Source organism: Schistocerca americana, chromosome 2 (assembly GCF_021461395.2).
Source record: "Schistocerca americana isolate TAMUIC-IGC-003095 chromosome 2, iqSchAmer2.1, whole genome shotgun sequence".
Taxonomy (NCBI): Eukaryota; Metazoa; Arthropoda; class Insecta; order Orthoptera; family Acrididae; genus Schistocerca; species Schistocerca americana.
In genome coordinates, this window is record NC_060120.1 from 877,346,934 (window position 1) to 877,491,112 (window position 144,179).

The window sequence follows — 144,179 nt, forward strand, 5'->3', positions numbered from 1 at the left end:
AAATGGCATGTTCAAGTGCCTCCAGATTACAAAATTTTTATGTCCTTGCAGTAGAACTGTGGATTTAAGATCATGCAAATAATAATTAATAAGCGAGAAAATCATTTGTTGTTGTCAATATTTTTTTATTATGACTCGACAGACGGCGAAGTTATGTAAACACATTCATTATGTACTTATATACCGGCACCATAGACATTTTTAAATACACTTACGCATTTGTACACAAGGCTGTACCCAGATGTTTATAAATTACTAGCTTACCTACCATCACTCACTATAACAAAACTACTTATACAAGATAGCAGCTATAAAAAGCGGTATATTACTAGCAATTGTTAACAGTGTGGTTAGAGTTCAGACATTGAGTACATAAGTATACCGGAACAACTGGGAGTACGTGAAGAAGTCCGCAGCCTCGGTCGTTACAGTATTGTGCACAAAATGAAAACAACAACTCAGTTGAAAACCCAGAGGCACACCATTAACCATAGAGCCACTGTTGTTGGAATAACTAGGAGAATGCACTCCGGAAATGAGTTCCTTGTATCAGTATACTGCCGCGCGGGATAGCCGTGCGGTCTCAGGTGCCTTACCACGGTTCGCGAGTCTCTCCCCGTCGGAGGTTCGAGTCCTCCCTTGGGCATGGGTGTGTGTGTTGTCTTAGCGTAAGTTTCTTGAAGTTACATTAAGTAGTGTGCAAGACTAGGGACCGATAACTTTAGCAATTTGGACCCATAGAACTTACCATAATTTTTTTATCAATATATTCATTTATTTTTACCACCTTAGGAAGTAAACAAATCCGGAAGACGGGAGGCATAGAATTCACTTGTGATATTGGAGACATTCTCAGGGCCACATAAACGACGGTTTCAGCAACGTAGTATCTCCAGCTCACGTTGTGCGAAACCAGAAGCGCCAGCAGCAAGCGCCGGGTTCGACCGTGTTGGGCAAGCCGGCTGACGTCAGTCCGGAACCTGCGGGCAATGGTCCGTGTCCAGCGCCGGCGCGCCCGGGGTTGCACAAAGCCCGCCGCCGTGTTTCCATCAGAACACTCACAAAGCGGACGGACACGGAGCGCTTGGCGTTCCACCGGCCGCCGATGAGAGTGAAATAATTTTATCCGGGTCTCTGTGCCGTAGCCAAAAGAGGGCCAATCGTGCACAGTCTTAGTTTGGAAACAAACACACTGACAGAAGAAACGAAATTGTCGTGTTCAAACTGGTTATGAACCTCAATATTTACAAAATATCGATGCTGGGAGTTTAGAAAATAGTTTTTCATTATCTGTACTGGTATTTGACACAACGCCGATGTTAAATATAAAATATAGGCCAACGACGTTACCCAAAGGTTGAATTTATAGCAAAAAGAAATGATGAAAAGACTGAAAAACTGTCAGAGGTGATTACATGTGTGGAAAGAATAAGAATGTGATTTTAAACAAAGAGCGGCAACAACTCAAGAACTATGAAAAGATTCAGACCTCATACTAGTTCAAGAAGTGTACTCTAGAGATAACTCAACGTTCTTTATGAATGAAAAATTTATGCAGCTACGCCATTGATTAATAATATCACTAATGGCAGCAGATATTGTAGATATGGCAGATGGTTGTGACATTCTGTGGTCTATAGAAGTGGCTACTCAAGAAATTTGGAAAAGAACCTTGCACACCGCGAAATAATTCCACTACCTAGTATGTAGAATATCAGGATATCTGACAAGTAACAATACAGAGTATTAGGGATGATCTATAGAGTAAAACAGACATACCATCATATTTCAGTTATTAACTGAAGGATCGCCTTCGAGGTCTTAAACATGATCCATTAGAAGTATAGAATCAAAACCTACTATTAAGCAATTCAGAGGTAGCCTGCTTCTGAAAGACTGTTCTAAAGAAACATATTTGTTATCAGCCAACAACGCAACAGACTCAAAGGGTAATATCTTTCAAAAATGTTGTTTGTACAGCATGTATACCAAATGTTATGAGATTAGATCTATGTTCCGCCGGTCGGAGTGGCCGAGCGGTTCTAGGCGCTACAGTCGGGAACCGCGCGACCGCTGCGGTCGCAGGTTCGAATCCTGCCTCGGGCATGGATGTGTGTGATGTCCTTAGGTTGGTTAGGTTTAAGTAGTTCTAAGTTCTAGGGGACTGATGACCTCAGATGTTAAGTCCCATAGTGCTCAGAGCCGTTTGAACCATTTTTGAAGATCTATGTTGCTTCTTACGCCGTCCTATTTATTCATCATTTAGCATACCAAAATTTATGAAGTATATAATGTTCATCATTGATTAATAAGCATGATATTAGATCTATGTTGCTTTTTATGCAATTCTATTAATTTATCACTTAACTACGATTTGAGTCGATTGCTATCGGTCATCGATGTTTAGACATCGACGATGAACTTGATATTACCAGAGATGATTTGGCAAAGGCGCACATCCATAATTCACACTACTATTTACGCTGAAAATCATCTGAGTCAAGGCAGGAGATATTATATAATCGCTTCGAAAAGCTGTCGAACGTTGTAGATCACTGCAAAAAATCAGGATATTCCTCTTAACGGTTGCAACATAAAAACACATATTTATTTATTTATTTACTTATTATTTATTCACTTACTGGTGACTAAAAATAAACGACATTATTTATCACTGCTCTTGGATCGTATGCCACTTGTTCATATATTACTAGTTCCACACAATCAAAGCACAAGTGATTTGACTTTTATGTTCGGTGGATAGTGTTTGCATTTTCTGGAAATGTTTGAGACACCATCAGAGCCTAAGACGGCGGGGTCAGGGATTTTCTCTGCCTCGTGATGTTTCCGAGGAGAGAAATGAGACCTAATCAGCGTTTCAGTGATATCTGTATCCGCGGCGCAGGCGGATTGTGGGGCAGTTTTTATGACATTAACTGTCGAAGTTTTTTTAACATCTTCCTATCACTAATCGACTTCATTGTGAACTGCGAGATTCTGATCCTTAGGCTACATGAGACACACAGTATTCCTATAAGATGTCCGCCTGCTTAGCTGGGTGATAACGTGCTCGCCTCCCATGCAAGCGTGCCCGGGTCCGATTCCAAGTCGGGTTGGAGATTTTCACCGCTCGGGGACTCGGTTTTATGTCATCCTCATCAGCGGCGCGCACGTCGCCCAATGTGACATCGAATGAAATAAGACTTACACTTGGCGGCCGAACTTACCCGAATAGGGGACTCCCGGCCAATGATGCCATCCGGTCACTTGCATTTTTTCGCTCTAAGATTCATCGAATTTCATAACTCACTTCTACGTGAACGAGTTATTACTTACGCATCGAAACTCTAGCGGCGCCCCATATAGGGTAGCTTTAGTGTGAATTTGCGGCAGTGGATTACAGCCGGACCCGTAACTTAGGCGCGGGTTTATTGATGGTAACTTTGTGCAACGAGGAGTAGCAAAGTAGCTGAACTGACGTGGGAGCAACAGATTCCAAAACGGCGGGCTCAGCGGGACTGCGAGTAGTCTTGCCGCTAACTGCCATCGAAACCAACGCAATGTCGCAAACCTGATGTGTGTCAGTACGTTACTTGAAGAGACACATTCGCAAAACATATGCGCACTGCCCAGTATAAACAGGTGGCAGTCAAGTAATACCAGTGCCTTTAGTGTCACAAAGCACTTTGACAAAGATCTGTGCTACACTGGAGGCCAAAGAGGACGACATTTCAATTCTTCGGCGGGGAGAAGGTTCAATCCTCTGAGTTCGCAAGGGACTCGGAGCCAGACAGCAGCGGGCAAGACCAGGTTTCCGGCAGCACGGTCGACTTCCGCCCCGAGACAGGGGAGTAGCATTCCGGCTGCTGCAGAGGGCAACCACCCACCAGCGTTCGCCTACTGCCGTTGCGGGGGGCGGGTCGCGGTGGCTCGAGTGCCACTTGTCACTGGAGGCCGGCGCGCAGCGGTCATCGAAGAGTTCGCTGCTTGCGCAGCGTGCCTCGCTGTGGCTGTCGTAAGTGGCCCACGGGCAATGAGGCTGTGTCCTCAGCAAAGAAGAGACTAAACCACCGAGTGAGCAGAAATCGCCTTGAGCGGTACGGTGGACACCTGTATCGCCTTAGGCAAAGGAAGGATCTTGTGTGTAATATTGAAACAGTAACAAATAACGTAGTTCATGAAATAAGTTTTTCGTGGCTTGTGGAAAATAATTTGATGCTAAATCACAGTAAGACTCAGTTTTTACAGTTTCTAACTCACAATTCAACAAGAACCGATATTTTGATCAGCCAGAATAGGCATATTATAAGCGAGACGGAACAGTTCAAGTTCCTAGGCGTTCGGATAGATAGCAAGCTGTTGTGGAAAGCCCATGTCCAGGATCTTGTTCAGAAGCTAAATGCTGCTTTATTTACCATTAGAACAGTATCTGAAATGAGTGACACTTTAACACGAAAAGTAGCCTACTTCGCATATTTTCATACGCTTATGTCGTATGGTATTATTTTTTGGGATAATTCTTCTGATTCAAAAAGGGTATTTTTGGCTCCAAAACGGGCTGTTCGAGCTATATGTGGTGTAAGTTCGAGAACGTCTTGTCGAGCCCTATTCAAAAATCTGAGAATTCTGACATTGCCCTCACAGCATATATTTTCTTTAATGTCGTATGTTGTTAGCAATATTAGCCTATTCCCAAGAGTTAGCAGCTTTCACTCAGTTAATACTAGGCAGAAATCAAATCTGCATGTAGAATGCACTTCCTTGACTCTTGTGCAGAAAGGAGTACAGTATTCTGCTGCATCCATTTACAATAAGCTACCACAAGAACTCAAAAATCTTAGCAGTAGCCCAAACTCTTTTAAGTCTAAACTGAAGAGTTTCCTCATGGCTCACTCCTTCTATTCTGTCGAGGAGCTCCTGGAACAGCTAAAAAATTAAGCAAATTCCAGTGTTACATTGTTGATTTTCTTCATTTAAACTTACGACTTGTCACCTGAATATGTTTTTTTATATTTCATTTTATCTGTTTCTAATATCGTGTTATAATTTCATGTATTGACTCGTTCCATGACCGTGGAGACTTCTCCTTAATTTGGTCCCACGTAACAATAAATAAATAAAAATAAAAAACGAAATGGGGTGCCCTGTGACCCGCCCCAAAGCCTCCACTCCAGCATCTCCTTACCTCTGCCGACCTCAAAACTGAAAGACGATCTGGAAGCCAGTTATAAGTTGTCGGTACGTGTGGTAGCTGCTCGCTGGCTCATTCGTTCATAGCCCAACTTGCGACGAGTTGGATAGGAGGTGACATGCAATTAAGGGCGTTTTGAGTACTCTGCTTCAACGAGGTTAGTTCAGTTACACATGCGTGACGTCATTTTCGTCGCGAAGACTGCACGCCACAAGATACAGTTCTAAACGATGTACAGATCTCACATTATACCATTATCCTCTACGGTCGCTTGTATTTATTTTGTGCGGCTTCAAACTGCTGCGGGTGAACTGCGGCGCCGCATAGCAACAAAAATGAGTGCAATAGGTGCAGACATGCTCACCGGAGGATAAGCCGAGTTGGAGTAGCGTTCCCATTAATTAAAACTTTCGGAATAATAATCCGTGATCGAACAGTAGAAATTCTTCCTCCTGACGTTTCGTTGCCAACTGTGAGCAACATTTTCCGAGGTGAATCAACGACAGCAAAATGTCAGGGGGAAAAATGTCTCCTGTTTGACCACAGCCTATTAGCCCGGAAGTTTTAATAACAAAGACACCAGCCATAAAAGCCTTCACGCTCTGATATGACTATTGTCTGTTTGTCGTGTGTGCATAGAGTCCACTTTGATTATAATGTAAATGTAAACCTACCCCAAGGTTTTTTGCACGGTACATCGAATGGTCTCTCCTGCGTGAAGCTGGCACTGTAAATGCTGTGTCTCCTGGCGGTCAGCTACCAACAATACAGCTAGGTGCCGCGGGTTGCCGCATTTCCATCCCGCTAACGACACTTGCTTTCTAGTTCAGACAAAAATAATCTGCAGCAACACACCTATACGCTGGGTCGTTAATAATCGAACCTCTTGTGCTAAGGAATGACGAGGTAAGCTTGTAATTCTCTAATGCTATAGGTACAGCAATGAGGAATAGCTCAGTAGGCAGCGCAGTTGAAGAGGAATGGACATCTCTTGATAGGGCAATCACCGAAGTTGGAAAGGAAAACATAGGTACAAAGAAGGTCGCTGCGAAGAAACCATGGATAACAGAACAAATATATCATTTGATCCATGAAAGAAGAAGGTAAAAGATGTTCAGGGAAATTCAGGAATACAGAAATACAAGCCAATGAGCAATGAAATAAACAGGAAGTCCAGGGGACCTAAGACGAAGTGGCTGCGCGAAAAATGCGAAGAAATCGAAAAAGAAATGATTGTCGGAAAGACTGAGTCAGCATTAGGAAAGTCAACCTTCGGTGAAATTAAAAACAATGGTGGTAACATTAAGAGTCGAACGTGAATTTCGCTATTAAATGCAGAGAAGAGAGCGGATAGGTGGAAAGAGTACATTGATGGCCTCTCTGAGGGAAAAATATGATTGATGTGATAGAAGAAGTAACAGGAGTCGATTTTGAAGAGATAGGGGATCCAGTACTAATATCGGGGTTTAAGACAGCTTTGGAGGACTAAAGACCAAATAAGGCAAAAGGGATATATAACATTCCAGCAGAATTTCTTAAATCATTGGGGGAAGTGGCAGCAAAACGACTATTTACGTTGGCGTGTAGAATGTATGAGTATGGCGACATACCACCTGATTTTCGGAAAAATATAATCCACGCAATTCCGATGACTGCAACAGCTGAGAAGTGCTATAATTTTCGCACAGTCAGCTTCACAGTTCATTAATCTCAGTTGCTAACAAGAATAATACACAGAAGACTCGAAAAGAAAATGGAGGAGATGTTATATGACGATGGATTGGCTTTAGGAAAGGTGAAGGCACCAGAGAAGCGATTCTGGAGTTGCGGTTGGTAATGGAAGCAGGACTAAAGAAAAATCGAGACACGTTCATAAGACCTGTTGATCTGGAAGAAGTATTCGACAATGTAAAATGGGGCAAGATATTCGAATGTCTGAAAAAATAGGGGTAAGCTATAAGGAGAGACGGGAAATATACAATATATACAAGAGGTAAGACGGAATAACAAGAGTGGACGACCAAGAACGAAGTGCTTGGATGAAAATGGGTATAAGAAACAAATTGACTCTTCAACCTGTACATCGAAGAAGCAATGCCGGAAATAAAAGATAGATTCAGAATTAAAATTTAAAGTGAAAGTATACCAGTGATACGATTCGCTGATGACATTGCTATCCTCAGTAAAAGTGAAGAAGAATTACAAGATCTGCTAAAGAGAATGAATAGTCTAATGAGTACAAAATATGGATTGAGATTAAATCGAAGAAAGACGAGAATAATGAGAAGTAGAAGAAATGAGAACAGCGAGAAATTTAACAAAATAGGTGATCATGGAGTAGGTGACGTTAAGAAATTCTACTTCCCAAGCAGCAATATAACCATTGACAGATGGAGCAAGGAGGATATCAAAAACAGACTAGCACTTCCGGAAAGGGCATTCCTGGTCAAGAGAAGTCTACTGGTATATTACATACGCCTCAATTTGAGGAGGAAATTTCTGAGAATGAATATTTGGAACACACTGTTGTGTGTTAGTGAAATATGGACTGTGGGAAAAGCGTAACAGAAGAAAATTGAAGTATTTGAGATGTGGTGTTACAGACGAATGTTGAAAATTAGGTGGACTGAAGAGGTTATGCGCAGAATCGGAGAGGAAAGGAATATGTAGAAAACACTGACATTGAGAAGGAACAGGATGACGGGACTTCTGTTAAGACGCCACCGAATAGTTTCCATTGTACTAGAGGGTGCGGTAGAGCGCAAAAACTGTAAAGGAAGACAGAGATTGGAATACATCGAGTAAATAACTGAGGATGGATGTTGCAAGTGCTACTCTGAGATGAAGAGGTTGGCACAGGAGAGCAGTTCGTGGCGGGTCTAATCGAACCAATCATAAGACCGATGATTCAAAAAGAAAAAAAAAAAGAGCTGGAAGGATATTTAGACCCAACCACTCTGCAGCCATTTAGCACTCTGGGCTGTATTCCCACCGGACGTAGTCCACAGCTTTTAGCTCCGGCGCAACCGTTAAAGCAACTCAAGCAGCCGCTACTAACACACAAGAATGCATGTGTGGTGTAGCGCAATAGTTAATGCAGTCCAACATGGGTTTCCGCTAGCCATCAAGCTACACGGCACCAATTCAGCCTGCCGCACAACAGGTTGCGCTTTCAATTCAACGTGAGTGCAGCATAGCCAGATTTACGTACGCTGAAGTAGTTTCACCCCAGCTCATTTTTCGTAACGGTGGAGGGATCAAAATTAACAAACGAGACTTAAAGGAGATTGTGGAGAAGTTTGGCAAAATCAATATAAAGGCTTGGATATTTGCAGGAAGATTAACCTTCTACTTTGGAATAGTTGCGCGCTGTGTGTATGCAGTGGTATGAAATTCAATATACCGACAGATGCAGTCAGATGGCACCGCATTTGATGTTAGTAGTTCAGTGTATGAGAAGACATCAACAATTCAGGTGATACAGGGTGGATCTCGAAAATACAATCGGCTGTGTGCGGTGTTAGTCTGTGTGTACGTGTCTTCACTACAGATAGGAAAGAGGCTGCGTACATTAACCACGTTTTTGACAGTGCTACGCGGAAATAATTATCACCTGATGAAAAAGCAAAAATCAGTACGTACAAGGAACTGGAACTCTCTAATCGTCAAATCGCCGAGAAGTTGAGCTGTTCAAGTACAGTGACTGATAATTTCTTTAGTCGGGGGTGGTATATGGACAGAACTAAAATTATGGGCAAATGAGAACAGTTGTATAGAAAGAGTTATTTTAGCGCAAACCAAGAACCACAGATTGTTATTCCTTTCAGCTTGCTGCTGATTTACATTTGCCATTAACCGCCAGACGCATAAGACAAAATTTGTCACACGACGAACATCTTCCATCTAAGAAACGACTGCAAATACTTGCTCTAAACCCAAACGTAAACACTTTATAAAAACATATGTCTTGAACTTCAGAATCGGATGAAGTGATTTTCAGTGATGAGAAGAAGTTTAATTTAGATGGGCAGGATAGATTTAATATTATGGCATGATCTGAGAAGTAGGTACGAATGAGCAGAAACTTTGGTAAGCCACTATTGACTATTGCTTGGCTGGACACTAGAATGAACTCTGACATGTATACTGAGATGCTACAGACAGTGTATGAAGACCTACGGGACGAAACTTCAACAAGATAATGCATCTATTTATGTTAATGCTACAACAAAAAGTCGTTTTAAGATAAAGACATCGATGTCTTGCCATGGCCTGCACGTAGCTTGGATTTGAACAGGTGGAAAACCTTTGGGGAATACATGCCGGACGTGATTATCCCAGTGGGGTGCAGTCTGAGGCCGTATGGGAGACGAAAAGAGCGATACCTGAAGACTGGGCAACAATTTTGCTGTGAGAACTACAAAGCGTGACAAAATCAATGACGAAAAGAATCTTTGAGACATTAGGAACAACAGAGGTGGAACTAAGAACCAACAATGCAATAACACAAGACAATAAGCTCTTTCTACCACTCTTCATCCGTGAAATGCAAACGCCTTATTTTGTTAACAGTGTTATGAAAGAAATTTTGTAATTTTGTCACAATTGTTTGGGTCTTATATGTATCTACTTCATTAGTAGTAAACTTGAGACATATATGCTTAAGACATTGTACTTTTACTTTCGTAGAACATTGACTTTATACCGATTGCCACTGCTATATACCAGTCACGAAACAGAATTCAAGTCAACAAGGGAAAAAACTTCGCGTGTTTTATGTGGCAGCATCAAATAAATCGCAAGGTGTATCACAACGCATATTATGTGGAAAGTTACAAAACACTCATTCGGGAACCTCGAGTGTGTTACCGCGTGTAAATTTGACCAGCAGTTTCTTCATTCCATAAATATTTTGAAAGAAGATAAAGTCTAAGGCTGACAAGTGTGTGGAAATGCGTGCAAAGGACTGCAGGCCATTTAGCAGTATATAGGCTTTCTAAACTTAGGGCGAACAATGAAATTGGGAAAAGAAAACATGGCTCAATCCATATTAAACACCACATTCTAGTAGCATGCAACGTTGTCGAAGAAATCTTAATAGGAAAGAAAAGTTCCTTCTCTAGGATATGTATTTTCAGTTTAACACAATATGAAAAACGACCTTTGTGTACGCCAAAATGCATTTTGGAACTTTAGGATGAACTATTTTGGCCATTTAGAATGAATTAAGTGAACCCGCAATACACATCCTGGAAAAAAGTAATTAAATTGGCATAACACTGGTCATATTTGGCTGAAAGCGCTTAGGTTACAGAAACTAGATTTAGGAAACCATGCTTTAGCTGACATACCAATCTAACAGAGATGTTCAGGTTCTTAAGTGCAAGATATATCGATTTTCACAGATGGTTCTGCTCACTATAGAAAACATGTTTATGAGGTGATCTGATGATGGTTCGAATTTAGAAAAGCCAGTACTAGTCGAAAAAGGGTGAAGTTACAGAGAAAACTGTTCATATCGAAATAAATTATCCCAGAATACGCTGGGAAGGAACTAAAGGACGAATAAAATACACCATTTTATCGTCTACAATGACCAAAATTGAACATAATTTTCATTGAGTCTCATCCTGTGATACTCGGATAAAAAGACTTTTCATCAACTTACGAAGCCTGCTCATAATAATACGATCGAAGCGTACGGAAATAAGTGCTACTTGGTGTAGCGCAGCAGGAAGACGGGCAGGCACACAGGATTCCTTTAGTATCCTTGGGTTGGGCGTACCTATGTTTGGATGAGAGTAAAGTGCGGCGTTTTCCCTTCCTGGATAATAGGCAAGCATGCCCAGGTTAAAAGCGGAGTTCATACAACTCAGGCCGAGCTGCCCGTAAGTCGGAGTCTTTTCGTCGAGCACGTTCTGCGCTCCGTGCTGAACACCAGCAGCACCTAGGGGTCCTTCGGACAGGAGTTCTTTCACTGCTCTGTCGCCTATACCATCTGTGCCTACTGGTCCATCGGCCAGAGGTCACAACACTGTGCAGACCAAGAAGCACCTCGTCACCGCGTCCAAACCCTAGGCCATTGCCGAACTACGTCCTCCGCCAACGGCTTCGCGGGACGTTGTGTGTTATTCGAATCTCAGCTCACCGCCTCGGGAAACTATCACTGTGGACATTATCTACATATGAACATCCCACTGAGACATTAGTGGCTATCTACTAGGACGTTCTAGTGCAAAAATGGTTCAAAAGGCTCTGAGCACTATGGGACTTAACACCTGAGGTCATCAGTTCCCTAGAACTTAGAACTACTTAAACCTAACTAACCTAAGGACATCACACACATTCATGCCCCAGACAGGATTCGAACCTGCGACCGTAGCGGTCGCGCGGTTCCAGACTGAATTGCCTAGAGCCGCTCGGCCACACCGGCCGGCTTAGTGCAATATCAGTGATCAACTTTGTGGGGCGGCGGATGAATAAGTTTGTAAAAACATTTGTAGACTGTAGAAACATTTCCCGGCCGATGCACCATATGAGGGGCGGCGGATGAGTTTGTAATAATAATTAATCTATTGCTGTATAAACGCTTGCATGTTGAATCAGTTTCTAGCTTTTAGAATGTTGTTATTGCTGTCTTTTGCCGTTCTCAACACTGGCTCTCTATTTACTCCGTGACCCCCAGAAAGTGATTTAATAAAACTTGGAGCCAGTAAATAGATATCCTAGTGCCCACTTTACCTGAGAATGTTCTTATAGCTGCAGCTTATAGCTCTGAGGAATTAGGAGATTGTCCGGGATTTCTAATCAAAAACGGTTTTCCAAAATAGTTGAGTATATTCTGAAATTCACTAATAAAAACCACAAGTATCCCTACAACCTAACTAACAGAACAGTTCAGAGTCTAATGCGCTGATGCACTATAAATGTCCGAATCAAATGTTAAAAAGAATGCTCGCCATAATTTGATGAAAATATTTCACCAAACGCCACGCTAAATATTTGGTAGAATGACTGTCCCGCGACGGCACGTGAAAATACGACAATACGCAAACTGAAGCTAGATAATGAAAATCATCCCAGAATTAACACTTCACATGAAATGTTTTCATGGTTCCGCGTATCTCTAGTAACTTAATACGGCACCCGAGGCTGTTTGTAGCAGATACACTGATGCGACGCGACTACCGACACAGATGGCGTGTCATTCAGCGTCTGGAGAGAACTGGGGCCTTGCTTCCTCGCGCAGTGTTCTTATATATAAAGCCGCGGTGCGGACGGCTGAGGGAACGCCTGATCAAATCCGCTATCCCGACTAGCCGCTGGGCTAGTAACGCACCACTTCAAGTTACATAATAATTTATAGCTTCTTTGGCTGATGGCCGGAGAAGCTCTTAATTTAAACGTGCATTCAGCACGCAGGTAAGTATTGATAATAAAATTTTGACGTGGCTAAGTTAAATACTTTAGGCGAGAGAATTAATTTAATTGCCCTGCAAGCACTAGATGAGCTCTGAACTGGCCCTGTTGAGATCCGCTATCGCTATAATTTTATAGGTATTAAAAAGAAACTTTACACATCTTCATAATCATAGCGGACCTCCAACCTATTTAAATCTAAGCATCCTAGCCTTATTTACTAGCCTACTTAATCTATCTTGCTTCCTTCAGTTTTGAGATGAAAACCACAAAATCATGAATTTCCACTAAAGTCTTAATTTGTGAAATCCAAAGTACTGTTTTTATTAAATCATTATGAAAGATGAATCTAAATATAAATTTTGAAGTCTCTAGCTCTTTTCTGTTGCGCCAATGATTTTTCCAGAAAAACGTCCAAATCTCGGAAATGGCTGAAGTTATCGAACTGATATTTAACACACATTAATTTAGTATTATTTCTGACATGCTAGAAAAGTTTTAGTTCATTTGCTTGATTTTTAAGGTATTGCGCAACATTTATGACGTCAGAGCTAGTTACAGCAGACTGGCTGGCACACAACGGAAACTGATGTGAATTTACTACAGCGTGAGTAGGCTGCTTCCCTACAACTTCTAGGACTTTCCGTGCTTCAGTGATTGCCAATCAGACTAAATGTCAGATGCTCCAAGAAACTGTTACTGTGTTTGTTTACTAGATTCAATAAAGTTCCTTTGTGATTGCCTACTTGGGCACATAAATCGTAGAGAGTTATTCCCATTGGTCACAAACACTACAAACTGTGTGAAATTGGATTGTATGTAATATTTCAGTTCTCGGTTTGATAGACGTCGGGTGTATCTTTCACATGCACGAGTAGATGTTTCCATGTATCATAAACAGGCGTTAATTGCTCTTGCGTTCTCTGGCATTCATGTTGGTGAGACAAATGACTGTCAAGCTGAGCACAATTTATGATTACTGGTCAAGTGGAAAATTTTTGCTGCGTTAAAGAACTTAGAGGAAACCGATTAACAATTGACTGTGAAGATAGTCGTGCGAGGACCTGGGACGTGGACACTGTCTGTGACAGATCTCGCCACCGCCACCGCCGCCACCGCCGCCGCCGCCGCCGCATAGTACCTGAAGTGATACGTCGCTTGAGGGAATGAGCGAGGATTAATTATACCACTTTCACCATTACCTATTTTCTATCAGGTTTAATTAATCAATCAGTCAATAAATTCCGGGAAACGATAATTACATTCTGATGAGTGCAGTGTATTCAAAACCAACGTGCCCCTCTGCCCCTAGTTTATTACCTTGCTCGTTTAGTACATAAATGCTTTACTTTGTAGTGTCTTACGTGTTTCCGTACATAAAACGTTGCGTAAATTAGCATGCCAAGACGTTGGCTGGAGTTTCTTGCCCTGTTTCTTTCCTCGAGCTAACTTGCTGTTATCGTGTTCATTTCTCCGCCTCGTATTTCGTAACTATTTGAGAATTTGTTACGTTGTAATATGTGGCGTGTTAGTAACGTTCTGGAAAGGGAGTTCTTGGTGTATTAGAGATTTTGCGTACCGTGTGTTCGTTGAGACTCAGATCCTTTGAGTTATCAGGTAGTTAAAATGAGGTGAGGACATGTGGCATTCAAGAGATAAGCGTGCTCACTCTTACGATAACGGAAGGTTTAGTTATTTCAGTAAGCTTCGAGGTGTTTTTATGTTATTAACTGTCGGAAACTGTGGCCTCCGTGGCCAGTATGTGCAGAGTGCGAGAGTGTCTGAAGGCTCGCCTTTAAGTGTTCTCTATGGACTACTTTCAGTAACTCTTTGACAGTGGTATGTATAAATACCTCTCGCAAACAACTAAAATTACCATGTGCAATTGCTTTTTCCTGAGCCATTGGTGTAAATGTTTACCATCCCACACCTCACGACAGCCTTAAATATACATAACAGATTCAGGACAGGAAGAAGGTTAGTATAGGTCTTACTATCATCTCTGCTTATTGCAGATTTAGATTTAAGTATCCGCCATCAGTGCTATAAATACAAAAATAACATAGGAGCCACACAACGGAAAAACACACTATTCGAGTACCATTACACAGTTGTACAAAATGCCAAGTGCACAATTACATGCTGTTACAGGCAGTCAGCATAGTTATAAAAATATGTGTTACTGTTTAACTGTGGCATCTACAGGCACGTCAAACTAAGGATGCTGTCTACAGACCCACATAGTTAACTTCGGTTTACGCCATTTTGGATGGGCAAAGCCCTTTATTTCCATTATGTTTATATAAAGATAGGTTAGTAGAATATTTATACACAAGAATTTAAATAAATACTACTAATCGTTACAGCAAAATACAAATCGTATTAATTTGAAATGTTGTGAATTGGTTTTATCTCAAACAATTTTGATATATGGATAATGCAAGTGGAAGGCGTTGCCCATTCAGCATGACGCAAACCGATGTTAACTCTGTAAACAGCAGGCTCAGTCTGACTTATGCTTATACACACGGAAGTTATATTGTACTATGTACCGTTATAACTATGCTTTAATTGTATGCAATTGTGCAATTGGCAGTGTTAACTGTAACATGACTGTTGGTTATTGTGCTTTCTCGCGCCTCCGATTCCTATGTTATTTTTGTATTTACTGAGCATATTATAGCTTGGCCTTTAGCTGAATTCTAGATCCACAACATAAACGACGGATGATATTTCGACCGATGCTGACCTTCTTTCTGTGCTGAATTACACCACGGTCGTGGGGGACAGTTCTTCCTATACAATCAAATCTGGTAATAAACTGAGAAGGTTTATTCACTGCTATTCCCAAAGGTATATACTGGCAGTTATTTTACTGTTATGTCAAAAGCTCTTTTTATGTTACTTAAAGGGTTCAGTTCTGTTTATCACTGGATTATCTGAATAGTCAATTTAAGTGAAGGCAGACTGCGTAAGATGAGGTTAGACATTTTCTCTCTTGTTGAATGCTTTGTTCCGGGGAGAAAGATATGGAAGATGTGATGAATAAGTGTTTTTGTAGTTTAAAACATTCTAATTTAAGACCATGTGCACTGTGCGACATGATAGGTTAAGTTCAGTGATATGTTTAAATGTGGCTACAGTAAAAGAGTAAAAAATGAAGGTAACTATAAAAAAAACACAATCATATATATGTAATAGATAGTTTAAATGATCTGCCGAGAGTCACTACAGTCTTCCTATCTAGATACGTTCAATTAAACAATTTTCTTAATGTTGCACATTACTGTGGTTTCTAGCACGAGTCAGCGAAAATTTTGTGAAAGAAGAATTATTCTTCAAACCATTATGATAACTCATTATGATTGCCTATCAAACTTAATCCAACTCTAGATCAGCATCCATAATCTGCAAACCACTGTTATGGCAGAGAGTACATCCCACTGTATGATTAGGGACTCTCCTCGTTCCATTCACATTATAGTCAGTTTAATCTAGTTCTGTCGAAACTGCGAGAGCAATATGTGGGGCCTGTTAGTATTTTTCTGGATTCATAGGTTAAAGTTGTCTTTTGAAGTATGCTTTCTTCGGATAGTTTGTTTCTACTTCCAAGCTTTTTTCAGTTCAGTTTCTTAGAATATCCGTGACACTCTGTAGGGTCAAACATACCTGTAAGCATTCATGCTGTCGTGCTTTGAGTACGCTCAGTATATCCTGTTAATTCTGTCTGGTACGGGGCCAAAATTCTAGAGGAATGTTCTAGAATAGCTCGCACGATTGTTTTCCCTAGTATGCAACCAGCGAATCGAAGTCAGCCATTTGCTGTACCTACTACGTCATCATTCGATTTTACATGCACAGTTTTATGTTTCGTAGCATTTAAAGCAAATTCCCAATACTTTAAATTGAACAATCTCCACAGCAAGGAACCTCCATTTTTGTGGCTAGCTGCTTAAGTCAGTTACTGACCATATTCAGACCTCATACCTTGTTGGTGAGTGGTCAGTAACTGACCCAGGTCGGTAACCATGAAAACAAAGGTTTCGTCCGGTGAGGACTGCCCATGTTCATCGTAAATTACTAAGAGAAACCGTTGCTATCCAAGAGAAATACTGTCAGAAATTACGAATTGCCAATATCTTCACTACTTTGAGATATTATCGTGATCCAGTGTCACTTGACTGTACAGACCAGGTAAGCAAGTTCAAAGAACGCTTGAGAATTCGGCTCTATTTATGATCGGGCATTGTCCTGGTAAAATATGAGTTGCTGTGGAAACCTCGGACTCTAATTAGTCCCTCACACAGTGCTGTTGTTCGGATTGCAAACAATTCTTAGGGCTCGAATTCAGCAGTGCTCTAACCCATCACGCATATCATTTCTCCGTTTCGTCGCTCTGAAATAGAGAGTGTGAGATTGCAGTCAACAAGGACTCGTCCACCAGGCAAGTGTGCCATCCTGTAGGATATACTGAACAGAGATATGTCAGCAAACGCTACAAGTTGCAACTGAAACCGTAACAGACGATATTCAAATCTACATTGTATTCAAGCCTACATTTTAGACTGTGGTACTTCAGACATCGTGATTGATGAGGCCATACTATCTTCGCAAATAGGTACAGATCTGTTGAAAAAATCTAGCACCGAGCCAACTCATGGATGAAGGTCTAGCATCCGTTACGGTCTCGGAGCATAGGCAGACGAGGACCGGACACGCTTTTACTTCTCTCGATTTGAGCTGCAAAACCAACACCCAAGTCACATGACGGTAGGAAAGACACTGAGTCCCTGTCATTACGTACGGTGGGAAGTGGAATAAACAGTTAAGTCTTCTGATTTATAGCTGACAAGGAGCGTTGGTTCTAACAACTTAGGGACTTAACTATAAGGAGCAGTCAAATGAAAACGAGGCAGATGGGAAAAAAGTTAGTTATTATGTCGGAGCTAATCGCCATAAACGTTAATAAACATATCCCACTGTGAGACAAGGTGTTCAGTGCTGACATGGAAAAATTTTTGAGATTAACTACGGATCTTGGACTGATCACAATTCTGTAATGATGAAGTGTAGGCTGAATTTAAGAGACCAGTGCGCAAAGAAGTGGAATACAGAAGTACTAAGGACTGAAGCGAGACGATTGAATTTGTCTCAGACATAGATATTGCGACAGTGAATAGCTCAGTAGTTGGTTCAGTTGAAGAGGAACGGACATCTCTATAACAGCAGCAGCTGGAAAGATAAGCAAAGGAACAGGGCAGATTACTGCAAATAAACCGTGGGTAACAGAAGACATACTTCATCGGATCGACGAAAGAAGGAAGTACGAGAAAGTACAGGAAAATTCAGGAATACAGATATAGAAGTCACTTATTAACGAAACAGTGAGAAAGTGGAGGGAAGGTAAGGCAAAATGGTTGCATGAAATATGTGCGAAAATCGAAAAAGTCGGAAGGACTGACTTAGCACATACCAGTGCCAAAATAATCTTCGGTGAAGCAAGGGTTGAAACATTAAGAGTGCAATGGGAATTCCTCTGTTAAATGCAAAGGAGAGAGCAGATATGTGAAAAGAGTACATCGAAGGCCTGTACGACGGAGAGGACTTCTCTGACAACGGGACTGAGGAAGAAACAGGAGTCGACAGAGAAGAGATAGGGAATCCAGAACTAGAATCAGAATTTAGCTTTGGATGCCTTACGATCAAATTTGGTAGAAGGGATATATAACATTCCATCAGAATTTCTGAAATCAGTGAGAGAAGTGGCTACAAAACGACTATTCTCATTGGTGTGTAGAATGTATGCGACTGGAGACGTACCATCAGGTTTTCGGCAAAATATCGTCCTCAAAATTCCGAAGATAGCATGGCAATAAGTGCGAGAAATGTCGAACTATCAGTTTAACAATTCACGCATCCCAGTTGCTGACAAGAATAATATACAGAACAATGGAAAAGAAAACCGATGATCTGTAAGATGAAGAACATTTCGGCTTTAGGAAAGCTAAAGGCACCAGAGAGGCAGTTCCGACGTTGCGGCTGATGGTGGGAGCAAGGCTGAAGGATACTAAAGACACGTTCAGAGGATCGATCGATTTAAGAAAAGTGTTTAAGAATGAGAAATGGGTGAATATTTTCTAAATTATGGGAAAAATAGGTGTAAGCTATAGGAAAAAAGGAGGAATACACAGTATGTACAAGAATCGAGAGGGAAAAACAAGAGTGGAAGACGAAGAACGAAGTGCTCGGATTAAAAAGGGTGTGTGACAGGGATGTAGTTTTTCTCCCCTACTAATCAATCTGTACATCGAAGAGACAATAACGGAAATAAACGAAAGGTTCAAGAGTGTAATTAAAATTCAGGGTGAAAGGAAATGAACGAAAAAGATACGCTGATGACAAAGCTATCCTGAGTCCTGAGTGAGACTGAAATGGAATTACAGTATGTGTTGAACAGAATGAGTAGCCTAATGAGTAATGAGTATAGAGTATGGGTCGATCCTAAACCGGAGAAAGACGGAAGTAATGAAAAGTAGCAGAATTGAAAACAGCGCGAAACTTAACATCATAATTGGTGATCACGAAGTAGGCGCAGTTAAGGAATTCTGCTAACTAGACAGCAAAATGACCCACGTGAGCCATGGTAGAATTTGCTGTTTTGAAGAGCGCGCCGCAGCGCGTAGTGTAAAGTAGTCGCCCTCCGTTTCTGGCGGTGGCGCCGCTGTGGCAATCGCAGCTTTGGTGTCCCCCTGGTGGCAAAGTGGAAAAGTTGCCTGTTCACGTGCTTGTAAAGGGAGCTAAGAGCTCGGCAAGAGGTGATTCTGTCAGTCAGTCGGAGAGAGGCTAGGTCAGTCTCGCGTCACCAGTTGCTGGTCTGTCTCTCGTTTGTATTTGTGCGGCAGTTAGTGTCTGTCTGTCGTCGGAGTGTTAGTATGTCTGTCGGTTGGATCAAGCTTTAAAGCCAGAAAATGAGAGTCTTGCCACTCCGCCAGTAACAGAACTCAGCTAGTGGTCGCCAGGTCGGGGCTGAGTTCCTGCATCTGAGTATGCGCGTTAGGCCGCCAGTCTGCTGGAGTTGCTCGGGCAACGGTCATTGGCGGTTGGGTCGGTCGGTTGGTCGGTCGTACACTGAGACACGAGACGACTGGTCCGCCTTGAGCGTCGGCGCATGTGAGGTCCCCACGTGGATCCAGTGCGCAACGCCGTATAGAAAGGGGTAGTGGCTTCGCGGTTCACGCGAGAGCTACAGGAGCGAAACCACGACATCGGGCTGACCGGGACGAGCTGCGACGCCGTGCGACGGGAGATCGGCGCGCCTTGCTGCGTCCGTTGAAGCGGCTGGCAGCGGACGGTTCGGGAGATCGTTGGGTGGTGCTGCGCCAGGTCTTCGCCAGAAATCGCAGTTTGTTAGTAGTTAAGTGATTGCAGATATGTTGTTCCATTTACTTGTTAAATTCTACTTGTTTTCTTCGTGAAGTCATCAGCCGCTTTGTTTTGGGGTCGTCCCACCATTCTTCTCCGTTTGCCCATCCACGGGAAGTGGTTATATGTGAATTGAGTGGTCCGTTTTTCCCTTATGGAATTGGGGAGGTTTAGAGGAATCTGCGGTTCGGGTTGTTTAGTAACCCCCCCCCCCCCCCTCCCTGTCAATCTGCCATACGTTAATAGCTGCCTCTGCCACGTTTGTCGGATTCGGTGTTAACGAATTTATTGCTTAAAGGCCGAATTCTTGAAATATGCTTTTATCTTGCCTATCATCTTGCGAGGTCGTATATGTGTAATGTAGAGCACTTTGTACCTTTTATGTAAGTCTGCACTTTATGGGTTTTATTTAAATAGTCATTTTAGGTTATAAGGTTGCCAGCCTTCCACCGTAAGAATCCTTAAAAAATTGCACTTTCAGTTGCAAATAATTTGAGTGTAGTACCATTTCCGTCCCTCTTACGGGGTGCATAGTTTACGTGTTTGTGTGAGTTGTTAAAAAAATTTTTCCTTAACGTAATCTGGTGTGTTGTAGATTTCCACCAGTGTACTCTTTCAGAGGTTGTCGTGAGCGGTCATGACTACAGCCGTGTTGAAAGGGAGCAGGCAAGGTTCTCAGCCCGAAGGCTCCTACTGTTAATATTGTTCTTTCAGCCTCTATATAAAATTGTAACTTGACATTAGGAGGGTGCTTTTCTGATTATAATTTTAAATCAGTTTCTGAAAACCTTTTAGGAATAAAATTCACATTTGCTAAAAGTAATTTCATTTTCCATCAGTTACTTCCTGGCAAATACTTCCTAGTGTAATTAAATGTGTTAACGATCTTGATGAATCGCTAGTAAATAAAGTAAATTCTTTAAGAAAAAATTTGAAAGTAAATTAACGGTTCACCATGATGGACGGAACAAGGAGGACAAAACCAGACTATCATTTACGAAGAGTACGTATCTGGCCAAGAGAAGCCCGCTAGTATCAAACATTGGCATTAATTTGACGAAGACGGACAGCATTGTATGGTAGTGAACATTGACTGTGGGAAGAGGAAAAGAAGAAAATAGAAGCATTTGAGATGTGGTGCTGCAGAAGAATGTTGAATATAAGCTGGACTGATGAGGTAAGGAATTAGAACGTCCTCCGCAGAATCGGCGACGAAAGGAAAATATGGAAAACACTGACAAGAAGATGGGACAGGATAATTGGACATCTCTTACAACATCAGAGAATAACTTCCATGGTACTACAGGGAGCTGTAGACAATAAAAATTGTAGAGGAAAACACAGATTGGGATGTACCCAGCAAATAGTTGAGGAAATAGGTTGCAATTGCTACTCTGAAAGGAAAATGTTGGCACGGGAATGGAATTTGTGGCGAGCCGCATAAATTAAATCAGGGAAGTGAAGGAAAAAAAGCTGTAACCATGGTTGTATCCAGGCGTGTACCTTTTCGTCTGAAGCAAATGGGAAGAGATCGTCACTGTATGGTGGATGTGTAAGCTCTGCACCGTAGTCTAAACAACAGGCGCCACAAATTACTCACGGAGGTGCGTCGAGTCTTTGCAAAAATTGAATCGCACCATCAAGTCCACACACCCAGCATTGTTGACGGGTGGCATCATTCTGTTCCAGAATAATACCCGCCCCCATGTTGGCAAGGTTATTTCGACTACCCTGCAGATTTCGATGGGAAGACATTACACCCCCTCCATACATTCCAGGTCCCTCCCCATGCATTTTCCATATTTTTCAATTCCTGAAGAAAGACATTTACGGAGATTAATTTGCTTCGGACAAAGAGCAGCATGCCTGGGTGCAACCATGGTTTTGTAGGCAACCGCAAACATTTTTACATGAAGGCACTGACCGTCTTGTCTCACAGCGGAATTAACGTATTAACAATTGTGGTCACTACTTTTGAAATAAGAGATAGTTTATTTACGTCCCTTATATATTCGTATTACCTTTGTAGTACTACGGTTGCAATAGCCTACGATCTTTTCAAGTTTAATTGTGTAGTTAACATTGCAAGAATCGCCTAGCTTACTAATAACAAACAAAGTAGTTAAAACTATTTCCATTACTCATTATACGGCATGTAGGAGAACTCAAACTTCTCATAATCTTTTGTTGTTGCAGATAACAGGATTTTTACGAGATTGAGTTCCCCTTCTTCCCGTATCGTGGGCTTAGTATTTTATTGAAGAATGTACACCTGAAGATATAATTTGAAGTTACAAAACCTGCATTTACAGCTGAAAGCGATTTATTTCTGAAACATATATCTGTATGTGCTTTTGGGCTATTAAAAGAAATGATATCCTTTTATCCATAAGGTCTATTGTGAAACGAGATCGAAAACTACGTCCAGACAAACAGGCCTATACAAAACAGGGAATGTGGTTTCACTATAAGGACAAAATGACCAAGGTTTTTAAAAAATAATCTTTTACTTTACAAAATGACCAACGTTTCTAAAAAATAATCTTTTACTTTAGTCTTCGTGTCTTTAATTGGTCTTTAACATTATGTAAACCTCGATCGTTTTACCCGTATGCCAATTAATACACGATATGTAGTTATTATTGTGGTCTTCAGTTCGAAGAGTCATTTGATGCGACTCGCCATGTTAACCTCTCCCGTTCTGTTCAACTACAATTCTGCCCCCCCCCGTAAAGAATCCCACCCTCACTCCACACCGCCCAAACGCACATGTCCCTGTGTTATCGAATTGACAAATCGATGTAAATAGATGCCTTTCTTTCAGAATAAGTGTTTTTTTAATTGTACCTCTGCATTTTATATCCTCTCTCCTTCGGCGTTTGTCAGCTACTTTGCTGCCAAATTATCAGAAATCTTCTACTACTTCTAATGTGTCATTTCGTAATTAAATTCCCTCGGTATCTTCTGATTTAAATCGACTAGATTTCAGTGCCTCTGAATTACTACTGTTGACGTTTACGTTAAAGCCTCTATTCAACGTAGAACATTACAATTTTATGGAAGCACTTGGTGTAATCAATTCGTGCCATGCAGTAATATCTATTTCGACGAAATTGATTACTTTCGTCCACCAGTATGGAACAGAAGAATATTAAGAGGTTCACTGTTAGTTCAAGCTGGCTAAGCTTGTTAAGCTCTTTCCACTACGTCGTATTAGCACCTGAAACCGCATGTGGTGCTAATAACCCATCAATGTGAGATGGGGGCAAGAAATTATACTCACATTCGTTACGATGGTTGTTCAAAGCCGTGTCTGAACATCGCCATTCATATTTTCCCCTGTTTCTCTAAATAGCTTAAGGGAAAAGTCTGTGTATAATGTCATGGCGGACTTCCGTATGTTTCCTGATTATATTCTTGTGTTTATCTCTGATGAACTTCATGTCAATGGACGTTAAATCCCAAACATCCTTCCACTTACATAAGGTACTTTTATAACATAATGACGCAACCTTTACTTATCAGTAAACTCTCCACTACAGGCCGAAATTAAAGCCTTCACTACGACGGTAAATGGTAGTTTGTTGCATAAAACATATGAGCATCACTTGTGGTTTAAACCCTCGGACACAAAATTCTTCATAATTTGATTCGATAATACTCGTATTTTTTTATTCAAGAACCTCAGCACTGCTTCAGTTGCAATGAATAATTCACGTGAAAAACGTTTAACACATTTGTTTTCCAGAAATACTTGTGTCAGTGTATGACTATTTTATTTCCAGTAATTTAAACTGCACTGAAATGAGACGAAAAATTCATACTCTTTTAGCGCTAGTTAATACTGTATGCAGCTCGTTTGTCGGTTTCTAATGAAACATTACTAATTCAGTGAGGTTTTACCACAACCATCATAGAAGCTCTTTGCTATAAAAAAAGTAATTGCTACCAAAATGTATTTATGAATCGCATAAATATTTACAAGATAATTTGCGAGCTAAAATCCGCTCAAGTATTAAGCGTAGCCTTTACGTACAGAAATGTTTTTCTGCGCACATATGTATATGAAGTACGACTCGTTGATCGAAAAGCAAGAAGATTAAAGGCAGAAGATTATGATGACCAACGGCAACGCTTATACCCTGTATTACTCACGTCCAAGTAACACTATCATAAAATAAATATATTGCGCGCACGCTAGTAAGAAAACCACACATGCAGCACTGGTATTATCAGACACCTTCAGTCAAACAATTCTGGTTAATTTGAACATGTGGATTTACACTGAAATAACAAAAGTCATGGGATGCCCCCCAACATCGTGTGGTACCTCCTTTTGCCCGGCGTAGTACGGTAACTCGTCGTGGGAGGGTCTCAAAAACATTTTCGAAGACATCTGCAGAAATATTGAACCATGCTTCCTCTACAGCCGTCCATGATTGCGAAAGTGTTGCCGATACAGGATTTTATGCACGAACTGACCTCTCGATTTTCTCCGATAAATGTGCGCTGGGATTTACGTCGGGTGACCTGGGTTGCGAAATCATTTTTTCAAATTGTCCAGAACGTTGTTGAAACCAGTTTTCAAACTAATGGCGCACTGTCATCCATAACAACTCCATTGTCATCTGGGAGAATGAAGTGGATGAACGGCTGAAAATGGTATCCAAGTAACCGAACATAACCATGTCCCAGTGATCGGCTTGGCTGGACCAGCGGAGCCAGGACAGCTCGCACCATTATCAAGCCACCACCAGCTTGCACAGTGTCTTGTTGGCAACTTGGGTCCATGGCATCGTGGGATCTGCGCCACAGTCAACCATCAACTCTTACCAATTGAAATCGGGAACCATCTGACAAAGCCATGGCACTCCATGTATGGTGCAACCTACATGGTCACGGCGCTAGGATAGACGCCGCGGGCGATGTCATGCTGCTAGCAAAGGCACTCGCGTCGGTCGTCTGCTGCCATTGCAAACTGATGTCAAATTTCGTCGCACTGTCCTAACGGATAGGTTCGTCGTAAGTCGCACGTTGATTTCTGCCGTTATTTCAAGGAGTGTTGCTTGGATGTTAGTACTGACAACTCCGCGCAAACGTCGCTACTCTCAGTCGCATGCGACCGCGTTGTCCGTGGTGAGAGGTAATGCTTGAAACTTGGTATTTGCGGCACACTCTTGTCGCTGTGGATCTCGGAATATTGAATTTTTGTAAGGATTTCTTAAATTGGATGTCTTCTGTGTCTAGCTCCAACTACCATGGCGTGTTCATTGTCTGTTTATTCCTGTGGCGCGTTTTCACTTGAATCACCTGAGTACAAATTACACCTCCGCCAATGAACTATCCTTTTATACTTTGTGTACTGTACATGTGAATATCGCTATGGGATGACTTTTTGACTGTTTGTCACCTCAGAGTATCTGCAAAACTTCTCAACCTTATATCCACTTTGACCAGCTTACTGTATTCAAATATTCTTCTTCCTCTACATCTCCACCCCCCCTCTCCAAACACCCAAACACACACACACGCTTTCCTCCCTTACCAACGTACGTCATTATCTTGCAGGACGTTTCCTATTGTCCTATTCCTTGTTTAATCAATTGTGCTACAGAGGTCCTTCTCAGTTAGCATCGCCAGTCCTGTGTACCGTAAGTTCTGGTCATGCTTCAGCGACCACCGTTGGGGTGGCAGTGAAACGTAGTATGTCTCAGTGTACGGGGATCTTGGCTTGACTGCCCTGATCGCAAGCACAGAATAAAGCTCTATAAGTAAACCATCAATCTCAAGGTCTGCCACGCGCTGATGAAATGCCTGGGGAACTTGCCGCACTTCAGTTGTATAAGGCTTACTCAGGCACACGGGCTCTGTCTGAGTGGCCCTTATTTCCCTAGCTGCTCTCAGGACCAGCGTGGATCCTTCGAAATCTCCCATCGGAAAGGATGGGCAGTTGGTAGGTACTAATACCCAATCAAAGAAGAGAGCTCATGTAGCCGATCCTCCAGACTTTACACAGACATAGTCAGCATCGAGAAACTGAACGCATTATAGTGCTCAGAATGTTTTTCTTACAATTAAACTGAATGTCCGCCCCTGGTAGCTGAGTGTTCAGCGCGACGGAATGTCATACCTAACGGCCCGGGTTCGATTCCCGGCTGGGTCAGACATTTACTCCGCTCAGGGACTGGGTGTTGTGTTGTCCTTATCATCATCATTTCATCCCCATCGACAGGCAAGTCGCCGCAGTGGCGTCTACCCGAGGCGAGGCCCCAGCCACACGGCATTTCCATTTCAGCGGAAAGATGGGAGTTTTGGGATAGTGTCAACTTTCTATATACAAAAAGGTTTATAGGGAATCGCTGGAAGTTTAAAATCTGTCAAACGCTTACGAAATGGGACACCCAATTCCCAAAAAATGAAGAACATCTAGACAACTCAATGCCTCTGGGAGTATGCAATAGAAAGTTAGTTGCACAACACCCTGAACTATAGCGAAGGTGTTCTGACTTAGAGGGTTCTGGTTCTCCGAAAATAACTGAAAGCTGAGTGGTCCGATGAACTGGATGGAGGATGATATAGTAGCATTGCACTCATTTATACTGAGTCAGGAGCACAAAGCTTCCAGAGCACGTTAAGGCTGCTTTCCTCCACCTCACCGTGTGGCCTTATTTTACTAACCCAATGCGCTGTTTTGGTTGCCACCGCGTTTTTCGGGCACACCACCTCAGGTTGTAAGGGAGCAGACAATCGTGGTAAATATAGTTAGGCTGCCCATGAAGGCGTTGTTTGTAAATCTCCCCCAATGTGTGTAACCTGCGATGGCGGTCACCCTGCTGAAGTAGGGACTGCAGTGTCTTTCTTGAAGGAAGGAAGATACAGCAAACAAAAACAACCAGACGTATCTCATATGAAGAAGCTAAAAAGATCTTTAAGACCATGTAGTCCCTGAAGTTCGCTACATCTTCTGCTTGTAAATAACCTCTTGAGAAGACCGATGCTGCTACCCAAACGGAGATTGCTAGTGTCAGCATTAGAACCTGTGTTTCCAGTGCATTTGGGTCGATGTAGTTGCTTCAAAGCCTACACTTTCTCCCAAATCATCAGCCGTTGTCGTTAACGTTGCGGACCTCCATGCTCCTCCAAAGGTTCATTCTGGTTCACCGTCCAGTGGTACCTCTACCACTGTCATTGGTTTGGATCCGAAGCCTAACCAGGGCAATAAAATCAAAGGCTAAACGTCCATCACCGACGGAGTCGGGTAGTAAAATGTCAGAAGATGTCGACGTCATACTATCTGACGTCTCTCTTGACTCTTCGGTAGAAATAATGGACCTTGATATCGGACTGGGGCAACCATCCCACGCCAGGACTGAGCCTCCACCCATTATGGGCTCCCCTCCCCGGGGGAAAGACGAGGTGAATGTGCAACCCCATGATAGATGGTCCCCATATTACTGTTCAACGTTAATGTGTTCATAACCCGTGTAGAGGAAATGAAAGTGGTAGTGTAAGAAACTATTTTTAAACCCACTGGCGCCAATGTACTATGTGGCTATACTCTCCTCTGCTCCCCCTGACTGATGACCTACAAACAGTTTCTGTCGAAATTCTTGGGTGTCTGAGGATCACTGTCTACTAGCTGTATCTACCTATGCAAGATGCAATAAAAATGGTTCAAATGGCTCTGAGCACTATGCGACTTAACTTCTGAGGTCATTAGTCGCCTAGAACTTAGAACTAATTAAACCTAACTAACATAAGGACCTCACACACATCCACGCCCGAGGCAGGATTCGAACCTGCGACCGTAGCGGTCTCGCGGTTCCATACTGTAGTGCCTAGAACCGCACGGCCACTCCGGCCGGCAGATGCAATAAACCCTTAGGCTCTCATAGACCTTGTGGATCAACTCCCATGCCCAGTTCACCTACTTCGAGACTTCAATGCCCATCATGACCTCTACTAGACCTCAGGGTAGGGTCATGACGTCTTAAGAGCTGTGCATCCTCAGCACAGGTACTCAAACGCATTGCTGCACTGCTACTGGGTCATTCTCTGCCATCGACTCTCTTTCTGCACTCCAGTCCTTGCTGACTCTGTTCAATGGAAGCTCACTGACAACCTTCATCACAGTGGCCATATCCCACTCACCTGCTGGATGGTGCACTACATGAAGAGAAGCCATTAACTTGGGTGGTCAGCAGGTCTGAATGGACGCTGCTAGCCAGCTGGCTGTGACTGAACTTCGCAACAGCGTCTAGGAATCGGTGGACGACATCGCGCGAATTACCCATCATGCCGCTGATTTACCCTTCCCAAAATCCTCAGGGCGTCTTGGGAGGGCTCCTGTACCTTGATGGACACATGCATGCCCTTTAGCCATTCGGAACAGACGTGCAGCGCTACGACGATTTAAATGCCGCCCTAAAGCAGACAACCACATAGCCTTTCGAGTCGCGAGAGCCAGAGCTCTACGCGTAGTCAAGGAGAGCAAGGAAAGTTCGTGGAAAGCGTTCCTGGACTGTATCAACCATTCCACTTGTTGTACGAAAGTATGGGAAGGCATGAGGAGGATATCTGGTAAACACAATTTACCATTAACAGCACTACTGAAACAGGGATGTCCCTAAATAGCACCTGTAGACATCGTTTGGACGCTGGCAGAGAATTTTGCCCAAAGTACTGTCAACGCCAGCCAGGATCCGGCGTTTCGATGCTACTGTGCGACTGCAGAAAGGGGAAAACTTGACTTCAGATCCAACAATTCTGAGTCTTACAACCATCCTTTCTCCATCTGGGAGCTGGAATCGGTCCTGTGCGAGACTCATTATACTGCACCCAATCATGACCCAATCCGATACTGCACGCTTCGACCTTTGCCACCAGCTTCAAAGGAAATCCTCCCCGAATGTATTGCCCTTATATGGCAGACAGGTAACTTCATCAAATCTTGGAGAGAGGCCCTTTTGACGCCTCTCCTCAGACCAGGAATGGATCGAATATGTCCCAGTAGTCATCAGAGTATCGCCTTAACGATCTGTGTAGGAAAGACCCTGCTGTCAATGGTTAGCCGTCGTCTGGTCTGGTTGTTAGAGAACAGGGAACTCGTTAGCCGCTCTCAGTGCGGATTCCGGAGTATTCGGTCCACTGACGACAACCCAACGCGGTTAGAGGTGGCTATTCAGCAGTCTTCCCTACACAGACTTGATTTTATTGGCATCTTATTTGATATCAGTGAGGCATTAGACACTACTTGGAGACAAAGTATTCTCACGCAACTGCATCAATGGGACTTTCGTGGCCACCTCCTCATCTTTATACGGTCTTTCCTGTCTCAGAAACCGAGTTGGTGACTCGCTGTCTGATCGTTTTGAACACGAGAATGGTGTCCCTCGAGGCAGTGTTTTAAGTGTTACTCTCTACGACACAGCCATAAACAGTGTTACATCTGCGGTAGTCCTATACAGTGCTTCTTATTTGAGGACGATTTTACTGTTTTCTGTTCCTTTTCCAGTGTTGCAAACAGCGAGCCGTCAGTTGCAACTCACACTCCGGAGGATAGAGAAGTGAACTGCAAAGACGGGATTTCGCTTTTCCGCCTATAAGTGTGTTTGTGTGTGTGAGTTCGTGTGTGTGTCTGTTCATATTAATAGTTCTCGTGGTATTTCTAATTTACTCGTCTTGCATATGAGGGATACTATCCTTCATTTTAGTGACTCTGTGATGTTTCTGGGCCTCATTTTTGACTCCAAATTGTCGAGGTTGCCACACATGGGAGACCTGAAAGTCAGAACCATGAACGCACTGAACATCAAAAAGTGCCTTAGCTAAAGGTTTTGAGGAGCAGACAGGGCGCGCGTCTGCTTCAATTTTATAGGGCCTTCGTGCGTTCCCTACTGGACTACGGATGCACGGTGTATGGATCGGCGTTCATTTTGTTTCTTCTCGTTATCAGACAGAAATATGAAGTCCTTTTCCTTCTAAATCACAGAACTGGATCGGCGAGGCCATCTTATTTGAGGTTCATTGACGCTGTCCAGCACGGGCGGGTTCACCTAGCCACGCTTGCTAATAGTTCAGGGCCCATACCCAGTCTCTGTACTGAGGCCGGGAAATCGCTAACCACCATCCGGCACGAGCTCCTCACAGTGCAGCAAGCACATAAGTTCCTCGCAGCTCCAAATTCACCCGCATACCATTCTGTTGCAATGCCTCTGGAACCGCCCACGAGCCACAATACCGTTTGGTGATCCCTTGATGCCTCAGAATATGTCCTACCAACCGATCCCTTCTTCTAGTAAAGTTGTGCCACAAACTTCTCTTCTCCCCAATCCTATTTAATACCTCCTCATTAGTTATATGATCTACCCATCTAATCTTCAGCATTCTTCCGTAGCACCACATTTCTAAAGCTTCTATTCCCTTCTTGTCCAAACTAGTTATCGTCCATGTTTCACTTCCATACATGGCTACGCTCCATACAAATGCTTTCAGAAACGACTTCCTGATATTTAAATCAATACTCGATGTTAACAAATTTCTCTTCTTCAGAAACGCTTTCCTTTCCATTGCCAGTCTACATTTTATATCCTCTCTACTTCGACCATCATCAGTTATTTTGCTCCCCAAATAGCAAAACTCCTTTACTACTTTAAGTGTCTCATTTCCTAATCTAATTCCCTCAGCATCACCCGACTTAATTCGACTACATTCCATTATCGTCGTTTTGCTTTTGTTGATGTTCATCTTACACCCTCCTTTCATGACGCTGTCAATTCCGTTCAACTGCTCTTCCAAGTCCTTTGCTGTCTCTGACAGAATTACAATGTCATCGGCGAACCTCAAAGTTTTTATTTCTTCTCCATGGATTTTAATACCTACTCCGAATTTTTCTTTTGTTTCCTTCACTGCTTGCTCAATATACAGATTGAATAACATCGGGCATAGGCTACAACCCTGTCTCACTCCCTTCCCAACCACTGCTTCCCTTTCGTGGCCCTCGACTCTTATAACTGCCATCTGGTTTCTGTACAAATTGTAAATAGCCTTTCGCTCCCTGTATTTCACCCCTGCCACCTTCAGAATTTGAAAGAGAGTATTCCAGTCAACATTGTCAAAAGCTTTCTCAAAGTCTACAAATGCTAGAAACGTACGTTTGCCTTTCCTTAATCTAGCTTCTAAGATAAGTCGTAGGGTCAGTATTGCCTCACGTGTTCCAATTTTTCTACGGAATCCAAACTGATCTTCCCCGAGGTCAGATTCTACCAGTTTTTCCATTCGTCTCTAGAGAATACGCGTTAATATTTTGCATCCGTGACTTATTAAACTGATAGTTCGGTAATTTTCACATCTGTCAGCACATGCTTTCTTTGGGATCGGAATTATTAAATTCTTCTTTAAGTCTGAGGATATTTCTCCTGTCTCATACATCTTGCTCACCAGGTGGTAGAGTTTTGTCAGGACTGGCTCTCCCAAGGCAGTCAGTAGTTCTAATGGAATGTTGTCTACTCCCGGGGCCCTGTTTCGACTCAGGTCTTTCAGTGCTCTGTCAAACTCTTCACGCAGTATCGTATCTCCAATTTCATCTTCATCTACATCCTCTTCTATTTCCATAATATTGTCCTCAAGTACATTGCCCTTGTATAGGCCCTCCATATACTCCCTCCACCTTTCTGCTTTCCCTTCTTTGCTTAGAACTGGGTTTCCATCTGAGCTCTTGATATTAATACAAGTGGCTCTCTTTTCTCCAAAGGTCTCTTTAATTTTCCTGTAGGCAGTATCTATCTAACCCCAAGTGAGATAACCCTCTACATCCTTACATTTGTCCTCTAGCCATCCCTGCTTAGCCATTTTGCACTTCCTGTCGATCTCGTTTTTGAGACGTTTGTATTCCTTTTTGCCTGCTTCATTTACTGCATTTTTATATTTTCTCCTTTCATCAATTAAATTCAATATTTCTTCTGTTACCCAAGGATTTCTACTAACCCTCGTCTTTTTACCTACTAGGTCCTCTGCTGCCTTCATCTCTCAAAGCTACCCATTCTTCTTCTACTGTATTTCTTTCCCCCATTCTTGTCTATTGTTCCCTTATGCTCTCCCTGAAACTCTGTACAACCTCTGGTTCTTTCAGTTTATCCAGGTCCCATCTCCTTAATTCCCACCATTTTGCAGTTTCTTCAGTTTAAATCTACAGTTCATAACCAATAGATTGTGATCAGAGTCCACGTCTGCCCCTGGAAATGTCTTACAATTTAAAACCTGGTTCCTAAATCTCTGTGTTACCATTATGTAATCTATCTGAAACTAGTCAGTATCTCCAGGCTTCTTCCATGTATACAACCTTCTTTTATAATTCTTGAACCAAGTGTTAACTATGATTAAGTTGTGGTCTGTGCAAAATTCTATCAGGCGGCTTCCTCCTTCATTTCTTAGCCTTAATCCATATTCACCTACTACGTTTCCTTCTCTCCCTTTTCCTGCTACCGAATTCCAGTCACCCATGACTATTAAATAATCGTCTCCCTTCACTATCTGAATAATTTCTTTTACTTCATCATACATTTCTTCAATTTCTTCATCGTCTGCAGAGCTAGTTGGCATATAAACTTGTACTACTGTAGCAGGTGTGGGCTTCGTGTCTATCTTGGCCACAATAATGCGTTCACTATGCTGTTTGTAGTAGCTTACCCGCACTCCTATTTTTGTATTCATTATTAAACCGACTCCTACATTACCCCTACTTGATTTTGTATTTATAACCCTGTATTCACCTGACCTAAAGTCTTGTTCCTCCTGCCACTGAACTTCACTAATTCCCACCATATCTAACTTTAACCTATCCATTTCCCTTTTTAAATTTTCTAACCTACCTGACCGATTAAGGGATCTGACATTCCACGCTCCGATCCGTAGAACGCCAGTTTTCTTTCTCCTGATAACGACGTCCTCTTGAGTAGTCCCCGCCCGAAGATCCGAATGGGGGGACTATTTTACCTCCGGAATATTTTACGCAAGAGGACGCCATCATCATTTAATCATACAGTAAAGCTGCATGTCCTCGGGAAAAATTACGGCCGTAATTTCCCCTTGCTTTCAGCCGTTCGCAGTACCAGCACAGCAAGGCTTTTTTGATTAGTGTTACAAGGTCAGATCAGTCAATCATCCAGACTGTTGCCCCTGCAACTACTGAAAAGGCTGCTGCCCCTCTTCAGGAACCACGCGTTTGTCTGGCCTCTCAACAGATACCCCTCCGTTGTGGTTGCACCTACGGTACGGCTATCTGTATCGCTGAGGCACGCAAGCCTCCCCACCAACAGCAAGTTCCATGGTTCTTGGGGGGGGGGGGGGGGGAGGGGGGCACTTGTTAGCTATCGTCGAAGAATTAAACGTCGCGAAATCGTATGCTACAAAGAAACAACTACCAACATTTCGTAGAAACGACATATTTCGTTGGATCGCATCGAATAAGTTGCAGGATCGTTTGGTTTGTATTGTATGTGTAGTTCTTACATGCCATTCCACAGCATTCTCCATGATCAGATAATAAAGACATTATTTAAGCTAAGCAACACGGTGAGACATACGACATCATGCTAAAAACGTGTGTATGTGAAGAAAAATTTAGACACAGTTTCAGATGAAGTGACGAAATAATTGTAATTTTTTAACGCACAATGAAATCATCGTAAGAAATTCATACTGAAACTATTTGATATGTATGCGGGAAGACGGTTCGACAAAGAGAAAAAATAAGCAATACACTGATGTGTGTACACATTAGCGTACGACGTACATACCTGCGCAGATATACACATTACACCCTGTACATCGCTGTTACCGCTTGCGACCTCGAGAAATTATGTTGAGACATTACTGCTTACAATGTTAATAAATAAATAATTAGCTGTACTTTATCAGAAGTAAAAAAAAAATACCAAGTGATACGTCTCAGCTAAGTACATCTATTGCTGTGTTGTACATCATGTTCTCCATACTTCATGCAAGGTGCATGACAGAAATCAATTTCCTTAGCACTTAAACTGATAGCCTAAAATACTGCGACCACCAGCGTAGTTGTGTGCTGCTCCACCTATCGAACGCTATACAGTAGGGATACTGCGCGGTGGGGATTCGAAAAATATTTAGGAGGTTTGTAGAGGTATGTGCAACAGATATCTACGCATATGTAAGGCAGTTTTTGTAAATTACGGGCGGGTGGTTTGTGGTTGTGAACCTGAGGCAGTCGGGTTCATATCAGACGGATACACTAATCAACACGTCATCGTGTCTGTATGATAGTGCTCCTGAAACACCTGTATGACGTGTGTGGCTTTGTGACATGGAGATGTAGCGTGCTGGAAAAATCGTCGCCGTCGGGGAAGACATTAAGCATCAAGCGATGCAGGTAGTAAACAATAATGTTCACGCTGTCAGCTACTGTCCTGGTACGTTCGATTACTACCACAGATCGCATAGAAGACTAGCCGAATGTATCGATTAGCATAGAAATGTCCCCATATTCACTCGCCTGTGGAGAGGTGCATTCCTGGAGCAGTCTTTTCGCCTGGATTAAGGTGCATCCGGACACGATCATCGGCTTGGTGTAACAAGAAACGTGATTCGTATGAGGCGTTTCCTTCGATGCACGCTCCAGTCTCGATGATCCCGTACCCACTGCAATTGCAACTGACGATGTCGTTGTGTCAAAATCGTAACGAGTAGATGTGCTGGTGAGCACCATGTTAAAAAATTTACGCTGAACAGTGTGCTCCGAAACAGTTAAGCCTGAATCACTATTGCACTCTGTCGCCAGATCTGCTACAGACTGCAGCCTGTCCCGCTTTTTGAGAGTCCTGGAATGTAAGTGAGCTGCACGCTCTGTGATAGGATATGGACGTCAAACATCTACTGATAGTTTTACCGTCCTTCAAACATTTTCCATTGATACGACAGCAGGACGCAGACAACCGATGAGCTTTGAGCTCCGCCGTTTGCGAGACGCTCGTTCCAACGCGCTGGGCCATAACAGTCTTGTGCCATAACAGTCTGTTATTTCTTAAAGTTACCAATCTCAGTGGATTTTTCCCCATTTGAAGCCCGTGCTGTCGCTAGAATGATTCCTCATTCGTGCCCGTTCGGCTTATACACTGAGGAGACAAAAGTCGTGGGATTCCACTTTAAATCGTGTCGGATTTCCTTTTTCCCAGCATAGTGCAGCAACTCGAAATGGCAATGACTCAGCATGTCGTTGGAAACCGCTGGAGAAGTACAGAGCAACGCTGCATTTGTAGCGGTCTATAATTTCGAAAGTGTTGCCGGTGCAGGATTTTATGCACGAATTTTCTTGATTATGCCTAACAAATTTTCGCTGGCATTCATGTCGGTCGCAGGTTCGAATCCTGCCTCGGGCATGGATGTGTGTGATGTCCTTAGGTTAGTTAGGTTGTATTAGTTCTAAGTTCTAGGCGACGGATGACCTCAGCAGTTGAGTCGCATAGTGTTCAGAGCCAGCCAGCCATTCATGTCGGACGATCTGGGTGATCACACTATTCGCTCGAACTGTACAGAATGGCCGGCCGGAGTGGCCCAGTGGTTCTAGGCGCTACAGTCTAGAACCGTGCGATCGCTACGGTCGCATGTTCGAGTCCTGCCTCGGGAATGGGTGTGTGTGATGTCCTTAGGTTAATTAGGTTTAAGTAGTTCTAGTTCTAGGGGAGTGATGACCTCATAGGTTGAGTCCCATAGTGCTCAGTGCCATTTGAACCATTTGTACAGAATGTTCTTCAGAGGAGTCGCGAACAATTGTGACCCAGCGACATTGTGCATTGTCATATGCAAAAATTTCATCGTTGTTTGGGAACATGACGTCCGTGAATGGCTGAAAATGGTCTCCAACTAGCCGAACATCCAGAGGTCGCAGTACTTTCGATGTAAACACAGTCCACAGCATCATGGAGCTACCACCAGCTTGCTAAGTGCCTTGTTGACAACTTCATGACTTCGTGGGATCTGCTACATAGTCGAACCTTGCGATCGGCTCTTACCAACCGATATCAGGACTCATGTGACTAGACCACAGTTTTCCAGTCGTAACGGGTCTATCCGATATGATCACGAGCCCCGGAGGGTCGCTGTAGGCGGTGACAAGCTGTACACAAAGGTACTCGCGCCGGTCGTCTGCTGCCTTAACCTATTAACGCTAAATTTCGCCGCACTGTCTTAGCGGATGCGTTCCTGTACGTCCCAAATTGATTTCTGCTGTAATTTCACTCAGTGTCACTTGTCTGTTAGCACTGGCAACTCTACGCCAGGGCCACTACTCGCGATCGTTAAGTGAATGGTTCAAAAAATGGTTCAAATGGCTCTGAGCGCTATGTGACTTAACTTCTGGCGTCATTAGTCGCCTAGAGCTTAGAACTAATTAAACCCAACTAACCTAAGGACATCACACACATCCATGCCCGAGGCAGGATTCGAACCTGCGACCGTAGCGGTCGCTCGGCTCCAGACTGCAGCACCTAGAACCGCACGGCCACTCCGGCCGGCTTTAAGTGAATGCAATCGGCCACTGCGTTGTCCGTGGTGAGAGGTAATTCCTGGAATTTGGTATTCTCTACACACTCTTGACACTGTGGGTCTAGGAACACTGAATTCTCTAACGATATCCGAAATGCAATACCCCATACGTGTATCTCCAACTGGCATTCCGCGTCCAAAGTCTGTTATTTCCCGTCGTGCGTCCATAATCATTTCAGAAACCTATTCACATGAATCACGTGAGTTCAAATGACTGCTCGGCCAATGTCTTTTATACCTTGTGTACCAGATACTACTGCCATCTGTTTCTGTGTGCATCGCCATCCCATGACTAATGTCACCTCTGTGTACAGTTCCCTTACCACATCACGAGTCCACAACGTCACTGGTCGGCATCCAGTCTACCGATGGACGGTAGTGGTAATGTTTTCACTTATCACGGTATGTAGGAGAATGCTGGTATTAGAGATACTTGATATCCAATTTAAAATGCCATTGTTTACTGAAAATGTGAAACACACGGGGTTAAATGTTACTGCACAACTCCTCAGACATTTGCATTTGACAGATCAGTATCTTTCATCCGTGTCGGCGTCGTCTCATGTTCTTCTTAACAAATAATTGAAATATATTTTTTGTAAGTTATATATATTTTCTATCTGTAAGTGTGAGTGGAACTTACGTTGCTTATAACTGTATGAAGACGAATTTCAGAAATCGAAGTAGTCATAGACCACTATATGTATTGTGTAGATATGAAGGTGTTTAATAATACCTCTAAGATCAGTTATTTTTGGCGAATAGTAGTTGCTAAAGATGAAGTTGGGTATGGAGGAGTACCCAAAAGAAGCCGAACTTATTTTTTTAACTCATTGATTCACAATAGAAGCACAAACCTTCAACCGCTTCCCATAGCTCTCCACTGTCACTAGCACACTTGTCTAGCCTTTTATTCTGTTTTTCAAAACATTGTTTAAATCCATATTTGTGGTGGGTGACAGGGCCTGTGTGGTTTTTTCCTTCACCTCAGCAACCTCAGCAAAACCCTTTCCTTTCATATCTCTTCCCATTCTAGAAAACAAATAAAAGTAACACGGGGAAATATCGGGTGAGTGAGGGGGCTGAGGGAAAGGTGTCATACCATTTTTGGTCAAGTATTGTCGTACAGATGGAGGAACCCGTCACCCGACTGCCACAAAGCAGGCTGCCTCCGCCGCAGACGTATAATATATTCAAAATTTGTTTTAATGTTTGATTTCACCTGACGAGATTTCTTGGGGCGAGGAGAAGTCTTTCACTTTTGGATCGTTTCAGGACTGTTGCTTCAAAGCACACATTCGACGCGACCATGTTTTCGCTAAACAGTCAATAATCAGCAGTCGTGGAAGGAATTCGGCAGTCACCCTCTTCAGTCCCAAATCTTCTCCGCTCTGAACTGCAAGTCACTGCCGACAGCTCCACAGTTTCCTCAATGATCCATCATTTCCTCAATGGTCTTCGTTGGTGATTTCACGAATGTGTTCACGTGTTCAGACCTTGTAAGGAGTATGAGAAAGAGGTTACTCATCACTTGACATTTGAAACGGGATAACCTCTCGGACACCTGAGATTTCCCCAAAGCATCGTCCTTGTACGCCGCTTTCAACATTTTAATAGTTTCTTTTCCACTTTTTCCGACCAAAAAGCGGAATTCTACCGCCGCACGCTGTTCACGAAAATCAGCCACTGGAAAAACGAAACTCACGCCACTGAAACGAGTCCTAAACTTCAGCGACGGTAATCGACTTACTGGCTGTGGAATGTTCGCTCCACGTGCTCTTATCAGCAAAACGCGGTACTGCAAAAGCTCCGCCCATCATAAAATTAATTCGGTTCCTTTTGGTTACCCCATCGTATACGGAAAATGGAACATAGTGAAACTGAGAAAACTGAAACTCTCAATAAGTGCGACTTTTACAACATGGCAATAAAGAAGAAGAGCTGACCTGCGTAAGAAAGTGGGTTCGAGACAGTAAATAACATTTTTGTATTAGATATTTACCAGACAAACGTTTTCAGAGAATATATATGATAATACAGGATGAACGCTATCAGCTATGTATTGCATCTGCATTTAATCTTCCGACAAAATTAACACTACTTAAGGCGTAGAGAGCTTTTTGGTGAGTGGTAACGTGCTGGTAAAAGCAAACAGCTTTTCCACACACAAAAATTTGTTATGTATTAAACAAAATAGTCTCTTAACAGAAAAGGACAACAATTAAGGTGTACGAAATAAGGACCTTTAAGCAAACATTTAACTAAAAAAAAATATGCACAATTTTGAAACTTTAGAAGCACAGAGCTATTTCAAAAATACGGGAGCGCCTAAAATGAAATACGGGGACGAGTCAACACAATATCAGCACTTTGCGACCAAGTGCTACATTTCAAGCGATAACAATAATCTTTAACGACTAAATTAACGGCTTTTAGACCCAATCACGTTTTTACGGAATATTTCACTGGAATACAAAAACGGCCACCAAAAATAACACGCCTGTAATTTTAAACCAAATACCGCGTTGCTGGCGGCCAGGCTACAACTTTTTTTTAATACATTTAAGTTCCTTGCACATGGAAATGAAATGTTATAATATGTGAGACCTTTCAAAATGTTAAACATACACAGAGTACTGAACTTAGGTACAGGCGTGGCTCACTGTGAACGCGAAAATCATTTTAAATTTTAAAACAGTCTACCATCAGCAAATGCAGGAATATGCCAACAGCCACCTGTCGTTGGCGCTATAACTGATTTTCAAAATAGCTTTAACAAAAGGATTTGACGTCAATGGACGTTACTAATTAACCTCGGTGTCATTTCTTCGGACTATTAAGAAAGTTATAAAGTTAACTATGAGCACTACTAGATATTATAGCAAAAGATCACAGAATTGAGGGAAATAAATTAAGATAAATGCTCAATTTGGAACGAACAGCTCAAACAATTAATGGCTGTGTGCTGCCAGTAATACAGGCACTAAATACATCAGCTAAAGTCTACTGAGACAAACGTGCAGCGCGATAATAGCACAAGAGGAGAGCACATTAAAATGCGCTACAACGCTAAAAAGCTTATACTAATGTGCATACATCAAATTAGCCGGCAAACTGTTTTAAAAAGGTATACGAACCCTCCGTACAATGAAGTATAAAAGATTCCTCAGAACTCCAAGATGTTTTTTATTCACATTTTTTTTTCAAATTAGCTGTGAACTTTGCTTCTACACAAGGGAAACAGCGCCAGGCTCGCTTCTGGCCTCCAATCAGTAATTATGAAATAACCATTAGCTCCCCTGCAACCTGCAAACAGCATTAATCTTAGTACCATTAAAAAGAATGTACATGCACCACAGAGCGGGACAAGGTTGGCAAACACAAGAAGCACAAACGTCAAAAACGTTTTAGAGCAATGACTAGAGCATGCAGCTCCGTAGATAATATGAAAATGCGGAACTTTTGTGGACACTAACAAGCCACATCACTTAGTAGTATGACAAAAGAACGCAAAATTATCCAATAGTAAATATACAGATTAGTCCTCATCAGCCACAAGCCACGAAACGTATTCAAAACTGCTAGAGGTAGCCCAGTACAGCAACAAACGAGCACATAAGCATTCCTCAGTATATGAGGCCACCGACAGGAAAATCACTCGACTCAGGCCACAGAATTTGTTTATCAAATTCAAAATTGCTATCTGCAGGTGGACGTGGGCACCCAGCATAAAATCGACATACCTGAGGTGAGACGGATTCCCAAGTCAAGTTTTCTTCTTCCAAATGGTTGTGTGGTTGACACGTCCGAATTTCAACCACCGTCTCAGTGCCAACAACACACACGTGAAGCCATGGTTTCCGAATTCGTGTGATGTTCAGTCCATGGAGATGGCAACACACCTACGTAAACAGCGGACTGCTAACTGTACACAGTTCCACCGAAAAGACAGGAATCCCCGAGTATGCCGCTCACGTCACGTAATGCCACTCAGCGCTACCTCCTTGCTCCCAGTTACACGTAACTGGTCACATACACTTACAATGAACGACTGCCACCAGTATAAGTGAGAGGCCTCTGTATGAAATGTCCCACAGCTCAACCAGAACTACTACTCTGCTACTGCTTGTTACCGCTGTCGTGTCTCTTGCTGTTATCATTAGGACAGTATATAAAATACTGTATCAACAAAGCATATCTAGTTATAGTAGAATAAAATATGGAATTGGAGAAGTTAAGGGAAATGTACAGACATCAACACTGAATAACGATTACTATTTCTTATAGACTGAGACAACTGGTGATTTGTAAGATACGGAGATCCTTAAGATTAGTTCAAATTCAGTCGTGCGATGTTGGAAATCGTCAGTACAATACATTTTCTGTTGGCTGATTATTTGGATCTTACTTGCTTACTTAATTTTTTTTTACTACTTGTTAACCACTGATAGTTGTACTTGTCTTGGCCTTACCAACAACTACGGACACAGGACGAAATTACTTTGGACTGCCTACATTAATAAATCATTGTGATTCGATTGTGGAGCTGCTCACTTTCTACTCTTACTAAAACAACGGCCCTGGGAGATAGAACACTCTGTGTAAATCCTACATAATTTCTGCCTTCATTTAGTAATACTGTAATGACTTACTCGTGTGAAGATATTTGTTTTGAACACTTTCTCTTTCAATATCTGTAGACGTGTTATGCATTAGTACTAAACCTGTGCTGGTTTAGTTGTCATGTATGTGATACATATCCTGAAATAAGCTTATTCACTGGCCGGAAGCTGTATGTCCACATTCTTAGATTTCTAATAAGTTCAAAATACTATGAAGGTAACACCAGCAATGAAACGTGATGCTCAGAACTGGGGAACAGCACTTAATTAATATATTTCTTAACTCATTTCCAAGAGAGTAAATCTTGTTGATGAAACTATGGTATATTGTCATCTGCTGGTCTTTTGACCAACTCAGCATTCTGTATGTTTTTGTAACCATGGTAAGGTGACAAAAGTCATGGGGTAACTATTAATTTTATGTCGGACCTCATTTTGCCTGGCGTAGTGCATCAGCTCAACAGGACGGACTCAACATGACTCAATAAGGCGTTACAACACATCTAAAGAAATATTGGAGTACACTGCCTCTATAGCCGTCGATAATAAGGTTAGTGTTGCCGGTTCAGGATTTCTTGCACCAACTGACCACTTGATTATGTCTCATAAATGTACGTGCTACTCGCTAAAATTGTTCACAATGTTTTTCAGACCAGCCGCGAACAGTTGTGTCCCAGAGACATGGCGCATCATCGTCCATAAAAATTTCATTGTCGTTTGGGATCTTGAAATTTACGAAGGGCTGCAGGTGGTCTCCAAGTAGACGAAGCTAGCTATTTCCAGTAACGATCGATTCAGTTGGGCCAGTCGACCCACTACGTTCCATGTTAACACAGCCCATGTCAATGTGGAGCCACACAAGCTTGCAGAGTGCTTTGTTGACAACTATAGTCCATGGCTTAGTGGGGTCTGCGCCGCACTCGAACCCTACCATCGGCTCTTACTAACTGAAAAGGGGACTCATCCAACAGGCCACGATTTTCCTGTCGTCTAAGGTCCAATCGATATGGTCACGAGCCCTGCAGTGTCGCTGCAGGCGATGTCCTGCTGTTAGAAAATGCACTCCAGTCAGTGTGCTGCGACAGCCCATGAACGCCCAAATTCGCCGCACTGCCCTAAAGGATACGTTCGTTGTATTTCTCACATTGATTTCTGCGCTGATTTCACGCAATGTTGTTTGTCAGCACTGGCAACTCTACTCAAACGCCACTGCACTCGGTTGTTAAGCGAAATCCGTTGGCCACTGTGTAGTCCGTGGTAAGAAATTATGTCTGAAAATTGGTATTTTCGGCTCACGTTTGACACAGTGGGTCTGGGAAAATTGAAGCCTCTAAGACTTCAGAAATTGATTGTTCCATGCGTCTAGCTCCAAAGATCTTTCCACGTCCAAGTCTGTTAATTCCGGTAGTGCAGCTATGAACACGTTAAATCTTTTTAGTCGAATCACATGAGTACATCTACATTTACATCTACGTTTATACTCCGCAAGCCACCCAACGGTGTGTGGCGCAGGGAACTTTATGTGCCACTGTCATTACCTCCCTTTCCTGTTCCACTCGCGTATGGTTCGCGGGAAGAACGACTGCCGGAAAGTCTCCTTGCGCGCTCGATTCTCTCTAAATTTACATTCGTGATCTCCTCGGTAGGTATAAGTAGGTGGAAGCAATATATTCGATACCTCATCCAGAAACGCACCCTCTCGAAACCTGGGCACCAAGCTACACCGCGATGCAGAGCGCCTCTCTTGAAGAGTCTGCCACTCGAGTTTGCTAGACATCTCCGTAACGCTGTAACGCTTACCAAATAACAAATGACAGCTCCACCAATGCTCTGCCCTTTTATACCTTGTGTGCATGATACTACCGCCATCTGCATATGTGCATGTCGCTATCCCATGACTTGCGTCTCCTCAGTGTCCATTTTTCGAGGAAATAATCTTTGCTCGTTGACTCACCTCGTCTTCAGTTAATGCTATAACAGGTTCCGATGTATACGACCCATAAAAATATTACTTCTGTTTCTCTTATTATGCTTTCGTACTGTTTTAATTATATAGTATTTAGAGATCTGTTTTCCTTTCTTTTAATCTTGTTCTGTTCACCTTCCGACGTATTCTCATTTTTCCTGTCTTTTTCCAGGTGTCCATGTGTGAGCTACACATAAATTTCTGTGCCACAGAGATTACGATATGATTGTCTTATTCATTTCTGCCTTCATGAATTCAGTATTAAGACTACATTTCTCGGTCGTAAGTGCGATTTCATAAAGTAGCTTTTCATCACTTCTACTACAAATTCAACCAAGGTAACAGATCTGCTTTACTTATTTCTATCCCTCAATCTCTATATTCACATGAATACTTTTATTATTTATTATCTGCTATTACTATAGTACGGTGATCACCTCATTTAAATTTAGGTTTCTTCTTTTTTATAGAAACAGATGATGCTATATATTTCTCCCTTCGTTATCTGAAGATGCAACTAATACTTTGCCATCTAGTAATCTGATGCAATGAATGTTTTCGCAATTGACTTAAATTCCATTTGTTTGATCCCTCATGGTTTGTATGGGTTCTTCATTTATATAGGTAGATTTGGTCTCATTTTTGTCTCACTTGAAATAATTTTCATACTGTGATTTTTGTATACTTCTGTAAATATGACCTCTATGCTCCCAGTCGGTCCTGATTTTATCTATCATGGGAAATAGCACATCACGATTAACTTTATCGAATGTTTGTTGCAAATAATTGAAAATCATGTATGCATACATTCTTATATTTAGTATCCTTCTGAGCACCTTTCCTTGTTTTTGTGCTTGATCTAACCCTGGACTGGTTACGCCTTATTACGTTCTGTTTTCCGGTTTACTTTGCTCTACTGCGTTCATTATTTACAGGCATGGGATAACATGGGCTGTTACTGCGCAGTGGCTTGCTTTTGCTTTTTTTTGTTATTGTTTTTTTTCTCTATATGTTAAGAAATATAACGGAAAATTTGGTTCACACTTTTCAAAAACTATTTTGATCTTTTTTTACTGACCTTCTTTCATTACATATTTTCTGCAGGAAATGCTGAAGTTTATGTTTCGTGATATGTAGACCCCACTCTTCTGCCAAGTTCTCACTTTTTTCCCAACAATTCTTCTTCTTCTTTGACATCTTGTCACCATTCAGATTTTCCATTTGTTGTTTCCACTGAGTGGCCTGATCATTGTTATCCATCAACAAATCTCATGCTAATCTCTGATTACAACAGAATTTTCTCTGCATATGTGTTTCCTACCTCTTTTCCACGCAGGTTTCTATTCTTCCTATTTTTTTATTTTCATTTACGCAGGTAATGTGGAACCAATGCACATTACTGAAGTGCAATGTAGTTTCTTTTTGACTTTATGATGGTGGTTGTTCAGTATCTTTAATTATTCTTTTGGGTACAAGTAAAATATTTATTTAGTTATTAGTAGCTTTCGTGGTTTCATTTTCCTTTCTCCGGATAAGCCCTGTACTGCATTTATTCTATTAATATTTCTTTCACTGCAACTGTCATATTTATCATTGACAGATATATTTTTCTTTTCATTTCTTTTAGCACAAAAGAATTGTTTTTGTGCTTGGAACTCTTCTACATACCAACATATTTATGTGAGTCTCTATCAATGTACTTATATGATAGTGTATATTCCTCTTAGTATAATTTTATACTTAGCTGGTACATGAGTGCAGTTATTGTCTAGTTTTGGTCATTGGGCTACTGTTTAGCCTACTTCCTCCATATCTGTAAAAAAAAAGAAAAAAAACCTTCGTTATGTTTTGCATTCCGTGTATATAGTTTTCTAAGAGGGAGATCACAGATCGTAAATGGAGATCACAGATCTAACAATGATACCATGTCCCTTAAGATGCAGAAAATCGAACTAATTTCACCACATTCATTAGTATTCCCTATCCAGTGTTCCCTGAGTTGCTTGCTGTAATCTTGTCCGCATTAGATAAGGTAATGTTTGTGTATTTGCTGCTGTTGTTCTGGACTTCAGCCTGAAAACACGTTTGATGCATATCTCTGTGCTAGTCTGCCCTTCGCAATCCCCTTCTCTGTACAAACACGCTGCAACGTATGTCTATTTGAACGTCTTCTCTGCATTCATATAACTGAATCGATAGTTTTATGGTTGTGTAATATGTTAAATTGTGTCGCCTGCATCGTGTGCAACGACACAGCTAAAAAGCGGATGTCTCATGGAAAGGAAGACACCATTGTAAAGTGCAGAAAGTAATACATATTTGCCAGGAGTGGAGGACGCCAGCGATACGCTGTCCCTGCAATCTGCCATGTAAGTTGGGTTGCATACATCGAGCCGGTCGTAGGGGATTGGAACGTGTCTTTAGGGTGACTGATACACTTTCATACAGAGTGTTTCTAAGTTCCCTTTACAACTGAATGTGTCATTGCAAAAGGGTACCTAACTCATGTGAAGAAAATTTTAAGAGACAGCAAGAAAACTGTCAAGCCCAATAACTAAGGAGCACACAATCACAGACAAAATATGAGTTAGTTTTCTTATAAGATGAAATAGCTGTCGTACCGACGAATGTTCGATAATGAACTAAAATATACCCAAACAGGTGACTTGGGTACCTTTCTGCATTGAACATATTAAATGCTATTATTACAGAAAGAACTCTGTTACTATTCACATACATTAATAGGATAACATCACAGGAGTAAAATATAATTCCAAAAAATACTCTTTCTGTTTGCTATACACGCAGAATGAAAACTTTAGGTACGGTGGCTTTTCATTTTTAATAACATTTCGCATATACTGAACCTAACACATGCGCTTGGTCATTTGTCAAATAATTATGTGTCATCATATGGCCAGGATAAAATCTATTCGTAAGAGTTGGTACATTGTTCACGGATACATCGTATGACTTTGCAAACATCTTCGATCATATCAGTTTTCTAGGAAATTTCTCTTCTTGATATAATGCTTCAGTGGGGAACGCGTGTGGAACTGCTCTTCCCGACTGAGACAGATGGAGGGTGTGTGCTCTCAATACACCAGTCCAAGGGTTTGTTACGACACACGCTTTTTTACCCCCGAATGCTTGAGAGAACTAAACGGGGTACATTGAAGTGCTGTTTCTTTTTCTAGAAGGACGTGACGTTTCTGGGGTACCATCATTTTCTTATAACGTTGAGGCCAACATTTGGTAAAACCGTTAGTATCACTCGTTTCAACCATTTTAAAAGCAAATTCGCCGGTTTTTGAAGTCTCACAATATTCATATACTGTTTAAATCCAATCTCCCTTCTTTAGAGAACGTTTTATCGTCCAAAACTTCCTATTACATGCAAGAATGAATATCCTCTTAGTGGGTAGAAGTGGATAATAGTATCAAACCGATATATTTATCGGTTAAAGCCAAGCGTAGCCTAACAAGAATGTTATTCTTATTTTTTCCACTACAGTTGTCGCTAAATTCGCGTAATTCTAATTCGTTATTTGGGAACAATTCGTCAATATAATCATATAGAAATTACACCAATTCATTTTCACCTTTTCTACCCTGTCTTCGTGATACACATAAAACTGTACTTTTTTTGTTTTCTAACTATGAATAGAAAACACATTAATGGATAACTACCTCAAACAGAAGACATCTTGAATTGGTATTGCTGGCAGGTGTAAGTTTTGGGTAAGTCGGACACTAAGACCACGGCGCTTTTATCATTCATATATTTTTCCTTGCTTTTCTTTAAAACACTGTAGAATTTATTATTTCTTCTTTTGTGATTAATTTGATTATTCATACAGACTAGGATTTTATTGTTTAATTCCTCACAAATCTGGCAGACATCTACTTGTGAACATCCAAATCGCAGTGGAAAGTTTTCATTGAAGTGTTCGTTCACTGGAAACGACACGTCTAAATAGTCTATTCTTTTCCCAGAATAATGGCTTTGCTTCATGGAAATATTTCGCTGTGTTCTCAAATCAGACTCACTTGCTCTACCTTTATAGCGCCTCCACAGGATCCCCTGTCCCTTGCATCATGTGATGACTTTCCCATAAGTAGCGATCTACGAAGGCTACTTAAGTGTTTATCAGACACACAGTATAAGGAGAGGAATGCAAACCTGTGCTTTTCTCTCACGCAACAATATATTCAATGGTTTGTCTTCCTAGCGTGGTCCATGTTATAGACGATCCACCATTTCGATCATTCGTTGGAAATGACGATCCTCTCCACCCTTTGGGTTCATCCGATAGAGAGTTAAGAATATTTCTTCCTGCTCCTCTTCAGTGAAAATCTCAAAACATATCTTACAGCACCTAAAAGTTAACAAACCAGGTACAAGTCTATAAAATCAGGTGTCATACAGTCTATATAGCTTTTCATACTAAAACTGAAAAGCTGTAACATCATGTTATTATTTCGGCAAAGAAATATATTATTTCCGCAAAGAAATCAGCTGTATTATGATTCTACAGTTAATTTGTTTATTCTCATTTTGCTTTCAAGTATTGAATGCTACCACCGTGACCAGTACTAGTATTGAGAACTATATGTTGTTGTAGAAACGAAATCATACAAATGGGTCTACCCTTACAACAGTTAGGGAAGTTTGCCTTTGACCAATGATTCTGTTATTGAATTTCAAATTATTTGGTTTGAGAGGCAACAAACCACGAACGTTGCTCCTGAAACATACTAAATGTTGCACCTAAAGTTTAGAGCGTTAAATCAGTAACCCAAACTTTTTTTCTTCTTTGAGCCGTCGGTCTTCTGACGGATTTGATGCGACCAGCCAAGAATTCCTCTCTTGTGCATACCTCTTCGTCTCAGAGAAGACCTTGCAACGTATATCCACAATCATCATATCACAAATATCGTATCACTGATATCCTTTCGCCTTGAATTATGATTCCACTCCCGAAACTTTATTTTATTTATATCATTGCTTCAGCGATCTAGAGATTAAACAGTAGGGACGAAAGACTACCTCCCTGTCTCACATCCTTTTGAAACCGAGCACTTCGTCCTTGGTCGTCAACTCTCCTCATTCCCTCTTGAGTCTTGTATATATTGCGTATTACCCGTCTCTCTCTGTAGCTTACTCCTAGGTTTCTCAGTATTTCGAACACTTTGTACCATTTTACATTGTTGAACGCTTTTTCCAAGTCACAAAACGTATGAATGTTTCTTGATTTTTTTCAGTCTTGCTTCCTTTATCGTTCTCATATATCCCGTCTTTCCCATTAGCTTACACATATTTTTCTCAGAATTTCAAGAAGCTTCGCTCATTTTTCATTGTAGAACACTTTTTCTAAGTCGATCGATCCTGTGAGAGTGTCTTTATTTTTCTTCGGTTTTGCATCCACAGCCGCAACGTGGGAACTGCGTGTCTGGTGTCTTTACATTTCCTAAGGCCAAACTAATTGTCATCTAACACATCCTAAATTTTCTTTTCCATTCTTCTTGTCAGCATCTTGGATGCATGAGCTGTTAAGCTGTTCTCACTTGTTAGCTCTTGCAGTCATAGGAATTGTGTGGATGTTATTTGGCCGAAAGTCAGATGGTATGTCGCCAGACCCACACATTCTACACACCAAAGTGAATAGTCGTTTTGTTGTTATTTTCCCCAATGACTTTAGAAATGCTGGTGTAATGTTATTTATCGCTTCTGCCTAATACCACAGCCCCTAACTTTTCTAAATCAACTCCTGTTTCTTCTTGTGTCACACTGGACAAATCTTCCCCCTCGTAGTGACCTTTAATGTATTCTTTTCAACTATCTGTTCTCTCCTCTGCATTTAACAGTGGAATTACCGTTGAACTCTTAATGTTCCCACCCTTGCTTTTAATTTCAGGGCGGTTGTTTCGACATTCCTGTATACTGAGTAAGTCTTTCCGACAGTCCTTTCTTTTTCCATTACTTGCCTTTTTCATGCAGCCATTTCGTCTTATCTTTCCTGCACTTACTATTTGTTCTATTCCTCGGGGAATGATCATTTTTGTACTTCCTTCTTTCTTATGTTACCCATGGTTTCCTTGCAGTTACCTTCTTTATACCTATGTTTTCCATTCCAGCATCAGTGATTGCCCTTTTTAGAGATGTCCATTCGTCTCAACAGTACTGCGTACTGAGATATTCCTTTGAGTACTTAAAGCGTATCTCATCATTCCTTAGTACTTCCGTATCCCACTTCATTGCATATTGATACTTTCTGACAAATTCGGCTTACTCTTCATCACTACCACATTGTGATCGGAGTCCATATCTGCTCCTGGGTATGCGTATCTCGTCATTCCTTAGTACTTCCGTATCCCACTTCATTGCAAATTGATACTTTCTGACAAATTCTTAAACTTCGGCTTACTCTTCATCACTACCACATTGTGATCGGAGTCCATATCTGCTCCTGGGTATGCCTTACAATCTAGTACCTCATTTAGGTATCTCTGCCTGACCGTGATGTTACCTAATTGAAATCCTGCCGTATCACATAGCCATTCCAACTATACCTCCTCCTCTTATGATTCTCGAAGAGAGTATTCGCTATTACTAGCTGAAATTTATTACGGAAATCAGTCAATCTTTCTCGTTTTCATTCCTTGCCCCAAGCCCATATACTATTGTAACTTTTTTCTACTGCTTCATCTAAAGCTTCATTCTCGTCCCTCATGAGTATTAGGTTTCCATCTCTCTTTACGTACTGTATTACTCTTTCAGTATCCTCATATACTTTCTCTATCTCTTCATCTTGAGCTTGCGAAGTCGTCATGTATACCTGAACTATCGTTGTCGGTGTTGGTTTGATGTCGATTCTGATAAGAACAACCCTATCATTGACTTGTTCACAGTAAGATAGTCTCTGCCCTACCTTCCTATTTAGAACAATTTCCATTCCCGTTATACAATTTTCTGTTGCTGTTGATGTTACCCTAAACTCAGATGACCAGAAATTCTTGTCTTCCTTCCATTCCACTTCACTGACGCCTACTGTATCTAGATTGAGCCTTTGCATTTCTCTTTTAAGATATTCTAGCTTCCCTACCACGCCCCGACTAGTAGAACGTTATCCTTTCGTTGGTTATTCAGTCTTTTTTCTTACGGTCACAACACCTTGGCAGTCTCCTCCCAGATATCCGAATGGAGGACTATTTCGGAATCTTTTGCCAACGGAGAGATCATCGTGACACTTTTTAAATTACAGGCAACATGTCCTGTGGATACACGTTGCATATCTTAAATGCAGTGGTTTCCATTGCCTTCTGCATCCTCATGCCGTTGGTCTTGATGTTACTTCTATTAAGCCTATTTTTCTGTGAAGAACTGATTTTCCACTATAGGATATCTCATAACACCTTATTTCTTTTCTTAGGAGAAACGACAAGCAATCTTGTTTTCCGCCATTTTACTGGTGTGTGAATGTTCTGGCGATGCGCTCACCCGTGGGCGATCCGAAAAGTGGAACGTTTTGGTGATAGTAGCATTCACGCATGGGGAAGTTGGAGGGTACCCAAGTCAATGACTTGCGAAGATTTCTGCAGTGCAGCTTATTTTCCTGTAGAATTTGTAACCCTTGCGATATTAATGACATATGTACTTTTCTGTTTAAAATGTGTGCCTATGTGCATAGATTTCGAAAATGGTTATATCTCAGTTGTCCCCCCCCCCCCCCACCTCCCCACCCTCCCGAAAAGTGACTTAGGAACCTTTCGCAATGACATATTCAATTATTAGCACGTTTGGAATTCCCACAGTAGATATGACTCAAATAGGTAGTCATTTAATATGTAGAAATATTTCCGTGTTACGGTAACAAAAACATAAACTAACGTGTTCCACTGACCCGTAAAGAGATCGAGTGCATCAGGTGCCAAATTGTAGCCAGTTAGCTATAGTGATACAAGTAATTGTATTGAACAAATATAGAATTTTGCATGTCCTAATACGATTGTTGACAAGACTACTACTGCAGTCTAGCGTTTGAATTAGCAGTTGGCATAGCTATGATGGTGACTACCTACTTCTTGTGTCTCTTAACTTCCATTTCTCTGTCGTCTTGATTAACAATCATCTGTACGGACAAGTATGTTACGATGATTGGTTTTACGTAGGACGAAAGCGTTTTTGGTTTTTTCGATAATTCGGAAGCATGTCTCGCTTTCGAATTGATTGAACAATTCTGAAATAGCTGTCCTGAAGTTACATATATGACGAATCTGTTTCAAATCTTGCTGCGTGCTGTTATAACATTCTCAGTTTCATTGAAGGCGTATTATCTGATTTGAAACTAGTATGTTTTCTATCATCAAAAGTGATCTATCTCTTCTTGCTCATTATGGACTCGTATTCCTGTTCTGATAATTACTGCTTAACACAAATAAAAATAATTATATCACGTATAACAAATTATTTGCGTATTGTCAGTCAGATTATTAAATAAAAATGACATTGTAGTAGTTTTTCTCCATGGGGATTGGAACACAGGCTCAATATTTATGTGTTGAAATATTTTATAACCAATCGGCAGCGATTTCCCAACCAAGACATGAAGAGACACGAAATGCAAGATGTAGAAAAGTAACAGGCGACTGATAGAATAGTAGGTGTCAAACATCTCACGTGTGCGGGTGTTACTAAATCATGGGTTAGTCACTTTCCTATGCCCACAAAGAAATGTTCGTTTCTGGTATTACGCCAGAATGCTGTGATAGTCTGATCTTTTGAAAAAGAGTCAAATTTTAACCAATGGACAGAGGTCGTCTTACATTTCCAAAGTATGCGAGGTTCGGTTTCAGTTTATTCACTTTTAATAGTCACGCTGTTGATTCGAATCTACTGTGACGTAGAGATTAATTATTTTTAGTAAAAAGTAAATATTTTTCTTCTTCTTCCTTATTTGGATCTCCATAGATCACGTAAATCACTAGTTCCGATTTAACTTACGGTCTTTCCAGTACTTATCATTCGATCAAAGTGCTGTTGTTCCCAGGCTTCAGCTCACTTCGCTCTAGTTTTTTTTCCGAGGTTTTCTCTGTTCAGAATTTCATATGCTTCAATATTCATCTCTCTCATATCGCTGCAGGTATCTTAGAGTCATTGCCACTGAGAGAATTTTTGCGGTTGATATGTTCAAAAATTTTCTTGCATATCTTGTACTCATTCATTCGAATCAGATGCCCGCAAAACGTAATTTCACGTTTTTACATCGTTAAATTTAGTTGTTGAATTTTCTTGTACAGGTCATTACTACACATGTTTCTGTATTCTTCGTTACTGGCCCAATTTATTTCTTAAGATTACCCTCTCTTTCTTTTCCAGGTTTCCTATTTCTCCTGTTCTATCTTTTCATATCCAGGGACTCGGCTGCGTGTCGACATTTTAGTTTTATTACTGTTACTTTGCTTGAGAGGGGATAGCTCCCCAATTGTGCGTGTCCTTAGGTAGCTGAAAGGCCATTTCCATTTTCCTCTGAGATCGTTAACCTCCCTGTCACGTTCGTTCTTATCTACTACTTCGCCAAGATACTTTGACTTGTTGAAGTCTGAATCATGGTTTATACTTCTCTCACAAGTTTTGTTTTTGCGTAAGAGATCTGGAGACCTTTTCCTTTTACAATTTTTAAAAATATTGATTTTTCTTGTTGCGATTGCTATGGTTTCGGAAAATATTGCAACATCGTTAGGTACAGCTAAATATTGAATTCTAAAATTCATTTCTACAGCCCAGTCATTTACTCCATACTTTCTGAGTTCGTCTTCCCATTCCTGCACAACTTTTGAAGGACACAACTGAACAAAATAGGGGATAGACCATCTCTTTGTCTAACAACCATTCGCTCATCGAAAGCCTCAGAAACCTCTCCCAAAAATTTAGCTTTAGGTTTTGTATTAGTAAGTATTTAAAAATTTTATTAATTGTTTTATCGTCTACATCGAACTTTTCCAATATTTGAAACTGTGATGTTCTGTCAACACAGTTTAACGCTTTTATTTAAAGTCCCAAAACATCTTTTATTTTTAACTGTCTGTGTCCAGCATGCGTTGCATTCCTCCTATTGTTTCTGCTGAGGTGCACTTATACATAGAAGTAAGCGTAGTAAGTTAAAGAGAATTTTTTTTTTTGCATTAAATTGCTACTTTCTTGACGGCGGCTTCGCCCACGTGCGCATGTCTATTAATTGTCATACATACATATATTTAACATAGTTCACACATATTTCTACGCATATATGATATCTAGCGAGTTTCGCCTTGCAGTTTCGTCCGAATTCTGAGAAAACTTCTAGTTTTGCCAGTAACTGCTCATCGTTTAGAGAAGAACTATCGTTGTGTCTGGATCTCTGCACTTTTACACCTGTTGCAACTCTAAAGAAGACTTTAAATATACTCATAATATGTGTTACTGAGCCTTGGGGCATGATCTTTGTCCCTGAAGGACACTGGCAGAGCAGACATATTGGCTTCCTAAATATCATCCTATGCCCAACTGCATTCCTTGCACACCATTTTAATGAACATAATCAGTCATGTATGTACCAAATTCGTTTCAGATTGCTCCAGACTTTTCTGATTTTTGCTTTTGTGTCACATTTGTCTTACTACCACAATAACTTTATCCAGATAATAAATGTCTTCCAGTTTTGCTAGAAATGCCATTAGGTGTTACAGAGATGTTCTGATGCATCACTATCTTTGCCTCCCATAAATCTACCCCCAAATGTAAGGGGGAAATGTCATCTTGGCACCAGCAGTAAGTCTAGTGCCCCGAAAAAATGAATTTTATACTAATATAATATCGGTCGTTACCAAATATTTCCACATGTCACATCTTATCATCCCCACCATCAGCCATAGTGGTAGTTAGGATATATCGTACCATCACTATTTTTATGTAAATAATGAGACATATATACACAAAATTTGATAGAAATTACTCCCGGCGTTCCGGAGCTATGCTTCTTTGTCACTCCCTTTTCACCCACATCCCTGTGGGCCATAGGTGGTCCTTACCGCATCCTCTCCCCACCCCCATCGCAGGTATGTACTCAATAACTCAGTAAAGTTTCATCATAATCGACTGAATGGTACAGGAATGCAGATACATATAGCAGTTTACTGGTAGTATCATAACAGCTTAAAATTTTCGAAACACCTTTTCCCTAACTTCAGCAGTTATGGCCGAGCTGCGTAAGGCGTTGCAGTCATGGATTGTGTGGCTGGTCCCGGTGGAGGTTCGAGTCCTCCCTCGGGCGTGGGTCTGTGTGATTGTCCTTAGGATAATTTAGGTTAAGTAGTGTGTAAGCTTAGGGACTGATGTCCCAACAGATTTCACAAACATTTGAACATTTTTTCAGCAGTTATACACACAAGTAATACCGTTCAATCTACAGACATAAAGAAGTATTTTATTATCTGTTTGATGTTTACCCTTCTTCTACCAGCGTTTGATTTATCGTGAATATTTCCATTTTCGCATGAATATTGTATAAAAATTAAAAAAATTGTATTTTAAAATTGATGATTAAACATTTGTTAGTTAAATTTTACATTTTTTAATAAATACGGTGTTTAAATAAAAAAGTACGTATTAGGGAGATGTGAACAAATGTTTTCGCAATATGTTTCACGATTATACATGCACTACACTAGGCACACAGCTACCGACAGATACATTAATAAGTTAAAAATTTATGAGCTGAACTGCTCTCAGAAATCAATCGATATTATCGATGAATTTTTTTCTTTTTAATTGCCTTGTCCTGCTGTGGCTATTAATGTTCTGACACGGATCTTTATATTCTATAAGTATAAAGAAAATCTGTGAGGCGCCTTGTGGGAAAGGTGTAATTCCGTTGCTTCTCATTACTCGCCAGTATCATGCACTCTTTTCGCCGTAACAACTGTTTTTGCCCGATACGAAAGGCGGGGAGACAGACAACTGAAGGTAGCGGAACTAATGGCACAATTGAAGCCAACAGATAAGAAGCAGTTGCTGTGTCTGAGAGGGAAGGCACTGGGAAAGAGGCGACCCCTGAGTAACGCGGACTGTAACAGTAGGAGCCGCGCTGTGGTAGCCAGACACGGCCGGATACACCTGATATTGCAACTCAATAGCGCTGGAGGAGACACCGTCAGATCTATGGACTGTAATTAGCACAGGCGCTCCAAGGCAGCCGGCGGCCGTTTGTTGATCGAATTAAGATCAGTGCAGGGCTCCGTGTCAGACGTATTGGTTGCTGATCGGGGAGTGCCGTTTACAGAGACTCAGCGACTCAAACTCTGATAAACTCAAGCCAATCTTTCCTAAGTACTACGACATATATTTCTCTCCTCTCTAAGCACAGTTTGCTCTTTAGGGAACGACACCTCTCAAGCGACTGGTGAAGTTTAGTAAATAATACACTACTGGCCGTTAAAATTGCTACACCAAGATGAAATGCAGATGATAAACGGGTATTCATTGGACAAATATATTATACTAGAACTGACATGTGATTACATTTTGACGCAACTCGGGTGCTTAGATACTGAGAAATCAGTACCCAGAACAACCACCTCTGGCCGTAACAACGGTCTTGATACGCCTGGGCACAGAGCTTGGATGGCGTGTACAGGTACAGCTGCCCATGCAGCTTCCACACGATACCACAGTTCATCAAGAGCAGTGACTGGCGTATTGTGACGAGCCAGTTGCTCGGCCACTATTGACCAAACGTTTTCATTTGGTGAGAGATCTGGAGAATGTGCTGGCCAGGGCAGCAGTCGAACATTTTCTGTATCCAGAAAGGCTCGTACAGGAACTGCAACATGCGGTCATGCATTATCCTTCTGAAATGTAGGGTTTCGCAGGGAACGACTGAGGGGTAGAGCCACGGGTCGTAACACATCTGAAATGTAACGTCCACTGTTCAAAGTGCCGTCAATGCGGACAAGAGGTGACCGAGACGTGTAACCAATGGCACCCCATACCATCACACAGGGTGATACGCCACTGTGGCGATGACGAATACACGCTTCCAATGTGCGCTCACCACGATGCCCCCAAACACGGATGCGACCATCATGATGCTCTAAACAAAACCTGCATTCATCAGAAAAAAATAACGTTTTGCCATTCGTGCAAAATGAAACGGAAAGAATAGGGAAGATCTTGACGATGCGGAATATTACCGTAATTTACAAGCCCACCAGGAAGATACAGGAATACCTTAAGCCTGCCAAGGACACTCCAAACCATTGGAAAAAGCTGGAGTGTATAGGATCCCATGCAGCTGTAGAGATGTTTGTGGGGGTACCATTAAAAGAACTGTTTCTAAATCTTTGGAAGAGCATAAGGGCAATTGTAGAAGAGGAGAAACGGAAGGATCGGCTGTTGTGGAGCATGTTTTCCAGCTAGGGAACCACAATATTCGCTTTGAGGAGACGCAAGTACTAGCGGCCACAAGCGGATATTACGGAATGCTCTGCGGGGAGGCAATCGAAATCGCTAAACACCCTAATAATTTCAATCGAAAGGAGGAGGGCGTAAAATTAAACGGTATATGGATGCCGGTGTTAAAGAAGATTTGTACCACCCGTCCACTACTGGGTGATGGCAACGGCGATCGACGGCGACGGCCAGCGGCCAATTGCACTGACATTTTCAAAACACGTGACGTCACGCCGCGTCGCGGGAGCGCGCGGACACGGAATTTAGCGGCAGTCAGTAGCGAGCCAGTGGGTGTGTTGGACCTTCCATCGAGCTACGGACCCCCTTGAAGATGTCTCCCGCAGTCGGAGACGAAACGTTGGGAATTGACACAGAATTCATCAACCGACCACGGCATAACAGCGCGGATAATTGTAATGGACATGATATTTCCGGCGGTGAAAGTCTACATTTTAGTATAATGTGTTTCTTGTTAATTTACAATCTACATTAAAAAGGAAAGTCAATAACGTCTTGCGAAATTATTTCCTTGAAATAGTTTTCTCATGTCACAGTGAACAAAATTACTTACAGTTTCCTTGCCGAATAAAAATTATCGACTGGCGACCGTAATGTTATCTTCCTTTAACTAGTGACAACAATTTTATTTGACCTAAACGAAGGTTTTCACAATTCGCATTTTCATTCTGATTATGACAGATTTCGTACAACGGCTTGTGGCCTCGACTCAGAGAGGCAAAGTAAGCCATTAGTAACTCGACAATAATCAAAATATAGTACACTGACAGCAAGTGGCTTATAGACTCTTGTTGTGGTGCTGCAATATAACTACCTAGCAATGATAAACTGCCTATTGGCTTCTGTCTTTGGTTTTTCGGCCGACGTCTATATGATGTTTTTACTGACGTTTCGCCAGCACGAGTGGCTGGCATTGTCGAAGCTTCACCCCCCATTGCCGGTGGTGACCTGCAGCCGAGCTAGCAGGTGCAGACTGTATGTACCTGGCGCGCCAACGTCCGAGGGCTTCTCCGCGGTCATTTCCGGTGCGGTTCTCCTTTTGTTACCTGCGACGGTCGTTCGCTGCAGTATGGGAAGCCAGGATCCGTTAACCTTAAGGCTTTCTTCTTTCTTGTTGAAGCTGTTCGCGTGTGTTTGTATTTCTATAGCTTCTCTTAACTAGCGTGTGATAGCGCCTCTCTACAGCCAGCCAGCACTTCCATGTCAGCGAATTTTATTATGTGGTCGGTCTCACTCAGTGCGTGCCAGTCATTCCGACATAAACTTTTATGTATGTACATGGTATACGGTATATTCCCGACATTGCAAGGGGGTCCCTTTACTCCTTTGCCGATCTAAAACACTCTTTGATCTTCCTTGACGGTTTGACAATCGTCTTTACGCCGTGTTTGCGCAATATGCTGCGGATTTTGTCCGTCACTCTTGGAATGTATGGGAGAAAGGCCATACCCATCATTTCTTTCTCTGATTCCTTACTTCGCCGAGTGTTTCTCACTGTTACACTTCTAATATAACATGTGGAGTACCCATTGTTCCTCATTACACTTGCCAGGTGTTGCATTTCGCGTCTATGGTGCTGCGGCTCACATATTGGTCCTGCTCGAGTTACGAGGGTATTAATCATGCCCCTTTTCTGGCTCGGGTGGTGGTTTGGTAGTTTGTGCAGGCATCTATCCGTGTGTGTCGGTTTGCGATACACGCTGTGTCTCAGGTGTTCGCCATCCCTTGTGACCAACTCATTAAGAAATGGCAGTGTTTTGTCCTTTTCTACTTCCATAGTAAATTTTATGTTGGCATGGATACTGTCCATGTATCTTAGGAAGTCACTGAGCTGTTCTTCACCATTTCTCTACACAACGAATGTACCATCGACGTATCTGTACCACAACTTAGGTTTGTAAGTCGCTAAGTCCAGTGCCTGTGCTTCGAAATGTTACTTGTAGAAGTTGGCCACCACTAGACTAAAAGGGCTTCCCATGGCGACTCCTTCCACCTGTTCGTTGAAATTGCCGTTCCACATGAAATAGCTTGTGGTGCGACATGCATGGAAGAGCTTTGTGATGTCTTGCAGGAAAATGGAACCGATGTGCTCCAAAGCGTCACTGAATGGCACTTTCGTAAACAAAGAAACAACATCAAAGCTGACCATGATGTCGTTTGGTGCAAGTTTCAGTTTTCTCAGCTTCTCATTGAAGTGTCCTGAGTCCTTTATTTATGTGTCGGTCTTCCCCACTTGTGGCGGGAGCAGAGAGCCCAAGTGTTGTGCGAGTATATACGTCGGTGGCCAGGAGCGCTGACAATCGTTCTTACTGGAGATCCATAAGAACAACGTTCGAGTTTTGATGTTGTTTCTTTGTTTACGAAAGTGCCATTCAGTGACGCTTTGCAACACATCGATTCCATTTTCCCACAAGACATCACAAAGCTCTTCCATACATGTCTCACCACGAGCTATTTCACGTGGAATGGCAATTTTTACGAACAGCTGGAAGGCATCGCCATGGGTAGTCCTCTTAATCCAATGGAGGCTAACTTCTTCATGTAATATTTCGAAGAACAGGCACTGGGATCTTTGGTGTGACGTCACGCGTGCTGCATTGGTGTTGAAATTGCACGTTAATATTTTATGAAATTTTAGAGTTCATTTATTTATTTTAAAGTTTATCGTGTTAATATTGGCCGTAAAAGTAACTTATTAGCGGATTTTCATTAACCTCACTCTTCCTTCCTGTGTTATTGACTCGAGTGGTCTATTATTCGTGAGTCTGCTTCCGTCGTTCGTCTAAGCCGCGCGCCTCAGTAGTGTGTTTACATTTTGCGGCGTGCACTGCAGCTGTAGCGGTTATAAAGATAAGTACTGACAAACGTATTTGTGCACTGTAATAAAGGTATTAAATTTAATAGTTATCAGCCATTTGTGGCAAAATAACAACTTAATAAACTTTTGTAATCGTTCGCTCACTGTACTTTTTAGGTTTCTGTGCGTCGAAGTCGCTTAGTAAATTTCGTGCTTCTGTTTTCAACTGACGTTTATTATTGTTCCTAGTGGTCTAGGGGTAGGGTCTTTGATTCGTAATCAAAACGTCTTCGGTCCCGGGTTCGATCCCCGCCACTGCCTAAATTTTGATGAATAATCAGCATTGGCAGCCGAAGACTTCCGGCATAAGAAGTCAGCCTCATTCTGCCAACGGCCTTGTCAAAGAGGGCGGAAGAGCGGATAGAGGTTCAGGGCACTCTCTTCCCCTACGGGTGGGAAATTGCCCCTAAAGGCGGAAGAATCAGCAATGATCAACGACATGAGGATGCAGAAGGCAATGGAAACCACTGCATTAAAGACACGTAACGTGTATCCACAGGACATGTGGCCTGCATTTGAAGAAGTGTCATGATGATCTCTCCATTGGCAAACGATTCCGGAATAGTCCCCCATTCGGATCTCCGGGAGGGGACTGCCAAGGGGGAGGTTACCATGAGAAAAAGATTGAATAATCAACGAAATGATAACGTTCAACGAGTCGGGGCGTGCAGTGTCAGAAGCTTGAACGTGGTAGGGAAACTAGAAAATCTGAAAAGGGAAATGCGAAGGCTCAATCTAGATATAGTAGGGGTCAGTGAAGTGAAGTGGAAGGAAGACAAGGATTTCTGGTCAAATGAGTATCGGGTAATATCAACAGCAGCAGAAAATGGTATAACAGGTGTAGGATTCGTTATGAATAGGAAGGTAGGGCAGAGGGTGTGTTACTGTGAACAGTTCAGTGACCGGGTTGTTCTAATCAGAATCGACAGCAGACCAACACCGACAACGATAGTTCGGGTATACATGCCGACGTCGCAAGCTGAAGATGAACAGATAGAGAAAGTGTATGAGGATATTGAAAGGGTAATGCAGTATGTAAAGGGGGACGAAAATCTAATAGTCATGGGCGACTGGAATGCAGTTGTAGGGGAAGGAGTAGAAGAAAAGGTTACAGGAGAATATGGGCTTTGGACAAGGAATGAAAGAGGAAAAAGACTAATTGAGTCTGTAACAAGTTTCAGCTAGTAATAGCGAATACCCTGTTCAAGAATCCCAAGAGGAGGAGGTATACTTGGAAAAGGCCAGGAGATACGGGAAGATTTCAATTAGATTACATCATGGTCAGACAGAGATTCCGAAATCAGATACTGGATTGTAAGGCGTACCCAGGAGCAGATATAGACTCAGATCACAATAGAGTAGTGATGAAGAGTAGGCTGAAGTTCAAGACATTAGTCAGGAAGAATCAATACGCAAAGAAGTGGGATACGGAAGTACTAAGGAATGACGAGATACGTTTGAAGTTCTCTAACGCTATAGATACAGCAATAAGGAATAGCGCAGTAGGCAGTACAGTTGAAGAGGAATGGACATCTCTAAAAAGGGCCATTACAGAAGTTGTGAACGAAAACATAGGTACAATAGAGGTAGCTGCGAAGAAACCATGGGTAACAGAAGAAATACTTCAGTTGATTGATGAAAGGAGGAAGTACAAACAAGTTCCGGGAAAATCAGGAATACAGAAATACAAGTCGCCGAGGAATGAAATAAATAGGAAGTGCAGGGAAGCTAAGACGAAATGGCTGCAGGAAAAATGTGAAGACATCGAAAAAGATATGATTGTCGGAAGGCCAGACTCAGCATACAGGAAAGTCAAAACAACCTTTGGTGACATTAAAAGCAACGGTGGTAACATTAAGAGTGCGACGGGAATTCCACTGTTAAATGCAGAGGAGAGAGCAGATAGGTGGAAAGAATACATTGAAAGCCTCTATGAGGGTGAAGATTTGTCTGATGTGATAGAAGTAGAAACAGGAGTCGATTTAGAAGCGATAGGGGATCCAGTATTAGAATCGGAATTTAAAAGAGCTTTGGAGGACTTACGGTCAAATAAGGCAGAAGGAATGGATAACATTCCATCAGAATTTCTAAAATCATTGGGGAAAGTGGCAACACAACTACTATTCACGTTGGTGTGTAGAATATATGAGTCTGGCGATATACCATCTGACTTTCGGGAAAGCATCATCCACACAATTCCGAAGACGGCAAGAGTTGACAAGTGCGAGAATTATCGCACAATCAGCTTAACAGCTCATGCATCGATGCTGCTTACAAGAATAATATACAGAAGAATGGAAAAGAAAATTGAGAATGCGCTAGGTGACGATCAGTTTGGCTTTAGGAAAAGTAAAGGGACGAGAGAGGCAATTCTGACGTTACGGCTAATAATGGAAGCATGGCTAAAGAAAAATCAAGACACTTTGAAAGGTCTCTGTTGGATTCCTTTCATGTTAATTTCTTAAATCTGTTGTCATTTACGGCATAAATTCCTCTTCTAAATTTACTGTGGCGTTTCTATCTGGGAGGAGACTGAGTAGTGGAGCGTGTTACTTTTACGCATAAACATGAACGATCTGTCACACTACTACACTTTAAAACATAGTTTATATGTAATTCATGTCACACAGTCTCATACGGAACCTACATCCGCTTTCTTTTATATACTGTATATGATAAGATACTGTCATCCCCCTTCCCTTCTGTGTGAGAGGATGAATGAGCAAATGTATTTCTAGTTGCATGCTTGAGGGTAGCAGACAAGCCTGTCTGCTAGAGAACAGTAGGACCAACGTCGGAACAGGTAGGTACGCTTTCTAAAAGCAGAGAGGTTTCTATTCTTAGTATGGTCCTGTCCGTCCCTTGTCATGTTGGTATAGGAAGCTGCCCCTCTGGCCACTTCCGTTTTGTATACGGAAGCACCCTCGGTAGGAGCCCAGGTCAGTCTGTCCGCGGCGAGCATCTGAAGTGGTAAGATCTCCGGCTAAGTGCGTGTCTGCTAAATCCTTATGACAGTGGTTTTCTTAAGTTCAGCCTAACTGAAAATTTAATCACCTTTATTTCAGGTTTAGCTCTAAAATATCTAATGTTATCTTAAATTGCAACGCAGTGTATTTTGGGTGTGGAGTTCAGAATATCTTCCAGTAGTTACTTTGTCACTACTTTGTGAGTAAAGTGGAACCATGTGCTGATCAGTAACTCTAACTAAGAACATCAATCTTAAATGCGAATGTGCGTGAGATTATAACGTCTCGTCTTGACAATATTTTTCAATATAGCAACTTTTCTTTATGTTCAACCCACGTGGGGTGTACTTTGTGAGACCAGTACCACGCGCTTATACAATTGTTTGGCCAATCAGGTTAATAGTAAGACGATAGTAACCAGTTCGAGGTTTTTCTTTTGTAAATTGCTTTTCGATCTAATTTAATTTAATCATCAAAATTATTGTGGAGTTACACTCTTTGTGTAAACCAAGTTGACCACGTGAAGCATGTGGTGTAATCATCAAATTAGCCCTCAGCTATTCTTTTCAGGAAGATTTCACAGAGAGTTAGTATGAATTTAGTATACCAGTGTGTGGTAATTACATGACAGACAGGATTGCGCTACGAATGCAACTTCTTTGGGTGAAAATTGAATCGGTTGGTTGTGGTTAATTTCCTCTTGCATATGTTTCAACGTTCTTCGTGTGTTATTTTATGAATGCAGTGTTGTATGCAGTCTCCCAATCTTGACTCCATATTTAATCTGTTCCGTAAGATTACAAACTCACATTTTCACAGTCCTAAATAAGGCACCAGCTTAGTTACGATTCAGGTTTAATATGCTGAAATTTCAATGATAAATGTTAATATAAATTTCCAAATGTAAACTGATTTATTTCCTTTTATTTAATTCTCTTATATATATATATATATATATATATATATATATATATATATATATATATATATATATGTATATGTATATATAAAATCACTGGTTATCATATGACTATTAAAAGATAATAATTAATGTTAGTCTTGTTGGGAATTTGGTAAGCTAGACGATACTTGGTGAAACAGTTGCTCGGTAATGCAAGGTTAACTTCCCCAGACAGCTCACAGCTCTTAACCCACTTTTATGGTCTTGAATAGGAGTACCGCTTTCATAGCAAATTAAAGCAACAACATTACACATGGCGACCCTGTTCTGTGCTTCCGCTAGACTCTGGAAACTCTGAAACGTTGGATTGCGAGCGTTGTATAATCTTAATTTTTTTCCCTACAGCTCTCAAACAACTTCTGCGTTGTTTCTGAGCAGACTTTCAAAAGATTCACGGCGTTGTGTTGTTTGTCGTGTTTTGTTTTCTATATTTGTGTGTTTTATAAGTATGTGTTTTTTTTTCTCGCTTGTAAATTGCACTGACTTCGATCAAAGATATAAATTTGTTTTGCGTGTGATAAAGTGCGTACTAGGTTGGGTACCTTTCGTGTGACTGTCGTAAATTTTGGGGGATGCGTTCATTCTGATTAGTGTGTTGCGTACTGGGTATAAATTGAACTAATGCAGACACGTAACCAAGCTAAAAGTAGGCGGTCCAACAACTTAAGCAACATGGACCAAGGGTGATTTGAGTCCGAATATTAACGCGTCAGACGGTTCCGAAAATGCATTGGGGAATACTTCAGAGAAAATGCATAACAGGACGAATGGGCTCACATCAGAGCCAGAAATTAATTTGCCTCCAACTAACCAAATGGATTTGGCAGAGCTCATGAAAGCCTTATTGCAACAAAATAAATAAAACGCAGAGAAATCGGAAAAATCGTTCTGAGAACAAAAAGAATCATCCGAAAAATCGATCCGACAGCTAGGCGAACAAATGACGCAGAAATCTGAAAAATCGATCCGCGAGCTAGGCGAACAAATAGACAAAAAACTAATCCAGCAGACAAATAAAGTCGTCAAGTCGATGCAGAGAGTGTCCGATGATATCTCACAAAGAATAAACAATCTGGCAAGTGAAATAAAAAGCGATAATATGAAAGAATTAGGCGGTACATTTGCACAAATCGATGACCGTCTGCAAGCCTTAGAACAGGGCAAGCGCTGGCCAAAGCAAACAGCAGCAGGTACTCTCCAGGGTCCAGGAGGCGGAAACGCATTGTCCCGTGTCCGTTAGCAACACAGTAGCGGACAACAGTCAAGCGATTCACGCACTCGAACAGCAAGTAGAACAATTGAAGCAGACTGGGGCGGAGGACAACAGACAAATACATGATAAGATTGTGGCATTAGCGGACATCGTAGGCACGATTAAGGTGACGGAGATCGATAATAATACTACACCGATAGCAGTCGCAGAGACCGAAGAAGTGCGTTCGCTTCTTAGATTTCAGAAAGGACAGTTCGAAGTGAACAGGCGGCACAAAGCTGTAACAGGCGAATTACAAGAACGCGTAGCGAATCTGGAAAGCTGCATGGGGTGTGATTCCGAACTCGCCAATAGCACTAAAAATAGCCGTACGAACAGTGCAGAGAGGGATTCAGGCCACGAGGGAGATTTTGACGACAGGGAAGAATCTATTTTGAGGGGCAGACATGAGAAAAACAGAAACATTCAAGGGCCTCGCCGGGAGGAAATGTAGGGATTTGATTTCAAACATTTCCTTAAGGTGATAAAGTTTGAGATATTTCGAAATTCGCAAAATGGAATACATCCACAAGCATGGCTCGAGCAATTTGAGTTCTGTCTTCCCCCCCCCCGACTGGGCAAGTTCACATAAGACATAATATATGTGTGGCTATTTGGAAGGCGAACCGCCGATTCGCATGAGGTCGGCAGCGCGTCACTGCAACTCCACTCGGGAGTTTCGACAAGCCTTTCTGTCCGCCTATTGGTCGGAAGCGGCACAAGATAGGGCCAAGCATGGCATAATTATGCTGCAAAATTTGAAACAGTCTGGTTTCGGCAGCCCAGCACGCCTATTCGACCACATGTTGCAGGCGAATCAATTTCTATACGACCCATACGGGCCTGCTGAACTAATTAGGAAATGCATCACCAAATTGCCGATGCACTTGCGCCATGTCATTCTTGCGGGACGATGCAAGGAGGACGTGGAAACGTTTAAGACACTTCTCCAAGAGTTGGAATATAATACAGCAGAATGCCCGCCTAATCAGGCACAAAGTTATTACGGGGCATAGCAGCACGATCGAAGTCTTAGCCGTTGTACTAATCAACGACGTAACTGGTCGTCACGACGCGAACGGAACAATAATCGGGACCGGCCGTATAGAAACTGGGGTAACACTCGCGAGCACAGGTGGAACAACGGAAATGATCGAGGACGTGGACAAGATCGTGAACGCTACAGGTACGGCAACCACCAATCGATACTATGATGAACACGGTGGGAATAGGATTGTGGGCGGAGCACCACATGATGTTGAAATTCGGCCGGCCAACCCTAGACATAATCCAGCAAATGGTAATGAACAAAACCAACAATGATAAATGGTCAGCGCAGAAGGCGCCCAATCGGAACAAATGAGTGACATGGCAAATGAGTACATAGGGTGTATAGAGAGGAGAATGAATTGATTGGGTTACATTTGTGACATATGCATTTTGAATAATATGTTGGTAAAAATAATGATAAAGATGTTTCTATGTGATTGATTGAAGTGATGTTTTTAGTTTTTCTTTCTTTCCTTGTGCAATTAGGATTTAGGTTGGTTCAAATGTGAAGATAAAAGGTTTCTTTGTGAACGAGTGAAATGCTGTTTATGGTTTTTTATGAAAATTGAGAAGAGTCGCTCCTGAGGGAAGCAAGATGTGTGATGAATTAATGCAAAACTCAGGGGAATATCTGATCCGTGGGAATTATGGGTCTGGCAAACCCAGGTCCCCAGCTGTTAGTAGCCTTGTTTCCGATTTTCTGCTTTCAGTGCTACTATCTATCTATTACTATTCTATATCTGTCTGTATAAATGAGGATCTCTTACTATAGTATGCGTGCTGTATGAATATTTTAAGATAGGAGAACTCTGAGAAAGGAATGAGTAAGTTTGGAATCTTGAAAACAGGATGCGATAATACTGTTGTTTAACCAATGGCTTCCTAATATGCACTAATATGTTCATATTGATGATATATCTTTTTTGTTCTTTATAGCTGAGTACGTAAAGTGCTGTCTGTGGATTTCGTAAGTAGATTGATTCTCTTCAAGGTGAGAGAAGAGTTGTGATTTGTGTAATTTACGTGGCCCTGAAATAGTATTATGGTAGTCAAATACGAGCAGTTTTTCAGCAAATGGAGAATAGAACAGAAATATGGATCCTTTTTGTAGTTTTGACTGATGTTGAGCCAGAGCCTGAAAAATTATTCTGCTTTAATACTTGTCCTAGAAAAGCGACGTTTATGTGTTTTGCTGATGCTGTGAGCATTACAGCTTACTGTTTTCGCTGGTGCGGGATGCACTGCAGCCTATATGATTTGTACTGAGGAAATGTCCCTCTAGAAGGTAGAGGAAGATTAAGTAATTTTGATTATGGGACCGAAGGAAAGCTTGGTTTAATGTAATAAGGATGAAGCAAAACATTTGTAATTTATACTACACGACGATTCGGATCTTTTGTGTCTGTTCAATATGTTAAGATGAAACTGTTTTACAGAATAGAGGTGACCACAATTTTACCATTCATGAGAAATGAATCCAGAATGACCACCACAGGCGAAATAACTGATTTGGAAGCGAAAGGTAACTTAAAGAAGGAACGAAATGGGTAAGAAAATGTAGTATAACCTGTATGAGGAAAATATTTACCCTTCTCAGAGTCATCTGTGTGATTAATTCTTGTGGTAACGTAATTTTAGATGAAATTTTCTTACTGTTTTATGTGTGAATATATGAGTATGATAAATGTATAATTGCTTAGTAATGCAAGGTTAACTTCCCCAGACAGTTCACAGGTTTTAACCCACTTTTATGGTCTTGTCTAGCAGCACCGCTTACACCTCAAATTAAAGTAACAACATTGCAACTTTCATAGGATTTGTCGGCCTGGAAAAAGCGTTCGACAATATAAAATGGTGCAAGCTGTTCGAGATTATGAAAAAAGTAGGGGTCAGCTATAGGGAGAGACGGGACATATACAATATGTACAACAACCAAGAGGGAATAATAAGAGTGAATGATCAAGAACGAAGTGCTCGTAATAAGAAGGGTGCAAGGCAAGGCTGTAGCCTTTCTCCCCTACTCTTCAATCTGTACATCGAGGAAGCAATGATGGAAATAAATGAAAGGTTCAGGAGTGGAATTAAAATACAAGGTGAAAGGATGTCAATGATACGATTCCCTGATGACATGGCTATCCTGAGTGAATGTGAAGAAGAATTAAATGATCTGCTGAACGGAATGAACAGTCTAATGAGTACACAGTATGGTTTGAGAGTAAATCGGAGAAAGACAGAGGTAATGAGAAGTAGTAGAAATGAGAACAGCGAGAAACTTAACATCAGGATTGATGGTCACGACGTCAATGAAGTTAAGGAATTCTGCTACCCAGGCAGTAAAATAACCAATGACGGACGGAGCAAGGAGGACATCAAAAGCAGACTCGCTATGGCAAAAAAGGCATTTCTGGCCAAGAGAAGTCTACTAATATCAAATACCGGCCTTAATTTGAGGAAGAAATTTCTGAGGATGTACGTCTGGAGTACAGCATTGTATGGTAGTGAAACATGGACTGTAGGAAACCGGAACAGAAGAGAATCGAAGCATTTGAGATGTGGTGCTATAGACGAATGTTGAAAATTAGGTGGACTGATAAGGTAAGGAATGAGGAGGTTCTACGCAGAATCGGAGAGGAAAGGAATACGTGGAAAACACTGATAAGGAGAAGGGACAGGATGATAGGACATCTGCTAAGACATGAGGGAATGACTTCTATGGTACTAGAGGGAGCTGTAGAGGGCAAAAACTGTAGAGGAAGACAGAGATTGGAATACGTCAAGCAAATAATTGACGATGTAGGTTTCAAGTGCTACTCTGAGATGAAGAAGTTAGCACCGCAAAGGAATTCGTGGCGGGCCGCATCAAACCAGTCAGTAGACTGATGACCAAAAAAAAAAAAAAAAAAAAAAGTGAAATATTTCAGTAAAATTTTATTTCAGTGTCTTAACTTCGCTTAGTGACCCAGTGGCCATTTGAATTTTTTGGTTTTAGCTAATAATTTTGTGAAATTTTGTTGGTATTGGTATTAGCTGTGGTGTATTAGTATTAATACGAGTAGTTTCTTTCTTAATAGGCAGAGAATTTCGAGACCATTATTGTTAGTTCTTACATAGTTCTACTGGTGTAACTGAACTTTGGTAACGTAGACGTAAAATATGTGCAGTAACTGTAAAGTTTTACCATAAGTGAGAAGTGGGCTCTGTCGTATGTTTGTGAGTAGTGGGTTACGGTGTGGGATTTTTTCAAAGTATTTTCATTCGGGGGAGTGCAGTTGGGAATCCTGTGGTCATGTTAGTGAGATCCTCTCCTGGGAATGCAGAATCTGTAGTAGAAATAAGTTGATAGAGGAGCAGGAGCGTAACATAAATGCCCTTCAGGTGCAGTTACAATGCGCAAAGTAGGAACTAGATAGGTTGAGGAGGGTGAAGGGTGGTGGGGAATGGGAACTGGCAGTTGACAAGAAGGTAACTAGAAAGAGGAGGTATTCAGACGGTTTTACTTTGCGTACATGCAATAGATATGACCAACTGTCCAAGTTGAGTGGAGAGGAGCCTCGTGTAGCTGTAGATGTAGGAAACATGCAGCACTCCTCAGCAGTTAGCAGGCCAAGGTTAGTGGCAAAGTCTAGCAGAAAGAAGAAGGTTCTGCTGCTAGGTAGTTCTCACGCTAGATGTGTGGGCTAGCAGCTATAGGATGTGTTGGGGAGTGAGTACCAGGTCACCAGCATTGTGAAGCCTAGTGCAGGGATGGCTCAGGTAACTGTCAGTATAGGGGAGTTATGTTTTTACGAAGGAGGATCAGGTAGTGATGGTGGAACAAGGAACAGTCTCGATAGGGATGGGGAATATGATGTAGGTGGTGACCTGGTAAGGATAGCTACTCAAACTGGTGACACTAATGTGCACTTCATGCAACTATTTTAGCGTCATAATAGACCTCATCTTAATGCGGCTGTTAGGCGCGTTAGTGGGGCTTGGGATGGCGCTGATGGCAGAGGGCATGGGTAACATCTCAGTGGTGCCAGTTGGGTCTATCAGTAGATCGGGTTTCACTAGGCATGGCCTGCACCTCAATAGGTATGGGAAGGGGATGCTGGCTAAGCTTATAGGTGACAGTGTAGTGGGTGGTGGTGGTGGTGGTGGTGGTGTCACTCATGGAAAAATTCCGGTAATAATTGGTGTTAGAGGGGCACCTTTTTTAGATGGAAGTCAGCTGATAGGTATACATGCTTAAGGGAAGACCCTCTAACTAAGGGCTCACCTTCCGAGGATGTAATGTTTCCAAGTAGAGAAGGAATTAGCATATTTCATCAAAATATAAGGGGTATTAGAGATAAAGTTAGTGAACTACTTATAGATGTTGACTATGAAATTATTGGTATATTAGAGCACCACTTAAATAATCTGACAATTCAGAGGCTTCTTTTACCCAGCTACAGATTAGCTGGCTGTTTCTCAAGGAGTTCCTTGCGGGGTGGGGGAGTGGATCTGTACATAAAAAAACAGTATTCCATTTGAGTCCATAGACATATCACGACACCAATAGTTGAATTTAGTGAAACTAAACTTCTAATTGTTGTTTTTTATAGGTCCCCTAATTCTGACTTCCGAGCGTTACTGCTCAAGCTAGAGAGGGTTGTTGATTCACTTTGTAGGAAGTACCAGAAACTGGTTATGTGTGGTGAACTCAATATAAATTTTCTATATGATGGTGCCAGAAAAAGGATGTTGGTAGAGCTCCTAAGTTCATATGATCTGATGCAAACTATTTCTTTTTCCAACAAGGGTGCAGGGGACCAGTAGCACAGCAATAGACAATATTTTTATTCACTCTTCATTACTAGATGGGAATTCTAATAGTAAAAGCGTGAATGGCTTTTCAGACCATGATGCACAAATTTTAACACTAAAAGGATTTTATACTCAAACCAATGTCATATTTAACTACAAACTATGTAGGAAAGTTAATCCGAGAGCAATAGAGAGTGTTTTAAACCTTGTCAGGTAAGAAGGGTGGCAGAATGTTTATAGTGTCGATAATATAGATGACAAATACAATGCTTTCCTTAACACATTTCTCATGCTCTTTGAGAGTTGCTTTCCATTACAACATTCTAAACGGGGTACAAGCAGTAATGGGCAGCCGTGGTGGCTGACTAGTTGGATAAGGATATCATGTAGAACAAAGCGGGAATTAGATCAAAATGTTAGAAGTAGTCACAATCAAGCTAAAGTAGCCCATTCTAAACAGTATTTTAAGGGGTTTAAAATGATGTCAGGAAGGCAAAGAGTATGTGGTATGCAAATAGAATAACTAATTCACAGGACAAAATTAAAACCATATGGTCAGTTGTGAGGAAGTGTCTGGTCAGCAGCACAAGGTGAACGATATAAAGTCAGGTCACAGTAAACATATCTCTGTTACTGATAAATCAGATAAATGTACAGTATTTAACAATCATTTTCTGAGCACTGCAGGTGAAATAAATAAAAATTTAGTTTCTGCAGGATATCATATAACTTTTTGGGAAATGCCTTTCTGAGATTGATGTCTGAAATACTCCTCTGTGCTACAGACAAGAGGGAGATTGAGTCAATAATTAAATCACAGAAGACTAAGGACTCTCATGGTTATAATGGAGTGTCTAGCAGAAAATTAAAGTACTGTGCTGCACATGTTAACTCTGTATTTAGCCATATTTGTAATTTTCTCTTTAGGAATGGTCAGTTTCCTGAGCGATTTAGGTAATCAGTAGTAAAGCCGTTTTATAAAAAGGGAGAAAAGGATAGTGTAGATAATTGTAGACCTATTTCTATGCCATCAGTGTTTGCAAAACGTATTGAAAAGGCTATTTACGTAAGGGCAATTGATCATTTTATATCACACGATTTGATATCAAATGTACAGTTCTGCTTTAGAAGTCATTTAACAACTGAAAATGCTCTATTCTCTTTTCTCAGTGAGGTACAGGACGGGTTAAACTAAAGGTTTCGAACGCCTGGCCTATTTTTTGATTTATTTGATTGTGTTGATCACAAAATATTGCTCCAGAAGTTGGACCATTACGGAAAACGGGGAGTAGCTCACAATTGGTTCACCTCTTTAGCAACAGGCAGCAAAAGGTCATTATTCACAGTGTTGATAACGGTTGTGATGTGGGGTCTGAGTGGGGTACTGTAAAGTGGGGGGTGCCCCAGGGATCAGTGTTGGGGCCACTCCTATTCCTCATTTATGTAAATGATATGGCCTCTGATATTACAGGTAACTCTAAAATATTTCTGTTTGCTGATGACACTAGCTTGGTAGTAAAGGACGTTGTGTGTAACATTGGCTCAGTTTCAAATAGTACAGTACATGACCTCAGTTCATGGCTTGTAGAAAATAAAGTAATGCTAAATCACAGTAAGATGGTTCAGGCATCAAAGCCTGAGACAGGATTCGAACTTGAGACAGCAGCGGTCGCGTTGTTCCTGAGTTTAGCGCCTAGAACCGCTCAGCCACCCCGGCCGCCGCACAGTAAGACTCAATTTTTACAGTTTCTAACACACAATTCAACAAAACTTGACGTTTTGATTTCACAGAACGGGCGTATGATCAGTGATACTGAACAGTTCAAGTTTCTAGGTGTTCAGATAGATAGTAAGCTGTCGTGGAAAGCCCACGTTTAGGATGTTGTTCAAAGACTTGATGCTGCCATTTTTGCTATTCGAACAGTATCAGAAGTGAGTGATCGTTCGACACGAAAATTAGTCTACTTTGCTTATTTTCGTTCGCTATTGTCATATGGTATTATATTTTGGGGTAACTCTTCTCATTCTAAAAGGATATTTTTGGCTCAGAAACGGGGGTTCGGGCACTAAGTGATGTCAGTTCACGAATCTCTTGTCGACCTCGGTTCACGAGTCTCGGTATTTTGACATTGGCTTCTCAATACGTATATTCCTTATTGTCATTTCTTGTTACCAATATCAGTTTATTCCCAAGAATAAGCGGATTTCACTCTGTTAATACTCGGCAGAAAAAAACCTGCATTTGGATCGGACTTCTTTAACTCATGTGCAAAAAGGTGTGCAGTATACTGTTGCGTCCATTTGCAATAAGCTGCCACTCGAATTCAAAAATCTTAGCATAATCCACGCGCATTCAAATCGAAGCTGAAGAGTTTCCCCAAGGGTCACTCCTGCTATTCTGTCGAGCAGTTCCTTGAAAAATTAAGCTATTTTTTATTGCATTGCTGATAGCGTTTACTTAAACTTATGGACAGACATTTAAGGTTCATGAACATTAATTTAATCTGTTATTACGTTTATGTAGTAATTTCATGTACTGACACGTTCCATGACCTTGGAGATTTGCTCCTCAATTTGGTCCTACGGAACTTGACGAGTAAATAAATAAAAAAATAAAATTGACTTTGCGACTTGCAAACCTAAGGTGTGGTACAGATACGTCGACGATACATTCGTTGTGTGGAGCCATCGTGGAGAACAGCTCAGTGACTTCCTAAGACACATGAACAGCCTCCATGCCAACATAAAATTTACCATCGAAGTAGAAAAGGACAAAAAACTGCCATTTCCCTGGTCACAAGGGATGACGAAAACCTGAGACACAGCGTGTATCGAAAACCGACACACACGAATAGATACCTGCACAAACTATCAAACCACCACCAGATCCAGACAAAGAGGCATGATTAATATTCTCGTAACGCGAGCAGGACGAATATGTGAGCCGCAGCATCTCAGGCGCGAAATGCAATCCCTGGAAAGTGTTCTGAGAAAAAATGGGTACTCCACACATTATATCAGAAGTGTAACAGATTCAAACACTCGGCGAAGTAAGGAATCAGAAAAAGAAATGTCGGATACGGCCTTTCTCCCATATATTCCCTGAGTGACGGACAAACTCCTCAGTATATTGCGTAAACACGGCGTAGAGACGATTTTCAAACGGACAAGGAAGATCAAAGATTGTCTTAGATCGGCAAAGAAGAAAAGAGACCCACTTGCAATGTTGGAAATATACCGTGTACCATGCACATGCGGAAAAGTTTATGTCGGAATGGCTGGACGATCAATCAACACCAGGATCAAAGAACATAGCGAAATTAAAGGTTGGAGCACGTGGATAAATCGGCCGTAGTAGTGAACGCACTGAATGAGACCGACCACGTAATAAAATTAGTTGACACGGAAGTGCTGGCTGGCTGTAGAAAAGCACTATCACACCCGCTTGGTCAGTGAAGCTGTAGAAATACAAAAACACGCCAACAGTTTCAACAAGAAAGAAGAAAGGTTTAAGGTAAACTGATCCTGGCTTTCTGTACTGCAGAGAACGACCGTCGAAGGTAGCAAGAGGAGAACCGCACCGGAAATGACCGCGGAAAAGCAGTTTGCTGCCACTAGCCCGGCTCCAGTTCACCACGGGAAATGGAGGGTGAAGCTTTCACAATGCCAGCCACTCTTGCTGGCGAAACGTCAGTAAAATCATCAGATGAACGTCGGCCGAAGAACCCGAGACACAAGCCAATAGGCAGTTGGTCAACACGTGGTCGCGAAAGAAATAGGCTCTGAGCACTATGGGACTTAACATCTGAGGTCATCAGTCCCCTAGAACTTAGAACTACTTAAACCTAACTAAGGAAATTACACACATCCATGCCCGAGGCAGGATTCGAACCTGTGACCGTAGTGGTCGCTCGGTGCCAGACTGAAGAGTCTAGAACCGCTCGGTCACATCGACCGGCTGGTCGCGAAAGCCTTAACAGTTTTGTACCTAGCAACGGTCTGCGCACGAAAAGTATACTCTGTCTCCTTCAGGTGATCACTAAGTAACCAAAAAGCGTGTACGTATTTCAAAAAGGATTTCTTTTCTATCTCTGGATACAGAAACTTCACTAACAAACACATTTTTAAAAGCTAGATTGAAATTGCACCGTGAGCCTCATATACATGCCATGGTCTGCAATTTCCAGTAAACTGTCTTACTTTTATTCTTAGATATCTTCAGGTTTATTTGCATTCAGAATAGTTTTGCTGCTCAGAGTCTAATTCTACAGTAATGTTTACTAATGAACGGTTTCGTACAGGGTGTTTCAAAAATGACCGGTATATTTGAAACGGCAATAAAAACTAAACGAGCAGCGATAGAATTTCACCGTTTGTTGCAATATGCTTGGGACAACAGTACATTTTCAGGCGGACAAACTTTCGAAATTGCAGTAGTTACAATTTTCAACAACAGATGGCGTTGCAAGTGATGTGAAAGATATAGAAGACAACGCAGTCTGTGGGTGCGCCATTCGGTACGTCGTCTTTCTGCTGTAAGCGTGCGCTGTTCACAACGTGCAAGTGTGCTGTAGACAACATGGTTTATTCCTTAGAACAGAGGATTTTTCTAACGTTGGAATTCCACCGCCTAGAACACAGTGTTGTTGCAACAAGACGAAGTTTTGAACGGAGGTTTAATGTAACCAATGGACCGAAAAGCGATGCAATAAAGGATCTGTTTGAAAAATTTCAACGGACTGGGAACGTGACGGATGAACGTGCTGGAAAGGTAGGGCGACCGCGTACGGCAACCACAGAGGGCAACGCGCAGCTAGTGCAGCAGGTGATCCAACAGCGGCCTCGGGTTTCCGTTCGCCGTGTTGCAGCTGCGGTCCAAATGACGCCAACGTCCACGTATCGTCTCATGCGCCAGAGTTTACACCTCTATCCATACAAAATTCAAACGCGGCAACCCCTCAGCGCCGCTACCATTGCTGCACGAGAGACATTCGCTAACGATATAGTACACAGGATTGATGACGGCGATATGCATGTGGGCAGCATTTAGTTTACTGACGAAGCTTATTTTTACCTGGACGGCTTCGTCAATAAACAGAACTGGCGCATATGGGGAACCGAAAAGCCCCATGTTGCAGTCCCATCGTCCCTGCATCCTCAAAAAGTACTGGTCTGGGCCGCCATTTCTTCCAAAGGAATCATTGGCCCATTTTTCAGATCCGAAACGATTACTGCATCACGCTATCTGGACATTCTTCGTGCATTTGTGGCGGTACAAACTGCCTTAGACGACACTGCGAACACCTCGTGGTTTATGCAAGATGGTGCCCGGCCACATCGCACGGCCGACGTCTTTAATTTCCTGAATGAATATTTCGATGATCGTGTGATTGCTTTGGGCTATCCGAAAAATACAGGAGGCGGCGTGGATTGGCCTCCCTATTCGCCAGACATGAACCCCTGTGACTTCTTTCTGTGGGGACACTTGAAAGACCAGGTGTACCGCCAGAATCCAGAAAGAATTGAACAGCTGAAGCAGTACATCTCATCAGCATGTGAAGCCATTCCACCAGACACGTTGTCAAAGGTTTCGGGTAGTTTCATTCAGAGACTACGCCATATTATTGCTACGCATGGTGGATATGTGGAAGATATCGTACTATAGAGTTTCCCAGACCGCAGCGCGATCTGTTGTTGAAAATTGTAACTACTGTAATTTCGAAAGTTTGTCCGCCTGAAAATGTACTGTTGTCCCAAGCATATTGCAACAAACGGTGTATTTCTATCGCTGCTCGTTTAGTTTTTATTTCTGTTCAAATATACCGGTCATTTTTGAAACACCCTGTATATGAGGCGTTCATTTCCTTCACGGTAAATGATAAGAGCCAAACAGTTACAGCATAAACATTTATTGAAATCCTTGACCATGTTTTCGGTATATCTAAATATACCTTCATCAGAAGGAAAAATACATCTCAACAGGAAGACACATTCATTAGCAAAAAGCTTAGCACCATAATTGAGATAGAAGAATAATACCACCACTTATAGCTTTAAGTAACCGTGAAAATTACCAAACTATTACAAGCACAAAAATTTTAGTCACTTACTAAAATCCCATCCTGCAGTGGAGATAGATAAAACAATCGTAACAATGACGTCGTCAGCAGTTAACATTAAAATATCACCTCCATCTGTACTGCATAATTATGAAGAGAACGTCGATGCGAACACGGGATATTATCAGTACTTTGTGAACTAGCGTGAAGGTGTGTGGAAGCACTAGGGCAGACAGTTTCACTGAGAGATGGCACTTGTGGTATGTGCGAGACACTCGCGCACATTAAAACCTAGGGATACATACACATGCGCATCAAAATTTTAGAGGTTGTGCTAATTCAAACCCTCTGTCTTAATAAATAAAACAGAACAGAACCATTTAAAACATCTACATACAATAGAAAATGTGAAACCAATTTGCCTGTGTTCTAGTGTCAAGCAGGTGAAGCTTGCGCTAAGGATCACATCTAACGAGAGAGGACACTAGTGTTACGTGCGAGAAACTCGAGCAAATTAAAGACTAGGATACATGCGTGCGAAAACGAACAAAATGCTGTAGTAAATCGAAACCATCTGTCGTCGTGAATAAAAAACATATCAGAGTCATTTAAACCACACATACACATAGTAAACCGCGAACAACAAGACGGGAAAGGAGCATCTTACCAGCATCAACAGACAAGAAAACTAACTTCTAGTCAGCCAAACTATTTTACGTTAGAGTAAGGAGGGCTTTGAAACTATCCAAAATATTTTTGTTTTTAAGCTTGACCTGTTCGTTAAGAATACATCCATATTTTTGATATAGATATTTGAAAATTTCGAATTCCTTAAATAGGTCCAGTCTGTAACCCTTACTCACTTCGTGCAGCAATTCTACGTCATCCAATTTACGTGGCGTATGCTGTAAGAGCAATAGATGTTCGGCAGACGTGGAATTGTACACGTTTTCCCCATTTTTACCTAGCATGTGTTCTTTATATATTACTCTATTGGGTCCACCTGTCTGTCCAATGTAACAGTCGGGGGAGTAAATTCCGAATTTAGTGCCAAGTTCTTCCCGTGCCCCAATAATATGAATCACTCTTTGTTTTAAGCTATTATTAACGGAAAATGCAACTCTGTAATTGTATTGCTTCTGTAGAAGTCTTCTTATCTTGTATGAAACATTCCCCAAAAATGGAACAGAATGAAGGTGTCTTCCCGTTCAGGTGTGTTTTTGCTTCTGACGAAGGTATATTTATTTATACCGAAAGCGTGGTCAAGGATTTCAACGATTCTTTAACCGGCAACTGTTTTGGCTGTTATCATTTACCGTGAAGATTTTCAACAGTTGCTGCTTCAGCGATGTTTAAAATTTTCAGCGTTCATTTCGCTTCCTTGTCCTAGGTCATCTGGCACCAATTGTACTAAATACATGTAGGACAAGATAATTCTAACGTTACAGGCACTGATGTTCAAACTACAAACGGAATGAACTTTTATAATCGAACTGATAAAACAGTAACAATTAGCGATTAAACTATTTCACAAATAATTTAGGAAGAGATTACAGGCTACACTGGCAGTGTCTCCACCGCTAGTTCTAAATTTTTTACCAGTTCTATTGTATAAGTAGATTTCTTGTAGAGTCTGCACATCTCTCTCAGGTGCCTTCGGCTTTGTCTTATTTCTGGAATCTAGCGAGGGTGCACAGAGGTCAAGATATTGGACTCGCATTCGGATGGATGACGGTATATACAGCCACGGGCCATACTGATTTGGTTTCTCCGTGATTGACCTAAATAACTGAGGGCAGATGCCAGGATGGGTCCTTTTAAATGATACGATTGATTTCAATTCCCATCGTTAACAAAACAATCATAGCTAGTTCTCTTTCTCGTTGCCGACGGGACGCTAAATTCTAATCTTCCTTCCTCTCCTTTGTTTTGGATTTCTGGAAATGGATGCCTGGCATCGGAAACAGTTTGTTAATTAAATTATATGTGCAAGTTAAGCTATATACTTCAATTTGTATTTTGAAAATTTACTGTAGACTCGTGTCATCAAGTATTAGCACTATTACCTTCCGATTTTTCCCCTTGCGGGTCAATGTGATAGACGTGAAATCTGTTTAAAATAAAACACCGAGGCATTTTTGCTAATGAAGTAACAGAGTATATCAAATTTTTACACAAATGAAATAACATTTCCTAAGAAATAATGTTTTTCACGCCTATATATTTGACGTTAAGCAGTACAGGAACATACTGTCTGAGCATTGCACTCGTCTGTCCTCCAACACCACCCTGCAGGCGACTTGCAGTTTCACTAGAGGAACAAACCACTGCGTCACGTATGGAACTGTATGAGAATGGTTAGGAAGAGTTCACGAACATGAGGGAGGTTGACCGTTTCCTCTCCTCTCATTCTCCTAGGTCATTTTTCCGCAGTTGTACTGAATACATATCGGAAGCTATCAAACGAGATCTATACACCTCCGACCCAGCTCCAACAATCCTCAGTGAAGCGTGAGCGGCGATTAAGCGAAAATTGAGCAGGATGACCTTCCAACGCAATCGCAGTGTCTTGAAGTCATCTCATAATCGTTACGTACTCTGGCACAGCGAAACAAACCACTACACAAAGCACACTGCTTTGCAAACACGTAGGAGAAACTCATTTTCTTTTTACATGTTGGAAGTGCTCCATAGCCTATGTGTCGCATCCCTACTGATTACGCAAATATCAATTTTGAAGCGGAAAGTCCCCATCAATCCGTTCAGAAGGACTTTGTGATGAGAGGTCGCAGGTCAGGTACGTTTGATGGTGCAGAAGGCGTTAATAATGAACCTTCAATATAACTTCCACACAAAGAACTCGCATGAGGCTTGGTCGGGAGAGCGTGGAGACCTTGACATGAATTGCTGATCCTCAACCGTACCACGACCGATCCATCATTTCTCAATTGTCTATTTAAGAATTCACGACATCATGATGGAGTTGGGGTGGAGCACTATCCTGCTGGTAGAACGTCCACACTGTCGCTCTTCAGTTGTCGCACGAGCCATTTTTTCAGTATATGCTGATACATGAGTCCAGTAACGGTCTTGTTACAGAAGAGAAAGTGACTGTCAACTTTAATTGGGAAGACTTCGCAGAATTCATTTACTTTTGGTGTATCTCGCAAGTGATGACCGGTAGCGTGTGGATTCGCATATTGTGTCTGCTCATCGAGCCATTCACAATAAATGTTCCTTCATCACTGACATGAGTTTCTCACAAAACCCATCCTCTCTCATAAGCAACTGTGCCGAATGTTCTATGCGCCTGACTTTCCTATTGGGAGTCAGGACTTGTACTAATTTCAAGCAGATTAATTCGTTTCCTCAGGATCTTGGATCTTCGAAACGGTTGTGGTATGTTCAGTTATCAGCGTGCTCTGTTTGCAGAATTATGCGGGCTACCTGCAAAACGCAAAACTACCCCCTCACCTCACCCCGCGGGCAGCCGTTTCTTCACTCAACTGCAGGCTGACCCGTTAAATTCCCGTTGCAGAAGCATTCTCGAGCTCTGAACTGCTAAACTGGGCATAGAATCGCCGAATGTAGTTGCCAGTTGTATCTTTGTTGAACGTTGCCCTGATGTGCCTTATGCTATTACGGCAAAGTGTGAATGGATGCCGGCCGGGGTGGAACCGCGCGACCGCTACGGTCGCAGGTTCGAATCCTGCCACGGGCATGGATGTGTGTGATGTCCTTAGGTTAGTTAGGTTTAAGTAGTTCTAAGTTCTAGGGGACTGATGACCTTAGAAGTTAAGTCCCATAGTGCTCAGAGCCATTTGAAACACTTTTTTTGTGAATAGATTTCAAGCACACTTACGTTCAAACCTGCTCTCTCATTGCTGGAACTTGAAGTGCAGATGCAACAGTACAAAATTTTAAGATGAGGTTTGTGATAATATGTCAGTTAATGTAGCTGTAGTGAATTTATGAAACCCCTTTAGGCATTTAGACTCATCCGCAGGAATATTATGTTCACCGACCTATTATCGATACAAATCTGTGCAGGCGACAGCAGCGTCAACTGGCTAGGAATGACTGCTGATCAGACAAATCCGTGGTGCATGTAGTATCAGTGAGCGTGCTGTCTGTGTGCAAAATGGGAAAGGTGCGCGTCCTATCTGGGTTTGACCTAGGGCACATTGTGATGCCCCGGAAGCTCGCCAGGAGCATTTCACAAACTGCAAGAGTTGTCGGGTGCTCAAGGTGTCCTATGTCTTCAACACGTGGCGAAACCAAAGTGAAACCATGTCCAGAGGTCGAGTGGTTTGGCAGCCAGCCCTCGAATACAGATGTTGGAAGTCATGGGCTGGACAGACTGATAAAACAGGACAGGCGATGAACTGTGGTGGAACTAACAGCAGATTTTAATTCTGGGCGAAGTGCAAGGTCGTCTGAACACACAGTGCACCGAAGATTCTTAAAGATGGGCTTCCCCAGCCGACGACCCATGCATGTGCCAGTGTTAACACCACATCGGCAACTACGACTGAAGTGGGCACGTGACCATCGGTATTGGACACTGGCGCACTGGCAGAGCTTAGCATGGTCTGATGATTCCCGATACCTTCTTCATCATGCCAATGGGAGGACGCGAATGCGTCATCATCCAGGGAAACAACTCCTTGATACCTGTACTGCTGGACGGAGACAAGCTGGCGGCGGCTCCGCTGTTCTCTGGGGAATATTCACATGGGCATCCATACGTCCAAAAGTACCTTTCATTGGTTGCAGATCACGCACACCGCTTCGTGACGTTCATGTTTGGGGACGGCAGTGACATTTTTCATCCAGATAATGCGCCATGTTACAAGGCCGGGAGTATGATGCGTGGTTCATGGAACACAGTGATGAGTTCCAGTTTATATGCTGCCTCTCCCCACCCCTCACCCCCTCACCAGATCTGAACCCAATTGAATACACCTGGGATGTGACTGAACGGGGCATCAGAGCTCATCCCCCCCCCCCCCCCCCTTGCAGGAATCAGATGACTTCTGTGTGCAGAGGTGCTCCCAAATCCCTCCAGCTACCTATCAAGGCCTCATTGCTTCACTGACACGATGCGTCGCCTCTGTTATCCCTACCAAAGTAGGACATATCGACTGTTAGATTGTGATCATAGTTCTCTGGCTGAACAGTGTATGATAATCTTGCAGGTCATTGTCTCTAATTCTGTTACTGACGAATGTAATTTATCATATAACACGTCATATGTTTTAGCGCCAAAATGTGACGTCTTTTATACCTCCTTTCCTATATAGTGAGTGGAATTAGCAGTAGTAATGGAACTGTATTATTACGAATCCCACAAGAAAAGTAAAAAAATTTGGGAATGCTCACCTATTCGGTAAAGTGCTGAAACATGGGAGCGCAGTGCACCTCTATAATGCGACTCACAGTGTTTTGCAAGTAGATAAAACACATTGCACGGGATTACATCTACATCTACATCTACACCTACATCTACATCTACATGCATACTCTGCAAATCACATTTAAGTGCCTGACAGAGGGTTTATCGAACCACCTTCACAGTTCTCTATTATTCCAATTTCGGATAGCGCGCGGAAAGAATGAACACGTATATCTTTCTGTACGAGCTCTGATTTCCCTTAGTTTATATTTGTGACCGTTCCTCCCTATGTAAGTCGGTGTCAACAAAATATTTTCGCATTCGGAGGAGAAAGCTGGTGATTGAAATTTCGTGAGAAGATTCCGTCGCAACGAAAAACACCTTTCCATCCCAAATCCTGTATCATTTCTGTGACACTCTCTCCCATATTTCGCGATAATACAAAACGTGCTACCTTTCTTTGAACTTTTTCGATGTACCCAGTCAGTCCCGTCTGGTAAGGATCCCACACCGCGCAGCAGTATTCTAAAAGAGGACGGACAAGCGTAATGTAGGCTGTCTCCTTAGTAGGTCTGTTACATTTTCTAAGTGTCCTGCCAACGAAACGCAGTCTTTGGTTAGCCTTCGCCACAACATTTTCTATGTGTTCCTTCCAATTTAAATTGATCGTAGTTGTAATACCTACGTATTTAGTTGAATTTACGGCTTTTAGATTAGACTGATTTATCGTGTAACCAAAGTTTAACGCGTTTCTTTTAGCACTCATGTGTCTGACCTCACACTTCACGTTATTGAAGGTCAACTGCCACTTTCCGCTTCATTCCGATATTTCTTCTAAATCGTTATGCAGTTTGTTTTGATCTTCTGATGATTTTATTAGTCGATAAACGACAGCGTCATCTCCAAACAACCGAAGACGGCTGCTCAAATTGTCTCCCAAATCGTTTATACAGACAAGGAACAGCAAAGGGCCTATAACACTACCTTGGGGAACGCCAGCATTCACTTATGTTTTACTCGATGACTTTCCGTCAATTACAACGAACTGTTACCTCTCTGACAGGATATCACGGATCGAGTCACATAACTGAGACGATATTCCTTAAGAACGCAATTTCACTACGAGCCTCCTGTGTGGTACAGTGTCAAAAGCCTTCCGGAAATCCAGAAATACGGAATCGAGCTGAAATCCCTTGTCAAAAGCACTCAGCGATTCATGTGAATAAAGAGCTAATTGTGTTTCACAAGAACGATGTTTTCTGGTTCCATGTTGACTGTGAGTCAATAGACCGTTTTCTTCGAACACAATAAATGTTCTAAAATCCTGCTGCATATCGGCGCTAACGATATGGGCCTCTAATTTGGTGGATTACTCTTACTACCTTTCTTGAATATTGGTGCGACCTGTGCAACTTTCCAGTCTTTGGGTACGGATCTTTCGTCAAGTGAACGACTATATATGACTTGTACAGGATGGCGGGTATGGGCAGGCGGTGGGCGTTATGGAATAATAGTGTAATTTTTAGAGAAAGGCCATTTATTGGCTAAAGCATGATGAAAGGGGCTACATAGGCCTAGGGAGGTGAGGGTGAGCCAGAGCTTACAATTTGGCGAACATTGTTCGCGAAGATACCGAAAGTTGTTGTCTGCCAAAACTAAGTCCACAGTGCCGCAGCACCGGGAGAAGCGGGAGATGTTCAATGCTACAGGGCGCGCATCCGCCTCGCGGGTGAGCAAGAATACAAGAGAGCGAGCCCGGCGACGGGCGGCCGGGTATATTCGACGCACCACGCGGCTTCCTCCACCGTGATTGGTCAGGACCGAGCAAACCGTGCGGGCGGCATGGAACTTTCCAGAGCGTTGCCTGCTAAGCGACGCCTGGGGCGGCGTTACCTCGTCAGCACATGAGAGAGGCGCGTGAACAAGGTGCCCTTCATCGGTGCTGACTTCCTGTTACTAGGCCGTGGGACGAAAGAATTTACAGGCAGCTAACACTGGCGGCCGTGGCTTGGCCGCAATGGAAAAATGAAGTTACCGTTTGGGTGCTCATATAATAAAGTAAAATCCCTTATTGTCTGGCTCATCCTTTACATTCCTCCCCCTTCCGTGGGAGCGGAGAACGTATGTGAATTCGCTCAATGCAATTATTATTTGAATGTAAACAAATTTAAATTTATCTTGCAAAAGAATGTGAACATTGGCTCTCACGGAAGACGGCAGGGGTCTTAATCTATGGGAGGGTATAGAGACTCTGAAGACCTCCTCAGGGTCGCAAAGGAACTTACACATGTCAACAATATTGTGTGTATACCATAATCATCATAAAACATCAAAACATCATAAAACATCAAAACATCATAAAACATCAAAACAAAATTAGAACAAAACCTAGCAGTGTGAATTAGATAAACATGTCAAGTGTTCTTGTTGTTAAGCTGAGGTAAAAATGTCTTTTTTTTTGCTTTTGTTAGAATAAGTTGAAAATTTAAACACATCACCACTGATGAGTCACGGCGAGGGCGAGTGGCACGAGGCGGCGTGGTGTGTTGTCCTCAGCGGGCAGCGTGCAGGCTGCCGGCGGGTAGGGGGCGTGGCCGTGGCCAGGTCCGTGCACTGGAACTCAGCGCAGGGGTGGTATGAGGGGAGGTCCACACGTTTCAAAACACAGTTGAAAAGGGAGTTATCACTAAGGGAACACTTCACTACACTACACTAGTTTTTCCACATTAGTTGACATTAGAAGTGCATTCTTAAAACTAAGGGAGGGCACATGCCTGATAGGTTTTTGTTTTCTACTTTTTGTTTAGTTCGTGGCTGTTTGCCATTAATTTAAGTGTGCCAACAGGCGAACGTAAGAAATTTGTCCTTTTTTCATTTTTTAGGAAATCATCAATTGACGTTAGGATGTGATTATTTGATTTATTAGATAAAACTTGAACGTTAGCTGACAAGGGAATCATGAATGAGCTTTCAGGTATAAAAGCATAATTAAAGGGGTGCGAATACTAAGTAAGTAAGCCGTAGTGGCATGAAACGTCATTAATGGCGTTCCGACAGGAACCGTTTGCTAAAGATCTGCGCGGAGGCTACGTCAGAGTGGCAGCTGACTGCAAGGCCGAATCTCGCGCTAAGTCAGAAAGGCGCGCGGCAGATAACTTCAAAAGCCAGCGCGTCATCAGGGCTGCACGCGGCAGCTGAGGGGTCTATGACTGTCAAATGCCGACTGTCAAATGCAACAAAATAGAAGTGGGATTACGCGTGGCATAAAGCTAGATGAGCTGTTACAGTGGGTTCTGTTTAAAATTACATTAACATACATAAATATAGAAATGAAGCACACAAGTATCATATCAAATTGTTGCAAATACCATATCAATAACTAAAAAAAAGTTAACTGTCTCCTTGGGCTAACCATCCAAGTGTAACAACATTCACATTTTGAGAAGAATTTTCTCGTAACTCAATATATTTGCTGAACACCATTAAGTGAGACTGACAAAGAAAAGTGACACCAGATTGGTGCAGGTGGGGCGTAGATCGTGTCGTAGGATGTCAACGTTGTAGCTAACGAGAGGAGAGAAATAAAACTCGACGAGAAGCTAGAGATTTTCATAGTGGGAACAGAAAGTGTCAGGAGTTGAATTAGAGAAGACTGAACTGAGCGTAATTTCTGGAGGACTTTCCCTTTATGAAGGTATAGTGCACGGCGCATCGTTGACACGACGTTATCGCCTACTTAACTGTGTACATGACAATGCTGCGACTCCAAGATAGCTGCTACTTACTTCTTCCTAAAACACGACTTCTCTCACTTAAAACAAAACTTTACTGCGCGACAAAATTCACCGTCTTCATCCTCTCAACATCTTGCGACTAACTTCACTTTGCGACCAAATTCGCCGTCTTCATCCTCCCAACATCTTGCGACTAACATTACTTTACGACCAAATTCGCCGTCTTCATCCTCTCAACATTTTGCGACTAAACTCGCCGTCTCTGTAACTCCGTAGTACTGGCCTCCTCGGGTCCAGCTGGTTGCTTAAAACTCCATCTATCCTTGCTTGTATCGCAGTGTCCTGGGACACGTCATACAGTTAAATGCTACTACTTCAATAGTCGGTATTCCTTCGGAAAATACAACGGGAAAACAAAGAAGGCTCAAGGTTTTGAACAGAGATTTCCGCTTACTGGCGTTTAGCTGCGGGCTAGACGCGGTTCGCGTCTGGCGTTGCCTGATCAGCTGTCGTCAGAGAGCACGGAACACTGTTCTCGTGAACTCTTCTTCGAGATGGAAGTGAAGGAACGACACAGACAGCTAAGGGACCGCGCGGGTGCCAGCCGCGTCACGTAAGATACGTGCCCTTGCGGGTGGAGCTAGCCACAGGTATGGAAGTTCGCACACTAGCTTCCAGCGTCTGTTTCAAGACGCGGTTTTGCTCAAGTAGCTCCTGATTTTGTGCGAATAACTGGCGCATTTGTGCATTTATGGCCTCGAGTGGGTCTTGCCAGGCAGGTGCCTCTACGGTGGTATCCCGCTCCGTCGCTCGTGTCCCTATCGGCATGTTTACAATTTTATGGGACGCTAGTGACCAGAAAAAAGTAATGATTGTTACAAAAAAAGGACGGCCGCAAAGATTCTCAATCCAGCGGCGGAAGATCGTCGAAGCTATAGTTGTAAGCATCGCGGCGACTTACATGGCGATGGAGGCGGTGCGACGCATTGGTGGCGGCGACGGCGTGGTGCAGTGGCTGCGGCGGCGGCGGCGGCGGCGGCGGCGGCGTCCGGACCCTCGGGCGGCGGCGAATGTGTTGGCGGCGGACGGCGCGGGCTCGGCCGGTCGGCGATGGCGGCAGCCCCTGGCGCGTCGTTGACAGCGGCGGGCGACGGTGGGCGGCGCGGCGACGGCGGATGACGGCGGCCCGGCCGGTCGCGCAGCGCAGCGCAGGCCCCTCGAACTCAGGCAGCGGGCAGCGCGGCGGCGTCCGGCTCACGTGGCTGACTAGCGTGGGCTGCCTCGCTGCAGCGCGCGCCCTGTGCGTGTTTAGTGGAGCAGCCACGGCCCACGTGCAGCAAACGTGGCGGCCGGTTGGCGCATTCCATGCGCGAAGTGTACGGCGTCTAGCCGGGAAAAATTTAGTGTAGCGACAAAGTCACTACGGGAACGGTATCCCACTTCTGACACCAATTGTACAGGATGGCGGGTATGGGCAGGCGGTGGGCGTTATGGAATAATAGTGTAATTTTTAGAGAAAGGCCATTTATTGGCTAAAGCATGATGAAAGGGGCTACATAGGCCTAGGGAGGTGAGGGTGAGCCAGAGCTTACAATTTGGCGAACATTGTTCGCGAAGATACCGAAAGTTGTTGTCTGCCAAAACTAAGTCCACAGTGCCGCAGCACCGGGAGAAGCGGGAGATGTTCAATGCTACAGGGCGCGCATCCGCCTCGCGGGTGAGCAAGAATACAAGAGAGCGAGCCCGGCGACGGGCGGCCGGGTATATTCGACGCACCACGCGGCTTCCTCCACCGTGATTGGTCAGGACCGAGCAAACCGTGCGGGCGGCATGGAACTTTCCAGAGCGTTGCCTGCTAAGCGACGCCTGGGGCGGCGTTACCTCGTCAGCACATGAGAGAGGCGCGTGAACAAGGTGCCCTTCATCGGTGCTGACTTCCTGTTACTAGACCGTGGGACGAAAGAATTTACAGGCAGCTAACACTGGCGGCCGTGGCTTGGCCGCAATGGAAAAATGAAGTTACCGTTTGGGTGCTCATATAATAAAGTAAAATCCCTTATTGTCTGGCTCATCCTTTACAGACTGTTAAGTATGGAGCTAATGCATCAGCATCCTCTGAAAGGAAACTTATTGATATACAGTCTAGACCAGAGACTTGCTTTTATTAAGTGATTTAAGTTGCTTCACTACTCCGAGGATATTTACTTCTACATTACTCTTGTTGGCAGCTGTTCTCGATTCGAATTCTGGATTATTTACTTCGTCTTCTTTTGTGAAGGCATTTCGGAAGGCATCTTCTACACGAATGAAGATAGCATCCAGAGCATAATGCTAATTGAAGCATAGGCAACAAATCATTTTAACTAAATTCCAATCCATTGGATACCGCTAATGCACAGCTACCTGTTGAATATCCAAATGTGACGAAGGGCTGCAGTCAGTTGCAGAAATCGACTAAAACACAATGACCAGAACTTTACCGGAAAAGTCGTATATGAACAAACACGTCAAAGCATAAACTTCTGACAGTTAACGCTAGCGTTTACGTGGTAGAAACAAAAGTGAAGCCGTTGCTTACAGCTAACGCACGAGCGTGAATGTTCATGTTATGAGCAACGGCTTCAGTTTTGGTTTTGCGATGCAAATGCTAGCGATAAATGCCGCAAGTTAATGCTCTGCGATGTTTGTGCCAATAGCACCCTTCTGGTAATGTATCGATGATGTCTATGTCATAGTCGAAATCCAGATCTGCAATAAACAACCATTTCTTCAACTGACTTCTGTCCCACTTGACACCTGACCAAAAATTTAATCAAAAATTTAATTTTTTAAGCCTATATATTTTGCGTGCATGCGGTACATTTTACAATTACGTTTAAAGTCAAAATTTTCGTTTCCTGTTCATCAATATCCAATGCGCGTTCCACGGGAAGCACGACGAACATTCAGAATATAGACAACTTCTCCCACACTTTCGAGAAGCATGTCTAGACTTATTAAATTCAGTACTGTTGTTATGCGGCGCCGTGGTTATCCCATGGTCGTTGGAAGGGGAGGCAACTAGACGGAAAACTTCACCAAATAAAAGTAAAAAGATGTGGATGAGGTAACCTCGGAAGCGAATGGTGGAATACACAATAGGATCAAAATGGTTCAAATGGCTCTGAGCACCATGGGACTTAACTTCTGAGGTCATCAGTCCCCTGGAACTTAGAAGTACTTAAACCTAACTGCCCTAAGTACATCACACACATCCATGCTCGAGGCAGGATTCGAACCTGCGACCGTAGCGGTCGCGCGGTTCCGGACTGTAGCGCGTAGAACCGCTCGGCCACCCCGGCCGGCACAATAGAATCTTCGGTGCCTTAGGTAAGAGTGCTATACCTTGGTACACTGAGAATTTCGCCTGTTATAGAAGTTTTATATGTTTCCTTATTCCATTTTTATGTAATGGCATTCGCTTATTATGTGCCACAGCCTTTTTCTGATATCAAAAAAATTACCCCAGAAAATTAACGTTTCTCAAAATGTGTACTTCAGCTCTGGAATTGGTTTACGGTGTTTCGTAGTATTGCTTACCAGCCTGGAAGAGTAGTACTCAAGCAAGATTTGTTGACACACACTCAACAATATGATGCATCTTATAGCTGCTAACATGAGAACCCTATATTCTGCCTTCCATACTTAGTAAATAGGTATGTGGAAATTGATTAATAATTGCTTGAATAATTGGAAAAATTGATAGGAAAGAATAGTTGAGAAAGTTTTGAATGTAATTTATGAATCTGCGCTCAATCTTAAGGTGAACTTTAACTGATACCAATATCGGCAGATCTTGAATATTATTACATCCAAGGTCAATAAACATAATTTTTGGTACGTAATGTTGCTTCCAGTAGGGTGCAGTACCAAATAATCACCGCAACCACTGAAATTGTCGATCTGTCTATATGTTCTTAACACGCGAAGCCCAATATTATTGGTATAAGTAAACCAAGTTCAGTAGGTGCCTATCAAATCTGAGACATTACCTTCACGTTAATTCCATTGTGTTTCGTCTTGAGGGTGACAATGTCGATGCAGGAACGCTCCTCTAGATACGGCATTAATTATTCTTGTCTGAGCTGAACCTCTTGATGCAGGATCTCGGTAGCGAGTTAATTGATGAACTTATAACCATGTGAATAAATATTCCTTTTCTAATTTTTTTAATGAACGGTGAAAACACGTATTTTTAACTATGCTGGTACGACGGGTCCGAGCATACCTTCGCGGTATACCTGTTTCCGAAAGGAAAGGGTGAAGGTACATGAATTAATAACGTGAAGAGCGTATTTCTTTCTTTGTTTAATGCAGATGTTTAACGATGTAGAATAATATTATCCTTGCCACAAAACAACTCTTCAATACACTTTTTAGCGAAGTCTTTGGTTTTTAGCTCATTCAGTTTACATATGGTTTATATATAAGAAAAGAAAAGAAAGAAAGAGAATATTATTCAACACATTATCCACATACCACCTCTATCTCTGCTATGGGAAAGCGCACCTGTACTAGAGTACAAAAAGCTACAGAAAAATCCTAACCTCACTGTATCGCAGACATTCCAAGCTTCGCTCTCGTCGCCCATCCCTAGAAACGGCAGGACTGCTAGTTTATTTTAATACTGATGACAGCTGGAATCTCATGTGGCGGATTAATGCTACAATAAAACAACTTAAGATGCCACGCGTATTGAGCAAACTATGTGGCTTTGACTTGCCACGCAAGACCTGGCCTGTTCCTCACGGAATAAGAGAGTGCAGGTGTGCCCAAGTGGAAGAAAATAACTTCACGATGTTGTGAGTGTGACGCTGAGAAGTCGACTGTTCGTCAAGTCAAACGAATATGTCCTCTGAGAGGTTTTCTTGGTGATTGAAAAAATTTGCTAGTGATGGCGGAAGGATCAACACGTTATATTCGTGGCCTGGATGTTAGTTTGTAGTTTGAGGTAATACTTATATTATTAGTTTGCGCTGTAGCTGTACGATAAACAAATAAATGATCATGTAACGAGGAAAAAATATTCCATTGAACTTCAAAAGCTTTGCACTGGAGGAAACCGTGTCAATATTGTATTTAATTTACATTATTCCTCTAGCAAACACCAAAAATCAGTCAGTGAAATCAAATAGAACAGAAATATTGCGAAATGTAACTACAAAGTAAATATATTATGAAACTGAAGCTGCTGGAAACTAACACAAACTTCCATTTCCTGGACGAGGTAAAGTTCTCAAGAGGTTAACTAAACTCAGTTACTTCACAACTATCGCACGTTCCATGCTAAAAGACCTTCTTCTGTTTCAAGGCATACGATGGTGAGCGAGAGACGAAGTATAGCTTAACTGTCCACATGTTATACGAATAGTTCTAAAAATATATATCAGTTTACACACTAGAAAATTCTGTACCTGATCAATCAACAATATAGTCCAAATAGCTTTAATATGTTATGCAGGACTTACATCTCTAGAATTCATTGTGTGTTTCTAGAAACACTCTCCTCTAGGTACAACACTACCCTCTATTCTCAACAAAAAGCATTGTGCTCTGCTGCGACTATGCTGCACCCTTTGAAGACCAGAACACTGAGTGTCTTCTGTTGCCTACGTGTACAATAAACTGTTGAGAAATCGGATGATTCTTCGTGATACACCCTTTATTTATTTCTGTCAGAATATAAAACGCCGTAAATACAACAATTTTTAAACTTATTAAACAGCATTATGTTTATCCCACACTGCATAGTAGGCGAATCCGTTTAAATTACAGTTTTATCTCTAAAAAGAGTAATTGAAAAGCCCGTAGTAAAGCCTCTTGTTATTTCAGCTTCATTCACTTTAATGTTGGAAAGGAGTTTCAGAGTGCTTTCATTAAAATTGCAGTTGTGGTAGTGCTCAAATGACGTAGCAAGTTTTTGTAAAAGTTTGACATCCCTTTTTAATTATTTTTATTAAAATATATCCGCGTTAATTGTATGACAGGCATTAGGAGTTTTATCCAATTGACTCAAATAAAAACATCACATATAGAATTCCAGCTTAATTCTGTACTGTTTAAAAATATTTCGAATATTTTCCGCTGAGAATCTGCTGAACCTCATATGCGTTCTGTATGTTTACTTACCGATTACGGAAAACTGAAAAAAATGTCAGAGACTAGAATGGATGGCGAAAGCAAATTAGCCAGCCGTACAAATAAACAGGTTAATTGGAGGGGGAGTCCTGATTAGTTAATTAACTAAACTAATTTTAGTGCCGTGATATCACAAAATACAATGAAAATGGGTGAAAATTAGTTTCAGCTAATTGAAATTGAGGGCTGCTACGTGAAAGGCCTGCATACTTTCGTCGCGTTACAGCAGTGGTGTCGTCGAGCGACCTGAGCTAGGTTAATTAACTGATTACATTTCTACAAACCAGTAGATCTCTCGTTATGGAGCACCACGAACCATAAATTTGCTACTGCTAATTACACTTTATTGCAGTTCACGTATCGTCATAATTAGGAGCCCACATACGATGTCCCGTTGCTCCTCTCCATAGCTCAACTCTACATTCTAGAACGCTTACAAGAATATACACAAGATGTACTACTAGCATTCACTACTATATACATACACTTGGTATTAAATCCTTTAGCTGCACTAAAGCCTTTAACAATTTTGTGTTCTCTCCTTACAATGTTCGCATCACTGAAAAGCATATGCTGCTGTCGAGTTCAGAGACAAATGTTCGTTACCATAATCTTACCCGCAGGGTTGCGGAATCAGTGCTCATGAGACTGAATAACTTATATTTTCATTTTCACCTTAGTTGTCACACTTTTATGTATCACTTCCCTTTTTTTACCGCTGCTCTGTAACATTTACAATGTGATTCCTCTCCTAACTCTATGCTGGCGTATTACAAACGCCTGTACAAGCTCATATGTTCTGGACCCAACATTCTCTGGTCTTCTAAGGTATCTTAAATGAGAAGGTGAAAAAAGTTTGATTACGGCAGGCAGCTTAACAAGGCTCGTATTTTTTATCCAAATAACGTATACAAAAGTGTACGATCACATGATTATCAAGCTGGCTAACGAATTCCCCGAGTACCTTCCCCACTGCGAAAAAATGGAAAAAGGAAGACGGAGTGGTAGAGTCTCCCGAAAGTATAAACCTGAAAAACCGCAACTTCGGCCCACCACATGTATCAGGCTGCCACAAATATCAGCTTGTTACCCGCAGAACGCCTTTCCGAATGGCAGCCCGTAATGTGGCTTGGTATTTTCGTTAGACGCTTAATGTTCAAATGTGTGTGAATTCCTAAGGGACCAAACTGCTTAGGTTATCGGTCCCTAGACTTACACACTACTTAAACTAACTTAAACTAACCTATGCTAATAACAACACACACATCTATGCCCGAAGGAGCGCTTGAACCTCCGACGGGAGGGGCCGCGCAGACCGTGACATGACGCCTCAAACCGCGCGGCCACTGCCCGCGGCTTAGGCGCTTAACTGCCGCTGATAATGAGGTACATTTTAATTAGAAACCTAGAAACAGCAGTGTGTGCCTGGCTGGAGCAAACTACGTGCATGTTAAGCACTAAGGAATTAAAAATTTCGTAAGAAGAAAATGTGATGCTGTCAGATCGACTCACACACTTCTAAGCCAGATGTGTCCCGATTGTATTGGCTAAGCGCGCAAGTCACGTATGTGTTATCCGGCTTTCTGCATCTACATTACACATCGAAAGTCACCTGACGGTGCGAGACAGAGGGTACTTCTGGTACCACTAACTACGCTGATCCATTTGCGAATAGCTCTTGGGGAGTACCGACTCTAATTACGCGAGGTGTGTGCTGGAGGAGGTAATATGTAGTCTGACTCTTTCCAGAAAGCGCTCTCTAGAAATTTCAATAACTTATCTCTTGTGATGCACACCACTTCTCTTGTTACGTTTTCCACAGGCGTTTGCTGAGCATTTCACTTGTGGTCTCCTGCCGACTAAGAGATCCCGTGAAGAAACGCACCGCCCTTCGTTGGTTCCTTTCTATATCTTCTGTCCGTCCTATTAGTCCTATCTGATGAACAATACTCAAGACTCAGTATTCAAGAATCGGTCGTACAAACGATTTAAAGCCAATAAAATTTTTCAGGGCTTGTGACCGTGTTGTCAATATGTAAAACTACCGACGTAAACAAAACAGCCTGAAGAATGCCATTTGCAACAGTGACCGAAACGTCGGTAGTTTTACATATTGACAATGCGGTCACAAACCCAGAAAATTCCTACGTTTATATTAAACGACTTATAGACGACTTCCTTCGTGGATGAGTTAAATTTCCTTATAACTCTTCCTACGTATCTCTGTTTGGTATCTGCTTCTACCACTAATTATTTCATGTAGCCATTTCAGTTAAGATCACTCTGTACAGTAATCAGCCAGAATATTATGACCACCGACTGACTAGTGAAGGCGATAGCAACGTCACCTGGCGACGAATGACAGCTACTCAGACAACCGCTCGGTGCACGCAGTACCAAGTGAGCACGCTGTCCGTGAAGAATGGGGAAGGTACGCGATCTCTCTGAGTTTGACGTTGAGCAGATTGTGATAACCTGGCGGCTCGGTAGGAGCATTTCGGAAAATCGACGACTTGCCAATTGTTCGAAGAGTGCTGTGCTGAATATCTTCAACACATGGAGAAACCAAGGTGACATCACGTCCAGACGTCGTGGTGATGGACGGCAACCACTCATTACAGATTTCGAACGTCGTAGGCTGGTCAGATTGGTGAAACAGAACAGAAGCCGAACTGTGGCGGGACTAACGTCAGACCTTAATGTTGGGCAGAGTAGAGGTGTGTCTGAACACACAGTGCACCGAACACTCCTAGCGATGGGCCTCCACAGCCGACGACCCACGCATGTATCAGAGTGTTGCATGGTCTGATGAATTCTGATACCATCTTCATCATGGCGTTGGGAGGGCGCGAATTCGTCGTCTTCCAGAAGAAGTATCTACGTTTTTCCCTTGGCTTTTACCTTGCCATGTTTTTGTCTGTCCTTCAAACCGATACTCTTCGTTAAACTTTCGAGCCAATCTATCTTCATATGAGTGTGTATTAATGGTTAATCATAACGAGATGTACGCAAACATAACAGTAACCACATCCTGCGAGACTTCACTTAGTGTAAACTAATCAATAACCAGAGATGGCAGTAGATCTTTTGTGTTGGCCGTCATACCGGTGTGGCCGTGGAAGGGCTCCACTCTATTTAAAAAGCAGTACATGTCACCATACTACTTTATTGCTGAACAGGGAGGAGTTGAAGTTGCCCTTAGTGGATACCACTATGAAACGAACTGAACAATAAAGAATACAGCTACAGCGAAAATTCGCAGTGCAATGAAACCACGGAAAACTGACATCCACCTAGTATGTATACATTCCATATGAATTGAACGAAGTTGTGTGATACATGTCGATTCCCGCTTGTCTCTTCAAAAGCGAGAGAACTGAAATGTTAAGTTGTATTGTATGTTATAGAAACCTGTCCTAATGGAGATACACACTTGTCCAGTTCAAAATACCAATAAGACTGCTTGCTATAGGTTTAATTGGTATTGGACCCACTCTTTAATATAGTTCTAACTGTAGGGTTCTTCAGTTCATTTCTTCATTTATGTCAATAAACTATTATCATTTACTAATAATAAATATTAAAATGCAATGTCAGGTAGCGAGAAAGTTGTTTTCATCGTTTTATTAAATCGTGAGGACTGTTAACAATGAACATAAAGTACTCGTACATTATCGTCTGAACGAAGTCAACTCACAACACATAATGCACATAATTCAGTGTTAATTTAAGATCGAAATGACAAATGAAAAAGGTTAATGTGATGAAGACGGCGTGCCACCCAATGTAAGAACGCCAGTTAATTTCGTACGTAACACGGGGAACATTTATTATTTCATCCAGTAAAAAACACGAATATTAGATGTTTCAAACCAGTGAAAGATCTCTTGAATGATGTTGTTGTAAGTGTGTTCGTTTAGTAAGGTTCTTGCGATTGTGTAACTGTGTAATTATGTAAAATGGCAATAAACTTTTAGTTACATCTATAGCTAGTCTGAAAAAGTCAAAAGAAATTTTACTAAGGTTTTCCTGATACATCGATAGTGCCATTATACGTAATAGGTGTTTCATTGCATCACTATCTCCGCAAGCTGATGCATTTAGTTATGACAAAGCATTGCTAGCAGCTTAGAAACCTTAATATGACTGAAGCCTTAGAAAGTATATCGGAGGCACAGCTTCGTGCGCATGGTGTTTACTCCTCCATTTGCCTCTCGAGGTAAATCATACCTATGTCCGTCGCGTATTGTTAACAACAGAAGGAACTGCTGTGAACATCTACACACTTTGAAGGATTGTTAACTCACACGAATCTTGGGCAAGCAATCTTGGGGAAGAACTTATCGATTACCTACCTCCTCTTCCTCATCCTAGCAGAGGAGTGGAGTAATTACTGGGCAGAGAGTTGGGGGGAGAAGCTGGTAAGAAGGAAAACACAAGGGGCTATACCTCGCCTGTTACACCGACGTAGGGTCTTTAAGGCCGAAATTTATTAACGATTTACGAGGGAGAGCTGCTCTTAAGTGGGCGATAAACTGAGAATTCGTGTGCCCTTGAGCACTGAGTATTGAAATTTTGTGAGGTATTTCCATCTAGAAACACTTGCTACTTCGCGAGAACCTGATGAAAGTTATGTTTTGATGTAGCATTCTTGTTATGCTCATACAGGATCTGGACAAGAAATATGGAAACACCACGGTAAACACGTGCTTCAAAATCAGTGTAGATGCTAGCCATACCTGCTTGTTGCACTGCTGTATTTGACCAGGAAACGCCCCTGTACAATACCCTCAGTACCTTGCAGGTGTCAGTGGTCGGAACGGTTTTTGTGCAGTTGTAACTGCATTGTGTCGGAGCCAGGTGAATTCAACTATGGACAAATTGTTGGTGCTCACATGGCGGTTGCTTCCGTTACCAAGGCAGCCGAAGTGTTTCGTTTCTCGAGAGGCATCGTATTAAGGAAAAGGGAAACGGGAAAAACATCATCCGCTAAATCACAAAGCGGAAGAAATTGTGTGTGAATGATCATGACGGAATGTCGTTGAAAATAAAGGGGACGACAGCTGCAAAAGGCACCTGAAATCGCCCTGCTGTCACACTTGCAAAACCTGTCAGTACCAAAACAACACGAATGGAGCTACGGAAGTAGGGTATCGCAAGGCGAGCTGAAATTCCAAAACCAATGGCCAGTGACTCAAATGCCCATAATGTGAAAACGTGATGCCGAAGTCATAAAACCTGGACTATGGAGCAGTGGATGAAAATCAATTGGTCTGATATATCTTGTTTCACATTGATTCCGATTTCTGGCTGAGTTTACATTAGGTGATCGAAAGTATCTGGATACCTGGCTGAAAATGACGTACAATTTCGTGGCGCACTCCATCGATAATGCTGGAATTCAATATGGTGTTGGTCCACCCTTAGCCTTGATGACCGCTTGCACTCTCGCAGGCATACGTTCAATCAGGTGCTGGAAGGTTTCTTGGGGAATGGCAGCCCATTCTTGACGAAGTGCTGCACTGAGGAGAGGTATCCATGTCGGTCGGTGAGGCCTGGCACGAAGTCGGCGTTCCAAAACACCCAAAGGCACATTGTAGCATTCAGGTCGGGACTTTGTGCAGGTCAGTCCATTACAGGGATGTTATTGTCGTGTAACCAGTCGGCCGTACGCCGTGCATTATGAAGAGTTAGCTGAATCGTGTTGAAAGTTGCAATCGCCATCCCCAAATTGCGCCGGCCGCAGTGGCCGAGCGGTTCTAGGCGCTTCAGTCTGGAACCGCGCTACCACTACAGTCGTAGGTTCGAATCCCGCCTCGGGCATGTATGTGTGTGATATCCGTAGGTTAGTTATGATTAAGTAGTTCTAAGTTCTAGGGGACTCATCACAGATGTTAAGTCCCATAGTGCTCAGAGCCAATCCCCGGATTGCTCTTCAAAAGTGGGAAGCACGAAGGTGCTTAAAATATCAGTATAGGCCTGTGCTGTGACAGTGCCACGCAAAACAACAACAGGTGCAAGCCCCCTCCATGAAAAACACGACCACACGTAACACCACCGCCTTCAGATTTTCCTTTTGGCACTACATACGCTGGCAGATGACGTTCACCGGGAGTTCGCCGTACCCACACCCCGCCATCGGAACGCCACATTGTGTATCGTGATTCGTCACTCCACACAACGTTTTTCCACTGTTCAATCGTCCAATGTTTACGCTCCTTACACCAAGCGAAGCTCCGTTTGGCATTAATCGGCGAGATGTTCGGCTTATGAGCAACAGCTCGACCATGAAATCCAAGTTTTCTCACCTCCCACCTAAGTGTCACAGAACTTGCAGTGGATCCTGATGCGATTTGGAATTCCTGTGTGATGGTGTGGATAGATGTCTGCCTATTGCACATTACGACCCCCTTCAACTGTCGGCTGTCTATGTCAGTCAACAGACAAGGTCACCCTGTACGCTTTTGTGCGGTATGTGTCCCTTCACGTTTCCGCTTCACTATCGCCTCGGAATCAGTGGAACTAGGGATGTTTAGGAGTGTGGAAATCTCGCGTACAGACGTATGACACAAGTGACACTCAACCACCTGACCATGTTCGAAGTCCGTGAGTTTCGAGGAGCGACCCATTCTGCTCTCTGACGATGTCTAATGACTACTGAGGTTGCTGCATTATTAGCACGCTCATAACGAGAGCAGGACGAATATGTGAGCCGCAACACCTCAAACGAGAATTGCAACACCTGGAAACTCTCCTGAGGAGCAATGGGTACTCCAAAAATTATATTAGAAATGTAACAGAGCCAAACACTCGGCGAAGTAAGAAACCAGAAGAAGAAATGTCGGGTACGGCCTTTCTGCCATACATTCCCAGAGTGACGGACAGAATCGGCCGTATATTGCGCAAACATGGCGTAAAGACAATTTTCAAACCGACAAGGAAGATCAAAGAGTGTCTTAGATCGGCGAAGGAGAAAAGAGACCCACTTGCAATGTCGGGAATATACCGTATATCATGCACATGCGGAAATGTTTATGTCGGAATGACTGGAAGATCCATCAACACCAGGATCAAAGAGCATAAGCGACATTGCAGGTTGGGGCAGGTGGAGAAATCGGCCGTGGCAGAGCACGCACTGAATGAGACCGACCTCGGAATAAAATTCGCCGACACGGAAGTTCTGGCTATAGAGAAACACTATCACACGCGCTTGTTCAGAGAAGCTGTAGAAATACAAAAACACGCGAACAGTTTGAACAAGAAAGAGGAAAGCCTCAAGGTCATCGGATCCTGGCTTCCCGTACTGCAGCGAACGACCGTCACAGGTAGCAAGAGGAGAAACGCACCGGAAATGACCGCGGAGAATAGTCTGCGCCCGCGAGCTCGGCTCCAGTTCACCACCGGCAACGGAGGGTGAAGCTTTGACAATCCCAGCCAATAGTGCTGGCGAAACGTCAGAAAAATCATTAGATGAACGTCGGCCGAAGAACCCGAGACAGAAGCCAATAGGCAGCTTGTCATGTATGAGACAGGCGAAATACCCTCAGATTTTAAGAAGAATGTAGTAATTCCAATCCCAAAGAAAGCAGGTGTTGACAGATGTGAAAATTACCGTACTATCAGTTTAATAAGTCACTGCTGCAAAATACTAACGCGAATTCTTTACGGACGAATGGAAAAAACTAGTAGATGCCACCCTCGGGGAAGATCAGTTTCGATTCTGTAAATATATTGGAACACGTGAGGCAATACTGACCCTACGACTTATCTTAGAAGCTAGATGAAGGAAAGGCAAACCTGCGTGTGTAGCAATTGTAGATTTAGAGAAAGCTTTCGACAATGTTGACTGGAATACTTTCTTTCAAATTCTGAAAGTGGCAGGGGTAAAATACAGGAAGCGAAAGGCTATTTACAATTTGTACAGAAACCAGATGGCAGTTATAAGAGTCGAAGGACATGAAAGGGAAGCAGTGGTTGGGAAGTGTGTGAGATAGTGTTGTAGCCTCTCCCCGATGTTATTCTATCTGTATATTGAGCAAGCAGTGAAGGAAACAAAAGAAAAATTTGAAGTAGGAATTAAAATCCATGGAGAAGAAATAAAAATTTTGAGGTTCGCCGATGACATTATAATTTTGTCAGAGACAGCAAAGATCTTGGAAGAGCATTTGAACGGAATGGATGGTGTCTTGAAGGGAGGATATAAGATGAACATCAACAAAAGCAAAACGAGGATAATGGAATGCAGTCCAATTAAGTAGGGTGATGCTGAGGGAATTAGATTAGGAAATGAGAGACTTCATGTAGTAAAGGAGTTTTGCTTTTTGGGGAGCAAAATAACTGATGATGGTTGAAGTAGAGAGGATATAAAATGTAGACTGGCAATGGCAAGGAACGCGTTTCTGAAGAAGAGGAATTTTTTAACATCGAGTATAGATTTAAGAGTCAGGAAGTCATTTCTGAATGTATTTGTATGGACTGTAGCCATGTATGGAAGTGAAACATGGACGATAACTAGTTTGGACAAGAAGAGAATAGAAGCTTTCGAAATGTGGTGCTACAGAAGAATGCTGAAGATTAGATGGGTAGATCATATAACTAATGAGGAGGTATTGAATAGGATTGGGGAGAAGAGAAGTTTGTGGCCCAACTTAACTAGACGAAGGGTAGGACATATTCTGAGGCATCAAGGGATCACCAGTTTAGTATTGGAGGGCTGCGTGGAGGGTAAAAATCGTAGAGGGAGACCAAGAGATGAATACACCAAGCAGATTCAGAAGGATGTAGGTTGCAGTAAGTACTGGGAGATGAAGATGCTTGCACAGGATAGAGTAGCATGGAGAGCTGCATCCAACCAGTCTCAGAACTGAAGACCACAACAACTTTTCGATGCAGTTCACTGAAAAAAATACGTTTTGATCCAATAATGTTTTCACTTAAAAGCTTTGAAACGATCATTTAAATTTTTAATGATTTTATTATTGGATACGGCACATCACGTAATAAAATAATGTTATTAATATGTAGATTGATGCGTTACAGTCTTCCACTTAGTCCTTTTTACTCGTGCAAGGGAAGGACCAGGTGGTAGTCTCTTAACGTTCTACAACATTGAGCTATTGAACTACCTTTATGTCCCCCTGCGGGTTCGGGGGTTAGAATAGGCCCGCGGTATTCCTGCCTGTCGTAAGAGGCGACTAAAAGGAGTCTCAAACGTTTCGGCCTTATGTGATGGTCCCCTCTCGGGTTTGACCTCCATCTATCCAAATTATTCCGAAGAGCGAGCCAATTGGGGAAGGGCACCTTACATGGTGCACTGTATCCTTCGTGCAATTAGACCTATTGCCGTCTTTCTCGTCGTTGCGATGGTGTCCCGCTCGTTTTCGATCTCATGGGCGATTACCACGCTGCACTCTGCAGTGTTTCTTTTAACTGTGACGACGACCTTGGCCATTTTTGCACCTAAGATCCAGCACGGTAGCCAGTCCGTTGTGGTGAGGTCGCCATGCCCCCTGACAACACAGGGATCGCTCTGCTGATGCCTGCGCCGTTCACTCCCCACGTATGCCAAGGAGTAGATGCCCATCTCCCTGGGGCATCGGGACTCCCGGCAATGGCCATCCTGCCAGGTGGCCTTTGCTGTGGCTGGGTGGCGCCCGTGGGGAGGGCCCTTGGTCGGAGTAGGTGGCATCAGGGCGGATGACCCGCAATGAAGCGTGGTACATCATCTCTTGCTGGCGGCCAGCCGTCAGCAGTCTCTAAGCGTTCCAAGGCTCAATTCAAGGCTAATGTGTATGACCCCAAATCGTTCCCCTCCCTGGCCACACCATGGGAGGAACGAAGGGCTATGAATGAGAGCGAAAGATACTCGCCCCGGTATCTCGTCTGTACCAGAGCTGACGGGGAATCTTTTATGTCCGTGAAGCCTCAGTTCTTTGTAGAGCATTTAGAGGACACGTTTGGGGAGGTGGAGGGCTTGTCTAAAATGCGCTCTGGGTCAGTACTGATACAAACGGCATCCTCCGCCCAGTCCCGCAGGTTACTTGCTTGTGACAAGTTGGGGGATGTTAACGTTTCTATTACGCCACATAAGAGTTTAAATATGGTCCAGGGTGTTATTTTCCATGGGGATCTCCTTTTGCAGTCTGATGACGAGCTGCGCGCCAACTTAGACCGTAGAGGTGTTCATTTCGTCCGGCGCGTTCATCGGGGTCCGAGGGACAATCAGGTTGCTACCGGTGCCTTCATCTTGGCCTTCGAGGGTGATACGTTACCGGAAAAGGTCAAGGTGATGGTCTACCGATGTGACGTCAAGCCCTATATCCCTCCCCCGATGCGGTGCTTCAAGTGCTGGAAGTTCGGCCATATGTCTTCCCGCTGCACTTCCAGCCTCACATGTCGAGATTGCGGACGCCCGTCTCATCCCGATACTCCATGTGCCCCGCCTCCCATCTGCGTCAACTGCGGGGAGCACCATTCACCTTGCTCGCCTGACTGCACAGTCTTTCAGAAAGAGCGCAAAATCATGGAATATAAGACCCTGGACCGGCTGACCTATACTGAGGCCAAACGGAAATATGACAGACTCCATCCTGTGAGAATGACATCTTTGTATGCAGCTGCTACAACACCTGTGCTAGCTCCATCAGTTGCGAGACTTCCAGCCAGCTCGATAAGCAGTACGACTCCTTCTGCCCCCTTGCCCGTGGGGGGCTCTCCCCAACCGGTTGCTCCTGCACCACCTACCTCAGGAGCAACCTCCTCCCACCCGTCGGGGACGTCCGTCCCCACTTCTCAGCTGGAGAAGCGCCTAACTTCTTCGGCTACTCTCGCCCGTAAGAGTTCCCTTGGGACGCTCCCTTCCCAGGGTTCCCCCAGCGGGAAGGATGACGGCCACCAGTGGCATAAGTCCTCACCAGCAGCCGGGCGTAGGGCTTCACGATCCTCCTCTGTCCCGGAGACTGAATCGGTGAAGCCTTCCCAGCCGGTGAAACCCAAGGTTCAGTGAGAGAAGTCCAAGAGAAAGACCTCTAAGGCTAAAGAACTTGCGGTGGCACCAACCCCACCGCACCTTTCGCGCTCTGCGTCTGAGGATGAAGTCGAGATTCTAGCGTCCGCTGAGGACCTTGATCTCGCTGGTCCCTCAGACGCCATGGATGCCTCTCGTCCGGGTACTGAATCGGTGGCAGTGAGTGAACAAGCGGCGTAAATTGCCTTCCCAGTCCTTTCACGCCTTTCTCAGCCATGGACAATACCATCCTCCAGTGGAACTGCGACGGTTTTTTCCACCATTTAGCTGAGCTCCGCCAACTTCTCAGCCTTCGCCCTTTCTTCTGCATTGCTCTCCAGGAAACTTGGTTTCCGGCGATGCGAACCCCCGCCCTCCGTGGCTATCGGGGTTATTACAAGAACCGAGCAGCTTATGAAAGGGTGTCTGGTGGCGTCTGCATTTATGTCCTTCACACTCTGCACAGCGAGTCTGTCCCTCTCCAGACGCCTTTAGAGGCTGTCGCTGTACGCGTGTGGACGCCACAGGCTGTTACCGTCTGCAGTCTTTACATTCCACCGGATGGTGATGTCTCGCAGCATGTCCTGGCTGCACTGGTCGCCCAATTGCCGCCACCTTTCTTGCTATTGGGCGACTTCAACGCTCATAACCCTCTGTGGGGTGGGTCAGTGGCAACAGGTCGAGGCGCCATCATTGAGCATTTATTGTCGCAGCTCGATCTCTCGCTGTTAAATGATGGTGCTTTCACACACTTCAGTGTGGCGCATGGCACCTACTCCGCCATTGACCTTTCAATCTGTAGCCATAGCCTCTTGCCGTCTGTCCAATGGAGTGTGCATGACGACCTGTGTGGTAGTGACCATTTTCCGATCTTTTTGTCACTACCACAGCGCCACTCTTCTGGGCGCCCTAGCAGATGGGCTATGAATAAGGCTGACTGGGACTTGTTCTCCTCCACTGCCGCTTTTGAGCCTCTCTCTACCGATGACATTGATGCGGTGGTTCAATCGGTCACCACCGGCATCGTTACTGCCGCCGAATCTGCCATTCCCCATTCCTGTGGGTCCCCTCGGCGGAAGGCTGTGCCTTGGTGGTCGCCTGAGATCGCTGAAGCGATTAAAGATCGCCGGCGGGCGCTCCAGCGTCACAAGCGACACCCCTCCCTCGACCACCTTATCGCCTTCAAACGGCTGCGTGTGCGGGCCCGCCTCCTTATCCGCCAAGGCAAGAAGGAGTGCTGGGAGCGGTATGTGTCCACCATTGGCCTCCATGTCACTCCCTCGCAGGTCTGGGCCAAGATTCGACGCGTCTACGGCTATCGGCCACCTGCCAGCGTCCCTGCGCTCTCACTGAATGGAGCAGTTTGTACTGACTCCGACGTCATTGCCAATCGCTTAGCAGAGCATTTTGCTATGAGTTCCGCTTCTGCGAATTACCCCCAGGCCTTCCGCTCCATTAAAGAGCGGATGGAACGTCGGAGCCTTTCGTTTCGCACCAACCACCCAGAATCTTACAATGCTCCATTTAGTGAGTGGGAATTTCGCAGTGCCCTCGCTGCTTGCCCTGATACCGCTCCTGGGCCAGATGGCATCCACTGTCAGATGCTGAAACACCTTTCAGTGGACTACCAGCGGCGCCTTCTCGATCTTTACAACCGTCTTTGGGTCGAGGGGGAGTTTCCGTCGCAATGGCGGGAAGGCATTGTCATCCCCGTTTTGACACCTGGAAAGAACCCTCTGGAGGTGGACAGCTACCGTCCCATTAGCCTCACCAACGTTCTTTGCAAGTTGCTTGAACGGATGGTGAGCTGGCGCTTGCATTGGGTACTGGAGTCTCGGGGCCTTCTGGCTTCGTCTCAGGGTGGGTTCCGTAAAGGCCGCTCCGCCACCGACAATCTGGTGAGCCTGGAGTCGGCCATCCGTACTGCCTTTTCCCGCCGTCAGCACCTGGTCGCTGTCTTTTTCGACATGCGGAAGGCGTACGATACGACGTGGCGTCATCACATTCTTTCTACGCTCCATGGATGGGGTCTTCGGGGTCCTCTGCCGATTTTTATCCGCAATTTTCTGTCGTGTCGTACCTTCCGCGTGCAAGTCGCGGCCTCGTATAGTTCCTCCCACGTCCAGGAGAACGGTGTGCCACAGGGCTCTGTTTTAAGTGTCTGTCTGTTTTTAATAGCCATTAACGGGCTTGCTGCGGCCGTGGGAAATTCTGTCTCCGCTTCCCTGTATGCTGACGACTTCTGCCTTTATTACAGCTCTACTGGCATTGCAGCTGTTGAACGTCAGCTACAGGGCGCTATCCGTAAGGCGCAGTCTTGGGCTGTAGCGCATGGGTTTCAGTTTTCGGCAGCCAAGACCTGCGTTATGCATTTCTGCCGGTGCCGAACAGTCCATCCTGAGCCGCGGCTTTATCTTGCCGACGAACTCCTTGCTGTGGTGGAGACCCACAGGTTTTTGGGGGTGGTTTTCGAAGCCCGGTTGACTTGGCTGCCTCATATCCGGCAGCTGAAACAGACGTGTTGGCGGCATCTAAACGCTCTGCGATGCTTGAGCAACACCCACTGGGGCGCCGACCGCTCTACACTGTTGCGGCTCTACCAGGCGTTAATCCAGTCCCGTCTGGATTATGGGAGCCTGGCTTATGGCTCAGCATCCCCATCTGCGTTACGGGTGCTGGACCCGATTCTCCACAGCGGGATACGCCTTGCCACTGGTGCTTTCCGCACCAGCCCTGTGGACAGCGTACTAGTGGAGGCAGGTGTACCTCCGCTGCGGTTCCGACGCCAACGTTTGCTGGCCGCTTATGCTGCCCATGTTCTAAGCTCGCCCGGGCATCCAAACTATCGTCTCCTGTTCCCGCGGTCGGTCGTCCGTATGCCAGAACGTCGGCCCCGGTCTGGTTGTACAATAGCGGTCCGCATCAAGGAGCTTCTCTCTGGGCTCCAGGGTTTCACTGTTCCACCTCCTTTCCGGGCTACTTTGCATACACCCCCATGGTGTGTTCGTCGCCCTAGCCTTCGGCTCGACTTGGCACAGGGCCCTAAGGACTCAGTCCCTCCAGAGGCCTTCCGCCGCCGCTTTTATTCTATCCTGGCCACGTATCAGGGCTCTGGTGTTGTTTACACTGACGGTTCGATGGTTGCTGGTCGTGTCGGATATGCGCTCACTCTAGGGGACCTTTCCGAACAACGTTCCTTGCCGGATGGCTGCAGCGTTTACACTGCTGAACTGGTCGCCATCTTTCGTGCCCTAGAGTATATCCGCTCCTGCTCAGGCGAGTCCTTCGTTATCTGTAGCGATTCCCTGAGCGGTTTACGAGCTCTCGACCAGTGTTTCCCTCGTTCTCGTTTGGTAATGGCTATCCACGAGTCTCTGCATACTCTCGCCTGTTGCGGCCGCTCTGTGGTCTTTGTGTGGACCCCCGGTCATGTCGGTATCCCGGGTAACGAACATGTTGACCGCCTGGCGAAAGAGGCCACCAGTCAGCCATCTCTGGACGTTGGCCTCCCAGAGACTGATTTGCGGGCAGTCTTCCGCCGCAAAATCTTGGCGCTATGGGACGATGAATGGCGCGAACTGCCAATGCGCAATAAACTCCGTGCTGTCAAGGAGACGACGGCTGTGTGGCGGTCATCTCTGCGGGCCACTCGCAGGGACTCCGTAGTTCTTTGCCGGCTCCGCATTGGCCACTCCCGGCTGACACACAGTTATTTACTGCGCCGGGAGGACCCTCCTCTCTGTCGCTGTGGGGCAGCTTTGACAGTGGCCCACATTTTGCTGGCCTGCCCCCTTTTAGCAGTGGTCAGGCAGACATTTGCGCTGCCTGCTACGCTCCCTGCCCTTTTAACAGACGACTCCACTATGGCTGACTTAGTTTTACGTTTTCTTCGGGCAGGGGGATTTTATCATTTACTCTGAGTGTTTCTGTTTTATTTTATTGTTTTGTGTTGACTCTGGCCTTTGGCCTATGATTTTCCACTGGTTTTTTAATGTGTTTCTAAGTGGTTGGCTTTTCCTTATTTATTTCTATGGTCGGCCAACCACCGTCACACTCTGTGTGGTTTTAGTTCGTTTTGTCTCGTCCTTGTCTCCGTCTCTCTTGTTCTGTATCGTCTGTGATCTCTTCTGTTCCTCTTTTTTTTATTCTCTGTGGGTGTTCTTTGTCTTTGGAAAAAGGGACCGATGACCATGGCAGTCTGGTCCCTTTCATCCCCCAAACCAACCAACCAACTACCTTTATGTACTGTAGAGCGATAATAACGTCCCAAAAACAGCTCAACAATCTGACGGTTTAGCAGCAGCAACACTCTAACCTACAGCATACGACACAACAATGAAATTTCAACTCCGCTGTTCTGCATAAGGCTTTCCAGTTCTTCTTGGTTTTAGAGATGTAGCTTTCATCATATAAATGAGTCTGCGATCTTTTTCCACTTTATTCAGTACATTGTAAACTTTATTTTTTGCTTTCGTCAGGTAGAATACCGGGATGCTTCAACAAATGAATCTATCTGCTTTGTCATTACAAGGCGGCCCAAAATTACTCACATGTAGTTCTCTGTTGAAGCGAAATACGTCTCCTCACATCACAAATGTAGACAAGAAAGTTCAATTAAAGTATAGCAACATTCATTTATAGACTCTTTCCCACAGGAATAAACCATGAGTGCACCGAAATTACAAATTTCACTCAAAACGATCATTCGTAATGGATATCAGGTGGTACCAGTACTTTAGCCTCTTCTTCACATCGTCTTTTAATTTTCACAGCTCTAATTGTCATTCTACTTTCTTTAGATCCCTTACCAAAGAGGAAATAGCCCTCCATGGTGACTGAAAGCCCGCATACATGCAGTCCACACCATCTTGGGCTGCAAAATGAAACTAGTAGGAACAGTCAATAAAAGGGCTAATAACGCAGGCTGTGAAATATGTCTTGCACACAATACTTTTTGAGCCGTTGGCTGCAGTGTGCATAATATGATTAGATCCGATTCATGCATGTTGACTGGGAAAGAATGCGAAATGATCCGATCTGACTCAACAGTGTTAGAGAGCATGTCACATTTGGGATTAAAACATATAAATATTTTGATCTCGGCTGCATTTAACTAGGTTTGAAACGATATTCTCATATGTAATGTGACTGTGTTGCGGAGAAAGAGTGGGGGAGTGGTTCTCTGCTGGAGATGGATGCAGGGGTAGACAACTAAGGCAATCACATGTTATCAAAGATCTTTATTGTTAACCGTAAACAGACGTAGTGAAACGTGACTGCAGTAAGCAGGTGACAAGCGGCGGGCATCTAGCCGCGTACCCAGGCGCCTCGCTTTACATACGCCGCTGTAAGTGCATCTAGAAAAAAACAGCTCGATAACGCCTGGCCTTTACCAGGGTGTGCCAAGTGGCTCGGTGTTGCTGAGTCAGAATGGTGTGGTAGTGTTCCAGCTCGGGTGGCCAGAGCGAAGCAACCCGTGGCCCCTAGTGTGAGTCGGTGGCGATCTCTAGATGACGAACTCTGGAACTGGACGCTGCGTCTGGCGTGTTCGGACCCTAGTGGCACGAAGCTGGGAAGACGTCAGTTGGAATCTCAGACCATGCATGAGGTATCATCAGCCCCGTGTTCTCAGTGAGACGGCGGAGAATGAAGGCGACTTAATATCTAGGCCGGCAGGCATTGGTCTGGGCTAGCAGTTCCGCGACGTCCAACATAACTGAGTGAGGAGAGCGTCGACTATACCGCGGCTTCTAGTGTAACGGCCAGTGCCTGGATAACTGGGACGCTACTGAGGAAGTTGTTGGTATGGCGAAATGCTGCGTCAGTTGGATGCAGCATACGCCCTGAATACTGCTCCTATCAGGGCCCTTACATTGTGTTCAGCAATTCGTCTGTAGTGTCTTGACGAATGTGTGTAATGACGCCTAACAGAAATGTATAGCGGCAGCGGAGAAAGTACCAATGTAAAGAAGCTGACAAGTTAGAGAGGAGCGAGAAATAGACAAATACAATTAAATGGCATGGTAGAAAACAGACATAGAAAGGGATCAAAAAACATGAGTTTCGAATTTAACAAAGACGCTGGTTTCCTGTCAGATTGAAGGAAAACAATAGGGATGTGCCGCGAGAGAATGTATCCCGATGATAACAAAGCTTTATTCTCCCCTTTAATGTGGAGTGATACTGACGCAGGATGCATAGTACCTTTCTCCAGAATCGTATGGCTGAAATACGCTTAAACCCGTGGTCTACGCGTCGCCGGCATGGTGGCTCAGTGTGCTCAATCAGGAGGCTAGCCACCCTTTGTGATAAAAAAAAGGTGAAGTTTTCAGCGATGGAGTAGAAAATGTGTAATGTCGCATGCTCACAGACCAAGTTATAAAGAAATGGATATGACGAAGGAAAAAAAAAGTAGAATAGAGTAGCATGGTTGACTAATAATCAGAACGTCACGGATCCCGGGAGTGAATGGAGCTCCTGCTTATGTATTGAATGTAAATCATCATCAAAGGCAGACGATGGGTTCCGGCATGAGAAGTCACTACCGCTCTGCCGAGGACTCGTCAAAGAGGAAGGAGGAGCAAACGGAAGTTCGGGACACTGACTTGAGCTTAGAATGGGAAAATTCAGAATGTCACTCAAACTACGTGGTTAAAGGTGCAAAGTCGGGAAACGATTCAGCATTATACCACCATTCAGATATCCAGCATGGGACTGACAACGGAGGAGATGACAGTGAGAAGAAGATGGAATAACCAGCAAAGGAATAACATCCTTCAAGACGGAGCATGGAACGTTAGATCATTGAGCGCCGTAGAGAGCTAGAAAATATGATAAGGTAAATACAAAGGAGAAATCTACGTATATGGGCGTCAGTGGAGTGAATCGGAAAGAAGCACTTAGGGTCAGACAAATATGGGTTAATGTCAAAGAAAACAACGAGAAACTACTGCCGTGATTTTTCACAAGGACATGGAGCTTTACTGTATGGTTAAATGATGATGGCCTCCTCTTGGGTAAAATATTCCGTAGGTAAAATAGTCCCCCATTCGGATGTCCGGGCGGGGACTATTCAAGAGGACGTCGTTATCAGGAGAAAGAAAACGGCGTTCTACAGATCGGAGCGTGGAATATCAGATCCCTTAATCGGGCAGGAAGGTTAGAAAATTTAAGAAAGGGAAATGGATAGGTTAAAGTTAGATATAGTGGGAATAAGTGAAGTTCGCTGGCAGGAGGAACAAGACTTTTGGTCAGTTGAATACAGGGTTATAAATACAAAGTTAAATAGGGATAATGCAGGAGTAGGTTTAATAATGAATAAAAAATAGGAGTGTGGGTAAGCTACTACAAACAGCATAGTGAACGCATTACTGTGGCCAAGATAGACCGAAGCTCATGCCTACTACAGTAGTACACGTTTATATGCCAACTAGCTTTGCAGATGAGGAAGATATTGATGAAATGTATGATGAGATAAAAGAAATTATTCAGGTGGTGAAGAGAGACGAAAATTTAATAGTCATGGGTGACTAAAATTCGATAGTAGGAAAAGGGAGAGAAGGATACATAGTAGGTGAATATGGACTGGGGTAAGAAATGAAAGAGGAAGACACCTGGTAGAATTTTGCACAGCGCATAACTTAATCATAGCTAACACTTGGTTCAAGAATCATGAAAGAAGGTTGTAAACATGGAAGAAGCCTGGAGATACTAGAAGATATCGGATACATTATACAATGGTAAGACGGAGATTTAGGAACCAGGTGTTAAAATGTAAGGCATTTCAATGGGCAGATGTGGACTCTGACCACAATTTATTGGTTATGAACTGTAGATTAAAACTGAAGAAACTGCAAAAAGGTGGGAATTTAAGGAGATGGTACCTAGATAAATTGACTAAACCAGAGGTTGTACAGAGGTTCATGGATAGCATAAGGGAACAATCGACAGGAATGGGGTAAAGAAATACAGTAGAAGAAGAATGGGTAGCTCTGAGGGATGAAGTAGTGAAGGCTTCTTCTTCTTCGGTTATCAACCCACAGGTTGGTTGGCAGCAGCACGCCATTCCGTTCTTTTGTCAACTTTCTTCTTCATATCTGCATAGGTCTGGCACCCGATGTCATTTATTACTTGTTGAATGTAGCTTAATCTAGGTCGTCCTCGGCGAGTTCTTCCTTCAATGATTCCTTCTAATATTCTCTTAATGAAATTGTTATGCCGTAAAATGTGACCTATGAAGGTTATTCTTCTTTTCTGTATATTTCGCCAAAGAGATCTGTTTTCTTTCACTCTTCTGAGGACATCTTCGTTTGTAGCCTTGTCTCGCCAGCTGATTTTTTCCATTCTCCGGTAACACCACATTTCGAATGCCTCTAATCTTCTCTTTTCTTCTTTTCCACTAGTCCAAGTTTCACATCCGTAAAGGGCTGTACTCCACACATAGGTTTTCATGACTCTCTTTCTTACGTCTAAACTAACATTTCTACTCGTCAGTAAGTTTCTTTTTCCATTGAATGCTATTTTGGCAAGTTGTATTCTGTTTTTAATGTCACTTTTGCTCCTTCCATCTGCTGTTATTTTGCTACCTAAGTAGTTAAATTCTGTAACCTGCCCTAGTTTCTCTCCCTTTATTGTTATTCGTATGGGTTCATTGTAGTTCAGGGCGCCACTCACCATCACTTTAGTCTTTTTCTTATTTATTTTCATTCCATACTGTTCTTTTAAGGTGTTTTCCATTTCATTGAGTGCGGCTTCTAAATCTTCTTTCCTTTCTGTAATTATGGCGATATCATCTGCATATCGCAACATATCTATTTTCATTCCGTTAAGTTTTATTCCTACTTCAATATTCTCTCTTATTTTGTCTATTGCTTCTTGGATATATGCGTTGAAAATTACTGGAGATAGTGGGCATCCCTGTCTCACTCCTTTCCTTATTCTTGCTGTTTCTTCTTTGTTTTCCTTCTTAACTAAGGCTGTTTCATTTTGGTATATTTTAAAGATTATCCTTCTATCATTATATTTCAGACCAGCCTTCTTCAGAATTCTAAACATTTCTGGCCATACAACATTGTCAAATGCCTTTTCGAGGTCTACGAAGGCTATAAATACTTGTTTGTTTTTGGAAATTTGTTTCTCAATTATTAGTCTTAAAGATAAGATTGCTTCCCTCGTCCCTACACCGCTTCTAAAACCGAATTGGTCTTCACTTAGAGTGCTATTCAATTGGTTTTCAACTCTTTTCAAAATTATTCTTATTAGAATTTTTGATGCGTGTGAAAGAAGACTGAGTGTTCGATGGTTTTCACAGTCCATAGTAGTGAAGGCAGCAGAGGTAAAAAGACGAGGGCTAGTAGAAATCCTTGGGTAACAGAAGAAATATTGAATTTAATTGATGAAAGGAGAAAATATAAAAATGCAATAAATGAAGTAGGCAAAAAGGAATACAATGGTCTCAGAAATGTGATCGACAGGAAATGCAAAATGGCTAAGCAGGGATGGCTACGTGACGAATGTAAGGATGTAGAGGCTTGAAAATGCAAAATGGCTAAGCAGGGACGGCTACGTGACGAATGTAAGGATGTAGAGGCTAATCTCACTACGGGTAAGATAGATACTGCCTACAGGAAAGTTAAAGAAACCTTTGGAGAAAATAGAACCACGTGTAGGATTACAAACCCAGTCCTAATCGAAGAATGGAAAGCAGAAAAGTGGAAGGAGAATATAGAGGGCCTATACAAGAGTGATGTATTTGAGGACAATATTATGGAACTGGAAGAGGATGTAGATGAAGATGAAATGGGAGATATGATAATGCGTGAAGAGTTTGACAGGGCACTGAAAGACCTAAGTAGAAACAAGGCCCCGGGAGTAGACAACATTCCATTAGAACTACTGACAGCCTTGGGAGTGCCAGTCCTGACAAAACTCTACAATGTGATGAGCAAAATGTATGAGACAGGCAGGATACCCTCAGACTTCAAAAAGAATATAATAATTGCAATCCCAAAAGAAAGCATGTGTTGACAGATGTGAAAATTAACGATCTATCAGTTTCATAACTCACGGCTACAAAATACTAAAGCGAATTCTTTTCAGACGAATGGAAAAACTGGCAGAAGCCGACCTCGGAGAAGATCAGTTTGGATTTCGTAGAAATATTGGAACACGCGAGGCAATACTGACCCTATGACTTATCTTAGTAGCTAGATTAAGAAAAGGCAAACCTACGTTTGTAGCATTTGTAGATTTAGAGAAAGCTTTCGACGATGTTGACTGGAATACTCTCTTTCAAATTTTGAAGGTGGCAGGGGTAGATTACAGGGAGCGAAAGGCTATATACAATTTGTACAGAAACCAGATGGCAGTTATAAGAGTCGAGGGGCATGAAAGGGAAGCAGTGGTTGGGAAGGGAGTGAGACAGGGTTGTAGCCTCTCCCCGATGTTGAGCAAGCAGTGAAGGAAACAAAAGAATAATTTGAAGTAGGAATTGAAATCAATGGAGAAGGACTAAAAACTTCGAGGTTTGCCGATGATATTGTAATTCTGTCAGAGACGGCAAATGACCTGGACAGTGTCTTGAAAGGAGGATATAAGATGAACGTCAACAAAAGCAAAACGAGGATAATGGAATGTAGTCGAATTAGGTCGGGTGATGCTGAGGGAATTAGATTAGGGAATGAGACACTTAAAGTAGTAAAGGAGTTTTGCTATTTGGGGAGCAAAGTAACTGATGATGGTCGGTCGAAGTAGAGATGATATAAAATGTAGACTGGCAATGCCAAGGAAAGCCTTTCTGAAGAAGAGAAATTTGTTAACATCGAGTATAGGTTTAAATGTCAGGAAGTCGTTTCTTAGAGTATTTGTATGGAGTGTAGCCATGTATGGAAGTGAAACACGGATGACAAATAGTTTAGACAAGAAGAGAATAGAAGCTTTCGAAATGTGGTGCTACAGAAGAATGGTGAAGATTAGGTGGGTAGATTACATAACTAATGAGGAGGTATTCAATAGAATTGGGAAGAAGAGGAGTTTGTGGCACAACTTGACTAGAAGAAGGGATCGGTTGGTAGGACATGTTCTGAGGCATCAAGGGATCACCAATTTAGTACTGGAGGGTAGTGTGGAGGGTAAAAATCGTAGGTGGAGACCAAGAGATGAATACACTAAACAGATTCAGAGGGATGTAGTATGCCATAGGTACTGGGAGATGAAGCAGCTTTCACAGGATAGAGTAGCATGGAGAGCTGCATCAAACCAGTCTCAGGACTGAAGACCACAACAACAACAACATCAATAATAGCAGAAAACGAAGACACAGAGGAAGTATATGAGGATACCGAACGGGTTGGTAATTATTGGAAAGGGGAATGAAAATCTTCTGATCCTGGGGGATTGCAATGCGATTGTAGATGAAAGAATAGAATGAAGTGTTACGGGAGAGTAAGGGGTAGGCAGCAAGAATGGAAAAGGGGCAAGACTGATCTCGGCAACAAATTTCAGATTGTAATAGCGAATACACTGTCCGATCCTGGGACATGGGAAGATTATAGCGGGATTACATCACGGTCAGACAGAGCTTCTGAAATCGGGTATTGGATTCTAAGTCGTACCCAGGAGCAGATAAAGATCAGATCATTATTTAGCAATGAAGAGTAGACTGGAGTTTAAGAGAATCGCAAAGAAAAATCAGTGTGAAAGCACTGGGGAATGATGAGACGCTTTTGAAGTTCGCTAGGGATGGGGGGTCCATGACCCGTGGTCTAGGGGCGCCGGCACGGTAGCTCAGCGTGTTTGGTCAGAGGGTTAGCTGCTCTCTGCAATAAAAAAAGTGAGTCAATGGATCAATAACGAACTTCAACGGGCGTCAGGTGACGTCCGCCACGAACAATTGAAACGAACAATAACGAACAAAATGAGATTAAAAAAAAAGGAGGTAGCATCTTTGATTCATAATCAAAACGTGTTCCGTCCCGGATTCGATCCCCGCCACTGCCTAAATGTTGATAAATAATCAGGATTGGCGGCCGAAGATATCCGGCATAAGAAGTCAGCCTCATTCTGCCAACGGCCTTGTCAAAGAGGGTGGAGGTGCGAAAGAGGTTCAGGGCACTCTCTTGTCCTAGGAGAGGGAAATTGCCCCTAAAGGCGGAATAATCAGCAATGATCAACGACATGGGGATGCAGAAGGCAATGGAAACCACTGCATTAAAGACACGTAACGTGTATCCACAGGAAATGTGGCCTGTAATTGAAGATGTGTCATGATGATCTCTCCATTGGCAAAAGATTCCGGAATAGTCCCCCATTCGGATCTCCGGGAGGGGACTGCCAAGGGGGAGGTTACCATGAGAAAAAGATTGAATAATCAACGAAAGGATAACATTCTACGAGTCGGGACGTGGAATGTCAGAAGCTTGAACGTGGTAGGGAAACTAGAAAATCTGAAAAGCGAAATGCAAAGGCTCAATCTAGATACAGTAGGGGTCAGTGAAGTGAAATGGAAGGAAGACAAGGATTTCTGGTCAGATGAGTATCGGGTAATATCAACAGCAGCAGAAAATGGTATAACAGGTGTAGAATTCGTTATGAATAGGAAGGTAGGGCAGAGGGTGTGTTACTGTGAACAGTTCAGTGACCGAGTTGTTCTAATCAGAACCGACAGCAGACTAACACCGACAACGATAGTTCAGGTATACATGCCGACGTCGCCAGCTGAAGATGAACAGATAGAGAAAGTGTATGAGGATATTGAAAGGGTAATGCAGTATGTAAAGGGGGACGAAAATCTAATAGTCATGGGCGACTGGAATGCAGTTGTAAGGGGAAGGAGTAGGAGAAAAGGTTACAGGAGGATATGGACTTGGGACGAGAAATGAAAGAGGAGGAAGACTAGTTGAGATCTGTAACAAGTTTCAGCTAGTAATAGCGAATACCCTGTTCAAGAATCACAGGAGGAGGAGGTATACTTGGAAAAGGCCGGGAGATACGGGAATATTTCAATTAGATTACATCATGGTCAGACAGAGATTCCGGAATCAGATACTGGATTGTAAGGCGTACCCAGGAGCAGATATAGACTCAGATCACAATATAGTAGTGATGAAGAGTAGGCTGACGTTCAAGACACTATTCAGGAAGAATCAATAAGCAAAGAGGTGGGATACGGAAGTACTAAGGAATGACGAGATACGTTTGAAGTTCTCTAACGCTATAGATACAGCAATAAGGAAAAGCGCAGTAGGCGGTACAGTTGAAGAGGAATGGACATCTCTAAAAAGGGCCATCACAGAAGTTAGGAAGGAAAACATAGGTACAAAGAAGGTAACTGCGAAGAAACCATGGGTAACAGAAGATATACTTCAGTTGATTGATGAAAGGAGGAAGTACAAACATGTTCCGGGAAAATCAGGAATACAGAAATACAAGTCGCTGAGGAATGAAATAAATAGGAAGTGCAGGGATGCTAAGACGAAATGGCTGCAGGAAAAATGTGAACACATCGAAAAAGATATGGTTGTCGGAAGGACAGACTCAGCATACAGGAAAGTCAAAACAACCTTTGGTGACATTAAAAGCAACAGTGGTAACATTAAGAGTGCGACGGGAATTCCACTGTTAAATGCCGAGGAGAGAGCAGATAGGTGGAAAGAATGCATTGAAAGCCTCTATGAGGGTGAAGATTTGTCTGATGTGATAGAAGAAGAAACAGGAGTCGATTTAGAAGAGATAGGGGATCCAGTATTAGAATCGGAATTTAAAAGAGCTTTGGAGGACTTACTGTCAAATAAGGCAGAAAGGATAGATAACATTCCGTCAGAATTTCTAAAATCATTGGGGGAAGTGGCAACAAAACGACTATTCACGTGAGTGTGTAGAATATATGAGTCTGGCGACATACCATCTGACTTTCGGAAAGGCATCATCCACATAATTCCGAAGACGGCAAGAGCTGACACGTGCGAGAATTATCGCACAATCACCTTAACAGATCATGCATCTAAGCTGCTTACAAGAATAATATACAGAGTAATGGAAAAGAAAATTGAGAATGCGCTAGGTGACTATCAGTTTCGCTTTAGGAAAAGTAAAGGGACGAGAAAGGCAATCCCGACGTTACGGCTAATAATGGAAGCAGGGCTAAAGAAAAATCAAGACACTTTCATAGGATTTGTGGACCTGGAAAAAGGGTTCGATAATATAAAATGACGCAAGCTGTTCGAGATTCTGAAAAAAGTTGGGGTAAGCTATAGGGAGAGACGGGTCATATACAATATGTACAACAACCAAGAGGGAATAATAAGAGTGGACGATCAAGAACGAAGTGCTCGTATTAAGAAGGGTGTAAAACAGGGCTGTAGCCTTTCGCCCCTACTCTTCAATCTGTACATCGAGGAAGCAATGATGGAAATAAAAGAAAGGTTCAGGAGTGGAATTAAAATACAAGGTGAAAGTATATCAATGATACGATTCGCTGATGACATTGCTATCCTGAGTGAAAGTGAAGAAGAATTAAATGATCTGCTGAACGGAATGAACAGTCTAATGAGTAAATGGTTCAAATGGCTCTGAGCACTATGGGACTCAACTGCTGTGGTTATCAGTCCCCTAGAACTTAGAACTACTTAAACCTAACTAACCTAAGGACATCACACACATCCATGCCCGAGGCAGGATTCGAACCTGCGACCGTAGCAGTCGCACGGTTCCGGACTGCGCGCCTAGAACCGCGAGACCACCGCGGCCGGCGGTCTAATGAGTACAGAGTATGGTTTGAGAGTGTATCGGAGAAAGGCGAAGGTAATGAGAATTAGTAGAAATGAGAACAGCGAGAAACTTAACATTAGGATTGATGGTCACGAAGTCAATGAAGTTAAGGAATTGTGCTACCTAGGCAGTAAAATAATCAATGACGGACGGAGCAAGGAGGACATCAAAAGCAGACTCGCTATGGCAAAAAGGCATTTCTGGCCAAGAGAAGTCTACTAATATCAAATATCGGCCTTAATTTGAGGAAGAAATTTCTGAGGATGTACGTCTGGAGTACAGCATGGACTGTGGGAAAACCGGAACAGAAGAGAATCGAAGCATTTGAGATGTGGTGCTATAGACGAATGTTGAAAAGTAGGTGGACTGATAAGGTAAGGAATGAGGAGGTTCTAAGCAGAATCGGAGAGGAAAGGAATATGTGGAAAACACTGATAAGGAGAAGGGACAGGATGATAAAACCTCTGCTAAGACATGAGGGAATGACTTCCATGGTACTATATTGAGCTGTAGAGGGCAAAAATTGTAGAGGAAGACAAAGATTGGAGGACGTAGGTTGCAAGTGCTACTCTGAGATGAAGAGGTTGGCACAGGATAGGAATTCGTGGCGGGCCTCATCAAACCAGTCAGTAGACTGATGACCGAAAAAAAAAAGGATGGGGGTATTGCGTTAAGGAATATCACAGTAGGCAGTTCTATTGAAGAGGAATAAACGGACCTCTTTTAATAGGACAATCACAGATTTTGGATAGTGAGACAAAAATGCAATGAAAGTAACTCCGAAAAATCCTTGGGTGACAGAAGAAATACTTCAAGTGATAGACCAAGGCAGCAAGGATAGAAATGTGCGAAAATTATGGCACAATCGCTGTAACGGCTCTTGCACCCTAGCTAGACTAATGTACTGAAGAATAGGAAGGAAATTGATGATCTATTAGATGACAATCAGTCTGGCTTTAGGACAGATAAAGGCCCCAGGGAGTCACATCTGACACTGCACTTGATAATGGAAGCAAGACTGAAGAAAAATCAAGATACGATCAAAAGTCTTGTCGACCTATAAAGAGGATGCAGCCTTTTACCACTACTGTTCAAATTATATATCCGAAAAGCAATTATGGAAATAAATGGAAGCTTCAAGAAAGGAATTAAAACTTAGAGTGAAATAATGTGAATGATATATTCCCTGAAGACATTCCTGTCCTCAGTGAAAGTGAACGAGTAGTAGTAACCGTGCTTGTTGAACACATTGAACAGCCTAACGAGAACAGAACATGGATTGAGAGTAAACCGAAAATAGGACAATACTAATGAGAAGCAGCAAAGAGAGTTGGTGATCACGAAGTAGACGAAATTAAGGAATTCTACAATATTCGAAGCAAAATAACCAGTGATGGACGAAGCTGGAGGACATAAGTAGTATCCTGAGAGAGCATTTCTCGTGAAGAGAAGTCTTATGTCGTAGGTCTTAGTTTGAGGGAGAGTCTCTGAGAATATATGTTTGGTACACAGCATTGCACGGTAGTGAAACATGGACTATGGGAAAACCGGGATGGAAGAGAGTCGAGGCGTATGAGATGTAGTGCTACAGAAGAATGGTGTAAATATGGTGTAATGATGAGAAATGACGAGATTCCCCGCAGAAGTGGCGAAGAAAGGAACATAAGGAAAACCCTGACAAGGAGACAGAACAGAATGATATGGTATGGGTTAAGACATCAGGAACTACCTTCCATGGTACTAGAGGGAACGGTAGAGAGGAAAGAAAGCTGTAGGGGAAGTCAGAGATTGGAGTATATTCAGCTAATAATTGAGAACTTACGGACCAAAGGCTACTTTGAGATGAAGAGGTTGGCGCAGGAGAAGCATTCTTGACGGACCACACCAAACCAGCCAGAAGATTGACGACTCAAAAAAATGGCTGAAATGGAGAAAACGGTGGAGAAACCTTAGTGTTGAGAAAGGTACAGCCAGAACGTCGGATGTATCCGATATGACACAACAGTTATGGATCGATGATAGGTATCTCATATATCAGTGACCCTAGTGACCAAGAAAACTCAGACGAAAACAAGGTTTGTGAAGACCACGTCACATATCCTGTCATATTTAGTTTAGGCATAGGAAGGAGTGATGTGATCAAACAGTGCAACATCACACATCTTCATAAACATTCATAGTTATATCGGTTCGTGAAATGTTTTCAGTACTTCTGCGTGTTGAACAGCATCAGGGTATTAAAGATTTGGCAGGACAGTAGGCTCGAATAATTTATAATTGATTTTAGGTTCCTCCAGTAGCAGTGTTTTGAGATTGGGGCTGGATATCGTCTGTACTTAAGTGGCTGTCACAAGAATGAAGTAGGAATGAAATAACACTGATATACAGCGATGGAAGCTATGGACCAGTGTCCTGATTACTGGGGACCTCCAGAGATGATACGTTCCCATGGTGACTTCTGGCATTTGAGAAATTTGTGTTCCATTTTCATAACCAATATACCAAAACCAATAATATCAAAATCCATGCTGAAATGAAGCTGTGTTAAAATGGTCGTTTCCGCATGTCCTTGGAATATTTTATGTCACCCTATACCTTTTTTTATGCAGTTTCTGTGGTACCTTTCAGCCGAATTTGGAGCAAGTAATTGTACCGACCGTTTTCTACGCATATGTAACAGACGTTGCAGTCATTATTAAATTTACGAGACATATATATGTGTCTGTTAATAGGAGATAGCCAGCTGGAAGTACATTGTAACACAGTGTTTACGAAAATACTTCAAGAAGCAAGAAAACACCGTCCCGCACAATAGCAGTACTTTAGAACTGACCTCTGTTATCTGGTCGCAACGCTGCCGATCACGTGATGGACACATGCGGAACATATTCCTGATGGCGCAGTGAGAATTGTGACAAGGGTATGCAATGATCCCAGCTGCTCATGCCTGGAACCCTTCTACATTTGGCGAAGAAAGTTGACCATGACTGCATTTCTAAAATTACAGCTAATGTGTGAAATTTAAAGTCTGTTTCGGATTCACACACACACTTCGATTATTCCCTTTTAAGAGAGCGATTGAATTTGAGTAGTCATGATTTCTTCTTCTTTCTTCGTTCTTCCCAAATTCTCTTCATACGTTCACTGTGTTCGCTCTTGCCTTCTTCCGACCATCTTTTTCCCGTTCTGTTCTCCGTGTGTTCTTGTTTAAACGTATGTTTCTTTATGATGTTTCTGAACTGTTCTCTATTGTTTATGTAGTCTTGTGTGACCGCCAGTACTTTAATGTCTTGTTCTGTTCCAGTGATCCACTTTGTCTTGTTTTTGCTCTTGTTTACTATCTCAAAGGTTTGCCTTGTGAGCCTGCTTTTATTCATCCTGCTGATGTGTCCATAAAATTTCATCCTTCTCTTTCTAATGGTGTCTGTTATTGTTTCTGTGTCTTTGTAAATCTCTCTAGTTGGCCTCTTCATCCAATTTACTTCCCGAAACACTGGTCAAGTTATTTTCCTCAGAATGCGGGTGCGGGGCAAAGTCAGGACATGCGGGGACCAAGCAGTAATCGGTATTGTAATTGTAAACTGGCGAAGCTGCGTTGGTAAAGTACCGGAACTTCAAGCGCTGATAGAAAGCACCGAAGCTGAAATCGTTATAGGTACAGAAAGCTGGCTGAAGCCAGAGATAAATTCTGCCGAAATTTTTACAAAGGTACAGACGGTGTTTAGAAAGGATAGACTGCATGCAACCGGTGGTGGAGTGTTCGTCGCTGTTAGTAGTAGTTTATCCTGTAGTGAAGTAGAAGTGGATAGTTCCTGTGAATTATTATGGGTGGAGGTTACACTCAACAACCGAGCTAGGTTAATAATTGGCTCCTTTTACCGACCTCCCGACTCAGCAGCATTAGTGGCAGAACAACTGAGAGAAAATTTGGAATACATTTCACATAAATTTTCTCAGCATGTTAGGTGGAGATTTCAGTTTACCAGCTATAGACTGGGACACTCAGATGTTTAGGACGGGTGGTAGGGGCAGAGCATTTAAACAGAGAACCGACTCGTGGAGATAACATCTTGGACCTACTGATAACAAACAGACCCGAACTTTTCGACTCTGTATGTGCAGAACAGGGAATCAGTGATCATAAGGCCGTTGCGGTATCCCTGAATATGGAAGTTAATAGGAATATAAAAAAAGGGAGGAAGGTTTACCTGTTTAGCAAGAGTAATAGAAGGCAGATTTCAGACTACCTAACAGATCAAAACGAAAATTTCTGTTCCGACACAATGTTGAGTGTTTATGGAAAAAGTTCAAGGCAATCGTAAAATGCGTTTTAGGCAGGTACGTGCCGAGTAAAACTGTGAGGGACGGGAAAAACCCACCGTGGTACAACAACAAAGTTAGGAAACTACTGCGAAAGCAAAGAGAGCTTCATTCCAAGTTTAAACGCAGCCAAAACCTCTCAGACAAACAGAAGCTAAACGATGTCAAAGTTAGCGTAAGGAGGGCTATGCGTGAAGCGTTCAGTGAATTCGAAAGTAAAATTCTATGTACCGACTTGATAGAAAATCCTCGGAAGTTCTGGTCTTACGTTAAATCAGTAAGTGGCTCGAAACAGCATATCCAGGCACTCCGGGATGATGATGGCATTGAAACAGAGGATGACACGCGTAAAGCTGAAATACTAAACACCTTTTTCCAAAGCTGTTTCACAGAGGAAGACCGCACTGCAGTTCCTTCTCTAAATCCTCGCACAAACGAAAAAATAGCTGACATCGAAATAAGTGTCCAAGGAATAGAAAAGCAACTGGAATTACTCAACAGAGGAAAGTCCACTGGACCTGACGGGATACCAATTCGATTCTACACAGAGTACGCGAAAGAACTTGCCCCCCTTCTAACAGCCGTGTACCGCAAGTCTCTAGAGGAACGGAAGGTTCCAAACGATTGGAAAAGAGCACAGGTAGTCCCAGTCATCAAGAAGGGTCGTCGAGCAGATGCGCAAAACTATAGACCTATATCTCTGACGTCGATCAGAACATGTTTTTTGCTCGAGTATCATGTCGTTTTTGGAAACCCAGAATCTACTATGTAGGAATCATCATGGATTCCCGAAACAGCGATCCTGAGAGGCACAACTCACTTTATTTGTTCATGAGACCCAGAAAATATTAGATATAGGCTCCCAGGTAGATGCTATTTTTCTTGACTTCCGGAAGGCGTTCGATACAGTTCCGCACTGTCGCCCGATAAACAAAGTAAGAGCCTACGGAATATCAGACCAGCTGTGTGGCTGGATTGAAGAGTTTTTAGCAAACAGAACACAGCATGTTGTTATCAATGGTGAGACGTCTACAGACGTTAAAGTAACCTCTGGCGTGCCACAGGGGAGTGTTATGGGACATTTGCTTTTCACAATATATACACTCCTGGAAATTGAAATAAGAACACCGTGAATTAATTGTCCCAGGAAGGGGAAACTTTATTGATACGTTCCTGGGGTCAGATACATCACATGATCACACTGACAGAACCACAGGCACATAGACACAGGCAACAGAGCATGCACAATGTCGGCACTAGTACAGTGTATATCCACCTTTCGCAGCAATGCAGGCTGCTATTCTCCCATGGAGACGATCGTAGAGATGCTGGATGTAGTCCTGTGGAACGGCTTGCCATGCCATTTCCACCTGGCGCCTCAGTTGGACCAGCGTTCGTGCTGGACGTGCAGACCGCGTGAGACGACGCTTCATCCAGTCCCAAACATGCTCAATGGGGGACAGATCCGGAGATCTTGCTGGCCAGGGTAGTTGACTTACACCTTCCAGAGCACGTTGGGTGGCACGGGATACATGCGGACGTGCATTGTCCTGTTGGAACAGCAAGTTCCCTTGCCGGTCTAGGAATGGTAGAACGATGGGTTCGATGACGGTTTGGATGTACCGTGCACTATTCAGTGTCCCCTCGACGATCACCAGTGGTGTACGGCCAGTGTAGGAGATCGCTCCCCACACCATGATGCCGGGTGTTGGCCCTGTGTGCCTCGCTCGTATGCAGTCCTGATTGTGGCGCTCACCTGCACGGCGCCAAACACGCATACGACCATCATTGGCACCAAGGCAGAAGCGACTCTCATCGCTGAAGACGACACGTCTCCATTCGTCCCTCCATTCACGCCTGTCGCGACACCACTGGAGGCGGGCTGCACGATGTTGGGGCGTGAGCGGAAGACGGCCTAACGGTGTGCGGGACCGTAGCCCAGCTTCATGGAGACGGTTGCGAATGGTCCTCGCCGATACCCCAGGAGCAACAGTGTCCCTAATTTGCTGGGAAGTGGCGGTGCGGTCCCCTACGGCACTGCGTAGGATCCTACGGTCTTGGCGTGCATCCGTGCGTCGCTGCGGTCCGGTCCCAGGTCGACGGGCACGTGCACCTTCCGCCGACCACTGGCGACAACATCGATGTACTGTGGGGACCTCACGCCCCACGTGTTGAGCAATTCGGCGGTACGTCCACCCGGCCTCCCGCATGCCCACTATACGCCCTCGCTCAAAGTCCGTCAGATGCACATACGGTTCACGTCCACGCTGTCGCGGCATGCTACCAGTGTTAAAGACTGCGATGGAGCTCCGTATGCCACGGCAAACTGGCTGACACTGACGGCGGCGGTGCACAAATGCTGCGCAGCTAGCGCCATTCGACGGCCAACACCGCGGTTCCTGGTGTGTCCGCTGTGCCGTGCGTGTGATCATTGCTTGTACAGCCCTCTCGCAGTGTCCGGAGCAAGTATGGTGGGTCTGACACACCGGTGTCAATGTGTTCTTTTTTCCATTTCCAGGAGTGTATAAATGACCTAGTAGATAGTGTCAGAAGTTCCATGCGGCTTTTCGCGGATGATGCTGTAGTATACCGAGAAGGTGCAGCATTAGAAAATTGTAGCGAAATGCAGGAAGATCTGCAGTGGATAGGCACTCTGTGCAGGGAGTAGCAACTGAGCCTTAACATAGACAAATGTAATGTATTGCGAATACATAGAAAGAAGGATTCTTTATTGTATGATTATATCATAGCGGAACAAACACTGGTAGCAGTTACTTCTGTAAAATATCTCGGAGTATGCGTGCGGAACGATTTGAAGTGGAATGATCATATAAAATTAATTGTTGGTAAGGCGGGTACCACGTTGAGATTCATTGGGAGAGTCCTTCGAAAATGTAGTCCATCAACAAAGGAGGTGGCTTACAAAACACTCGTTCGACCTATACTTGAGCATTGCTCATCAGTGTGGGATCCGTACCAGAACGGGTTGACGGAGGAGATAGAGAAGATCCAAAGAAGAGCGGCACGTTTCATCACAGGGTTATTTGGTAACCGTGATAGCGTTACGGAGATGTTTAACAAACTCAAGTGGCAGACTCTGCAAGAGAGGTGCTCTGCATCGCGGTGTAGCTTGCTCGCCAGGTTTCGAGAGGGTGCGTTTCTGGATGAGGTATTGAATATATTGCTTCCCCCTACTTATACCTCCCGAGGAGATCACGAATGTAAAATTAGAGAGATTAGAGCGCGCACGGAGGCTTTCAGACAGTCGTTCTTCCCGCGAACCATACGTGACTGGAACAGGAAAGGGAGGTAATGACAGTGGCACGTAAAGTGCCCTCCGCCACACACCGTTGGGTGGCTTGCGGAGTATAAATGTAGATGTAGATGCAGATGTTTCTTTTCTGCTTTTCAATTTGTCTAATCTTCGTATGACCTTGAACCACTGTAGTTTCTGCAGTATAAAGTGCTTCTGGTAGGACTACTGTGTTGTAAAGCCTTAGTTTCGAATTGACAGAAATATATGTCTTATTATAGTGATTCCAAGTAAGCTTATATGATTTTTGTAATTTGGAGATTCAATCTTTATTGGCTATTGAGTTCAGTCCTGATGGTTGGATTATCTCTCCCAGATATCTGAAGTGGGCCACTTGTGCGACTTTCCCTTATTGGGTAGTAATGGGGAGATTATCTACAGGTTTGTTTTCCATATACTGTGTTTTCGCGTAGGAGATTTGTTGCCCAGTTTTCTGTGAGATTTCGTGTAGTTTTTCCAATGCAAGTTTGGCTTTCGCCGGCCGCGGTGGTCTAGCGGTTCTAGGCGCTCAGTCCGGAACCGCGCGATTGCTACGGTCGCAGGTTCGAATCCTGTCTCGGGCATGGATGTGTGTGATGTCCTTAGGTTAGTTAGGTTTAAGTAGTTCTAAGTTTTCAGACGTTAAGTCCCATAGTGCTCAGAGCCATTTGAACCATTTGAAAGTTTGGCTTTCTCTCTATTGTTCATTAGAATGGCAAGATTGTCGGCGAAAGCCACACAGTTCACCTGATTATCTGCTCTTTTTTGATCTCAAACTGAATTGCTTTTATTTTCTTTACCCATGTCCTCACAATTTATTCCAGAACCATGTTAAATAGAAGGGGGAACAATCCATCTCCTTGGCGAGCACCAGTATGGATGTGAAATACTTCTGAAATTTCTCCCATGAGTTTAGCTTTGGAGGCTGTATCTGTTAATGCCTGTTGAATAATTGACCTTATTTTCCTGTCAATCCTCGACTCTTCAAGTGTACAATGTTTGTCTATATATTATTTATTTATTTATCGTATCATGATACAGAGCTTGGATCAAATTCATAATTTTAAGGGTATACAGTGTAAGAAATGACAAGCAAAGTACAGGTACCGAATCAAATGTCCAAAGTATTATGCTAAATTATGTACACATTACACAAATTCTTAGATTTCTAAGTCTAATCTGTTGATCCAGTTGAGCCCTTCAGGGGATGCATAGTGGATGTCAGTTATTGATCCCCCGAAGGCTCGTTTCGAGCATTCACCAACAAAGTGATTTATTGTTTGCAGAGCAGCTCCACAGTCACAATCTGGAGATGTTGCCCAGCCCCATCTGTGCTTTAGATATCCGCAGTGCCCTTGTCCTGTTCGGATGCGGTTGATGGTTCTCCACTGGCGTCTGGGGAATATGAAACATGGAACTCGCATGGAAGGCTTTTCAACCAGATGACGGTTGAACACTGACGATTCTTCCCACTGACTTCTCCATACTTCGTTGATGCTGAATCCGGAGGTTTCCAGATGTTGTGCAGTTCGCCAAGGTGGTTTTCTTGACTTCAGATGCTGATGTTCCGCTAATAATATATACGGGTAGCTGGGGGTACTTCTGAATGTTTCTCCAGATCTTCAGGAGGGCATCTGATCTTCGTAGAGCTGGAGGTTGGATGTTGCTTAAAACTGGTAGCCGTGCAGTTTGAGTGCTACGTATGCGGCCTGCATTGTCTTGATGAGTTGCACATCTGTCTTGCTACAGTGAGCACTGTTCATCCAAGTTCGACAACAGTATTCAGTGACAGAGTATGATAGTGTCAAAGCAGTTGATCTTAGGGATTGAGCGCTGCAACCCCAGGAGTTATCAGCAAGCTTCTGAGTGATATTATTACGGGACTTCATTTTTGCAGCCACGTTGGAGACATGTTATCGGAAAGTTAGGGACCTATCGAGTGTTATTTCGAGGTACTTCGGAGTGCTGCAGTACTTCAAGCTTTGTCCTCGGAGTTCAACTTCTGATTTATAGTCAATGTGTCTGTTCCGTAGGTGGAATGCTGAAGTAACAGTTTCCTGAAGGTTTAGGCGCAGGCACCATTTCCTGAAGTACCGGTATGTGTCCATGATTTCCATGTCAGTAGTTTATGTGCTTTCAGCAGTGGTGAAACTGGAGCTCTGAGTTACCAAACAGATATTATCAGCATATATGAATTTCCTTGAGGTTGTGGCTGGCAGGTCACAAACGTATAAGTAGAAAAGAAGAGGGCCAATACAGATCCTTGAAGTAGTCCGTCACTTACTTTGGAGACTTTGCTTCTATCGTTATCAGAGTAAATCTGGAATAGTCTGTTGCTTAGTATGTTGCTAAGGAGGTTAGTGAGTTTCCGACACTGAATGATGCTCACAAGTTTTAAGAGAAGATCTTATCGCCGTATGGTGTCGTAGGCGGCATATAGATCCAAGAAAGCAGCAATGCTTACTCATCTCTTCTCATATCCATTTCAATATGCAAACACTTGGACATTACAGCTTCTACCAGGTCTGAAGCCACGTTGCTCTATGGGTATTTGTTTATTAATTGTTTGATAGATCCTGTTGTAGATGAGTCGTACAAGTAGTTTGTAAGTAAAGTTTAACAGGGATATTGGGCGGTAACTTTCTACTTTTGTTGGGTCTTTGTTCGGTTTAAGGGTTGCTATTAACTTGGTTTTCTTGAATAGTGATGGGAGATTTCTAGTGGAGAGAATGTCTGAGAAGAAGTTAGAAATCCATTTGATAGTTGCTGGTCCACAGTGTGTGAGAAATTCAGGGTACATCCTATCGAATCCAACTGCCTTCCCAACTCTTACGTCCTCTTCATTCAATGGATTGGAAAATTTAGAAGAATTTGGGGCTGCTCTTTTCTTGGCGTTGAGCTGGATTTTGATTTCCCTTCTTGTCTGCTTATCCTTTGGGCTCTTCGAATTTGAGATTAGATGTTTGGCAAAATCATTCAACTTGATGACAGTTTTAGGTCTCACCGGTGCTGAGTTTGTTGCATCCGGTTTTCTGATAACAGAAAAAGCTTTGATCTTGAATATGTGTGGTAGAATGATTCTACGGTATCATGCCGGATCTTCTTTCTATTCTCATCAAGTCACTGTAGAAGGTCCGTAGCTTTGTTAACAGTTCGATTTTCTTCATATTCCTCAAGCAGTTTTTTTCTGTCCTCATTCCAGCCAGGTGTATATTCTTTACTATGGCCCCTAGGGATCAATCATCTGGCTGCTCCTATAAACCAACTGTAGTTATTGTGTATTTGCTTGATCAATCTAATATTGTTATCTGTTTGTTTTCTGAATTCAGTTCAGTTAGCTTTCTTGAAATTCCACCTTGGTTTCGGATGCGACTGCACAAGGGGTACACATATTCCAGTCTCTAGAATAATAGGTCTATGCTGACTGTGGGGGAAATCTTTAAGTATTGAGCTGCGTCTCTGGATGTAGATGCTGTGAAGCTGAGTTGTGGAGCACAGATCAGGTGTATATCCTCTGTTCCAACGACCTGAATGAAAGGTAGGTGGATCCTTGGCATCAAAAATTACTTCCAAGTTTTCGGCTTCCATCCATTCAGAAAGAGCTTCACCGTTACTGTCGTTTCCACATTATCTGCATAGATTATGATGGCTGTTGAAGTCACCCAGAGTTAGAGATGAATGCTGCTGACATGGTAGAGGAGGAGTAATCCAGTTTACTCCGGGAGGCCTGTTGACATAGACTATTGTTACACTATCAATTTTTGCTGTAATTGTGAAAATATCGTTTTCGCTGCTCACTGAAACTACCTGATAATTTTTCACATTATGCTTGATGCAAATTTCAAGACCATATTTTGGATGGTTATTTGAGGCTATTAGTCTATATCCTGCTCCTTATCTGTTGACTATCTGCTGTGTGTGTTTCTTGGAGTGGAATGACATCGACTGCATGGTTTTTCGATAGTTTGGATACATAGTCACATTTCGACCTGCTTACTCCTTCGATGTTTAGTTGGCATATGCGAACAGATAGTCCAATTTTACGAACTTGTGCGTCCTGAGAAGGACATTTTGGTTGGTTGCTCTGCATTCTATAACCAGGAGGCCTTTCCGGGCAGTTAGGTTTCATTCTGTTGTTGTTACACATTTAGCACCACCCAGAAGGCACGTGTGACTTAGGGTATGTCATGGATGCGAGTAACCTTGCCCCATTGAATCGTAAGCCTTTTTAAAATCGACAAAAGTTACCACAGTATTTCTACATCTTCTCATTTGGAAAATAGTTTTCAAGTTCCATATATGTTCGATGCAAAATCGACCTTTCCGAAACGCTGCCTGATACTCCCCTATTAACTGGTTCGCTTGTACTTCTAGGCTGTTTAACAGAGCATTTGAAATAATTTTGTACATTACAGGGAGCAGTGAAATTCCGCTGAAATTATTTCGATCGGTTTTTGCACCATTTTTGTGGAGAGGGTGAATTAATGCACATTTTTACTCTGAAGGTATTTGTTCAGTTTCCCAAATATTTGATATAATTCTGTGGATTGCTTGAGTGAGATTATTGTCATTTAATTTCCATAATTCTGCTATTGTTCCATCTTCCCCTGGAGACTTGTTGTTGTTCAAAGAATTGATTATATTCTTTACCTCTTTAAGTGATGGTGGATTTTAATCGGGATTGTATGTGGGTTTTTTGAAATCAGTTGTCCTGTCGGAGGCTCGCAGTTGAGACATTAGTGAAAATATTTAGCTAAAATCCGACAGTTATTTTTATGGTTGGTTTACATTGATCCATTGGGCCAGCTAAAGCACAGATTAGGTGGTTGATACCCTGTTAGGTTTTCTTTGAAAATTTTGTAAAAATTTCTGGTGTTGTTTTTGACAAATTCTTGCTCAATTTCTGTAATCCGGCTTATATCATATTTACGTTTTCTTCTTCGTATTTCCTTGGATGAACTCTTCTGTATTCCCAAAAATTCCTGCCATTTTTCTGCAGTTTTCCAAGCTTGTATTCTTTCTTCAGTTCCTTGATCACATGCACTATTCCACCATCTGTGTTTTCTCTTTCTTGGGGGTTTGCCAAATTTCATAGTGTTTTTCAGTACTTCTGCAAGTTCCTTCCAGTTCATTTGATTGCCCAATTTCCTGGAGAATTTCCCTCTTGTTAAGTTTAAGGTATTCTGAATCAGTTTAACTATTTTTTCATTGGTGGTTTCTTTCTGTTAGATTGGAATCTAATCTTTACTTGCAGCAGATGGTGGTCTGACTAAAAAAATCCCTTTGTTGTTCGTACATTGAGTATTTCTTTGGTATTATTATTAGATATGGCAACATGGTCTATCTGAAACTCACCCAAAGTTGAATTTGCTGATTACCATGTTGTAAGTTTGTTTACAGGTTTAAGGAAGTGTGTAACCATGATTTTAAGATCAAAATTTTTGCAGAAGTTTACCTACATCTACATCTGCATCCATACTCCCCAAGCCACCTGACGGTGTGTGGCGGAGCGTACTTTGAATACCTCTATCGGTTCTCCCTTCTATTGCAGTCTCGTATTGTTCGTGGGAAGAAAGATTGTCTGTATGCCTCGGTGTGGGCTCTGATCTCTCTGATTTTGTCCTCATGGTATTTTTGCGAGATATACGTAGGAGGGAGAAATATACTGCTTGACTCGTCAGTGAAGGTAAGTTCTCGAAACTTCAACAAAAGCCCGTACCGACCTACTGAGCGTCCCTCTTGCAGAGTCTTCCACTGGGGTTAACCTATCAACTCCGTAACGCTTTCGCGATAACTAAATGATCCTGTAACGAAGTGCACTGCTCTCCGCTGGATTTTCTCAATCTCTTCTATCAGCCCTATCTGGTACGGATCCCACACCGGTGAGCACTATTGGCTCAAATGGCTCTGAGCACTATGGGACTCAACTGCTGAGGTCATTAGTCCCCTAGAACTTAGAACTAGTTAAACCTAACTAACCTAAGGACATCACAAACATCCATGCCCGAGGCAGGATTCGAACCTGCGACCATAGCGGTCTTGCGGTTCCAGACTGCAGCGCCTTTAACCGCACGGCCACTTCGGCCGGCCGGTGAGCACTATTCAAGCAGTGGATGAACAAGTGCACTGTAACCTACTTCCTTTGTTTTCGGGCTGCATTTCCTTAGAATTCTTTCAATGAATCTCAGTCTGCCATCTGCTTAACCGCGATTGATTTTATATGGTCATTCCATTTTAAATTACTGCTAATGCCTACTCCCAGATATTTATAGAATTAACTGCTTCCAGTTGCTGACCTCCTATATTGTAGCTAAATGATAAAGGATCCTTCTTTCTATGTATTCGCAGCACATTACACTTATCTACATTGACATTCAATTGACATTCCCTGCACCATGCATCAATACGTTGCAGATCCTTCTATATTTCAGCACTATTTTCCATTGTTACAACCTCTCGATATACTACAGCATCATCCGCAAAAAGCCTCAGTGAACTTCCGATGTTATCCACAAGGTCATATATATATATATATATATATATATATATATATATTGTGAATAGCAACGGTCCTACGACACTCCCCTGCGGCACACCTGAAATTACTCTTACTTCGGAAGACTTCTCTCCACTAGGAACTCACACAATTGGTCTGATAGTCCATATGCTCTTCCTATGTTCATTAAACGACTGTGGGGAACTGTATCCAACGCATTGCGGAAGTCAAGAAACACGGCATCTACCTGGGAAACCGTGTCTATGGCCCTCTGAGTCTCGTGGACGAATAGCGCGAGCTGGGTTTCACACGATCGTCTTGTTCGAAACCCATGCTGATTTCTACAGAGTAGATTTCTAGTCTCCAGAAAAGTCATTATACTCGAACGTAATGTGTGTTCCAAAATTCTATAACTGAACGACGTTAGAGATAAAGGTCTGTACTTCTGCACATCTGTTCGACGTCCCTTCTTGAAAACGGGGAGACCTGAGCCCTTTTCCAATCTTTTGGAATGCTACGCTCTTCTAGAGACCTACGGTACACAGCTGCAAGAAGGGGGGCAAGTTGCTTTGAGTACTCTGTGTAAAATCGAACTGGTATCTCATCAGTCTCTCGCTGTTTTTATTTGTGCTCTTGTGAACTGTATGAATTCCCGTTGTCTTCCTGAATTTTTTCTCTATGCCCAGTAGTCCATTGAAATCTCCTAACATAATTTTCACGTGTTGTGTAGGGATTTTATTTGAGGTTTCCTCCAATAGTTCACACAAGTCATCCATTGCCTATGGATCTTTTCTATTGGAATCATTTATGGGGGCATGTGCATTTATCAGTGTGTATGCCTTGTCTCCAGATTTTACTGAGATTGTCGAGATTCTATCTGATGTTGAATGGAAGTTGATTTTGAGTCTATGATTTGTGCACAACAACAGCTGTGCCAAATTGTTTGGGTCCCTTGTTCAGCTGGACTACAGGTTTTCCTTTTTAGATTCTGAAGTTTCCTGAATCAAAATGATTTTCGTTAGTAAATTGTGTTTCTTGAATCGCAAGGATTTTTATGTGGAAGTTTTCGATAGTATTCGTGAGTTGTTTGAGTTTACCTACTTTGGAGATTGTGTTTGTGTTGAGAGTACCTATGAAGTTTTTCTGTTTTGGTCTTAGAGATTTTGAGAACCTCAGACTCTTCTGCGCATGACGTCCCTTGTCCACCAGATTCCGATGACCAGGAAGATTCAGTCTAGTGACTGATGCCTGGGGTAATGGATGTCTTTCCTTTTGTTCCATCATGCTTATTCAAGTTGAAACTTGTTTTGGGGTGATCTTCTAAGAAGGTGATATGTTTACGACTAGACTGTTAATATCAAGAAGAGCATGGAGCAACCGCATCAACTAGGTGAAAAGACGCTGACCACTCCCCGTTGGATTCCAGAACAGACGCTAGTGGATTTGAGCTGCCTCTTCCGCCACTTGCGCCGTACCGATGATCTTCTTCTCCGCCCTCACTACCGTTGAGGTTTTCACCGTATCTCTGGCAAGGGGCCCTCACAAGGTACTATCACCCAGGCCAGGTGAACCAAGGTTTCTTGACCAGGTGTTACTTCTCCCCCTCCTCCTTTTTCAACAGGGCTTGGAACCGGCTTTGGCGGAGATAAAGGGGGGAGGGAAATGGACTGATGACGAAATCAGAGGAGGGTAGAGGACGTGAAATATAACAAAATTTGCAGATAGGCGTAAAAGCACTGGTGTAGAGATGTGCCCACAGAACGACAGTCAATCAACGCCGGGCTCTCAGAAGTATGAGGCGGAAAAATGTTTGAGACAACGACGTACATTATATCAGGAATTTATGAGAACGTGCGCCAATCATTTTCTTTTTTTTTGTCGATGTCAACTTTGTAGCGGCTTTTGAGACGGCACAGAATAGTTGAAAAAGCTTCCAAAATTATGCACAAACTAGCAAGACTCAACACAACTCAATACAAATTACCTTTTAAGACGATAAGGACCTACCACATTGCGATATTTGAATCCATGGCATGCTTCGCCGCAAGTGCATGGACTCACAGACTGAACATACAGGCTAACAAGACAATTGCAAGACGAGGTCAACGTAGTGTACTCCTGAGAATGAGCGGAACATTCAACACCACATCACTAGACATAACAATACGGTAAAGAGCTGCACTTTAGTGGCTTAAGACGAACAGGCTTGATAAGGTCACCGAAATTACAGGAGCCAACATTATGAACGAAACACAAATGAAACAATGGGGGATTCAAACATTTAAACCGCATGGGACCAGCTGACGATGAAATATGCAATTGCGGAGAAACTGGGACACCAAAACATGTCACAATGCAATGCAACACGCTTGCACAAGTGAGACCTATACAGAACGACAGTGACATCACCAGAATAATACGTAATCCCGATGACTCGAACACAATTAATAGTGTAGCCGATATTGTATCAAACACATTGCATGAAGAATACAAGCGCCAAAATCCATATGGAAGGAGGCGTAGAGAAGCACAAACAACACAAAAAACCACATTGGAAAACATAAGCACGAGAACAGATTCCGAAACCGAGGAAGGAACCAACACACTAAGTGAACATGACTCAGAAGGGATCAACACATAAGGGACCCAAACCAACAACGCATGACACTGCATGCCACAACACAGATAAAAGCAACACAACAGGCGGTATAAATCATAAAACAAACAAACACCCACACCACATACTATGACTCTAGTAATAACGAACGTTGCTTGGAAAAAACTGTTATGCCGGGGCTCCTACTCCCCCAACGACGTATTGCATAGTGTGTAAAGTGTACTGCACACAAGCCGTAATGTATCGTTCGTCTTATTATGTGTCGATAGAACTATATTCTCTTCTCTATTTAAAGCTACAATTAATTAATTTTGTGCATAAAATGTATTTTTTTGTATAAAGTATGTATAAAGCTAAAAATGTAATGTAAATGAGTTATTTAAGGAATAAAGCACTCAAGTAGCAAGTAACAAATTTATAAACATAAGTGTATTCTTCATGTAAAGCTAAAATTCATGTATTCCATGTATCGAATGTTCAGTCAGTATTTAATCTGTATAATTCTAGGTGTATGTATCTAAGGTATCACATTGAATATACCGCAGCTACCAACACTAGAAGAAACAAACAGCTGCTGAATATAACGTAGTGTCCTGACATGCATTATTTAAAGAAAAACATTAACAACTGTATGCCAGTAACATTGAAATACTGAGAAGTTTTTGCTGTTGGATTCGGATGCATCCGACCCCCCTTACATTTCAATGCGATGCGTTACTCTCTATTGTTAATGAAATAAATAAAATAGTACAAAATGGTGATTTGAGGAAGAGAAATGCTTAAAATTTAATTTATTTTTCGCCATACTGTATTAATGCACAGTTACTCTGTTAGAAAGAAGTTCGTTCATGCTCTTTGTGCATTAACGAAAAATGAAATTTATGTCCTAATTTCAATATTAATAATATTGCACTTTACACAGCCCCATGGTGATAATCTTACTGCAGTACTGTTCCTGTGGTGGAGCTTATAATCGTTAGCAGATTAACGGTAGTACTGTAATTTTAACGTAATTAATAGTCAACCTTTACCCAGCAAATATCACTGAAAATTCGAATGTAACGTAACCTGATATGGATAGGAATTTGATGTTTTCCTGGAATTTCTGGTCGGCTGAAACCATTTAATTAGTAACCTCGACCTTTAACATAATAGATTGAAGCTGGCGCAGGTTAGTTCAAATGCACTTACCTCCGCTCGCTCGTCGCTGTCGGCTGTCGTTTTATTGCCTTTAGCTCCGCAGTCGCGCAGTTTTGAGCTATTACAGCCTGGAAGAACTTACGGTGGTTCGACATCTTCCATCATCTTTGACCTTGTTACTGCACCGCAATGTGCGTGAGGCATATCAAGCGACGTAGAGCGCCGAAACCATTTTTCGTGGACTCGGAGGATTATTGCCATGCACTACTACTCATAAACCATCACGTAACGTCAACGTAGGATCGTCAACGTAGAAATTGAATCTTGAGACGGGATTAAAATAGTAAGTTTTTACATACTTTCTCTTCCAGGATTAGGTTACTAACCTGTTCCGACCTCAGTTCTCCTGCAGTCTCTTCGTGGGACGAACAGTATCTCTTCTCCGGTAGTATCGTATCTAAGGGCAAGCCTCGGATCCCTATGGTTCCCGCTTCTACAAGTTTGCTTTTCCGAATGTCTCTTCTTTTGAGAAATTTTGTCATTCAGAGAGAATATATTTAATTGTGATCACGTCGTTCAGTTGCGTCTTTAGGGAATACTATTTCACTGATCCAAGGACCTTGTTTTATATTACTGTATTTTGTTTCGATAAATTGTTTTATTCACACAGATCTCGCTTCCATACATCAGTGTTGGCACAGCTTTTGTCTTATAAAATTTGAGTCTCTTTTCTCCTTTTATGCGACAATGTTCGGCGTATTGTTCCACACATATTTTCTTCGAACTTCGTCATCATCTTTAAAAGGTGAAGCATGTATCATGTTCTATTGGTTGACCGTGAGTTTTTAAGTACGCAATTAGAAGCAAATAATGTCATGAGGTTCTGCTTTCTGCCGATCCCCTGTGAGGTGTCCCTCCCACATTGTATCAGGAAATCTCGAATATCGTGTGGAAATCACTGGATTTTGGAAATAGCAGTGTCAGGACAGACCACCACCATCTGGATCGGCTAAGGGAAAGTCGGCTCATTATCTCCAGGCAGGACAGTACTCCCCACCTGCTTCGTGGGCTTTGCGCCTGTGCTGCTTCCGACCATTTTGCCGGGTACCGCGGGACTTCCGGCTAACCAATTTCACACCGAGCCATTTCCGATCAGAGACTTCCAAGCCATCAATTAGACAGTGCCTTCACCAACGGCCTTAGTTTGCTTATGATTTCATAGGCCTAAGAGACTTGAATTATATTCACTGCGAGTAATTGAAACAATTACAAAAATGAAAGGATAGTCGTGTTTTCTCAAGAATGGTCATCACTATGGGTGCACAGAAAACACGATACGAGTAGACGAAATGGTTATGAATGACTTCCGAAAGAAGAGAGTGTGGAGGCCGTTTAAATTCTATATATAGGAGAACCATGGATGAACAGTAACGTTCGTGCCCACCTGACGAGGCACATTTGTAGACTGAGACATTAATGCATAACTGGAAGAGAAACAGAGTGCGCGATGGAAAGGCAGTGCTCGTTTTCCATATTTTTAAAGAGGAATCTCAGGATTTGAAAGACAAAGGTTCCGACACCCTCGCCGCCGTGAGAACTCCAACACAAATTCGGTAAACTCTGAAAGTAAGTATTGAGAGACGCAGAACGCAGTTCAAGGGCGGAGATTCAACTAAGGAAAGACATTTTGAAGGTAACTAAAGGTAACTGTTTCCTTCTCTTTTCTTAATTTGACTCTGCTTCTGTTTCTGAGGAAAGAATACTGGTGTTTGGTCGTGAACATGCAAATGTTCTTATGGACGAGTCGATTGACACTTGTTCGAAACAACTCAAAAAACTGCATACACGTTGACATCTGAAGCATAGAACAAGGGACGAGGTTATTTCCTGTTTTCCTTTTTTTCTTGCCTCCCAGAAAAGAAGTCAAAATATATACAAAAGACGCTTGGGTCGTCACCAAGAATGGCAGTGCTGAAATGATTAAACATAAAGCTCTCTGCTCACTTCCAGCATGCTGGATGGCAGTAGCCAGAGAGTTACTGTGATTAAATGAGATTACAAAATCTTCAAAGTCGCACGAACTTTGATTTCATTTAAATGATGACCAATTTCTGACTTCATTTCATTACCGAGTCATCCACCTAAGTGCTATGGTACGACTTGGGTGGGTATCTTTACAATGGACAGAAGTCCTAAACTGACCGCCATTTAAATAAAATCAAATTTCCGTGAAACTCTGAAGTTTTCGTAATTTCATTGATCCTCGAAGCATCCATTTCCGGTTGCAGTTTACTTCAACCAGTCTCTGTGAAAGAACATGCAAGAACTAGGATTAGCGAAGGACTACACAGACAGAGAAGAAGTACAACTGTTTTTCCGTGTGTTTGCTGCAGTGGCACATCTTCCATCAAACAGGGTCGATGTAGCATGGTGGTAATTTTTGTAGCAGGCCCCTCACCGGGCCACTACATCCACCAACATTACCACTGCGTCATGCGGGTTGCCTATACGCTGAATCTTAGGCGCTTCCTCATGAGAGGAGCCAGATTACCGCTATGTTGTGAGGGCACCGCCAATAGCGGCTCTGTGATGGCGGAACTACTTTCTTTGTCCGCGATCGCGTGACGAGACACGTGTCGCCTGCACCATCTATAACGGCGTTACTATCATTCGTTTGATTACACTTATATCAATCCTCTTCCCTTAACAGGCTGTGAGGAGACCACGACGCACGCACATTGTTCGTACTGGAGAGCAGAAGACCTTCAGAAGTCGACCAGAATCATCAAGGTCATCTATGCATATAATACATCAGTTTCTCACAAGCAGCGGGCGGCCGATACCTGCGCGTCACCGACTGCTAGAAGCTCGTCACCAGCATGAAAGAATGGGCAGGAACTGGAGGGTCCGTTTCAGTGCGACCAGTAGTTAATGGCGTCGTCCAGCACGATCGCCAATGTTTGCTTTCAGGAAATCCGACTAAGTGGACCAAATCCTCAAAATATCTAGCGGTGTTCTTATATCAGAAGCTCACACAGAAGGAACACATCATTCATATGCATAAGCAAACAACGCAACGGCAGGGCACTCTATATCCGATTCTCAATATCGTTCAGTCAGTTGCGCTCTCTTTATGTAAAGGTCGTGTATACGGACCGTCATGAACTACACCAGTGAGTTACGTGGAAATGCAGATCCTAGCCCCATCAAGCAGTTGCAGTTCTCCAGAAAAAATCCTGCACTGAGTGTTTCATATGTCCTACGACTTTCCGGCGCACTATCTCCAAGACGTGGCAGTGGAGCCCTATGTCCTTGTAAGATGCCAACTACCCTATAAACCCTCTTCCGTTATCTCTGCAGAAGGAACGACGACCACGACTGCTACAAGCAGCCAGTGGCGGCCGTTGACGTTGAATTAAACTCAGATTGGACATGCAACCAAGACGACACCAAAAACACGAGAAGCCGATCTATATATCTCACCTCACGACTGCAGCAGGTTAAGCGCTTTGGTTAATACTAAAATCACCTCATTGTAGATTTACTGTCTCGACCCGAAGAAGCGTGCTTGCGCGCCTGCTTGCCTGCTTGGCTGCCTGCTTGCAACTTAGGCATGCGCTTCTTCGCTAAAGGCAAATACGATGGCCACTTCCGGCCCACAAGTCAGAGTCTCATAGCCCATCTTGCAGGCTGTCGGTACCGCTGCGTGCTTGGCGGCCACTGTTTGTCGAGCCGTCATTTCCATCGGTCCGTGGGCGCTGCCGAGGTCGTCCCTGTTTCATCGACTTCACACTAGTGCAATCAGTCGGTATCGCCGCGTCTTACTCTCACGTGCTGCCGATAGCCTCGCCGACCCTTGGGCTTCGCTGCATCCGGTGGCCGCCGACGCTGTCGATGGCTGCCACTGTCGGCTCATCGCGCCACCCACCTGACAATCTCGCCAGGGGCCATCCGCCCCCCTCTCGCCGTATTGTCCACAGTGGGCGCCGGACAAGCCATACAGACCACGACCGAGCGCCAGCTACACCAAGCTCACAGCGGTACGCTGTGTCAAGACTACTCCCTGAAGAGCCTCTATACTTGTAGTACTACTTTTTGTTTCTTAACCGTTATGCAACAAACCGTTTCCGATACAAAATCTTTTTATTCTATTTTGAATTGTTTCAGAATAAAAACTGTCTTGGTTGCTACGTTATTTAATGTTAATAACACATTGCACCTTTTTGAGGCGTCATCAGATTGTGTAAAAGTAGCGGGACATGTAACCCATCCATCATAATGCAGTATAAAATTTACAATGGATGCAAAAGTAACTGGATTTTCAACTGGTTTTGCTTTAATTTTCCATTTTATCCTGCTTTACGACCGAATGATTACATTTTCAGCTACTCTTACACATTCTGATGATTCCCCATAAGGGTGAAACGTGTTATTGATATTAAATAACTTCCCAACCAAGATTGTATTGTGATAATGACAATCTTGCAGATATCAGCTCCGAACTGCTGCTTGCCATCTGTGCCTACTTGCCGTATTGATGGAGGAAATATGCAGTAATTAAGATATTATGAAATTCGTGGTCAATTAATGATGGAGTGTGTATTGTTTTTAACCTATGGCACAGGACCCACGAATGCTGTCGAATGTCATCACGGAAACAATACTGAAAAAATTCAAAAACATCTGAGCAAATACTTTCTGGAAAATAAGCTAGAGGAAGAAGCAGTATATGCTATACCTGAAATTATAAAAGATTCTATTCGCCTGTAGCTTCAAAAAACAAGGAAACGGCACACACATCTTTATGAAAGGTTAAAAGATATAATCGGAATTTATAAGGACTCGGGGGATTTAGGAAGACGTTAAAATATCTGGTTTTCCTACACAAAAATGGGTGAGAGATTTAAGATCACAAAATAAGAAGTTTAATCGAGCATTAATGTTGTACAAAGGAAAAAGATCAAAATAAAAAGGCGTGAATCTTCTTACACGTGCCTATGTACCATGTGCAAACCCACTTCTAAGAATGGAGGAAATGTGAAAAGATGTTGTTATTACAAAACGGTCGGCAGACCCTCCCCGCGTTGTGGCTTCTTTTGACGATCGGAAAACGGCTAAAATACTTGTGGTAGCAAAGGCCATGTTAGTGTGATGGGCCGCAAAATCCAAGATCGGAGAGCCCATGACAGCTTCCAAGGCCCGTTGGAAACTGAAAAACCGGTGATGGTATTCAGAACAGCCATCATCACTAGCCGACAGCAAATGATGTGTCACGTACTGATAACCGAAGACCACGATGTGTGGATCACGGATTTCCTTTAGTCTTTATACACTTTTAATCGTTAGGACAACATAATTTGCAAATAGTGAGCCGTATTATTTAGGTGATTTCGAGAAAATCGGAAGAGAAGTTTCACGCGTCGGTGATATTCTGGTACGTTCGAGAGTGAGCAAGAGATGGTAGCGGTCATGCGGTTAGCACTAAACTCATTAAAGGCGGATCACTGGATCTTATCCAGCTTATGTTTTCTTTAATTCATATTTTTTCAGCACTAGTCATATTATTTCGTATATACACACATCAAATACGTTTTGCATCACCTCGGTTCCGAGAGTTCCGGAACCTGTACAGAAAATTGGAATAGTCGTCAACACAAACATCATTTCCGCCCTTTTTATTGCCTATGAAAACCACACATTGCATGTTGTACCACCATACAATGAGACCTTCAGAGTTGATGGTCCAGATTGATGTACACACCAGTACCTCTAATACCCAGTAGCACTTCCGCTTGTATTGATGCATGCCAGTATTCGTCGTGGCACACAATCCATAAGTTCATCAAGGCACTGTTGGTCCTGATTAGCCCACTCCCTAATGGCTATTCGGCGTGGATCCCTCAGAGTGGTTGGTGGGTCACGTGGTCCATAAAAAGCCCTTTTCAATCTATCCCAGGCATGTTCGATAGAATTCATATCTGGAGAACATGCTGGCCACTCTAGTCGATCGATGTCGTTATCCTGAAGGAAGTCAATCAGATGATGTGCACGGTGGGGGCGCAAATTGTCGTCCATGAAGACGAATTCATCGCCAATATAGTACCTATATGGTTGCACTATCGGTCGGAGGATGGCATCCACGTATCGACAGCCGTTACGGCGCTTTCCATGACCACCAGCCACGTACGTCGGCCCCACATAGTGCCACTCAGCAGGGAACCTCCACCTTGCGGCACTGGCTGGACAGTGTGTCCAAGGCGTTCAGCCTGACCCGTTGGCATCCAAACAAATCTCTGACGATTGCCTGGTTGAAGGCATATGCGACACTCACCGGTGAAGAGAACGTGATGCCAGTTCTGAGCGGTCCATTCGGCATGTTGTTGGGCCCATCTGTACCGCGCTGCATGGTGTCGTGGTTGCAAAGATGGGCCTCGCCATTGACGTCAGAAGTGAATTTGTTCATCATGCAGCCTGTTGCTCACAGTTTGAGTCGTAATATGACGTTCTGTGGCTGCACGAAAAGCATTATTCAATGTGGTGGCGTTGCTGCCAGAGTTCCTCCGAGCCAGAATCCGTAGGTAGCGGTCATCCACTGCAGTAATGGCCCTTGGGTGGCCTGACGAGGTAAGTCATCGACAGTTCCAGTCTCTGTGTACCACTTCCATGTCCGAACAACATCGCTTTGGTTCACTCCGAGACGCCTGGATATTTCGCTTGTTGAGGGCCCTTCCTGTCACAATGTAACAACGCGGACGCGATCTAACCGCGGTATTGACCGTCTAGGGATGGTTGAATTAGAGACAACACGAGCCGTGTACCTCCTTCCTAGTGGAATGACTGGAAATGATCGGCTGTCGGACCCTCTCCGTGTAATAGTCGCTGCTCATGCGTGGTTGTTTACATCTTTGGCAGGGCTGAGTGACATTTCTGAACAGTCAAAATGACTGTGTCTGTGATACAATATCCACAGTCAACGTTATCTCCACGGCTTCTGCGAACCGGGGTGATGCAAAACCTTTTCTGATGTGTGTATTTTATTTGAAAGCTAATATGATGAAAAGACATGTGTGTTTGCATAAACTTTACTGAATTTCCAGTGTTCTTTGCCAGTTAAGAAATTTTTATTTAAAAAACCAATACTTTGTAGCTTTTGTTCGTATTTGATTTACAACGAACGAGAAACTGCTTCTCGTCAAGGTGCTGTTAAAATACATTCAAACGTACATCACCAATTTTCGGCACCGATACTGACGAGAATGTTGCGTTATGCGTTGCTTGCATTCATATTGCAGAAGAAAGAGAAATTTTGGAAAATGGCTGAGAGCTGTTTCTATTATTAGAAAATTTGAAGATTCCTCGTGTATGCGGGGATATTCGATATAGTAGATGCCGTTTTAATTCATGTTTTCCGTGTCTACCGAGCGAGGTGGCGCAGTGGTTAGCACACTGGACTCGCATACCGGAGAACGACGGTTCAATCCCGTCTCCGGCAATCCTGATTTAGGTTTTCCGTGATTTCCCTACATCGCTTCAGGCAAATGCAGGAATGGTTCATTTGAAAGGGTACGGCCGATTTCCTTCCCCATCCTTCCCTCACCCGAGCTTGCGCTCCGTCTCTAATGACCTCGTTGTCGACGGGACGTTAAACACTAAGATCGTACTCCTCCTCTTTTCCGTGTCTGTGTGACAAATATCATCCTGCAAATTGACTATCGAAAACACATCCGACGGTTAATAGTACATCAGCCTTATATTCTGTCATCGCGTCCTCGTATTATTGAATAAAATTATTTATGCTTTTATTTACCGGAGTTTGACGTGGACTTTCAAAGCCTGTCCCTCCTCCTTGAAACAAGTGTCCATGGATTGAAGCGTCCAGGTGCAAAGTAGATGTAGGCACATCACCCGATTGCAGGTATCAGGGATTTTTAGAAAAGAAACTTTATGCATTTTATCGTTTAGTTGTCGATAGTTACAAACAGAATCTTGTTGTGGTACAAAAGCAAGCAAACAACCAAATAACATCGGAAACTCAGTAAAAGTTCATGCTAAGACACGTGTCTTTCCCTCATATGTCCTTTCAGATGTAATACGTGTGAAATAATGTTACTAGTGTTGAAGAAAATATCAATAAAAATTTACATGAATAGATCCAGTGATCCACCGATTACGGCGCTTGAGCGCTAACACATGACCGCCTCCGTTTCGTGTTCAGCGTTACAAAGCACGGATACCTCACTGACACGTAAAACTTCTCATTGAGTTACTCAAAATCGCCTAAGTAGCACACCTTACTACTGGTGCATCTCGTTGTCCTAATGGACTACTAAAAGTGTGCGAAGTTTGAAGTAAACCTGTGATCCGAACGTCGTGGCCTCCCTTTGTGAACTATGTATCAGAGCTCTAACAGACGTCACACATGGTAAATCCTATCAGAACCTAACACTCTCTGGAAGAGATCAGAACCATATTAACAGTCAAACTACGACGGTTTCAAAGCTATTTTTAGGCATCATCAGAGTACGTAAAACCGCACAATTAAGTTCATTGCGGCAGTTACGAAAGTTCTACGTCAGCCACATAAACATAAAAACATCTGTGT